At 40.0% G+C, this 144,179-nt stretch overlaps 4 protein-coding genes and 1 long non-coding RNA gene across 5 annotated transcripts; 2 read left to right on the top strand and 3 right to left on the bottom strand.

Moving 5' to 3' along the window:
* Positions 1-1,103: 1,103 nt before the first annotated feature.
* Positions 1,104-44,072, bottom strand: ror2 (receptor tyrosine kinase-like orphan receptor 2). Its single transcript, XM_080303424.1, has 9 exons — positions 43,464-44,072; positions 20,929-21,000; positions 16,085-16,372; positions 15,827-15,857; positions 12,324-12,445; positions 11,901-12,215; positions 10,733-10,987; positions 3,717-3,922; positions 1,104-3,583 (listed from the first exon to the last, which is right to left on the bottom strand). Exons 1-9 carry the CDS (start codon positions 43,525-43,527, stop codon positions 2,123-2,125), a joined length of 2,814 nt encoding a protein of 937 aa, XP_080159550.1. The 5' UTR covers positions 43,528-44,072; the 3' UTR covers positions 1,104-2,122.
* A 5,468-nt stretch (positions 44,073-49,540) lies between these two features.
* sptlc1 (serine palmitoyltransferase, long chain base subunit 1) lies at positions 49,541-67,565 on the bottom strand. Its single transcript, XM_026172748.2, has 15 exons — positions 67,434-67,565; positions 64,159-64,266; positions 63,990-64,084; positions 62,272-62,365; positions 61,834-61,906; positions 57,055-57,187; positions 54,639-54,768; positions 54,406-54,495; positions 54,037-54,144; positions 52,712-52,807; positions 51,731-51,827; positions 51,589-51,643; positions 51,235-51,352; positions 50,351-50,424; positions 49,541-50,037 (listed from the first exon to the last, which is right to left on the bottom strand). Exons 1-15 carry the CDS (start codon positions 67,485-67,487, stop codon positions 49,941-49,943), a joined length of 1,422 nt encoding a protein of 473 aa, XP_026028533.2. The 5' UTR covers positions 67,488-67,565; the 3' UTR covers positions 49,541-49,940.
* A 3,100-nt stretch (positions 67,566-70,665) lies between these two features.
* LOC113025225 (chondroitin sulfate synthase 3-like) lies at positions 70,666-74,882 on the bottom strand. Its single transcript, XM_026172747.2, has 3 exons — positions 74,318-74,882; positions 73,625-73,908; positions 70,666-72,545 (listed from the first exon to the last, which is right to left on the bottom strand). Exons 1-3 carry the CDS (start codon positions 74,880-74,882, stop codon positions 70,971-70,973), a joined length of 2,424 nt encoding a protein of 807 aa, XP_026028532.1. The 3' UTR covers positions 70,666-70,970.
* On the top strand, positions 74,429-75,238 carry LOC145429666 (uncharacterized). The gene is made up of 2 exons (XR_013909934.1): positions 74,429-74,567; positions 74,688-75,238. It is a non-coding gene; the product is annotated as an uncharacterized LOC145429666 (long non-coding RNA).
* Positions 75,239-79,946: 4,708 nt separating this feature from the next.
* On the top strand, positions 79,947-139,469 carry megf10 (multiple EGF-like-domains 10). Its single transcript, XM_026172746.2, has 25 exons — positions 79,947-80,399; positions 85,690-85,825; positions 86,839-86,940; positions 88,993-89,093; positions 90,348-90,440; positions 103,958-104,204; positions 106,259-106,379; positions 106,591-106,727; positions 109,388-109,600; positions 110,491-110,665; positions 113,698-113,818; positions 114,593-114,756; positions 115,151-115,253; positions 116,099-116,245; positions 117,572-117,706; positions 117,868-117,996; positions 118,171-118,299; positions 122,485-122,613; positions 127,133-127,261; positions 128,349-128,576; positions 131,674-131,780; positions 131,890-132,013; positions 133,161-133,205; positions 133,288-133,497; positions 135,045-139,469. Exons 2-25 carry the CDS (start codon positions 85,707-85,709, stop codon positions 135,209-135,211), a joined length of 3,375 nt encoding a protein of 1,124 aa, XP_026028531.2. The 5' UTR covers positions 79,947-80,399; positions 85,690-85,706; the 3' UTR covers positions 135,212-139,469.
* The last annotated feature ends 4,710 nt before the right edge of the window (positions 139,470-144,179 follow it).

The following is a 144,179-nucleotide window of genomic DNA, read 5'->3' as shown; positions in this document are numbered from 1 at the left end:
TTGTTTACAACTACAAAATGCTATAAAATTCATATATATTAAGAAAAATTTCCACTTTTTTTTACTTGATTTTTTAGATTAGCATCAGTGCTGTTCATGAAAATCAAAATTTCATTCAAATTCAGAATTCTAACCCTTTAAATACCAGTTAGATCACATAATCCTAGGAACTCATAAATGGAAAAAATCACAAAACCCCAATTTTTTTCCAAATAAAACATGCAAACTGAATTATTTTCTAACCATGATGGAGGTTAGATGCATAGCAATAATTAAAAGTATCAATGAGTTTTATGTATCTTTGTTTTTTTTTGTGCAGTAACAGAAAAACAAAAAACTCCCTCTCAGCTTGTTCGTGGCCAAAAATGGCCACCCCTGTTTACGTTTACAAAATACTATAAAATTAATATATATTAAAACATTTTTCTACTTTCATTGACTTGACATTTCACACCTGAGCCTCAACTCTCGTGGCCCGGTACCAAAGGACTCACGGACCGGGGGTTGGGGACCGCTGATCCAGATGAAGACGTGAGCCAAAGATCCTTTAAGTTTCATCTGATGAACTTACCTTTTCCTACATATGAAAAATGATGTGGTGTGAAGTAAATCGGGTTTGTATATATGTAGCCTCAGATGAGCATGAAATTTCATTTTTGACCTGCTTAATAGCAGTCTCAAATATTAAAGTCTTGGTGTTACAAAATCAATTGACATGTGCAGCAACTGAAATAAGACACCAAAGGCCACTCTTAATACAGACAGAAGTCGGGTAGTCAAAAATCTCTTATTCTGCTTTTTGTATTCTGAACTTCTTGAGTGGACAGCCAACAATCCTACAAATAGACTAGAGGATGTGCCTGAAATGTTTGTTAAAACAAATAACTGGACCTTACTTGTTAAGCTCATTGTTCTCACTGCCACATGGAGACTTTCAGGTTGTTACACTTGTTATACGTTTACTAGCACAAATGAATGTTTTTGACTAATAAATATACATTAATTTTAGGTCTAAAGTGTCTAAAATCTGTAGTGTTTGAACTTTGAATGTGGGATGACAAAATAAAAAACAAACAAGTGATCCATGTGATGAAAGACTGGCATAATTTGATCCATAAGACTTTATTTGATATTCACATACTGGAAGCAGAAAACAGCTTTAACAAAGCAAACTTGGTGGAAAGGACTAACACCAAGCTTATCCATCTTTTCCTGTAAAAAAAAAAAAAAAAAAGAAAACTAAAAAAAAAAGAATCAAACCAAAGAAATAAATTACAGATCTATTCAGCTGGGTATAAAAGTTAATGTTAACAGTACCAAATTCATGGAACACGTGTCATGAGGAATAAAAACTGTCTCTGGCCTGAAAATGATCAAAATAAGGGTGTAAACCTTTATTGTTTTGATGGATGGAAATGTGTGTTATACGAAACCATTTTAATGAAAGAAAAATCAATTCTGAATCAGTTCTATACACCATAAACTGTTGTTCTGCATTCACAGACAATACAATAATAACATAAAAAAAGCAAGCATAAAAATTGGGGGTACAAGAGTTGCGAAACACTTGTTCAGCACAGTAGAACCTTTTCACTTCTGAGTTATCAAATATCCATTTTTTCATTTCAATGAACAAAGTCATTTAGGAATCATCTCAGCCTTCGTTTAACAATCAGTTTCCATGAGTAAGTCGAAGGTATGGCATCCAAGAATTAATGGTGGCACTGATGGCAAGATCATCATCCATATTACACTCCACACAAACTGTCTCACTGGCACGTGAAAATTAAAAATCTGGTAACACCGTGAGCATTAGAGAAGGTAAACAATCTACCATTGTAAGAAAAACTCAAAAATACTTTTCTAAAGTTAAGAACAAGTTTTATGTTGCACAGCAACTGAAAGAATATCATTTCTTCCAAATGGCAACATTTAAAAAAGAGGAATAGCACAATTCATTTTACTTCATCACAGGGGTTTGAGAGATACAAACATGGGACATTATATACAAAGACATTTATTCACGGTTGTGGAAAAATGGCTCCCTTCATTCAATGTGTTCATAGAATTTTGGGCAAAAATAGCACAGCTGGCATATTATTTCAGATCTACTGTCCTTCAGTTATGTGTCAGACAAGTGGATCGCCAATTCTTCAGTCTGAGGAGCCTCACTTTCACCTAGTAATTCTGTTTCTGGCACTGCCAAGTCCTGGTTTTGGTTCAATTCTTCCTCTGATGCCCCATCAGCCAATTCTTCATCGTTGGTCTTAGAGTCCTCATTTACCATTGCTGTTCTCTCTGTGGCAGAAGTGTTGGAAGGGACAGTGGTCACATATCCTGTAGATGTGGATCCACTGCCACTATGCTGAGAACCTGATTTGGTAACCATTTGTTGTGGGTGGTGGATCTGCTGGTGTGGCATTGCCATCGGTATTTGCATGGGGTAAAAGTTCTGCAGGTATGGGTAAGCTGGAATTGGGTGATATCCATTGACAGGGATGTAGAGCTGTGGGGGCACCATTGGCCGATGTAGTTGACCCTTTATTGGCATGAATTGGGGCTGATGGAATGGTGAGCTCTTTTTAGGGCTGGTGTATCTTGATGCACTTGTTGTATTTATGCTAAGGTTGCTAACAGGGCTGGTGCTAAGAGAGCTGGTCTGGGTAGTATTATTGCTAGTGCCAGACACCTGAGCAGAGCCATTATAGTTGGACAGGCTCTCCCAGGAGCGCAGACGTGCATGGATGTCTTTGAAGCGAGTTCTCCGGGCTGGGACTTCACTCCAACACTCCAGCATAAGGTTGTAAATCCAGGCCGGGCAGTCATCTGGACAGGGCAGTAACTGGTGGCTGCGCACCATGTCAATTACATCCTGGTTAGAGTAGCCACAATATGGCTGAAGACCATAACTGAATATCTCCCACAGCAACACTCCATAAGACCAGATGTCAGAGTCGGTGGAGAATTTGCCATGCTTAATAGCTTCTGGGGACATCCAACGAATAGGGAAAGGACTTGTTCCCATGAGACTGTAGTAATCAGCAGAGTAAACATCTCTGAATAGCCCAAGATCCAGGATTTTGATACCGAGTTTTTCAAACACAAGAATGTTTCGAGCAGCAAGGTCTTTATGGACTATCTGCTGGCTGGAAAGGTACTCCATTCCAGAAGCAATCTGGGTGATAACATGAATAAAATCAGCTTGCTCTAGAGTGGATTTGATTGTCTTGTCATCATCTGAGCTGCCAACATCGGAGTTAGGGGAGCGCATTACCAGATACTCATGCAAGTCACCAAGGCTGGAATAGGTGAAAATCATGCTCATTGGCTGCTCTTTGGTGACCACGCCAAGCAAACAAACAATGTTTGGGTGCTGCAGATGGAAACGGACCATAGCTTCATGGTGAAATTCCTCACAAAGAGCAGAATCTACCTTGTCCTTTAAAGTTTTTATGGCCACCACTTGGGTCTGCTCACCAGGTACTGTGCCATATAGGTGGCCCTTGTACACCTTGCCAAACCGGTCCTCACCGAGCCCCTCCATAAATCGCACTGCTGACATGTTAATCTCACGCAGCTTCGCCTGCAGCCATGAAACAATAAATACATGTCACCAAAGACTCTGGCCACCAGAATTCAACAATACTTAAACAAATGTATGTAAATCACATTTACTGTGACCATATTTAATGTTACCTTGTTATTATTATTGCTACCTGTTGTTTTTGATGATTCAGGGGCGACAGCTCCGTGTCCTGGGAGGGTGAGCTGCTGAGCTGGGAACGAGGTGGTGTGTCATTTGAAGCCTTATGTTTATTGCGACACAAGCAAACCAGAAAGAAGAGGCAAGCGATAACCAATGGGATGGCAACTGCAGGTATTAAAATAAACAGGATCTCCTTCCTGGGGTTTTCTTGTGGCTCTGAAATAATAACAGAAACAAGGTCAAATTATATACAAAATGAAAATTATTTTATATTCACTGCCACTCGCGCAGTTAAATTTCTGGTGCGCGGAACTCTGAACACACGTGGAAGTGTCTGCTTTACGCATGCTGCTGCAGGTAGCTGCAACTGACTTTTAAATGTCTGGAGGTGGAGCCCAAAGGAAGGAGGAGTGTCCTAATATGATTGGTTATGATGGACACTTCACCATGGCAGCAACATCAGCGCTGTTTTACACCGCATTTGTTTACAATTTGGAAAATAAAGTGTGCCGAATTAGATATCAAAAGTTATTGTTTGCTGTGCAGCACGGGAAATACTGACAACTATCACTAAGAAGTCTTTAAGACTGTACTGTACTCATGTATTGAAAGGGTAAGTAACAAATGTGTGTTTCCCCAAAACTGGGGTTAGTTTTTGTGGGTATTGGCATTTTGCCAGAGTAATGTGAAAAGCTACGTGATGGTGGTAAATCTCATGTCCAAATCTCTCCAGGCACATGATAGCTAATAGGGCAGTTATATATAATGATCTTTTGTCACCATGTGTGCAGCGTAGTTTAGTGTTACCAGTTGATTGTGTGTGAATGTCAAATTGTGTTAAAAATGACCTGTGTGAACAAAAGGTGCTGCAGTAGAATAGGAACAGTTTATTGCATCTCTGTCCCTCAGTGAATGTGTGAAACAGACACTCTTTTGTTTGATTAGATCAAAAATCTTTCTTTTAGAGTGGAAGCAAGTAAAGTTAGAAGCTGTTCTTAGCAATAGAACAGCTTTTTTCAGAACAGACTATTTAGTCTGTTCTGAAAATAATTTCTAATGTATTTTTCCAACATTTCAAGGGTCAGCAGAAAATTAAATTCTAGTTTAAAAAAAGGAAAACTACCCAGGTACTTAGAAATGATAATAATAGAGACATTTAAACCTGCCAAAAAAACGTTTTTGCTCAGCCTGCAGCGGACACATGTAACTGCAAATAACATCAAAGTGAAGTCAGTGATAAATCAGTACAATAGAAACAACAGCTATATGCAGACTGGCAAACTTTACTTTAATCGAGAAAACAAGTTACTGATGTGAATCACAGAGCAAATCTTTCTTATAAATTTTTTATTTATTCATGAAAAGATATACTATACAAAAGGCAAATATTTCACTGTGAACTCCATTTATCAGAATTAGATTAGCATAAAATACAAATGAGCTAATAAATGATGGTGTAATTTGGCTACAGTGAATTAGTTCTCAGTTGTGCAGATTCTTATATAGAATTTAAAGTATATTGTAATGCAAAACCTTTGTACTTTTATTTACAAAATGTACAACATATACTGTAGCATTATTGCTTTTAATTAAGCATGGGATTTAGTGACGTACTTGTTCCACAATTGCAAAAAGTTACTTATCAGCATTTGTTCACTAATTTTCAAAACAATGAACAATAATTTTACCAATAACCATAGATGGAAGTACCTACCCAAATCAGTTCTTTAATGTTTTTTTTTTGCTAGTCTCTTTATGAACAGTATTTCTGGATTTCTAAATGAATAAAAATATAAACTTATCAACCTTAGATGTGTGGCGTTGTATGGCTACATTTCACTGTGTATGGCTACATTTCACTGTGTGTGGCTACATTTCACTGTGTGTTATACTTGTATAACTATGCATGTGACAAATAAAGAACCTTGAACCTTGAAGTGGGCCAGATGGGTGAAACTCCACTTTCTGTCAACATAAAGATGCTTAACTACACATTTAATCCCTGAGATTTCTTAATATAGGCTAAAGAAGTACAACTGAGTTTCTTGATATGATAAATGTGTAAAATTACAGAACGAGTTCTGGTAGTTCACTGCCCAGACTGTCCCATATTTATAAAACCAAAATTTCTATAGTAGACAGTGAAAAACAGGAGCTTTTCTGTCATTTACCGTATTTCCCGGACTACAAAGCGCACCTAAATATTAGCCGCACAAGCTAAAATCAGGGGAAAATCCTGTTTTGTACATACATTAGCCGCACCTGACCAAAAGCCGCAGGTGTTTCAATGTTGACTTATCATATGTAAGAGAATATGCACAAAGGGAATTGTCAGGAAAGAGATGGCTGTTTGGAGACATCACTTTTATTAATATTTTGAAAAACAAGTTATGGGTACATATTTGCACATGTAGTACATAACAGTAGCCTACAGCACACCAGAAAAATAGATTCGGCCTACCTTTTAGGCTCAGGTGCAGTGACACAGCTTTAACAAGAAGAAAAGTCAGTCATTCACCACCATCTTTCTCTTCTTCCGCACTAAAACCACCAAAGTCCTCTTCTCCAGTGTCGGATACAAACAGGCTCAGGATGGCTTCGTCATCCACTCTTCTTCTCTCCTTCGTTGTCACTTTCAAAACCAAAGAAATCCTCATTGTCAGTGTCAGAGTCGAACACCCTCAGAAGGGCCGTGGCGGTGTCCTCCTCTCCATCATGCAGCAGTCCAGCCCTTCAAAATCCGTTGGTGATCGTGGATGTTTTCACACTTTTCCACGCGGTCAGAATCCACCGGTGGAGTTGGGCATAACTTGCTTTTTGGGCATAACTTGCAAGTTTATCGCCGCTCATCATCCACGCCTCCCGCTGAATGCGTAGCGCTACTTTGAAGTTTGTTTTTCGCGCTACTTCGTACGGCACCAGGTTGCCTGGCGGACGGACATGTGACTAACATACCACTCTTGAACCCCGATCCTTCCGCCAGGCAACGTAGTGCCGTACAACAGCGGAACACACAAAACATATCGTCTTACGATATGACAAAAATCACGGACAATCCATAGAAAAGCCGCACCTGACTAAAAGCCGCAGGGTTCAAAGCTTGTGCAAAAAGTAGCGGCTTATAGCCCGACATTTACGGTAATTGTTTATCTATTACTTCACTACTTTGGTGTATAGTGGCTGGCTGTGGGTGAGGTCTTTGTCAGGAGGAAAAGCTGTCCAAAAATATAAATTGTTCAGAGGGCCAGATTAGAGTCTATGCCGGCCCCCGGTCCTTATAGTTGACATCCCTGATCTAGATGAACTATTGTAGCGGAGCCTGAATCCACAGTGAATGGAGCTCTGCAGCCAGAAGTTGTGCTTATTTGTTTCACCTAGTGACCAACTGGCAGCATCAAAAGCACATGTTATATATATATTTTTTTTTGAAAATTAAGTTTACTCAATTGACTATGAAAACTGCTTTTCCCTTTTCTTAAGAATGATGTGTGCTGCTCAATAGGATGATTTTTTTTTTTTTAAAGAAAATTATAATAAAAGGTATGCAATATTGTATAACAGATTAATAGGAAAGCATTGTGGATGGTTAAGAACATGCCTTTGAAATCTTCGGCTTTAAAACTGGGTTTTCTTGATGGGGTCTACATTGCAGAAAAAATGCTGCAGATTTCTAGTCGTGACGATCAATGTTTTGTATTATTTTTCTTAATCATACGTTCTTTTGTTATAGCTTTAAACATAATCTGAGAAAATATCTGTTTTGTAGAATAATTGTAATATTTCAAATATTGTGTGAATAAACATTAAAAAAGTATTTAAGTATTTCTGAAATACCTGAAAAGTGTACCTGTCAAAATGAGATTCATGGAAAAAAATCTCAAATGATACAATATCAAAACCCATGTTTTTTGTTTTGTTTACAAAAAAAAAAAACTAATGATACCACAGCACCTTCCATTTCACAACATTGCCCATGTCAGTGGGCTAATTCCTGTAAATATTTTTGGGGGATTTTGCTTTTGCCTGCCCTTGCTGGATTTGTTTGCTTAGCTGCTTGCCTTCCTGTGAATGACAACTGCCTGCTTCTAGATTAAAAGATTTAGAACGTGATAATCCCCGAACGAGATGGTGGACACAGAAGATGAAAAGAGCCATTAAGGAGAAGACGTCATCCTATCAGGCTTGGCTAGCCTGTGGGACTCCTGTGGGACTAGCAGAAACAAACATTTTGTTGGCCTCTAAATAATTCTGGTAAACCGTCTTAGTAGGGGTGACTTAGGAGGGGATGGGAATATGGAATATGGATTTTCCACAGACAAACTGAGGATATAGCCAAGGAATACTCATCTCTTTAATCCTACATTCAAAACTTCTCTAGAGGAAAGTTTGAGGACAAGGGGATGCCTTGCTCATCACTGGAGGGAAGGTCAATAAGGGAGGTTAAAAAACAAACAAAAAAAAAACTCCCTGGTGGCATGGGCCCAAAGGGGTGTATGAGATTTTCTTAAGTAAGTTCGTTAAAGCCCTGGGCGGGACATCTGGATTGTTGGTTACCATCTTTAAAAAGGAGGACCAGCGGCTGTGCTCAAGTCATAGAGAGATTGTGCTATTCGGCCACCCTGATAAGGTATACACAAAGGTATAATAGGGGGAAATCATCTTTCAATTTCAGGAGGAACAGTTCAGTTTTCCCCTCGGCCGAGGAGCCCTAGACTAGTTCTTTAGCCACTCTATAATAGGGTGCATGGGACTTTGCTCAACCAGTGTACATGTGCTTTGTGGACTTGCGGAAGGCATTTGACTGTGTCCTTCTTGGGACCTGTGAGGGATTATGTGACTCAGTGACCCATTTGATGCCTGCTCAACTACACAGAACTTGAGCCCCATTACTTTTAATGAGCCAAGGATCACATCTACCTAATGGACTCCCAATTTATTAATGTAAATGGGGAGTCCTCTTCACACACAAAGTTTAATTATGAGTACCACAGGGTTCTGTGCTAAGACCAGTTCTGTTTACATTATACATCATTTTTTTTAGGCATATCATTCAAAGGTCTAGTATACATTTTGACTGCTTTGTACAAGATTGCTTCATTGACAGCTCCAAATGTCAATGAAACAAGATGACATACAACAATTAGTTAAACTGTACAAATATCTTAAAAGCATAAAGATGTTGATGACAATGATGATGTTGATAATTTACTGCTTATATATTCAGATAAAAGTAACGTTGCTGTACTCAGCCCTAAACATCTTAGAAACATGGTGTCGAACCAGATATTTACTCTGGTTCGACACCATACTGTGAAGAATCTTCACAGTCATAGGTTCTTCAATCCATATTAAACAAATATGTAGGACTGCTTTCGTGCATTTGTGTAATATCTCTAAATTAGAAACATCCTTTCTCAGAATGATCCTGAAAAACTAGTTCATACATTTATTGCCTCTCAGCCGGAGTATTGTAAATTAATATCATCGGGCTGTCCTAAAAACCTACCTTTTTATAAAGCATGTAGTTAGGGCTGGTTCAGGTGACTTTGAATCCCCCATTAGTTATGATCCACTGAGTTTTTCTTACTCACTCAACTTCTTCATTCACTGTTTGTTTACACACCACTCTGTACTTAATCATTAGCTATTATTAATCTCTAGCTCCCTGCCCTCTTTAATCTCTATTGGGGTTTTCTCTCTCTTATTGTAGTGTCTTTACCTTACAATATAAATCACCTTTGGGTGACTGTTTTTGTGATTTGGCACTACATAAATAAAATGTAATTGAACTGATTCTTGCGTCTGCCTTTTGTGCATAATGTGATTCTGTTGGCTCTGTCAGGTAGTGGCTTCAATCTCACACTGGGGCAGTTTGCAGTCAAGTGCAAAGTGGCAGGAATAAGAATTAGCACCTCTAAGGCTGAGGCACCTAAGGCACCTCTATGAGCTCTGGGTTGACTGAAAGATTAAGAAGTTTTATTTGAAAAGGTTGATTAGGCAGCCAAGGTTTCAGGTGAACACATTGTGAGACCTAGCACCATCTTATCTTGTGATTTTGTGAGATCACGTGGCCCTGGATGTGAGTGGGCATTAAGGCTGGGAAGGGATCTCATAACTGGAGTATAGATGGCAGACAGTCGTGCTGTAAACCCCGCCCTCTGATCAAAGATGGCCGTTCACAATGGACATACATGGCTCCACTCCTCTTTCAAACCATCTGTCTTCTCTGTCCAAAATGTGGACATTGGCATCCTCAAAGAGCGACGTTTGTCCTTTAGATGCAGATGTACAGCTGAGTCTTGCCCTGTTGAGGTGGCTCTTGTCTATGTTGTGCCATGCATTTATGAAGTGGCTGTTTGGTCTCGCCAATGTAGCACTGAACAGCATGTACTATGTAGTTTAATTTGTGTTTAGGAGTTTTGTCCTTGGGATGAACCAGTTTTTGTCTGAGTGTCCCAGTGTACTTCAGACCCAGCCATACACTCAGACAAAAACTGGTTCAAAAAAACAGCCTCTCACAATAGATGCCAGGTTCTCAGATCCATCATCCTTTTGACAGGAGGTTAATTTATTCCCACTGTTGAAAAGTGCTTGTTCATAGGAGAACATCTGCTTGTTGGGTTTTACTCTTTAACATTGCAGGACCCTTACCTTGCAATATAAAATCACCTTGAGGCACTCTAAAAAAAATAAATTAAATTTAAATGGATAATATACAGACAGGTCAGGAAAACCTTGAGCCCTCCCATGAGGAAATCCGGTCCACTTTGTCATTTAGAGGGAAGGGTCTAAGTGATTTACAATGGTAAATCAACACAGAGTTGTTCTAAGTGATCACCTGATGGTTGTAGCTTCTTGATGGATGATAATGGCCTCATTCACAGAGCAAGAAAGCTCACTGAATTGTCTTATGAAAATGAAAATGATGTGATTCACATGCCATAGTCTTCATAGTCAACTTTAAACACCAAGGTATCAAGAGAGCACTTTCCACAACTTAGGAGGAAATTCCCTTATGCTACTTACTGCAGGGCTGGATTTCACACAGGTCCACCCTGACCAGAGGGTCCAGGGTGAAGCACCAGGGTGCCTGCATTAGGCCTCCTGGATTACGACAGAAGTTGTGACTTCCCCAGAGCTCAGGATACTCCTGAGACAGTTGGTGACTGTGCGGGTACTGAGCGCTCCATGGCTGGCAGTAGTGACCAGATTTAGTGATGCTGATTGTGCCCTTGTAGTCAACTCCACTTCCATTATAGCAGCTGTGATCTGAGGGGGAATCTGTAGAACGGACAATGACAGACAGACAATGAATTTCAGGTGTCTGAAATTTTGAGAATTTAATGAGTGCTAAATGATGTATTAATTATAATTGAAAGTAAAATATATGATCCTCTGCTCCTAGTTCTATGTTTACCCTTGCAGGTTATTTTTTGACTCAATTATTTAAAACGCAAAAATTGTATTAATTTGTGAAATTAAATTAAAATAGGTGCAACATAATTTCTAAGGTAAATGTGAACCGCTATATTTATGAAATGCATCAGTCTCCCATCAGTGGTTTAGACAAAAAAATGCACTTTTATTTAGGGAAATTTGGTGGTTTAAAATTAAACTGTGTATGCCACTGTAGACCTCTTGTGCATTAAAGAGATAACCACAATAACCAATCAGAATATAAAAATATATAAACAATTAAAATGGTACCCAGAATTACAAACGCAGGGCTGGAAGTTATGTCTACGATACAGCTTTGGTCAGTTTTACAGTGAACCTCCCTGCTTAATACAGTTAGGTAAGTAAGTTTTTTGGACAACACATAATGTTTTGTCATTTTTCCTCTCTACACTACCAGATTGGATTTCAAATCAAACAACCAATATGGGATTGGCTGGTTGGCTGGTTAACAGCTATGAAATGCATCCATATGAAATCATCTCTAGATCTTTTATGTGCTTATTTTATCATGTAATAGTCCTTGAAACTTATCAGGTAAATGCCCAATTCGTTTGAAAATATGAGACTATGAAGCAAAATGGTGGTGTACAGAAGAATATTTAGAAAAATAATGTCAGTATCTAAATATTTATGACCCTAACTGAATATAGTATGCAGTAATGGGGTGTATGCTTGCACATTTGTTTCATAACTGGGGTATTTTTATACATTTTTGTGTGTGCATTCATCCACCTACATGAACCCAATTTTTCTGGTGGTATTCCTATCCTCATACAGGAAGCTGCAGCAGGTGTTCCTGGCTGTGGCAGCAAGTGACAGCTTGGGAGCTCAAGCTGCATGAGTAACATAGGATTCGATCTGGCAATGGTGTACTCAGCAAGACAAAGGTCATTCTCCAGAGCCTCGCACTCATCTCTACAGAGTTGACGGCGCCGAGGGCCCCGAGATTGCTCATCACACAGAGGGAAGACATAGTAGCAGAAGGATGGGATGGCGAACTCAGAGCACTGATCAGACAGGTGGGTGGATGTTCCAATCATAGTGAGGGCAGCTTAAAAAAAGTGGAAAAAGTTGTAACTGTTTGCTTGGAAATTTCAGATATTGTTAAAGTTTAGAATTAAGGAATATATCAACCATGAAGGATGCCTAATTTCCTCACCTGTAATGCGGTTTTCATTCTCCCCTTGCTTCTGCAGAGACTCGACATAGATACTGCGGTTACCGATGAATCGAGCACAGGCAATGCCACGATATGGCTGGCAAAAATGTTTTTCACGTGACCTAAAGAGAAAAAACAAAACAAAAAAAAAAAACAGGTTTAAATTCTTTAAATGACTTCAGGAGAAAATGTGATGTAATATGATGTCTGGCCTTTATACACTCTGCACATCTTTGCTGTTTGTAGATGTAACCTGTTGCTTCAGAAATATACGTAGTCTGTTGCAATGTAAGCTGCACATTACACATGCATACTGGTCTTCTGTAATAAGCATATTTAAATAATCCATATCAAGCATGAATGTCAGCTGATATATTATACAATTTTTGTAAACTCTTAAACGTTACCCAGAAATTCAGTATAATTTAGATTCCTGTAATTAACCAGGAAAATATTTGGACAAACCTTCTCGTTTAATGTTTTTTCTTTATTTTCACTACTTTCTACATTGTAGATACTTACTGAAGACATCAAATATATGAAGCATGATCAATGGAATTATGTAGCAAAGAAAAAAATTGATAAATAATTCTAAATGTGTATTATATTTTAGATTCCTCAAAGTAGTCCCCCTTTGTTTTTTTGATGATGTATTCGATGAAATGTTCTCACTTCACAGATGTGAGATTAGAAATTAGACCAGTGGAAATCTTTGAAATCTGTGTTTTGGTCTGATGAGTCCAAATTTGAGATCTTTGGTTCCACCCGCTGTATCTTTGTGCGACTGAAAAGGTGAACGGATGGCCTCTCGTGCATGGTTCGCACCATGAAGCATGGAGGAGGAGGTGCTTTGCTAGTGACACTGTTGAGGATTTATTCAAAATTGATGGCACACTGAGCCAGCATGGCTACCACAGCATCCTGCAGCAACACGCCATCTCATCTGGTTTGTGCTTAGTTGAACAATCATTTATTTTTCAACAGGACAATGACCCCAGACACACTTCCAGCCTGTGTAAGGGCTATTTGACCAAGAAAGAGAGTGTTGGAGTGCTGTGCCAGATGGGCTGGCCTCCACAGACACCTGGCCTAAACCCAATCAGGATGGTTTGGGATGAAATTGACCGCAGAGTGAAGGCGAAAGGGCCAACAAGTGCTCAGCATCTCTGGGAACTTCTTCAAGACTGTTGGAAAACCATTTCAGTGCTAGTTAATGAGCACAGAGCCGACTAGATGATGTCGGTCCCTTAGGCTAGCCCGATGAAGTCTGTATGTTATTGTTTAGCCAGAGACTTTCACACCAGTGCCTAGTGGATGTCAATTTGAAGGGTTCTGGCAGTGCTCATCCTGTTTGTTCTGCCATCATGAAGAAGATGGGCTACCTGTAAAACATCTTTAGGGTCCAAAGATGCTGATGATAGCAGCAGTGACACTAGCCCTAGCCAAATGCAGAAACTAGTGAAAAACAGAAAGGAGCAGCAAAAGAGGTCAGTGGCTTCCACCACTATTAATTTACCGTTCATACTTTGGGCTATTCAACCTCCTTATATAAGACTTTCCGAAACAGTAATTTCAGGTCACCTAACATTACAAAGATTTATGACACAAAAGTTTAATGCAACACAGTTGACAAAGTAGACAGAGAAAGCTGTATTTAAGGTAAATGCACTTGGGGCAAAAGATTTATATACACTACACTCATCTCATGCTAATTTTGGGCTTTGAATTCTTTGAAATGTTCTTTTAGGGTGTGATGCTTGTACGGCATCCATTTTTAATCAACTTTTCTCTAATATTGTAAGTATGCATATATACTCAAATATATGCATACATTTTATATATTTTATTAAGTGGTGCTAGAGGTTGTACAGGTTCTTTTAACTTATCAAGACCAAGGTGTACTAACATCTTGTTAACATCTTGTTAATGATAATTATTAACTACTAGTTTCTTTTTGCCAGCAGTTTGAAAGCACTCATTGGATTGACCACTACTCACAAAGTCCAAGGAACTCAGTGATGATCTAAGAAGGAGAATTGTAGATTTATACAAGTTGGAAGTTTCACACAAGTTTAAACCACTGCAGATTCTGAGACCAGCAGTTCAAACAATTGTGCCCAAGTTATTCAGATGTGTCACCACATTGCCATGGTCTGAAACAAGATCCAAACGGTCACACTCAGGATAGAGGAAATTGGTAGGGATGTTTACAAGCAAGGCTCACACTTAACATGAACTGAAAATTGCTGGAATACTACTGTCACTCTCCACAGTGAAGTGAGTTTTACATCACCATGGAGTGAGAGTGTACTGACCATGAAAGAAGTCCCTGCTCCAAAATGGACACCTTTAACCTTAACTGAAATTTGAATCTACCCAGAAGAAGCCAAAGGCCTTCTGGAGAAAGGTTTCATGATCAGATGAGACCAACATTGAGCTATTTGGCTGCAATGACAAAAGCCATCTCTGGAGGAGCAAAGGTGAGGTTTTTAAACTAGTGCAAGCACAAATGCCAGCAACAACGGCGTCCACTTACAGCTGCAGAAGTCTAAATCAGACATTACTGGGGATCTATGCTTCAAAAGGGAAATCTGCAATGTAGCTATGTCATAACTGCAAGCCCACAAACCCGCAAACCCATCAAAACAATGTAACTACATGTCCAGTCAATGCCGCATGTGGCTACTGTCATTGGCTTGGTCAGTACTGTCAATTTTTCTTGTGCATTTTTTCACTGCAGTTTAGGAATTTATCAGTAAGAGACAACAATCTTGGTCTTAATACAAGCACTAACAATCTTAGCATTGCTTGAGGGAGACTGCTGAAACTAATTTCAATTTCCATTAAATTTTACAAAAGTATGCAGGGAGTTCCTGAAGGACAAATAAACTGATACCATCTGGCCACAGTTGCTAATGTCCATCAGCAACTGTACAAACACATAAAGGCACTAACATCTTATAGCCACAATCTGTGTGCTATAGGTTGACACTTAAAATTCGCTAATTTCTATGGGGCGATCGTGGCTCAAGAGTTGGGAGTTCGCCTCGTAATCGGAAGGTTGCCGGTTCGAGCCCCGGCTTGGACAGTCTCGGTCGTTGTGTCCTTGGGCAAGACACTTCACCCGTTGCCTACTGGTGGTGGTCAGAGGGCCCAGTGGCGCCAGTATCCGGCAGCCTCGCCTCTGTCAGTGCGCCCCAGGGTGGCTGTGGCTACAATGTAGCTTGCCATCACCAGTGTGTGAATGTGTGTGTGAATGGGTGGATGACTAGATATGTAAAGCGCTTTGGGGTCCTTAGGGACTAGTAAAGCGCTATATAAATACAGGCCATTTACCATTTAAAAAAAAAAAAAACAACAACAACCCCAAAACAAGACAAAAAATAAAACAAGCAAAAACTGTTAAAAAAAATAAAAATCCTTGATTAAAAATACTTACAAACATATAAACACAAACAGACAAACACACATAACACACTATTAACAAGAAGATGGCTACTTACGGTTCAGTTGGGCCTTGTGTGGGCATCTGTCCTGTAAATCAGAAAGAAAACAAGTACATGAAAATAAGGAGTGACTGGCTCTACAGTCAGAAACATTGCAGTTTTTATGATTAGTAAAAGCTTCCTGCACAAGCCACTGACCTCACTGAGACGTGTGTAAACAGAAGTTGTATAAATAAACACTTAATATTAATTATTTAACCCATACAGTTAAGCCTTAAAATTAAAAGTTATAGTACAAATAAACTTCAGTCTTACCTAGTTTGACATAAAGAACACCTGTGGCAGAAATGACTTTGACTGAGTTCGATGCAACACACTGATAATAGCCCGTATCTGTTGTGTCCAGGTCCTGGATGCGGAGCTTTGAGCCTGCCTCTGTCTTGCGGATGGTTAGGCGTCCCTGTTCCTGTACTACAGGGGCATCATTCTTCAGCCAGCGGATAGACGGCCGAGGATTTCCTGCCACTTTGCAATGAAGGGTGGCTGTCTGCCCCTGAAAGAGCGTGATGTTGTTGACTGGCTTCTGGAACTCCAAAAAATATCCTTGAAGAAGTAAAACATTGGTTTTAAGCCTGATAGTAGCATTCTGTCTAATAAAACATCTGGAGCATCAAGTTTGTTGCATTTGATTGTTAATTGGTACAGTGTGTCTCTGCTTTTATTCTTTGCAGTGAAACCTATTTTAATAATTGTGAGCACACAAGCAGACGGCTCCCCTGAACCAGCAGCAAACTGGGATGCAGCCTGATCAACCCTTGAACCATCACATAATCATAGTATTACTGCTCCAGCTAGAGGGTGTGAGACAAGAGTATAGGAAGATGTTGGAACATCCTTTGTCCTTTCTAGTGTGGTTCTATGGAGAATTTTGTATTGGACAAGTTGTAAGTTGGGGCTTTAGTCGTTTTGAAGGTGTTTAAGCATATTTGTGTCTAGAAGTTTTGATCTGGATTGATGGACTTATCTGTGATGGTTTATTATTCCATAAAAATTTTGTTCGTTTCAAAGCTCTGCAAAGCTTTGGACCATACTTGGGGTAATTGTCTTCATGGTATATAAACCCATGACCAATCAATTTCAGTGTAGAAGGGATGATGAAGCACTAAGATATTGTGGTAGACCATCTTGTTCGTGATACCATCAATTTTCATTCATTTGCCCATGGAGTTTACAGAACTGGAACTCCATTTCCAGGTCTTAAAGTCTCTTTGAAATGAAATTTGAATGTTAGTGAGATTTTTACCTGGATAAATAAAGGACTAATAATATTTATTTTTTTTTGTGTGTGTGTGTGTCCTGTTTGGATCTTTAGCCATCAGAATTGTTGTCTTAAGGCCAAGAAAGATGCCAAGCGGATTTATTTTACCAAGTGGATCATCATGGCCTTGCCATATTGGTCCATTTGATTGACCTTTATTATAATTATGAATTTATTTTATTTTCAGTTGCTACAAACGGGACAGACATGACTGGGGGATAGGACAGGGAGAAAGAATGAAAGAAAGAGAGGGAGAGAAAGAAAACCAGAGGGGAGAAGAGACGGTGAGAAGGGGGGGAAGAAAGAAAAAAGACAAAAACAAAAAAAAAAAAAAACACCTGGGTCACCTGTATGGAGAAAAAAAAACAGAAGAGAAAACAAACAACAAAGAGCAACATAATAAAAAAAACACGGCACCATCACAATAAACTAGCTAGCAGTAGATATCAGTAGATACTAAATAATAAACGATATTGTGCAGCACGTAAGGTAGACAGCGCACAATGTGCTTTGAGGCAGCAGCCAAGAAAGCTGTAGTCCGCGTCTGTGAATACCCGTGTGTACACCTGTGTGCATACCTAATAATAATTTTTTAAAAATAATTCCACATTTGAATCTCCACTGTGTTTCACTGTGGGTGCAGGACATCTATAATCAAAACAGTCTCTAGGTTTACTGCGGACATAAACATGACAATGCTGACCAAAGAGTTTAAATTTGGACTCATCTGTTCACAGCACCTTCCTCCAATCTACAGTCCAGTATTAATGAACCATGTACACAATTTTTCAAAAAAGAAAAAAAGTAAATAACTAAAGTATGGTTCTTAGTTTATTGTTTATACTTTGTCTCTACTCACTTGGTATCATGGTAGCCTTAGTTCTTGTTGTCTGTTTTGCTCATAGTAACCCACTACGAGACTAGCAAAGTAAACCCTAACTTCTGAGTTTTCCTTGATATCCCATTATATCAAGTTTGTAGGTTAAATCTCCGTCTGTGTTAGGTTTTAACTTCTTAATTACTTGTTGTTTTACTTTGAAAGTCTTTTGTCTTGTGTACTGAGAGTCATTTCCCTTTTGTTTTTGTATCCCTGATTTGTTCTCAGTGTGTTTCTCCCTAGGCTCATTATCTTTTGTAATTATTGTCCGATTCTCCGCTTGCCCCTTGTCGCATCGCCCCTTGTCGCATCGCCCCTTGTGGTTGTGTGTCCGTTAGTTCATGGGTTCCCTGATGATTCCTTGTATTATGATCCCTTGCTCCAGCCCTGCTAGGTCTTTTGTTTGTTTGTTTGTTTGTTTTGTTTTTTAATTCTTTGATTTTAGCTTTAAAGCTTCTTTTCTGAGTCTTGCACTTGGATCCACATCTCGTCTGCCACACACCCACTCATGATAGAATTAAGCTTAATTTTGGAAGATGTTAAACTGTATTTTATGAGTGTTTTTGTTATTTAGCCCAATTTCACTGGAATAATGGGTGGGACAAAACAGAAACCCAATCCATGTGAACAGCCTCACAAACAGCAACTTTCAAAATTACCATAATTGCACGGTATATCAAGCTCCTTTCAGTACACTAAAAATAGTTTGATTCCCTGGATAAATCTGGACTGAGGATATTTACTAAACGTGATAGTTTTGCATGACAGTCTTCACTCTAGGAACTGTGAATTGTTGTACAATACCTCAGTTATTTGCTTATAAAAACACATAACAACAACAACTGATCTTACTGTCCCCCACCTGCTGCGCCCCACTTTTTTAAAAACACCCGACTGTACTGATTTTTCTGTTTAGATGTGGAGGCAAAGTCATCAGCCAAAAATATACACAACAATAGTTCTTTTTTTTTATTTTTTATTTTCACTGTGTCCTACATAATCAATTCAATCTTAGAAAATTCATTAAAGTTAGAATTTAGATTCCAATAACATTTGTTTATTTGTTTTTTTGTCATAACATTTTGACCTACTTTTTACAGTCTGTATCACATTTCAGAGCCTGAACTTTTTCAGTTCTACTTGAATAAATAAGTTGATTCAGGACTTTTACCAAAATATTTTTTAACACACGTAAAGAAAGGGAATAAAAAGGAATAGGTGCAGAGATAATGATAAATACACACTAAGATTATGGCTATTGGTACTTCTGCTTTATGAGCAGCAGACAGATTCTGGAGTTCATGCAGTGGAAAAACAGATCTGTGGCCTATTTCCCATCCTGACACAGCACTTCTACTCACAGGCTACAGAAGAGTAATGTTATCATAAAGCTCTTTAATCACAAATTGTTAATTTTTCTGTTATGAAAATAAGTGTGTAAGGGCAGCGCAGTTAGGAAAGGGGAAAAAAGGCATTAGTGATTAAAGGAGTCAAAACAAACAATGAACTGCACAGTTGCCTCCCACGCCCCCCAAAAAACAAAACCCCACACTCCCTTGTATGGGTCAGTCACAACCTCACAGTTCTTTATCATTTCCATGCAGTCCTGGCTGCTACTCCAGTGACTGCCTGGCTTGAAGTTGTGGTGTGACCAGAGGTCCCTGCACTATGACAGTCTTGGTCCAACACTCAGAAGCTAACCGCTGCATAGTGTAAGGGCATCGCCGGCTTTTTAGGCTAATTTATTCTTTATTTTGACAAATGATAATCTGTCAAAAATACACAACTCTGCTGCAATTCACAACACGAAAAATGAAAAAGTTAAGGCCACAACTAAGATTCCGGTTCAAGAGTGTTGCCGCATAACTTTATTGTGAAGCAACATTTTTAATTCTCTTATCAGTCACTTACAGAATGTAATGTAGTCCAGCACAGGTTGGGGCAGAATGCCTGCCGGCCAACACTCAGTGATCCACAGGGCCATCATCATTCTTGGCTGAAGTCCAAACTACTTTGGGACTAGTAAGGTATCAAATATCAAAGCTCAAGTACTTGATTGATTAGGCTTATCCCTGCGAGACAGAAGTAATGAAAAGCAGCTTTCTAACAAAACAGACTTTCCTGCAAGTTTCAAAAGCCTGGCCCACTAAGAGCAATAGCTTGTTTGTCCCAGAAACAACTACTCAAGGAATGCAGCTGATAACTGCACAGAGGAGCTATTCCTAAATCAAAGATACTGAGACAGCAACAGAAATTGTGAATTATAATGTTTTGATCTGCTGATGGGAGTCTGACATATTACTATGAAATAATTATTTAAATCTGCCATGTGCTTTACTCAGAGTTTGGGTGAGCTCGGGGCCTATGGGTCACAAGACAATGCTGTATATATTCTAATTAGGAATGGAAACACTCTACTCAGTCTTTCTGCATCAGTGTTGAATCTTTCCCTTAAAGTACTGACACTACTTGCAATATTCCCAACTAGTTTTTAGCATACAGACCAATGGGTCCTTCCTTGATTAACAGTTTATCTGTCTAGTCACTACTTCTGAGTAGCTCTCCAGATATAATCTACATTGTCAGATGTAGCTCGTGACCACAGCATTTGATTTTAGTCAATAGACAAGCTCAAAAAGTCCAAATGTGACATTTTGATGTGATGACAGAGGTCAGTAGGATGAAACCAAGTCATTGGGTGAAATTATAAAGTGAGATTATGGCTTGGTGAGCTATGTCAAGCTTAAAGTCAGAGTTTTCTCTGTCTCTTGAATGTGGCTCTCTTTTAAATTGGCTAAATCACTGTGAAAATCACAACAGAAAGAAGTGCATAGCAACAGCAAACAGCAAAATACAAGTCATTTTTGATATGGATTATACAAATAGTCCAATAGTAATTGAGCTTTAGGTGTGTACATAACTGACACAAACAGCATCAGAAAACAAAAGGAATTTCAATCTCACCTTCGACTGTTGGCGCAGCTCCACTCTGAGCTTCAGCCACACCACCTATGCCTACTGAGAGGCCCGGATTATCTGGAGGACAGAATTTGAGGGAATGAGTTCAAGTGAAACCTAAAATAAAAACAAGACCATGCAAACTGGTGGAGGTTCCAAGATGTTGCAAAGACTTAAAAATACAGACTGAAATTTTGCATTCTATCCTTGAAATTTCCCCCTCGTGGGACTAATAAAGGTATATCTTATCTTATCTTAAGGTGGTGCTTAAAATTCTGCTTTGTCCCAAGTAGTGAGAATGTAAAAGTGCCTCCCAGAATTTTAAATGCGGAATTTTCATTTGATGTAAATGAAGGAGGCCCTCTGCAAACTAAACTAAAGTGGATGCCTGCAAAACTGTCTTTTTGGCAAAGAAAAACCCCTCCACAACATGTAGCCCATGCAAAAATATGCTTGAGGAGGTAGGCATATCATTGTTAAAGGTAAGACGTGCCTTGATAAATGTGGATATATTTTTCATGGTATACCAAGATAGAGTGACAAACCAACAAATATGTGCTATGTCTGTTCAACCATTTATAAAAATAAAATAAATAATAATAATCAGCTATAAGAGGTTCGTTGACCCACTATTAATCATGTGCTTCATCACATAAGTCAAGGTGTGAAAACAGGTGTGAGCCATTACCACTACAGGCTGGATGAGAGTTGAAACATCTTGATAATTAAAAAAATAAATAAAAATCCAGTCACTTTATTTCCAGGTTCCTTAGACTACCATGATCTGGATGACTGATAACCTTCACAGCAAAGCTAGTACAATGTTGCAATTTTTATTTTTTATTCCTGCACATTTGTGTCAAATGAGAAATGCCATTTCTGTTAAATCACATTCAGTCCTCAATTTACATTTTACATCATCCACTACAAGAATGAAAGACAAAGCCTAAGAAGACAAAACCATCATCATGCAAACCTCTAGGATCCACTTAATGGGGATACAGTCAGGTTTAATAAGTGCTGTCAAAGGTCTTTATAATTGTGTTCAGAGTAGTATTAAGGACTCTAATAAACTAATGTTTATGCTGCACTATAGTAAAAACCAAGAAAACCAAAAACTGAGTTAAACTTCCTAAGGCCTGGTCAAACCAGGCAGCAGCTGTGATTGATTACATGTATCAAATGCCTTGGAAAATGAGGGACTTGGGGCAATGGGATGCTTTTCCATCCGCAGCTGAATAGGGCTGCTGGCTGCTGCATTCCAAGAGCTTGCTGCCTCTGTCATGAAAAGGCCCTTTGAGCGCTAAGAGGCCAGGCTACGGCTCTATGTGCTGGGGTTTTGACTGAGGGCTGTCTGGCACACCACAACACTTTCCTTCCCTCTCCTGGCTATCTTGCTGAAAATGTGTGTGCTGATCTCCTCCTGTAGCATAGTGTATTGACCCTTGTCTTTGTTATTATTCATCCTACACTCATCTACACTTTTATGCCTTTTTTATGCCCTACACTCTTATTCTCTGAGATTTCTGATATTTTCAGAGAGCAGGCTGGAGTTCTACAAAAATGTACTGAAAGCAGAGCTACTTCAGAGAGATGTTGCTAGTTGAATAAAATCTCAAATTTAGTAAGGAGAGGTAAAGAACCACAGAATCAAAGGAGGAAATCATGATTTGAAATCTAATCACTGTCTTCATTCTCACAAAGAATGCTTGTGGTTGAAGGAGTTCTGCAAAGCCACAAGGAGCATACTGAAAATGCAACAATACATATTTTTGTTTAATTAATACACATTCCAGAGAGCTACTGAGATCTGTTGATCAGCTAGTATGGTGTCATCTTGTCACCACCTGATGAAGTTGTCTAGAAGTGATAATGTCACCTAAATAAAAATAAATAAATAAACACACACCCAAGGACAGAGAGGAAACAACAGCAGTCAGTATGGTGATTCACATGGTAAGAATGTCTCCATTCCCATCACGGCCACCCAAATCACCAAAGACAGAACACTAAAACCTATGGTTGTGACAGACAGCCACAAAAACCTAGAGACCTCAGGCCTTGCGACCCACATTGACGATCAAGATCAAACCCAAAACACCCTCACCAAGATCTAACAGAGGCCAGACAGCTCATCGAAGACTCACCCCGGAAGCACAAACAGCCAGGAAGAACAGTCCAAAGCACTGCAAAGAGCCAAGAGACAGCTAATAAGAGCCCAGGAAGGACATCATTTGGCACAACCATGGCCGCGAGGCACAACCCCATTCGTTCCCGGTGACCCTGCCATTAGGGGAGGGCAAAAGCAGCATGAGCAACACCCCGGCTCTAGCCCAGCCCATTCCATTCACCCAGCATCCATCTACGTTAACTCACTAACGGAGATTTGCAGCGTTAATGCGGTAATAGCTTTAACGTTATTTTAACAAGATTAGTGCTGACAGCACTATTCAATTTACATAACACCAAACCACAACAATAATTACCTCAAGGCACTTTCTAGTATAAGGTAAAGACCCTACAATACCCTACAGGGAAAAAAAGGAATAAAAAAAAACAAAAAAACGGAGAAAACATTGACAATCAGAAGAAACACTATGCTCTGTCTATAATCATTGTCAAGAAGGAAAGTTTTAGCCTTAACTTTAAAAGTAGAAAGGGTGTCTGTTTACCAAATTCAAAGTGAGAGCTGGTTCCACAGAAGAGGGGCCTGAAAACTCCATTCCACTTTTAAATTTCCCAGGAACTACAAGTAAACCAGCAGTCTGAGAGTGAAGTGCTCTATTGGTGTCATACAGAAATATGACGTCTTTAAGATAAGCTGGGGCCTGATTTTTCAAAACCTTGAATGTGAAGAGCAGGATTTTAAATTCGATCATGGATTTAACAGGGAGTCAATATAGAGAAGCCAAGACAGGAGAAATATGCTCTTTTTAGTCCCATGCAGTACACTGGCTGCAGCATTTTGGATCAACTGTAGGCTTTTCAAGCAGTTTTTAGGACAACCTGATAATAATCAATAACAATAATCCAGCCTAGAAGTAATGAATAGATTAACCAGTTTTTCAGCATCACTCAGAGACAGAATGTTTCTAATTTTAAGGATATTGCACAAAATGAAGCAAAGCAGTCCTGCATATTTGAGAAAATGACTCAAAGGTTCTGCAATGTGACTGGAGGCCAATCTAAAGTACATATCTGGTTAGACACCACGTTTCTAAGGGCCAAGTGCAATAACCCCAGTTTTATTCGACTTTAAAAGCAATAAATTAGAGGACATCCAGGTATCACTATTATTAATGGAGGCCGAGGAGTGGGTAAACATCTTACACACTGAGCAGAAAGGTAGATGAGGGACAGGTGAATAGTCCATCAGCTATGAGCTGTGAATATAATTAGCAGGTGATTATCCAATGCAAACTCTTTTTAAAGTATGTGAAGGTTGTAATATAAAATACAAGCTTTTACATAAAAAATTTATTTAAAAAAAAAAAAAGACTACACAAAACACCGCTGTGCATTGTAACAGAAACATGAAGCAGTACTTTACCGCAAAGAGAACTGGAACCAAGTCTGGTTACATGATTTTATATACATGATGTACAGTGACTAAGGAGAAGGTGCATGACATCCACTAATCAAAGGGTCCATAGGCACTAATAAACGCCAAACTGTCCATGATATATTTACTAAGGTTTAGCATTTCAAAAGGTAAAAAAATACAAAATAAACAAAAAAAAAAAACTGTTTGAATATCAGTCCATTTACTATTTTGACCAAAGTAATTATACAGAAGCCTCAAAGATACTACTTTGTATAGTTTCTTTCTTCTTTTTCAACATGTGCTACAAACTAACCTCTGTAAATGCACTCTTTTTACTACCTCACTCACGCTACCCAATCTTAAAAGTTTTCCATCTACTAGAGTTTGAAATGCTTATAAAATACACCATTAATACTAATATACTATCCATCCATCCATTCATCTTCTTCTACTTATCAGTGGCCGGGTCACAGGGGGCAGCGGCCTAAGCAGAGAAGACCAGACCTCTCTGTCCCCTGCCACCTCTTCCAGCTTGTCCGGGGGAACACCAAGGCGTTCCCAGGCCAGCCAAGAGATATAATCTCTCCAGCATGACTTGGATCTGCCCGCTTTTACATACTCCGCAGGTCTGGTAATACGATTACAAAATCTATCATTGACCTGCGGCCTAGCATGTCCTGGTGCCACGTGCGCTTATGGACACTTATGTTCAAACATGGTGTTCGTTATACCAAATTACGGTTTGCGCAGAAGTCCAACAACAAAACACTGTTTGGGTTCAGATCCAGGAGGCCATTCCTCTCAGTCACGCCACTCCAGGTCTCATTGCCATTGCATACATGAGCATTGAAGTCTCCCAGTAGGATAACAGAGTCCCCAGGCGGAGCACCCACCAGCACCCCACCAAGGGACCCCAAGAAGGCTGGGCTCCAAGAAGAGTGGCGCCCTGTCGTCATCACTTATGCGCCGAGTGGCACAAAAGCGCAGACGACAGTCAGGACCAAGTCCCCGACCCGAAGGCACAGGGAACAAACCCTCTTGTCCACTGGGAGAAACCCCCATGTACAGGCAGCAAGCCGAGGGGATACTAGGATACCCACTACAGCCCACCGCCAGGGGCAACTCCACACTGAGACAGAGTCCAGCCCCTCTCCAGGAGACTGGTTCCAGAGCCCAAGCTGTGGTGAGCCCAACTATATCTAGCCAGTACTTCTCAACTTCACGCATCAGTTCAGGCTCCTTCCCCACCAGAGAGGTGACATTCCATGTTCCAATTGCTAGTCTTGGTAGCCGGGGATTGGTTCACCAAGGCTTCCCCTCCTGGCCGTGTGCAGCACACAATGCACGCAAACCCTACGGCACCTCCTGTGGGTAGTGGGCCTGCAGGAGGTGGGGCCATGTCCCTTTTTTGGGATGTGCCCGGCCAGGCCCCATGGACTAAGGCCCAGCCACCAGATGCTGGCCCCCTCCCCGGGCCTGGCTCCAGGGCGGGGGCCCCGGTAACGCAATCCTGGGCAGGGTGAACTACCCTTGGTGTTCTGTGTGCCATGGGAGACCCTACCATGGGTCAGAAGCCCCTGGACAACATAGCCCCTGGGATCCCTGGGACACCCAAATCCCCCCACGATATGGTAGCAAATCACGGAGGGCTAGAATAATGACTTACTAATACAAAGAAAAAAAGAAAAAGAAAACAAATAAAATTTGTGTTTAGGACATTAACAAGAGGCAAAATTATGTTTTGTTGCTTTCAGCCTATTTTACATGTCCAAGGCTAAAGACTTATATGCATTTACACATATGACACAACAGTGGTAACTTCATGTGTGTTCATTTAAGCATTTTGATTTACTGAAATGAACACCATTTATTATTTACCTATAATTACATACATAACCACACATACTCTATAATTAAAGCAAATGCAAAAAGAAAGAAATCTTCATTCTGTCAGTATTGTGGGATAACGCTTTGAGGACCCAAGCCGGCAACGTTATGTATACATGGTATGTATCACATAAAAAAACAAACAAACAAACAAACAAAAATGGTTACATTGTAATGTTGGTTCTCTGAATGAGAGGCTCCCTCTTCAGTCAGTTACATATTCCATAGGTATGAAGCAACTCTTTAAGACACCCAGAGATGAGGGAGTACTGGTCAGCTGGAAGAGTAAAAGGAGTGAAGGTATAGAAGATAGTCAGTGACCCCTGGCCACTTTGATTTACTGAAAATTGGTGCGTTCCAAAACTCTTGACCATTAGTCTAAGTTAGCTGTTTAAAACTACTCTTTCAAGAACTTTTCAAATAAAAGGAAGGTTGGAGATTCACCAGTTAGCTAGAACATCTATGGCTTTTTAAGTAATGGTCTAATTACTGCCACCTTAAAGGCCTGTGGTACATAGCCCATTAATAGAGATGGGTTGATCATTGGTAGGTCATCTTTAAGCTTCTTTGGCAGAATGGGGTCTAATAAACATGTTGATGCTTTGAAAGAAGTAATTACTGAAGTTAACTAACTAACGATCAACTGAAGAGAAAGAGTCTAGATAAGTATCAGAGGCAATGAAAGCAGTTGTATATAATGTAAGTGGATAATTGATGGAACCCGTCTCCTAGATATTACACACACTGAACTGAACCAACAGTGTTGGGGAGTAACGGAATACATGTACCGCCGTTACGTATTTAGAATACAAAATATGAGTAACTGTATTCCGTTACAGTTACCGTTTAAAAAGGTGGTATTCAGAATACAGTTACTTTGTTGAAATAAATGGATTACACTGCGGTACTTTCCTGTTTCATATTGTCGCGGGTCAGGACTGTTTGGGTTTGGTTTGACAGCTACGTTCTTTCGAATCCAGGCGGCAGCGTTACGGTTGCCATGGTTACAGGGCGACGCTCTCTCTCTCTCTCTTTCTGCGACTGTGTGTTTCCTGGGTGAGAGAGCGCCTTTTCGTTGTTGTTGTTGTTGTTGTGCTAAGCTAACAGGCAGAGTGCTACAAGCATAGCTCTAAAGAATGTAGCATCATGGCCAGTGTAGTAGTAGTCCGTGCTGCAGGGAGAATGGACTGCCATACACGTTATGTGTCTGTGAGCGCGAGGAGGGAGAAAAAGGTGAGTGGAAAGGTACGAGTTGTCATCGAGGAAAAACGGGAGCTGGAAGCATGTAAATATAATAATAACCACTGCAGCCAAGAAGAGAGCCTGACGAGCCCAGTTGTAAGTAAGCTATTAAGACTCGACTGTACACCGTGTTCGTGTTTTCCTCCGAAAACAATAAGTTCCGTTGGAGCAGCCTTTCAACGCCTCTCTCTGTCTCTCGCAAGAAAAATTAACCCACACAACAAAGTAAAGCTATTTTTCGGCTATGAGCCGACAGGGACCCCGCCGTATTAGTCAGAGGTCCTTTACTACAGTTCGGAGTCGCGGACCTTCAGTAACAGTAATAAATCACACAGCAATAGTACATTCACGTTGTTGTAAAAAGCACGATAATATATTAAGTAATCCAAAGTATTCAGAATACGTTACTGTCATTGAGTAACGTAACGGAGTACGTTACAGAATACATTTTGGGGCATGTATTCTGTATTCTGTAACGGAATACATTTTAAAAGTAACCTTCCCAACACTGTGAACCAATAACTTTCCATTTCTGGTAACAATACAAATCCAGTTATATCTATTCAAAGCACCCGTATACCACAGTTATTAGGTCATCCATGGCTGAGTAAATATAACCATCATATTGACTGGACTTTTCGAAAAACATTTAGCACTCTCGCTCCCACCACGCTATAGACCTGTTTCCTAGTGCTTCAATTCCTACAAGCTGTCTTCATAGATAACTCCAAAGACAAAATTCTCCCTCAGTTCAGCATTACTTTACCTTAAGATGGAAGCACAAATCTCTGAGGAGTTCATGGATGGCATGGTCTGCTATCCCTGACAAAACCAGAGGCATCCCGATAACTGAACTGAATCATTTCTTCAACAGATTTGATTCAGCCATGAGGCAGTCTGCAACATCGGCTGCAGACTCACCCACCCCCACTGCTGCTGTTCCACCTCAGACACTTCACACCTCCTCTATTCACCCTGCTCACTCCTCCCCACCCCCAACAACAGCATCCAATACACACTCAACACAAGGCTCCAGCCTGTCTCTCTCAACCACCCAGGTTAGGAGGGAACTGAGGAGGATTAATGGCAAGAAGGCAGCGGGCCCAGATGGCATCAGCTCGAGGGTCGTCAGGTCCTGCGCGGACCAACTGTGTGGGGTGATGGAGCACCTCTTCAACCTGAGCCTGAGGTTGGGAAGAGTCCCACAGCTCTGGAAAACCTCCTGTGTTGTACCAGTGCCAAAGACTTCACGCCCCAAGGACCTCAACAGCTACAGGCCGGTGGCTCTGACATCCCACCTGATGAAGACCCTGGAGCGGTTGGTCCTGGCTCAGCTTCGGCGCCTAACAAGCTCATCACTGGACCCACTTCAGTTTGCCTACCAGCCTGGCATTGGAGCGGATGATGCCGTCATTCACCTCCTACATCGTTCCCTCGCTCACCTGGAGACCGCTGGAAGCACTGTGAGAATCATGTTCTTTGATTTCTCCAGTGCCTTCAACACCATTCTTCCCTCGGTTCTAAAGGACAAGCTGGTGAACTCTGGAGTGGACCATCACCTCACTACCTGGATCCTGGACTACCTCACCGACCGACCACAGTATGTGAGGACTCAGGGCTGTGTGTCGGACAGGGTCGTCTGCAGTACGGGGGCCCCACAGGGAACGGTTCTGGCTCCGTTCCTCTTCACCATCTACACTGCAGACTTCTCCCACAATTCCACCCAGTGCTTCCTGCAGAAGTTCTCTGATGACTCTGCAATAGTCGGCCTCATCACTGATGGGGACGACAAGGAGTACAGAGGACTGACTCAAGACTTTGTGGACTGGTGCCAGCTGAACTACCTCCAGATCAACGCCAGTAAAACCAAGGAGCTGGTGGTAGACTTCCGCAGGCACAAGCATTCTCCACTGCAACCACTGAACATCCAAGGTATGGACATTGAGGCTGTGGACAGCTACAGGTACCTTGGTGTTCATCTGAACAACAGACTGGACTGGACTCATAACTCAGACGCCCTCTACAGGAAAGGGCAGAGCAGGTTGTACCTGCTGCGGAGACTCAGGTCGTTTGGGGTGGAGGGCCCACTCCTGAAGACCTTCTATGACTCTGTGGTGGCTTCTGCTATCTTTTATGGTGTGGTCTGCTGGGGCGGCAGCATCTCTGCTGGGGACAGGAAGAGACTGAACAGGGTGATCCGAAGGGCCAGCTCTGTTCTAGGATGCCCTCTGGACCCAGTGGAGGTGGTGAGTGACAGGAGAACGGCGGCTAAGCTGTCATCCCTGATGGACAACATCTCCCACCCCATGCAGCAGACTGTGACAGCAGTGCTGTCACAGTCTGCTGCATGGGGTGGGAGATGTCATCCCTGATGGACAACATCTCCCACCCCATGCAGCAGACTGTGACAGCACTGAGCAGCTCCTTCAGTGGGAGACTGCGGCACCCACGGTGTGGGACGGAGAGATTTCGCAGGTCTTTCCTCCCCACTGCTGTCAGACTCCACAACAAAGACTTTAACTGAACAAACACACACATCCACACATGTGCAATAATACTAAGTGCAATAATCCTTTCTGTCATCGTTGTATTTTTACTCAGTTGTATATAGCATTCGTATTCTATTTTTATCTTATTGTATATTTTTATTCTATTTTATTCTACTGTATATAGTATATTATTTTATTCTATTCTGTACAGTTGTGTACTGTATTTATTCTTATTGTATTCTAATTTTTGCCTCATAACTTTTGCACTGTCCACTTCCTGCTGTGACAAAACAAATTTCCCACGTGTGGGACTAATAAAGGTTATCTTATCTTATCTTAATCTTATAAGAGGCATTCCCCGGGCGCCTGCTTAGTGGGCTGCCCACTGCTTCACTGAGTGAATGGGTCAAATGCAGAGAAAAACAAGTAATTTCCCCATGGGGATCAATAAAGTATCCATTATTATTATTATTATTATTATTATTATTATTATTATTATTATTATTATTATTATTATTATTATTATTATTATTATTATTATAAGCCAGGGATGCTGGGAATCTCCTATAATGAGGAAGATACTGTCATGGTTCCCCAGTCTAGAGCCTTGCATTGGGACTGGGATCAGACCCAACGCACATTTTGCAGGAGCAGTTATAGGGTCACCACAGGTGGTAGCAGGCAGCTAAAAATAGATAGCAGGTCCCAAGATTGTTAGGAGGATGGAGAGTGCAACAGAAATTTAAGAGACCATAACTGCAACAACATTTTTGAAGTATAAAACTGGACAGGTTGGAGAGTATAGAACTAAAGAAAAGAGGAAAATTGGATATTTGGAAAGGTTTTTAAATCGCTATAAATCAAGAAGGCAAAGAGCTAGACATTGTGTATTTTGAGAAATGTGACAAAGTTCAGCCATGTGACGAGCTTGCTATCTTGGTGGGCAAAACTACTTCACCATGACCGCAAATAGAGGACAGTCGGTAGTACTGCAGGACTACAGTGTATTTTTTTTTTCACCTGTCTCGAGGCAAGAGTACTTGGATCATCTATCCGTGGAGGAAAAACAAAGATACGAAGGGAAAACATAAATTTTGTGGTCTTGTGATCCATATTCTGCCCCGATAGCTTTAATTAAATCCCTGAAAGTGGCAACATCCCTCCCAGAGCTCCTTGTTCAGTGACATCTACATGTATGTTGTAGAGAATCTGTCACCTTAAACTGCTGCCAGGATGAAAGCTAAAGTACCGACAGCTACTTGCATTTTCGATCTGAATGGGTAAATAATGCCACTATGTAGGAGGGAAAGAACAAGAAATCGTTCATCCGTATATAAAAAAAGATAAGCGCTACTTAACTAGCTTAAGCAAACTACCAAACGTAAATCTTACATTATGTTTGCCTGGACATTTACAGTTTAGGGCCAGGAAAGTTCTGGTAGTATTAATTTTTTTACATCAATGTTGTGCCATAACTGTAAGTTGACTAAGTATTTTTCTCATGTCTGTAGATCATTTCTACAGTTTAAATGAGCCACCACTGACAGTTGGGGTCTCTGCAGTGGTCTTCTGGCTTTGATTGGTGTGGAGAGATACTGTGTGGACTGGATAAACATGTTTGAACATGTACCTAAGTGTATCACATACATCTAGATGGAAGATTAGGTAACCACAGGATCAAGAATTTTCCAATGATTATCATGAGATGAAAGATCTGTTTCATCTTTTGTTCATTTTCCCTAATTTTTTTTTGGTAGAAACTGGAGCAAAAGTGCTGTGTAATTAGGGTAAGCACACAAAATGGGTTCAACTTTGATACTGGTTAAAAGCAGGAAGCAAGAAATGGTCATTTACCCTTCCAAATTAAAAGGCTATTTTTATTCAGAAGTCATTTACACACATGCAACATCCAAACTGCTGAGCTGAGCTGCCAGGGGACGAGGGTAAAATCAAAAGCCAAATTAGACAGGGAAAAAATGAGAGCGGAAATCCAAAATTGTTACTCCCCTAAGCCAACTGTAGACTGGAAACTCCGAATCTAACGTGCCGGAATGTGTGGTAGTACAACAAATCATTTCACTTGTCAAACATTTATCAACTCACCACTGAGAATAAGGACATATGATGATTATGATAATTCATAAAAGTTAAAGGTTAGTGTGGCTGACAAACACACCACAATACCCTGAAGCATCATACCAAGTAGCCACTCAGTCGGGTTGCTATGTGGCTCCAAAAGAAGACACATCTATTAAAAAAAAACAAAAAACAAAAAAAAACACTACTGTGTGCATTCATGGTTCTGTTGCTATTTACCATGACAGATTACTACTATGTCATAGCAGCCTGTTTATTATTTTCTGTTTGTTAATGTCCACTTGTTTAGTAGATATTTAATTCATCTACTTCTACACACACTGGTAGATGAAGCTAATTTAAGGTCAATCTCTGATCACTGATTTGGGCAGTTCTTTTAAAGCATTTTTTCCAAATCACTTTAATTTCCGTTGTCATTAAAGTTGACAGTTGTGATTCTTTGTGTATTGTTCGCTCTCTTTATAAGAGAAAACTGCAAAAAAAACCCACCCAAAACATATTTAAGCGAATTAAATATTTTACTTTTTAAATCTGAAATATATTTATAATGGTATTTTGCTGTTGATATTAGTTAATTATTGCAGGTGAATAATTTGCTAGTTTTTAATCCATTTTAAAATGTATACTATACAATAAAGATGTGTGCAAAATGTGAAAAGGGGATGGAAACTTTTAGACAACTGTATATTGTAAGCACTTTTTGAGATTGTAGGACTAAATTCTAACTGGAACTCAAAGGTGGTGAAGTTCTTCTTTTGCACAAACTATATCCAGATGTGACTAACAGGGTCATTCACGCTTATCATCTACACATAAACATGTATGAAAAACTATGTTGCAGTCTCTCTCACATAATGTATCATGGACTGTCAGATGGTATCACTTGCCTGCACTGGAATTTCCCCTTTCTCTGATGCTATCTTTCCACCCTACAAGCCCTCATCATTGAAGCTTACACAAGAGTAACTCCATCCCCATGACTGAGTTAAAACAACAAAAGACAACTCGTTTGAAAAAAACAACAACAACAACAAAAAAACACCAAAGAGTTTTTTTTAAATTTATTTTACCATTTGGGTAATCAAATACAAGACAATACATGGCACTGGGAAGGTTGTGATGAGGACTGAGCAGAGTTATTTCCATTTCATTGGATCTTAGATAAGTAGGTGCATACCATTTTGGCTCTGTTTAAAAGCCAGAGTTAGCTGTGGAAAAGAGGCCGTTTTGATGCCCATGAAGCACTAGTATGTGCCAATTGTTTATCTTTCTCCAAACCAGTTATTAGTCATTCTTTCCTTTCCATCCAAATAGTTTGAGGGAAGAACAGTAAAGCAGAACTGAAAAGCAGCAGCAGAATTTCATTTAGTTGTGAACAAAAACTCTTCTCCTATTTTCTTTAAAACCCTTTGGCCCAGTCTCTGACCTATGATTTACTAAGCATCTGCTGGATGTTTTGGAAGAGCAGCAAGAAGAAGAAGCATCCTTTCTACAGACTCCTGACAGATAGTAAAGGTGACAACCACAGGATTTTTCGGCTAGAAAGGAGAATTCATGATTGATAATGATGTCCTTTTTATGCAATTTTGTGTTAGTTTTCCACCATCCAAAAAGTTCTTTTTTCCACCCCCTCTCTCCACAGAATATTTTCCCACAAGTCTGTGGGATCATCAAGATATTTATTTTAAGAAATGTGAGATAATCCTTTGGATTCTTTTTGATTAACAGTGGTTTTTGACTCAGGACTGTCCGATGGATCCCTTTTTACCCAGCCTCTTTCTTTCTTACTGTTGGGTCATGAACACTGACCTTAACACGGCCTAAATTTTAGTCATCAACTCATAATTATGCACCTCCATGTGTACATCCACATGCCTGCCCTTTTTTCTGTGATCGCACACATGTTTCCATGCAGAATTTACATTATAAAAGGACTAACGCACCTCAAACAGAAAAATTCAAGCGGACATCGAAGTAGAATAATAGGAATAACTTAAACATGGACAGCTATTGGGTTTCCAGTTGTCCATGTCAACAATAGAGTTTAATAGCTGAAGTAAGTTAACATTCTATATTTAATCAGGCTGACAACAAGACTTAGGTATAATAAAAGCTTACTAACAACAGTTACACCAAACCAACATCCTCCTAGCATCTTACATAAGGCCTCTGAACATCAAGAGAGTGAAGGTAAATGAGCAAAGAAAAAACATCATCATTAGACCTTTTCTCTTGTGTAAGCTTACTTTGACCATTTTGCAGTTAAGTGAAAGACTGTAAATATATAAAAATAACCTGTTTGTGTAGCAGTCGGAAAAGCCTCGCAACTGTTATTAGCATCCTCCATTAGCTCTGCCACAATATGCTGTGGTATCGTGAAGTAAAAGTAAAAGTAAAAGGTCAGCAACCGGAACAATATTTGATCCAGTGTCCTATTCCTGCTTTTTTAATGGTGTGACATTGTGTCTTCTGTACTGTATAATATAACATATATATTTTAGTATTTTTCTTCTGCACTAAAGAAATGATAATGACTTTTGTATAAGCAGAGTTGTTAATATTAATATATAATAATCTTGTTAATAATTTCGGCTCCTCACTGCGTATGATTCTGGATACCGTAGCTCCTGTGAAAAAGAGAGCCTCAAATCACAAGTACTTGGCTCCCTGGTATAATTCTCAAACACGTACCTTAAAGCAGATAACTTGTAAGCTGGAGAGGAAATGGCATATGACCAATTTGGAAGATTATTTAGCCCGGAGAAATAATTTGCTGCTTTAAAAGAAAGCCCTCTGTAAAGCTAGAATATCTTAGTATTCATCATTGATTGAAGAAAATAAGAATGACCCTACGTTTCTCTTCAGCACTGTAGCCAGGCGGACAAGATGTCAGTGCACTGTTGAACCAACCATCCCTTTAACGTTAACTAGAAATGACTTCATGAACTTCTTCACAAATAAAATTTTAACCATTAGAGAATAAATTACTCATATTCATCTTACAGATGTAACAACCTAACATTCTACAGCTGCTTTCAGTACCATTGATATTCATTTAGTCTTTTTCTCCAGTTGATCTTTGAGAGTTAACTTCAGTAACCACTTCCTGCAAACCATCAACGTGTCTTTTCGACCCCATTCCTACAAAACTGCTCAAAGAAGTCCTAACATTAATGCTTCAATCTTTAATAGTCAGCTATGTAGCACAGACCTTAGCGCTGGCAGTAGTTAAACCGTTACTTAAAAAGCCATCTCTAGACCCAGCTGCCTTAGATAATTATAGGCCAATCCCCAACCTTCTACTCACCTCAAAAATTCTTGAAAGAGTAGTTGTCAAACAGCTAACAGATCATCTGCAGAGGAATGGCTTATTTGAAGAGTTTCAGTCAGTTTCAGAGCTCATCACAGCACAGAAACAATTTTAGTGAAGGTTACAAATGATCTTCTTGTGGTCTGACAGTGGACTCATCTCTGTGCTTGTCCTGATAGACCTCAGTGCAGTGTTTGATACTGTTGACCATAATATCTTATTGGAATGATTAGATCACGCTGTAAGTATTACAGCTAGTGCGTTGCAGTGATTTGTATCAAATCTATCTAATAGACTCCAATTTGTTCATGTAAATGAAGAGTCCTCTTCAAACACTAAGGTTAATTAAGGACTTCCCTTAGGCAGTATCATCAGAAGGCATAGCATAAATGTTCAAACCCAACTTTATCCATCCATGAAGCCAGATAACACACTCAAATTAGTTAAACTGCTGGATGACCTCTGATTTTCTGCTTGTAAATTCAGATAAAATAGAGGTTATTGTACTCGGCCCTGAAAATCTTACAAATATGGTATCTAACCAGATTCTTACTCTGGATGGCATTACCTTGGCCTCCAGTAACGCTGTGAGGAATCTTGGAGTCATTTTTGACCAGGATATGTCCTTCAGTCCACATTTTAAGCAAATATGTAGGATTGCCGTCTTCCATTTATACAACATCTCTAAAATTAGAAATATCCTATCTCAGAGTGATGCTGAAAAAAAACTAGCTCATGCATTTATTACTTCTAGGCTGGACTACTGTAATTCATTATTATCTGGATGTCCTAAAAACTCCCTGAAAAGCCTTCAGTAAATCCAAAATGCTGCAGCAAGAGTGCTGACATGGACTAGAAAGAGAGAGCATATTTCTCCTACATTTGCTTCCCTTCTTTGGCTCCATGTGAAATCCATAACTGAATTCAAAATCCTGCTCCTCACATACAAGGTCTTGAATAATTGGGCCCCATCTTATCTTAATGACCTTGTAGTACCATATCACCCTATTAGAGGACTTCACTCTCGCACTGGAGGCTTACTTGCTTCCTAGAGTATTTACAAGTAGAATGGGAGGGAGAGCCTTCAGTTTTCAGGCCCCTCTTCTGTGGAACCAGCTTCCAGTTTGGATTCGGGAGACAGACACTATCTCTACTTTAAAGATTAGAAAAAAGGACATTTTTAAGCCTAAAGCATATAGTTAGGGCTGGATCAGGTGACCCTGAGTGTTCCCTTAGTTATGCTGCAATAGGTGTAAGCTGCTGGGGGATTCCCATGATGCATTGAGTATTTCTTCTTCGGTCTTTCTCACTCACTATGTGTTAATAGACCTCTCTGCATTGAATCATACTTGTTATTAATTTCTGGCTCTCTTCCACAGCATGTCTTTTGTCCTGTCTTCCTTCTCTCACTCCAACTGGTCGTGTCAGATGGCCGCCCCTCCCTGAGCCTGGTTCTGCTGGAGGTTTGTTTCTTCTTGTTAAGGAAGTTTTTCCTTCCCACTGTCACTAAAGTGCTTGCTCATTAGATGATGATTATTGTTTTGCTTTTTCCCCCCGCTGTATGTATTATTGTAGCATCTACTTTACAATATAAAGCACCTTGAGGCGACTGTTGTGATTTGGCGCTATTTAAATAAAATTGAATTCAATTTACCGAAAGTCAATTGTAATCAAAATACTACAGTTCTGATAACCTTTGACTTCAACTGACAAGTTCATCAACTTAAAAACTTAAAGCAATGAGTTCCTTAATGTTTTTAGGTTCTGCTAACTTTACCTATCAGATTTTCAGTGGGACTCAAGCAAACAGAAACGGTTTGTTTGTTTGTTTTTAAACCAGGAGTAACATATTTCGGGTCATTGTCATGTTGGATGACAAAGCAACAACTCAAACCGAATTCTACTGTTTACTACTTGAGGTTTTATGTTTGTTTGATTGTTTTGCGGTATTTTGTTTTATGCTGCATTTCAGTTTGGGGAATGTGTTGTTTCAGTTGTGTCCTTGCCCTTCTTTCTCCAAACATAAGCAGCGTCTCTATGGCCAAAGAACTCTAGATTTATCTCAGGTGACCAAAAGACGCTTTTATACATAATGTTTCTCCAGGTTGTCCTTAGCATACTTCAGTCTGGTTTAAAAGAGTCTCTTCTGCAGAAGTTGAGCTTTTCTTGGTTTCACTTTTTCAGGGGACTAATAATATTGACCCTGGTAATTTTTTGTATTTTTCTAAATAATTCTTTTATTGTGCAAAGAAAAATAATGTATGCTTTCTAAAGAAAACTAATATGTTCAGAAATGCTATGTTGAAAATCCCTTGCTCTGTTAAAAACTCACAAAAGAAAAAGAGTTACAAAGGTAGAGAAATATGCACCATAAAAAATAAGAACACATCCTGGGACACTTTAACAGGATAATTACGAACAGGCTCAACTACAGTGCCTGTGGCTCCAAATATCTTATAATGTAAACAGACATTGGCCAGGCAGATGCTGGACTTCAGCAAGACTGAAAACATCCGTAATCTCTTCCTGGAGACACAGACCTGACAATCCACATTTCACCCTCTCTTAATTAACAGACAGATTATGTAGCACATTTTAACAGCCGATCCAGCCAGGTAACCAAAGAATTGAGAAAACCTCCCAAATGCAATAAGGGAGTATAATCTATGATGTGTTGCTCTGCTGCAGACTAAGTGTGTATGTCTAAGGAAATCAAGCCAGACTAAGAAATACATGCTCTACCTTCAAGTCTCAGCACTCTATAGATATATTTATTTTCATAAAGAACTTTCTTGGGAGGAGGGGTGCTGGTGGAAAATCCACTGTACACTAGAAAAATCTAAATGATCTATTAGTTAAAGGTTCCTCCAAAGCCCAAAGTAAGAAATCCATTTGCTTACAGCCTCTTCACCACCACCAGCCCCACTTCTTGCCAAAGGCCATCATATTGAACGTGACTGAAGACCCTCACCAACTTTAGTGGGGTGGTCCAAAAAAACATTTATCCATTTGCAAAAAATATGTCTTTGGTGCACAGCTGTCGTGCATATTTAGCAGCACAGGTAAATGAAACTTTATATCATTGTAAGTTGGAGCCTTGAATCTTTGTGTAAAAGAAGATTTGTGTTGTCTGGATATTGAACTGGTAGCAGTTGGAATATGCCCATATTACAGAAATCATTATCATTATTACCCTTGACTTTATAAATGTGCTACTGGACAGAACATAACCTTTTAGCAGTATCCCAGCTGTCCCACTAAAGAAAACAGAGCACTAGACATGTATCCATGTATGCCACCAATGCAAACAGTGCCATTTCAATCCCTCCTTTGCATTTCTGACCAGTCTAGTCCAGCTGACCCCAAAGTATCTTCCTCTAGTTAATTGAAAAAACTGTATCCTCAAGAGTTGCTAGGAGGTGAACAAATGAAACTATTGGGGCACTGTAGGAATGCTTTGAGTACCTACTCAACTCGACTTGACTCTTAGGGTTTTCCTTTAAGTAGTACAACCTGTTACCAGGTACTTTTTTTTAGTACCAAGGTTTTTAGGCCAAGGTTCCAAGTGATCCGAAAATATGACATCAATAGACTGCCTGCCACCTATTGGCTAGCCACTGATGTCACTCAAGTCATGAGAGCAATGCCTTCACAAAAATCAAAACCACCATTTAAAAAAAAAAAAAAATACAACAAAAACACAAAACAACGAAGTGGTTCCTGAGTCTGACAAAAAGCAATACACCTAGCAGCAGGTATAGCATCGCCTTGATGTGCTCCATTGTTTTGTTGTATTTGTGTCCCGTGCAAATGACTTTATGGACTTTTGCCCGCATTGCTAATAACGACATTAGGTGGTACTCAACTGTAAAATAAAACAACCAAATCAGAGTAGCGTTGAGTCGAGTCGAGTAGGGAATACTGGAAAAGGGCTATCTGGGAAACACATGAAGACGACATTACCAGTTTTACTGGATCTCTAACAAAAAATATGAAATTCCGTGAACACAAACTCATACCAGCTCTGACTGAGAACAACAATCCCTGGATCAAATTCATAGACTCCTACAGGAGGAAGCGGGGGGCTAAATTTGAGCCAATTAGCACAAGGGATTGGTGGAATTTTATTTTATTTTAATTTTTTATTAGTCCTGTATTTATCCAGGTAAAAAAACTGATTGAGATTAAAAATCTAGTTTCCAAGAGAGACTTGGCATCATGGCAGCAAAAGTCAAAGTGTGAAATAGCCTGAAATAAATGACTGGGTTTAAGGTGAGAGACAACCAGTGAGCAGCCTAGAGAGCAAATAAGCTAAACAATTTATTTAAAAAAAAATAAAAATAAAATCTAACAGGATTAGTTCTGCCTCCTTCCAACCGCACACCTCAACTGCATTCAGTGATTTTGACCTTTTCCCCTCAAAGTGCACAGATTGTACTGGAAGGCCAACACCAAAACTGGGGTTGTATACAAGAAGGGAAAGATCCTTCAACATGTGCACTATTGCAGATTTTTTTCACCAGTCTGTTGTAGTAAGTTCTGTAGTCTGCAAGAAGAGCAGCACAGAGGCTGACGTCACCAACAAACTGAAGAAAATTTATCAGAAAAGCTGTGCCTTGTGGTTTCTAACAAACGGGATACATTTGATGATGTGGTTGACGTCGGCGAATAAACTGTTTTTCCATCAAGTATAACGCCTAAATTATGCTTCAGCAGGAAATCTATGTCATAACCAGAAACCCCTTTAAACACCACCTTCCACGTACCCTGATGTGCACCTCCTGAGAAATGTAAGGACATGTCAGGTCAACGCAGCCTGCAATAACCGAATAGCACGGAAGGTTGCGGTGAGGGGTTTCCAATTACCTCGCAAGTTACGACGTAGATTTCCGCATAAGTCTAAACTGGGTTTAACTCTCTGAACAACTTACTGGACAGTCAGCAGGGCACTTCCCATAACAGGCTGATATAGCAATGGGGCTACAAGGACAGCTACAGGAAACTTTTCATACCTACTGCAATAACTCTGTACACTGAAGCACATCTGTTTGGCAGATAATCATCTGTTCTTTCAACCAAGCCTCAAGTGTGATTTCTCGTTTGTATACAAAAAGCTCCCTACTTTGGGAAACTTTCTTTTGCAGCCTTTTCATTGTTCCTGTTAAACTAGTCAGTATATTCCCTCTGATACAAAATGTCTTCCTTGTTTATACTCCACACATCAGCACTCAGACATATACAGATTGCTGAAGCAACACATTTTAGCATTAGGCCTCAACAGTCTGACCATTTCATACTGCTTTCACTACTACAAACATGTGTTTTCCTGATCCTCTGGTTCCACCTAGTCACTAGAGTAATGGGGAGATGTGAATATTATTCTTGCATGGTTCTGTATGTCTGAAATAATAAAAAAAAAAACAAAAAAAAAAAACAAAAAAAAAAAAACCCCACACACACAACTAACATATGGACCGGTACATCTTTTTTTTTTTTTAATAATCAACCATCTTTATCCAGCTCTTAAAAGTCCTGTTGTATTATTCTGTCCAGAACAATGAATGATGTGTCCATCTATATTTAAGGATCTGACAATTCACTCACAAATAAAGATCTTTAAGCCTCTGAATCTGCTGTATTTCAGTAGAACAAAATGTTTTGTGGCTAGAATACATTTTTTAAACTGTCATTTGACATGATTTGTTACCAGGACAACAAAAGAAAGAGAGCTGTCCACTCCATTTCATCTAAAACTTGCATGTTTTCTAATCTTAATCAAGACGGTTTGGTACCTTGATAGCACCGAACAACTAGTAAAACACACTTTTGTGGAGATAGTATAGGGCTGTTTTTTCTCCAACTGCCATGAAAATAGGGTAAATATTTACTGAGGATATTTAACAGATTGGTTATGATTGTTTGTAGTTTATTTGCTCACATCTCAGTTTCTTTTACGTGAGGTTGCTATCAATTAAATAATTTCTTATGAACATTCACTCCGAAAGTGGTATCCGTGATCATTGGCTGCAGGCTAAAAACATGTCCTTGAGGCCATAGTAGGTTTGAAATGAATTGGGTTTTGTAAGCGCTTACACAACCTAACTAAAATGATGGTTATGGGTGGTTCTATGCTTTCTGAAAGACTACAGAAGATGGCTAAATTAAAAATGTACAGAATGATTTTTAAATCATTCTGTAAGTTTTACAAAACAAATTCAGACAGTTCTCAGATGCTGTTAGCCGATCCAACAAACACTGTTTCAAAGCACATTAAAGTCTTTACACCTTTTACTTTCACAAGCCTGTTATCAATGCATCTGTGGACTCCTCTTAGTCTCAGTAATTCCAAGCATGTCCCTTTTCAGCCTCCTGTGTTTAACTTTAGATAAACAGCCTGTTCATTTCATACAATCCCTGCTCTCTCCAAATATGAACTTGAGAGACATGAACTGTTAACATAGGATACATGTCTGACCACTTGTTATCCCATACTTGCAGTACAGATGCAAAAGGGAGGATATTTCAAGGGAGGATTGAATATTGGCTCGTCACCCTAAAATGCATCCAACTTAACTAGTTTTTTAACCTGACATCAATTAAATATGCTCGTGGATGTATCTAGAAATGTAAAATTGAACTCTGCTCTGTGTATTGTCAGAGAGACTGAGATTCCCATAATGAAATAAAATATAGCAATTTTTCTTTTTCTTTTAAATTCTTCTTTGAAATCTGTTCAGTATCACATGCATTGTTCTTAGCACACATGAAATCCCTTAAGAACGTCAGAAAATATATCTTAGTATGGTTAAAGCAGGGATCCAACACATTGCAATGCCTCCATTTTAAAACTTTAAAAAGTCAAGTTAAAACAAGAACAGAGTAAGTCGAGGCTTATGTATGTACAAATGTATGAGTTTTAAAACTACTAAAAGGAAAAATGGAAAAAAGAACTCATTTTCCTTATCCCCACCCCACGAAAAAAGAGTAAATCCTTAATGTTCTCATCTATTTATTTATTTTTAAATCGGAGACCTCTGCACAGCTTCTTCATCCTAGTAGCCAGAGTTAAAAAGAAATGCTGCGACAACACCAAACAACAGAGAGCAGGAGGAGAATGTGCTAATCATTTAGCTCTCTGCACCCCACCCCCACCTTTTTCCCTTAATACCAAATGGTAAGTCCTCAGAACGAAAGCTGAAAACAGGAAATCTGCAGAGCTCTCACCTCCCACAGGGGGAGTAAATTAATTAGCATGACTGACAAAGACGTGAGATCACCTCGAGCTATGCGTTCAATTAACATGACAACTACATAGTGGTCCTTTGAGTCCAACACAAGCACCCCTTTTTACGAAGACTAGGAGCTGCAAGAACACACGTCAACAAGCTGAAAGAGGACAAAGAGTGCTTAAGTGGTCACAGATACTTACGGGAGACCCCCCCCCCCCTCTACCAATCCAACACACACACACACACACACACACACACACACACACACACACACACACTTTCCATTTAAAATCGTGAAACGTGTATACTTAAAAAATACAAATACACAACTACAAAATTCAACCAGCATAAAGGGCAAAGTTCAAAAGGATTAAAGGAGAGAATGTATAAAGAGATTTAGAGAAGAATCTTCGTTATATTTACTGTGTGTGTCCAAGTTTGGGTAAAGTAGGAAATTTAAGCGGTAGTAAGCCATCCGTGCTCTCTGCGAAAATATTGATATTCTCTTTAAACAACGGAAACTCCATTTCTAAACAGATCTCTTAACTCGGACTGCAAAAGCGGTCAACAAAATCTATTGTGTGTGGAGGAGTGGAAACAACGTGGAAACATCACAAACTGTTTTTCAAGCCAGAGCCTAAATGTGTAGGACAAAATCTTTACCGACTGGCCGGTCTTTATGTTGTGTAGCCCATCACTTCTCACCTTAATCCAAATTCTTTTGGAGTCTGAAAGAAACTCACCTTCACATTTCAGACTGGGCGACAACACAAGTATCCAGAGCAAACTCCTTAGGAAGGTGACCATGGCGTACGTTTTCACTAAGGAAACTTTACAACAAGACTGATAACTTTATTTTTCCCACTGTTTGAGCCGATGCTCTTCTTTTGACTTCTCGTTTTCTGTCCACAGTCGTAGGTGGAGAGAAAGCTTACTTTCCAAATCGTCAGACACGAAGGTGGAGGACAGATGCTGGTTCGGAGAGGGAATCAGGCGGTCGTTCATCCCATTTACAGTCCACAAGAGAGACGGGCTGAGCGGCTGCCTCTGAGCTGCTAGTCCTGCGTTGGCCTCTGTCCTCGCGTTGAAATGCGAGCAGTGACGCGCGCATGAAGTGCAATATGGCAAACCACGTTTTAGGAAGAGTGCACCATCTAGAGACAGAACCCAAGAATCCTAACAACCAGACTGCCAGATCTACAAACCTTATCCTGTTAATAGCCTATTTACAAATAAAAACATTAACACGAGGAATCTAGAGTCTGCAGAGCTCATTTTGGGAAAGCAAATATATTAGACAGCGTAGCGTTCAGACCACACCTTTGCTTGTTACAACTGCTGGACACAACAGGTTAAAAAAAATCTGGTAAGTATTTCATGGTTCTATCATTTTGCATTATTTTAACTCTATTTTATAGTTTGGCATCTGAGTTATTAGTAGTCGTTTCTTGGTCAAGTCACAGTTATTGTCACTGTAGTTCCTGACTTCTCCTTTAGGTCATTAGGTCTCACTTCTGTTCTTTGTTCTTGTCATTTCTAATATTCATATTTGTGGATTTTCTTTGTTTCAGTTGTCAGGTTCTGTTTATTTCCTTGTGTCATCCTGCCTCCCCTTTGCCTTGTGAAGTCTCAATCACATTTTTTGTTATTTTTGTCTCATGTGTTTCATGTTTAGCTTTGGTTCCTCGGTTTTGTCTTTCTTAACTGTTACCAGCTGTTTTTCCACTGGCTTCCTGACCACTTGTTATCCCATACTTGTATGTATGGTCTCACGTTCCCTTTGTTTTTTGTTATGTCCTCCCTCATGTTGTGAACTCCATGCATCTGTATTGATTCCACACATCTCAGTAGTGATGGCAGAGATGAAACATTTTAAACACATCACTTATTACATATGGTGACCAAATAAATGTGATTAAAAAACATTGCACTCAATAAACTGTAATGTTTTTGTGTGTCTTGTGTCTTTTTGTCTCTAACCTTTGTGTTGGTTTGTAGTATTATTTCTATGGATGGATATTTTATTTGAACCAGTCAGTATTTGTATGGGGCTCTTCTATACATTTGAGTATTTTTATTAAGAAAGACAACTGTTCAACAGTACTCAAGCTGAGAAGGTTTCATGTCTTGCTCTCTCCTGTTTTGGAGAATATTCTTTCACAGGGGACTGATGTGGCTGGAGTAGAAAGCTATGTCTTGACCAGGTGGAATAGATGAGAGAATATGGTGGCATGCTGGGTTCAGTAATCTAGAGGGTTATCTCCTCTTGGTAGATATGAGGCTGAGGGATAGCGCTGAACCTCAACAGAAGCATCAGCAGTAAGACTCTGTTTTTGGTTGGTTTCATCTACCCTGCGGTCAAAAACGCCCCACAGCCTCTCTTGATGATGTTCACTTGCCTCTTGTACTGTAGTGGCTGATTTTGATGGTACACAAGCACTTGTTTGCGCTTGAGAAGTTGACTGTTTCTAGGTCAGCACTGTTGAAAGGAGTCAAAGTTTGTTTTCAGGGAGGACAAGGCTGCTGCAGCTCGTTCACAGGCGCTGAAACCTATTTAATGTGCTGTTCCATCTAGTCTCAACTTCCTGTAGGAGTTTCATCACAGGTTTTCCCATTTGCTCCTGAATGTCTAATAGCTTCTGCTTAGCAGTGGTACTAGATGCAATATATCAGTTCAAGGGTTTCTTAAATGGATTTTTTCACAAACAAATTCAGTGTGCGAGCAAAATAAGGCATGTGTCACACTTGTAAAAGTTGTGCACAGGCTATCATGTTGAGCACATCATCAGTAAATTAACATGTAACCTCGTTCTGTATCCCCCCCCCCCCCGAATGCAGAAGAACAACTTTGGCTTCCATCAAATGCTCAGTGGTGTGCATCACTGAATATGTTAATTGAGGTCCACATATACTTTACCAGCCAAACAATTTAGAACACCCCAATTTTTCAAGCAGGGGTGACGTGGTAGTGCAAGTGGCCCCTGGGCCTCAAGTTTGAGACCCCTGATGTAGAGGAAGTGGCTGATGATTGTGCCAGTAGTCAGTATCTGTAGCCAGTCTTGTCAGGGATGTCACTTACGCTCAGGCCTATGCAGAACAGCAGTGGGGACTGAGCATCTCCTGTGTAAATCTAACACTTGTGCTATTGTGCTAACTAGTGTTTTTCACCACATCCCCACTGATTTCCTGATGAAGGCTCTTAAGGGCTTGTTGATCTTATACAGTTCTAGGCACTCCAGAGTTCATGTGTGAGTCACAGACTTTCTTGTAAGCAATCCAAGAAATGTTTTGCCCCTCTGTTTTTTCTGTTAATTCCTTTTTGTGCCCCGCTCATGTGTTGAGTCATATGCCTATTCATCTTAGCCGCTATGATGTCTGAAAGAGCTCCTACTGAGTCAGGTTATTGGCTGGTATGTAACTAACTGCACTCCATGGTTAGCTTCTTTAGATAGGTGTGAATCATATCAGGGCCTAGTGCTGACCAACTCTTCATGCTTCAGACCCTTTCTTGGATGTCTGGCATTGTTCAGAGAGGTTGCTGTTATGATCTGCTCTAAGATCTGCAAGCCACTGAACATTAATGTTATGGATTGCATCCTTCTGTCATATGCTTTTCCAGTATTGCTCTGTCACAAGCCTTGGTCAGGCTGCTGTTCTCATATTGTTCAGCGTCACCACGTTGGATGTAGGTCAACTTAAAGCGCTTTACACAACTTGCCTCACTCACCCATTCACACCCATTCACACAAGCAGTTTTTTCTATGCTTTGTCTAAGTGCTTTCTATCTAACATTCACATGCATTCATACTCTGATGGATGCATCAGAGAGACTTGGGATTAGTATCTGGCCCAAGGATTTTTGGCATGCAGACTGGAGCACACGGGGATGAAATCACCAACCTTTTGGTTAGTTGGTGAACTACAGCCACCTCAGGATTATGGCAGGAATATGCAGGCAGTCCCTGGAGTATGAAGGAATTGATATCATGCATGATATCAGATAGTTAATCCAACAGCTAATATAATAGCTAATCCATGAGCTAACTGGAAAAGGAAAAGAGAGTAGAATTTTAAATGTCAGAAATAAATCTTTGATTTTTGAAAAAATTTACTATATTTCTCTTTTTTAAATTGTGTTTGGAAAAACAATTTTGAACACCTGTTTTTTTTTTATTTGGAATTCAAAAATGGTTTTTGAAATGAGGTTTTTATTGAGAGTTATTTACTGGTATTGGGCTCTGAATAGCCACTTGAAGTGTTCACTTCACAGGAGTACTTTACTCCCTGGTATAACTCACAAACTCACGCCTTAAAGCAGCAGAGGTGGCAAAACATTGACAGACATTCCGTATTTAAGTAGAGGTACAGATACTTTTGTCAAAAAAATCCTCTGGTAAAAGTTGATTCAATTACTTTAGTTAAGTAAAAATTCAAACACCAGGCTCTGAAATTTACTCTAAGTAAGAAAGTAAAGTAAGAAAGTAAAAAATAGTTCTTTTAAGGATGTTTCTACCAGCAATTTTTGCGAAAAGCTAACTCAACCTTGTGCTATATAAATACAATGAAAGTGTGGCGGGCTGTGCTTTGTGGCTCAGCTGCAGGGAAGGGGTGGAGCAGCGGGTTAAGGGTGTGGTGTCAGGGGGAGGCCGAACCACATAGCTGTCCTCCATCACCATCATATTTCAGTGACTGAATCTACGCATCATCAGCTTAAATTCAAATGAATCTCTGCTATCCATTATATAACCCAGAAACACCGCATCCATAGTACACTAGTATAACACACTGTTCTTTACTTTAAATTGCAGTTACATCACAAAACTGAAAGCTAACCTGTTTATACTGCATTAAACTGCAGAGTATTTTCATGCAACCCTTCAATAACAAACAGTTTGTTATATATTAGTGTGTGTGCTGTCTCTAGTAGATACACTGTGCAACAAACTTCACACAAAGAGTTTGTCTGTTTGCTGATATTTGTTGAGCAGACAGAAACATTGCATTTGATATTACCTGCCATGTCACTTCCTTTATGTTCCTCTTTTTTGGAACAAACTAAATGCTGGAGTCATTTTGCTATCTGGGTATACATTAAATATATGATTTTTTTTCTCTTCTCTTTAGGCTCAATTCAGTCTGATGTTCTAAGGTCTGCAGTCATGTTAAATAATAATAATGCCTTTTAAATGTCTCAAATCAAAAGTAACAAGCCTGTTTTGAAAATTTAAGGAAAAGAAAATACAGATATTTTTGTTAAATTGTAGGGAGTAAAAGTAAAAAGTTGTTAGAACAATAAATGTTGAGGTAAAGTACAGATAGCTAGGGATGGGAACAGAGTACTGGTTCTTGTAGAGAATCAGTTCCCAGTGGTTCACTTCCTTGGAATTGTTTGTTCCTGTCAAGCGCCCTTATTGGTTTTACTTGCACTTGCAGCTGATTTCTGTCATGGTCTGGTGAGTCACAGTATTTTTCCACACTGTCTGCTCTCCTTTTCGGGGCGGAGCAGTCATCGCTCGCCCAAGTATAACCACCTGGAACTGAATTTGAGCTGTATTTAAGACCAGTGTTCTCCACCAGCCTTTGCTAGACTGTCTGCTAACCTAAGTTAGTTCATGGCTTCATGTGTCTCGTGTTTATTCATAGTTTTCATACCTACCTTTGCTCTCGTCCTCTCAGGTGTTCCCTGGAAAATCATTCATCCTCGCAATTTAATTATTCAAACTTGCTTTAATAAATAATAATAAAAAGAGGAAGTGTTTTACTGGTGATTCCTCAAGGTGGATAAACAAACACATGAACCAAATATCTCTAGAAACATCCCGTCTCAGAATTAAAAATAAATATGCTGATGCTAATAAAAACGATTTTATTACTTCTAGGGTGAATTATTGTAATTCGTTATTATCAGGTTGTTCTAAAAGTTCTTTGAAGAGCCTCTAGCCAGAAAAGTTACAGGACATTTCTATTGAATTCCTTTTATTGGCTCCCTGTTAAATCAAGAATTTAAAAATCCTCCTTACTTACAAGGTCTTGAACAATCAGGCCCAATCTTATCTTTAAAATCATAGCACCATATCACCCTAACGAAGCAGCTTGCTCTCAGACTGCAGGTTTACTTGTGGTTCCTAGAGTATTTAAAAGTAGAATGAGAGCAGAGCATACAGCTTTCAGCCCCCTCTTCTATGGAACCAGCTCCCAGCTTGGATTTGGGAGGCAGACACTATCTCTATTTTTAATATTAGGCTTAAAATGTTCCTTTTCAATAAAGCATATTAATTAGGGCTGGATCAGATAAACTCTGAACGAGGGATAATAAATCACATTTAGGCAGATGTTGTTGTGATTTGGCACTTTATAAATAAAACCAAATGGAACTAAAATGGTTGCACAATTGAGAAAGGTGAAATATTGTATAAAGAAACCATAAACATGTGAGAAGACATCTAAAAATAAATGTTCACAGGTAGAAACAACAGCCAGTCAGTTGTTTTATCTGAAATATTTCAATTCAGCACATCAAAATCTTTTAGTAGTTGGACACTGTGTCTTCAGTGTTGCTATTTTCTGAAAAACTGTTGAATACTGTTATTAGCAATAAGAACTCAGTTTCTACTCCAGTCTTCTATGGATGTCCTCTCTGTGACCTCAGTTTGGGCCTTGAGAAAACTCCAAGCTAGTATTTTCACATGTCACATCGAGTTATATGCTGGACTCCAGGCAACATCGAGATTTCTCTTTGAAAACAAAGAGCTTTCCAAAATCTGTTATGCGTAATCATAAACTACACAATGCAATCATCTCAATTCTCTTGAAAATGATCCAAGGTGTAAAAATCTGTATTTATTTGTTACAAAAGTGGAACAACTGTGCACAGTTCAAGTAGGAGTAGACTGCAGACACAAATCAATCAAAAAGTACAACAGGCTTTTTTGGTCATTAAATAGAAAGGCAACAAGTCATTTGTTTTGTGGAAATCAACTTTAGTTCTAACTGAAAATGTTCTCCAATAGTGTTTGGGGGGCATTTTTACTCAGAGCAGAAAGGCCCACACTAACTTTCAACATGTAGAACATATAACACAATATTAATAAGGAAGAAAATTTATCATTAACATTCATTCATTAGTAGAGATCTCACGAGTCGGTCCGCATCTTGCGGATCAAGCTGTTGTTTTACCCAACCAGTGGTGTAGACTTCTGTTAAAGCTCCAGTGATGTCTGCTAACTTATGAGGAGCGCTGAAGCTGCCTCTCTGATACAAGCCACAGCCTTCTGGATGTCTTCCTCTGTTTGTTCAATAGTGACCACCACTCTGATACTGGAGACACACAGGTGGAGCAGTGAGACACACTGAGACTGTGTAAAGGTAATGTTATTTAAACAAATTATTTCAATCAAATGTTTGAATGCTTCAAACAAAATCACCCTCAAATGAGACTTTAACCCATCAAATAATAAAGCACGTACAACCCCAACGGGTCATGGCAGATGGCTACCCCACGCTAAACCTGGTCCACCGCCAAAAAAGCTATGGACCATTGAGATACAAATGCATTAAAGTACTAAACAATGTTAAACCCCATGACAGAACTAATAATGTGCCAGGTGCATAGAAATGTAGGGTCTTTTACCTGGGAGGTGGAAGAAAGCGCTCCTCTTTTTCCAGACACCGAGCTAGGGTCAGAGCCACGTGTCTTTCCATACACTAAGACAGAAATCATAGAAACTCGATGAGAAACTAAACATATTTTATACAGTATTCCATCACGTGATCGATGGGAACTCGAAAGTGAATTATAAGAATGTTTTGGGCATAAGACAATACAGATACTAAAAACACTGTGTACTACTGATCAAATGATGAAAGCACTATGCAGTCGCATCCTATTACAATGTAGTCCCAGTCTTAACCATATACCATACTATTCACACAAGTAAATGGTAAATGGACTGATTCTTATATAGCGCTTTTCTACTCTCCCGGAGTACTCAAAGCGCTCTATACAACGTGCCTCATTCACCCATTCACACCCACTCATACAAGCACTTCTAAACACTGTTGGCCTTTAAAAAACCAAAAAAACCAAAACTATATTTGTGAAGTTATGGTACTATCTTGCTGTCATCTAAAATAATGTGCCAATGACATGTCCATACTTTTGCGTTTTGATGGGGACGCCCCTTAAACTTAACCCCATTGGGGATTAAGTGTAAGAAGGTAGTTACAGTGAATTGTTTCATTGTTTCTTGTGTATTTGTGCCTTAGTGGCAGGTTTTACAGTGAAAATTGTTTTATTGTTTTCGTCAACAACCTGACTTGTTGTCTGCAAAATGCACACAAGTACAGGGTACTTGCGCCTTATTCGCAGGTCGTGTTATAAAGTGTTACCGGATTTCATCTTGACTTTGACACTCTGTCTGAAGTTATATATGAAATCCCACAGAGGTCTCCAAAAACTTTAAATAACAGTTTCAGTGTGCGTCTGATTGAATCATCTGGTACTGTTAGACTTACATAATCGACAACTGAACGGAGCTGCTTCATGTCAGATTCCCTGGAACCAGAACTTCTCTCTAGCTCCAAGTGAAGAGCTGGGGCCACTGGAACTCCAGCTAACTTTAGACCTGGTGTTCTGTTTCACATAGAAAATAAAGCAAACATATACCAAAACACAATTTATTATGGACACTGTAAAGGAAGACAAAGCCAGAGCATAATTTGAATGTAAGCCTATGTGTTTCCTCTATGTGTGAAAGGCTGTAGTGTCTGGGGATGCAAATAATGATGCTGAATCAGAAACCTGATGTGGAGGGACACCTCCCCCACCTACAGAAGGAAAAAAAGAAATCATCATAAACACAAACATACCCTTGTAAAGCGTTGTAGACATGTTTGCACTTTTCTCTGAGGACTCGAAAAACATCTGCAAAACAGAAGAAATTCTTTTTACAAAAATTCTAATGATAATGTATTTTTCCGGAGCTGGAGTGGATGAGAACAGATTGTGTACCTGGGTCCTCCTCCATGATGTTGAGAGCCTCGATAGCAGCAGCAGCCAGCATGGGAGGCAGAGAGGCAGAGAAACAGTAGCCTTGACCTGAGAGACGCTACAAAATACATTAAAAAAAAAAAAAAAAAAAAAAAGTTTTACTAAATCATATCTTCATGATTAACGTGCTAAAATTGATCACCTTAAAAATACCTATCGATTAATGGAATAACAAACCAGCAGTTCTGGCCCATATCAGTATAATTTCAGCTTACGTTTCCCCAGATTCACTTCACTCAGCTAGGTGTAATGACTGAGGTCTGAGTTTACAGTTAGGCCTAGAAACTGTTGGCACCTTATTAAATGTGTCTTTAAACATTTCCCAAAAGATTTGAGAACACATCCACAATGAAAGTAGTTTACTTTTGTTTCATATTAAAATATTATAAATGTTCATATTTTCTATCATAAAATTCGACCAATTGAGATGGAATGAGAGGAGAGACACCATCCTGTTCTCGGTGCTCGCTTCAAAAGCCTCCATCTCTACTTCACCTATTAAGACAGCAAAGCTTCATAATAGAAGAGTTCTGGTGCTTAACCGGCCTTCTTGCAGTCCAGACTTTTCACCAATTAAAAACACTTCGCAAAGTCACAGCAACTGGTCTCCTCAGTTCACAGACATTTGTGGCGCTGCTACACAGTAGGGGTGATGTGGGCCGCGAGTTTGAGACCCCTACTCTATAAAATATGATTAAAATATGGGTCAATGAGATTTGCAAATCATTGCATTCTGTTTTTATTTAAATTGTACTTCAGTATAAAATGTAACTAGGCGTGTAAATAAGTGAAACGTTACAAAAAAGCAACAGATATATACTAGATATAATGATTTGTCAAGCATTTGATTAATCACTAATCTTGACAACGACATGTAAAAATGCTGGCTGATTATCTGATGATGCATTACAAGACAGACTCCCAACACGGCTGTTACAGTACCTGGTGGTCGATGACAAAGGAGCGGCCGCAGCAGAAACCTCCGATGGAAGCCAGAGCATTTTCCATGTTAGCACTTATCAGGTCAATGTCATCTATCTGCAAGAAACACAGTTTTTTCATTTTGCTAAGATAGATTTAAAATGACGCAATCAAAGTGCAATTTAATGACAAACTGTCATATTTGTTTTAAAAAGTTAAATAAAAACAGATTTTCTTCATTTTTGTCACTACAAATTTCACTTTAAGTATTCTACACATTTTATTTTTGCATCATTGTGAAATAAAACTATACACCACTCAAAACTGTCACTAGCTGTCTTTTGCAATGTGAAGTTTATTATTAGTCCCTCTGCAAAATACAACAAAATAAAAGTTTTTGTTATATTTTAACAAGTCAATTCTGAGCAACTGATGCATCTATTGATCTGTCGTGATTCACTCCCTTTTCTTACCACTAAAATGAAAGTTTGAGACTTTTATCTTTAATAGCTTTTGAGACATTCGTGTTCAAACATTGCCTCAGATTTCAATGTGGGAGGAAACTGCCTGAAAGTAGGCTGACAGAACATTTTTCAAAACTGCTCTGTCAACCGCACACACACACGCACGCACACGCACACCAGATACTTGGACCACAACATTTTTATGGCAATCAGAAAATGGTTGAGCAGAAGGCCCACATTAGATTCACTAATCTAAATGAAGCAGGCTATCATTAGACCTAGACAAACATCTACAGGCCTACTAAAGAAAGTTCAGAAGCTTTAAGTGTGGCTGTAACCGACTGGTACACCACGGTACGCCAAAGTGCTAGAAGACAGCTAAAATGGATGGCTGCATAACGTTTCCCTTTGCAAGCAAAACCCCTTCATAACATACAGCCAAGTCAAGAATACTGGCGAAGAAGAGGTCCACATAAATGAGGAGACACACATTTCTTTCCTTTCTTTTTTTCGTTAGTGCAAATCACTAGTCTGCTAACCAAAGATTCAGATATTGCCATTAACAAAAATTAGTCCGAAAGGATTGTGCATTTGTGCAAGCTCAATGTAATGGTAAATCTTACAAAGCTTTACAACAAATAAAATTCAGCATTTGATCGTGTCCATAGATTCCAGACGTTACATAGCCATTGTCTGCAAAGAAACCTTCTATTTTATTTATATTTCAATCACTTTTATTTATTTGATTGCATCAGCTGACCTAGACTAGTTTGACTATGGTAAAGCTACCAAGAGAGAAAGATAATAACACATTTTGAATCAGCTGTTAAACTGTTTACTGCCAGTATTAAGTATTTTTGCATTTCAAGCTAAACTACTCACATTGACCCCAAAGTGTTCTGTGACTCCTCGGCCATGGTCTCCCAAAACACCAAATGACATGCTCTCCTCAAGAAAGAGCCGCACCTTGTATTTGTACTTGAGTTTTACCTGGAAGTTAGAAAAACATAAAAAACAAAACATAAAGTCAATAAATGGCAAAAGTATCTATGTGTACACTATCTGGTATAATCAAGAAATCAAGCGAGTGGTGAATGATTTAGTCTACTGTAGTAGACGGACATCAGCTCAACTACAGAAGGTGAACGATGTTAAGCCATAATATTTGCCTGTGCTTTGGTGGGGTTTTTTTTAACTTTTTTCTGCAAAACAAGCAAAATTAAATTGGAAACAAAATTGTTTTCCATTTACCAGTTCAGGCAGAGGACAGATATCTGCAGTGTTGATGTAGAGCCCCTCCACTACAATGAACTTCCGGGTCACTCGAGCTTTGCGAGGATTCTGCAAGAGAAACATTCTTATTTGGAGATTTTTTAAAAAACCCAATGAAAATAGCGAGAATGTAGAAGCATTTAACATCCTGTACCACCTGTAACACCATTACAGCACATTTGTGACACTTGAGTTTCTCAAACGGTCCTAACCTTCAGGTCCTCTAGCTCCTGCTCCTTAAGCAACCTCTCCAAGTCCTCCATGTCATTGTGTTTGAAGTACTTGATTAAGCTGCGGGATGCCTGAAGACCTTTTTGTATAGCGAAACAGGCTGCTTCATCTCTGAAAGGAAACAAAAGAGAAAACATTAAACTATGGAACCAAAATATCCCACACTTGGAGTCAGTCAGACTTACACATGGTAGGTAAATCAGTCTGTGCAAACAAAATCTGACTATCACTTCATCCAGTCCATCAACATGTCTATGAAACCCCACCCCTACAAGACTCCTCAAACAATTCTTAACAGTAATTACTGCCTTTCAGTATTATCAGTTTATTTTTAATAACAGGTTACATATTACAGGCTTTTAATGTGGTTAAACCATTACTTAAAAAGCTCTTACATAATCCAGCTTTATTCAAATATAGATCATTTTCACAGACCAAAACCTAGTGAAGCTTAATAATCGTCTTATGGCCTCTGGCAGTGGCCTGAAAACGGCTTGTCCTGTTACACCTCAGTGCCGCATTCAACCGTTGATCACAACAGTTTACAGAGACTAGAATACACTGTTAGCTATAAAGGCAAAACACTGTGCTGTTGTCTGACAGATTAAAATTTGTACATTTAAAGAAGAAGTCTCCTTCACATACAGAAGTTAGTCTTGGAGTTCTACAGAAAACTTTATGTTAGACATGCTTTTCTTAGGCAATTTATTTAAAAAACAATTTACACATTTCTGTTGCTGTACAGATGATACTCAGTTATTATCATCTAAAATGTTATCCAAAAGTTTTGAGCAGCCCATGATTTGAATGATTTGACTTTTTTTTTAAAAATTATTTTGTTTGATCATATTAGTTCCTCAAAAAGCCCACCCTCGGCCTGGTGGTAATTATTCATTTTTTCATCTAAAAACACTCCTCTTTTATTGATTGACCTGTTACATGTAGCTCTGGCTCATGTTTACGTGTAACTACCGTAATTGTCGGGCTATAAGCCGCTACTTTTTGCACAAGCTTTGAACCCTGCGGCTTTTAGTCAGGTGCGGCTTTTCTATGGATTGTCCATGATTTTGTCATATCGTAAGACGATTTGTTTTGTTTGTTCCGCTGTTGTACGGCACTACGTTGCCTGGCGGAAGGGCATGTGATCAGACACACAGTATCTGGGTTCAAGAGTGGTATGTTGGTCACGTGTCCATCCGCCAGGCAACATAGTGCCGTACAAGTAGCGCGAAAAACAAACTTCAAATTAACGCTACGCGTTCAGCGGGAGGCGTGGATGACGAGCGGCTTTTCGCATAACTTGCGAAATGCAAGTTATGCTCAACTCCACCGGTGGAATCTGACAGCGTGGAAAAGTGTGAAAACATCCATGATCACCAACGGATTTCGAAGGGCTGGACTGCTGCATGATGGAGAGGAGGACACCGCCACGGCCCTTCTGAGGGTGTTTGACTCTGACACTGACAACGAGGATTTCTTTGGTTTTGTAAGTGACAACGAAGGAGAGAAGCTGAGAGTGGATGACGAAGCCATCCTGAGCCTGTTCGTATCCGACACTGGAGAAGAGGACTTTGGTGGTTTTAGTGCGCAGGAAGATGGTGGTGAATGACTGACTTTTCTTCTTGTTAAAGCCGTGTCACTGCACCTGAGCCTAAAAGGTAGTCCGAATCTATTTTTCTGGTGTGCTGTAGGTTATTGTTATGTACTACATTTGTTACTCATTTATGAAGCACAGTACATGTTTCGTACTTGTAATTACCGCTACTTGTACATATACCTAAAAAGTTGTGCAAATATGTACCCATAACTTGTTTTTTCAAAATATTAATAAAAGGGGTGTGTCTCCAAACAGCCATCTCTTTCCTGACAATTCCCTTTGTGCATATTCTCTTACATATGATAAGTCAACATTGAAACACCTGCGGCTTTTGGTCAGGTGCGGCTAATGTATGTACAAAACAGGATTTTCCCCTGATTTTAGCTTGTACGGCTAATATTCAGGTGCGCTTTGTAGTCCGGGAAATACGGTAGTTTCTGTGGATGGTATTACACTGACCTCCAGTAACACTTTGAGGAGTCTTAGGGGTGTTTTCTTGTCTAGGATGTGTTCTTCCATATTCACATTAAACTAGTATGTAGGAGACTGCTCTAACACCTCTATTTAAAGCTTTCATTTGAATCACAATGTCACAGTAAGGGTACTAATACGGACTAGAAAGACACCTTAGACATGTTTCCTATTTTAGTTTCTTTTTGAGTCCCTGTTAAATCCAGAACTTAAAATCTCTGTCCTCACAAAGGCCACATAAAATAAACAAAACTAAAGCTAACTGAAGATTGGTTTAATTGAGTGAGGGGTGTTATATTGGTATACATATTATGAGAAACAACACTCACACAAAGATGATGTCACCCCTCTTGGAGTAGGCAGGTATTGCACTAGCAATAGTCGCAAAGCCATATGAATAAAGAATGGCCTCTTCAGTTTTCATGAATTTGGAGAGACGGCTTTCCAGCTCCAGGTGAACATCTGGGGGCAAGGAAACATAACATTAGTTACTAATTGGTTACATTTTTTAGATGTCACTTACCATTACCTTTAGTATTTCTGAGTTTTTAGTGGATGTGGTTTAATCAGAGGTAAAAAACTACTGCACTTTGAAAGAAAGACTGTCAAGACACCAAACAACAGTATGATTTTAAATATTTGTGCTTGACTGAGAAAAGTCTCAGTTCATCACTTAGCATTAGATACATTCACTTGCTTATCCCTTGACAGCTTAACAAGGCTCATTAAAAAATACGATAAGGCTGTCTATCCCATTTATCATGGCAGAAAGACTTAAGGATAATGACAAAATTATAATACCAAGAGAAAATCTGAGAAACTGGAAAACTCCAGTGAACTTAATAAGATATAGTTGGATATATAGTTGCGCGAGTGACTCAAACTATGGTTTGAGTGAATGTTTCTTGGTGTGTGAAAGAAGTTGCTGCGGTGATGGAAAGTAAATGTCCATACTAAGGTAGAATGAGTATGACTATTGGTATTTGCTTTACTACTGTGGTTTCACTAATTCATTTGAATTAACTTGTTGCATGATCTGATGATTGAGTCATTAGGTCTTTTTCCAAAATTATCCTCCTTGTATTATCCCTAGACGGCTGGAATTTCGATTGCAAATCAACAGCTAACATATAAATGCTTAAGCTAACATAACGTAACTAATGTCATGCCCCGTAGTAATTAGGCTACTCAGAAGCCATCCTAATATTTCGGTCTTTGTCGTTTCAAAAAAATATAATGTTAAAATCTCAAATAAATAGTCTGACACCCCCCTCCTTGAATCGCTACCTTATCGTGGTGGAGGGGTTTGTGTGTCCCAGGGATCCCAGGGGCTATGTTGTCTGGGGGCTTTTGCCCCCTGGTAGGGTCTCCCATGGCAAACTGGCCCTGGGTGAGGGACCAGACAAAGAGCGATTCATAAGACCCTTATGAAAAGGACACCGAGGGAACAGTTTACCCTGCCCGGGATAGGGTTTACCCTGTTTACCCTGCCCCGCCCTGGAGCCAGGCCCGGGGAGGGTGCCCGAGGGCGAGCGTCTGGTGGCCGGGCCTTAGTCCATGGGGCCCGGCCGGGCACAGCCCGAAGAGGAGACATGGGCCCATCCTCCCGCAGGCCCACCACCCGCAGGAGGCGCCATAGGGGTCGGGTGCATTGTGTGCCAGGTGGCGGCCAGGAGCGGAGGCCCTGGCGGACTGACCCCCGGCTGCCAAGACTGGCAATAGGGACATGGAATGTCACCTCTCTGGTGGGGAAGGAGCCTGAGTTAGTGCGTGAGGTTGAGAGGTACCGGCTAGATATAGTCGGGCTCACCTCTACGCATGGCTTGGGCTCTGGAACCAGTCTCCTGGAGAGGGGCTGGACTCTGTCTCAGTCTGGAGTTGCCCCTGGTGAGAGGCGGCGGGCTGGGGTGGGTATTCTAATATCCCCTCGGCTTGCTGCCGGTACGTTGGGGTTTTTCCCGGTGGACGAGAGGGTTTGTTCCCTGCGCCTTAGGGTCTGGGAACGGGTCCTGACTGTCATCTGCGCTTATGCGCCGAGTGGCAGTTCAGAGTACCCAGCCTTCTTAGAGTCCCTGAGGGGGGGGGGGGGGGGGGGGGGGGGTGCTGGAGGGTGCTCCACCTGGAGACTCTGTTGTCCTGCTGGGAGACTTCAATGCTCACGTGGGTAACAACAGCGAGACCTGGAGGGGCGTGATTGGGAGGAACGGCCTCCCTGATCTGAACCCGAGCGGTGCTTTGTTATTGGACTTCTGTGCTAATCACAGTTTGGCCATAACGAACACCCTGTTCGAACATAAGAGTGTCCATAAGTGCACGTGGCACCATGACGCTCTAGGCCGTAGGTCGATGATCGATTTTGTAATCGTATCAGCAGACCTGCGACCATATGTTCTGGACACTCGGGTAAAGAGAGGGGCTGAGCTGTCAACTGATCACCACCTGGTGGTGAGTTGGATCAGGTGGCGGGGGAGGACGCTGGACAGACCTGGTGCACCTAAACGCGTAGTGAGGGTGTGCTGGGAACGTCTAGCAGAGGCCCCAGTCCGCGAGATCTTCAACGCACACCTCCGGCAGAGCTTCAACAGCATTCCGAGGGAGACTGGGGACATTGAGTCCGAATGGACCATGTTCAGCGTCTCCATTGCCGAAGCTGCTGCACTGAGCTGCGGCTGCAAGGTGGTTGGTGCCTGCCGTGGTGGTAATCCCCGAACCAAATGGTGGACACCAGAGGTGAAGGGAGCCACCAGGCTGAAGAAGGAGTCCTATCGGGCTTGGTTAGCCTGTGGGACTCCGGAGGCAGCCGACAGGTATCGACAGGCCAAGCGGAATGCGGCTCGGGCAGTGGCTGAAGCAAAAACTCGGGTGTGGGAGGAGTTCGGAGAGGCCATGGAAAAAGACTTTCGGACTGCCTCGAAGAGATTCTGGCAAACCGTCAGACGTCTCAGGAGGGCAAAGCGGTGCTATACCTGCACTGTGTATAGTGCTGGCGGAGCGCTGCTGACGTCGACTGAGAAAATTGTCAGGCGGTGGAAGGAATACTTCGAGGACCTCCTTAATCCCACTGACACGTCTTCCGAGGAGGAAGCAGAGTCTGGGGATGAGGGGAATGACCCGCCAATTTCTGGGGGCGAGGTCACTGAGGCAGTTAAACAACTCCTTGGTGGCAGAGCCCCTGGTGTTGATGAGGTCCGCCCCGAGTTCCTGAAGGCTCTGGACGTTGTAGGGCTGTCCTGGTTGACACGCCTCTGTAATGTTGCGTGGAGATCAGGGGCAGTACCTGTGGACTGGCAGACCGGGGTGGTGGTCCCCATCTTTAAGAAGGGGGACCGGAGGGTGTGTTCCAACTACAGGGGGATCACACTCCTCAGCCTCCCTGGGAAAGTCTATGCCAGGGTGCTGGAAAGGAGAGTTCGTCCGTTAGTCGAACCTCGGATACAGGAGGAACAATGCGGTTTTCGTCCTGGTCGCGGAACACTGGACCAGCTCTTTATCCTCTCCAGGATACTTGAGGGTGCATGGGAGTTTGCCCAACCAGTCTACATGTGTTTTGTGGACTTGGAGAAGGCATTCGACCGTGTCCCTCGGGGTGTCCTGTGGGAGGTGTTGCGGGAATATGAGGTGTCTGGCCCATTCGATCCCTATACAACCGTTGCAAGAGCTTGGTTCGCATTGCCGGCAATAAGTCGGACTCATTCCCGGTGGGTGATGGGCTCCGCCAGGGCTGCCCTTTGTCTCCGGTTCTGTTCATAATTTTTATGGACAGAATTTCTAGGCGCAGCCAAGTGGCGGAGGGCTTTCGCTTTGGTGGCCTCAGAATCTCATCTCTGATTTTTGCAGATGATGTGGTTCTGTTGGCTTCATTGGGTGAGGGCCTCCAGCTCGCACTGGAACGGTTCGCAGCCGAGTGTGAAGCAGCGGGAATGAGGATCAGCACCTCCAAATCTGAGGCCATGGTTCTCAGCCGGAAAAGGGTGGAGTGCCCACTCCGGGTCGGGGATGAGTTCCTGCCCCAAGTGGAGGAGTTCAAGTATCTCGGGGTCTTGTTCGCGAGTGATGGGAGAAGGGAGCCGGAGATCAACAGACGGATTGGGGCTGCAGCTGCAGTAATGCGGACGCTGCACCGGTCCGTCGTGGTGAAGAGGGAGCTGAGTGTAAAAGCGAAGCTCTCAATTTACCGGTCGATCTACGTCCCTACCCTCACCTATGGCCACGAGCTGTGGGTAGTGACCGAAAGAACGAGATCGCGGATACAAGCGGCAGAAATGAGCTTCCTCCGAAGGGTGGCTGGCCTCTCCCCTAGAGATAGGGTGAGAAGTTTGGCCATCCGGGAGGGGCTCAGAGTAGAGCAGCTGCTGCTCCACATCGAAAGGAGCCAGCTGAGGTGGTTCGGGCATCTGACAAGGATGCCCCCTGGGCGCCTCCTGGGTGAGGTGTTCCAGGCATGTCCCACCGGGAGGAGGCCCCGGGGCAGACCCAGGACACGCTGGAGAGATTATATCTCTCGGCTGGCCTGGGAACGCCTTGGTATTCCCCCGGATAAGCTGGAGGAGGTGGCTGGGGAGAGGGAGGTCTGGGCCTCTTTTCTTAGGCTGCTGCCCCCGCGACCCGGCCCCGGATAAAGCGGATGAAGATGGATGGATAGTCTGACACCAATATGTCACAGATTTAAAAACGATCTTCAGTTTTCGTGTTTGCAACATCTTCTGAAAACCTGACCTCTGACTTTAAGGTCAATCCAATCTAAGACTTCTAAGAAATGGTGTCAATTTAAAAATCCTTACAAAAGCGGGTGGCCATGCCGCTCAGTTGTTTAAGGCTGAGCTATAACTGCAGAAAATAAGTTGTCCTATAGTTAACCCTTGAGGTAAGCCACATTTCTGTATAAATGGGTTTGATTTCTCTGACAACACATCGTTTTATGTCAGCAAGATATTCATTTAAACCAAGAAAAGAATAAATTAAGGGTATATTTAGGAAATAATTAGATTATCAAAGAGTTTAATTACTTTTCTTACAAGTGTAGCTTAACATCAAATGGTGGAATGTTAATAGAAGATAAAAGTACCCCATCAGCCTTTTACAGCTGAGGGGTGAAAAGCTAAACTCACCAAAGGTCCCATAGAAGCCTCTTGGACCACAAGTGCCCACACCATATTTCTTCAGTGATGCCAAAGCCTTTTGCTGTAATGAAAAATTAGCTTATAATTCTAAAATTAGAACAAATTCAAGTTTTAATAAAACTCATTGACTGAGGCATACTGTCAATGTCACACTGTGTTTGTGCATAATTCAAAGAATTATTTTTGCTAGCAATAATACAACTTAATAGTTGCTTCTGATAAAAACTGCACTGCCCACTGGGCAAGTCATTCACTGGGCGACCTAGCCGTGTGTGTGGCTGTTTTAAATTAGGGGTTTTCCCTTCAGAACATAAATGTTGCCTAGATAAAGATTTAGCTATAACAGTAAATGGATAATTTAGCACATTAGAGGAAGAACATATCGTACTGAAATTACAAGGTTGCCTTTCAATAATAAATACCGACCTTAACCCGCTCATTATCAAGGAGACCCAGGAAGTTGAACGATGCAAAGTTTATGCAGTCTTTTCCATTGATTGTGATTTTGTGGCTGGGAGGTCTGTAACAGAAATTTTGCATTTGAATCTTTATTTTATCATCTTACATACTCAAGGCACAAATCAGATATTTACAAAAATCGGATATTTTCATTTTCATCCAAGCTGTCAAGATGTAATTTAAACTCGGATTGATTTTTTTTTCCCTTTTACTTTTTCTCGAGTATATGAAAAACATTATCATTTAGTTTGAGATCAAGTAAGTGACTCAGTCATTTACAAGTATTCAATTTTTGCCTGAATAAGCCCTTGGCCTGCTTTTGTGAAGGTCATTTAGCTGAATCTCAAATTCGTATTATCCTGCTACTATCAGCAGTCACACAGCAGTTTTAGATATTATATAGCAAAGACTAACCCGGGCTTCCTGTTCTCGAGCGTAAGCAGTGGTTTACACTTTGTTTTAAATCTTCATTCATTATAGTGACTTTTGATTATAGACATTGGCAAAGATATGATCTCTACATCGAGTATACTATTTGAATAGATAGTGTCATGTTTTTTCTTAACCAAGTAAAGACTTCTCCAATGATGCTCTTCATCTTCTGTGGTCTTTTAGACATTTCCGTCTGTCTGAGCTTGACCAGTTAACTCCTTGTTTGTATGAATGTGCTAAATAACTGATTTGGCCACTTTAAATTTTTGGATATCTACCTGATAGATTTATTTGGGGTTTTCAGCTTAGGCATCTCTTGATACAACTGCCTATTACTTACAGTTGTTCCTTACTTCCCTGCCTGTTTTTATTGTCTTTTTGATATAGCCCTGTTAAAATCTTGTACCATTTCTGATGGGTATGTTTAGCAACTTAATTTTAGCCTCTTACACTTGCATAAGCTTTGGACTGCATATTCAAAGCACCTATGATCACCATGTGTGGAAAGGCAAAAAGATAAAAACTATCTTTGTCCAACTGCTTGTGGACTTGCATAGCAGATTACCCATAATTATATTACAGAACTTTATTTTTCTTAAGAGTATCAATGAAAAATCTTTAAAAGTAATTAGGGAGAGATGTTTCTCAAGATCCCAGAGCAACTGCCAAGACACTACTGAATCACTTAGCCAAGTCAAAAATTGTAGTCTTAAAAAAGGCAATCACTTGAACCCTGAACATAAATGGACTGTAGATCAAGAAAACCCCTGCTTCTGCAGAAGAAACATCTTCAAGCTAGACTGACACATGCTCAAGATAACCTGGAGAAAGGTTAATCACACTGGAAGTACATCCTCTGGTCAGATGACTAAGGTCTTTTCCAGAAGACCATAAAAGAGTTTGAGAGATCTGCCAAAAACAATGGGATGGGATTGCTTAGTAGATAAGTGCAGGACTGCTTGAAAACAAATGAAACTGTCACTAGGCTGTCATCCAGCTAAAAAGAAAAAAAATTAACTACCGGTATTAGCATTTTGGGTGGGATAATTCTGTTGGCAAATTAATGTAAGCATGCAAACTAAAACTAGTATATTTGGAAAAGTCATGCTAATCCTGGTTCAGAGGAAAAAAACGAATAATATTATTTTCACAGGGGGGCTAATATTTCTTTCGTCATCTGACTCTTATAGACATTTTGATTTAGTGAATACTTAAAACCTGTAAATAAAGCAGTGAGGTAACAGAGTGTTTACCCTGTGACAACATCATAGTTGAGGGTGGGATAGTCTTTGGAAACGGGAGGAACTAGCGCCTCTGGCTGCCATTCCTCAATCAGTTCCTCCTTTTCCTGTAATGTAGAATCATGTGAGAAGAGTTTGGTAACAAAAAATAATACTGTTTGATTTTCACCGCACGGTTTACCTTCTCTGTCAGTTTATACGTCTCATGAAGTTTGTAGGTCTTAGAGAATAGAAGCCTAATTATCCACAATATGAGGATTCCCTCCAAAATAAGGTGGTAAGCAGGAGCCTGAGGGGGGGAAAAAAAATAGTTGTTTTTGAAACATGCTCCAAAAAATGCATTTTTACACAGGAAAGAATTAAAATAAGTGGAAACATTTCAGAAACATTGCAAATGCCTGAATGAAATTTAAATGCAACATAAACAACTAAGCTGTAGAGAACTTAATACATCCATCAGATAGCTGTATAAAATCCCACCTCTAAATCTTTGAATTCCTGTTTTCAGTCACATTGCCACAAGTGTACAAAAAGCAAGTGCCTAGCCAAGAAATGGGCCTTTTCAAACATTTACAAAAGAATGGGTTGCTCTAACGAGATTACTGAATTTGAGCATGGTACTGTAATATGATGTAGCAATTAAGTTTGTGAAATTTCTTGCCTCTGAGATATTCCATAACTAATTGTAATCGGTATTAGTGCAGAGTAGTAATGTTTATAATTCAAAGAAATTTAGCTGCGACGCTGCAGACCATGTGAAGTTCTAGAGCGGTAGTGCTAAGTGCTAAGGCACACCACTTGTAAAAGTTGAGCATTCCAAACCTCCTCTTAGCACATGAACTGTGCATCAGGAACTTCATGGCATTTATTTCCACAGCCAAGCATCTCTTATAAATGTAGTTGGCCCAATACTTTTTGATGTAGTAAAAGAGGACTTGTAAGGGGTAAGTGTAACAGAGTAGGATGCTGACCAGGAGGATGAGGAAGAAGAGGAAGAACTGAAATGGCAGTAAAAACAAGTTCAGCACTGTTGAACACTCATGTCTTCAACCCAATCATGCTGGCTGCACCACCATGTGCAAGGTTACAAAAATTAAGAGGAACACAATCAGCTAAAACAACAGTGAGGTCCAAAGCATACTGCTGCATTTTTACTAGGGTTTCAACAAATAAAATAACTCAATTATAAAAAATCCTCAACACAAATGTTTTGCTCCGATGCTTCGTTTAATACATGGCACTGTAGTGTGCAGTTGTTACCATGTAAACGCGAGCTTTTCACCCATGTTTGTGACTAAAAATAGACTTGCAATAGGAACATATCTAAGAACAAGCATATGAATACGTAGTATGAAGACATTAAGCCTACGCAGCCCCCAATTTTTCAACACAAAGACTTATAACACAACAGCAGCAGTGATAAAGTCAGGAAGAGTGAAATAAAACGTTTTTCTAGTGTTCAAAACAGCAGTGCTGCTCTTGTAATTGCCATTGAAACCTTTACTGGGAAAGGGTAGTGGTCCTTAATGAAAGCACCTGATCAACAAACTCTGACATGAAGAAAAGTGAAATTTCTAGCTTCTCCATCCACCACTGTTTGCTTTATACAGCGAGAAGCTACAGTAAAGCTGCAGAAATTATATTAAAATATGCAGATGAACTGTTAACTTAGTCTGACACATGTTTAAATTAGGCAGCCTGTTGAAGGCTGATGGCAGCCGTCCCACTTTCTATCGCAGTGACAACTGCAGCAAGCAGGGGGAGTCAGTTGACAGTTAACAGCTGAAATGTCCTATGTCCAAAATTAATGTCTTATGTTGGACACTGAATTATTATTAACATTCTTTATTAACCTCATACACCATCATAACAGAAAATTAAAGATATGAAGATGTGACAAACTAAGGATGAGGATACTTGCATGTCCAAGACAAGTCAACATTTTTCTAACTGCCTAGATTGGGAATAATAATAATAATAATGATGATGATGGATTGGATTTATATAGCGCTTTTCAAGGCACCCAAAGCGCTTTACAATGCCACTATTCAGTCACTCTCACATTCATACACTGGTGAAGGCAAGCTACAGTTGTAGCTACAGCTGCCCTGGGGCAGACTGACAGAAGCGAGGCTGCCATATCACGCCATCGGCCCCTCTGGCCAACACCAGTAGGCGGTAGGGTAAAGTGTCTTGCCCAAGGACACAACGACCAGGACAGAGAGCCCAGGGATCGAACCGGCGACCTTCCAGTTACAGATACACTTCCCAACCCCCTGAGCCATGGACGCCTTAAATCTAGAGCCAAACTGAAAGAGGCAACAATTCACAAATACAGCCAATTTAAAATCAACAATTAATGTCGCTTGCATGAATGGACTGATTCTTATATAGTGCTTTTCTACTCTCTCTGAGAACTCAAAGTGCTTTATACAACATCCCACACTCACCCATTCACACAAGCACTTTCTTTTATGCTTTAAGTTCTTTCTATCTATAAGCATTCACACACTCAAAGTAACTTGGGGTTAATATTTGCCCAAGGATACTTGGCATGCAAACTGGGGCAACCTTCTGATTAGTAAGTGACCTGCTCTACCTCCTGAACTACAGCCACCCCACAGGACCATGCAAACTTCCACAGAAAGGCCACAGCTGGCTCTTATTCAAATCCAGAGCCTTCCTCTGAAGTGATAGAACTAACCACTGTTCTACTTGTCATTGCTTAAAAAATGTAACATGGACACTTGTGAATAGTTGAAGAGATCTCAAAGATAAAGTCTGCTCCTACTTCATTCCATCATGACAGTGCCCTACCAAATGACGGAAGAGACGCCCTGTACACACACACAAGTAGCCGATCACTCTGATAAGTTTCCCCGATCACTAACCAAAAACGTGAAGGAAGACAGAAATCTACAGTCAGACCACAAGAGTAATTCTAACAATAATAATAACAACAATAATAATATTAATAATAATAAAACAGCCAATCATAGCACTGATAAACAAAAGCTACAACACCTCCAAAAGTTGATTCTGTTCATCTGGACATAGCGTTTTGTGAACAGAATCAACTTTTGGAGATTTACTTACCTGGATGATTGAGCATGCATCAAGACGTTAAAAAGCTACAACAGTTAGCCTGACATCGTCAGCATAGTTTGAAGCTCTTATCGTAGCAGCTCTATCGTACTATGTGCATTTAGAAACTTAACTCCAGCGCTGTAGCTCACCTAATGTGTAAGCAGTAGCTAGCTACTACATACTTCCTTGATGAGTTACTTCTTCGCTGAACAGCTACGGGCTAAGCCTTTCATCGGGTAGTAACCGAGAACTTTACAGTTAACAACCTGGGACAAATTTTACAGCACCAACGTATAGCCAAGCATAAGAAAAATCGAGTAAACGTCAGGGAATAATTCGGCCCAACAACTGAGGAAAAGAAACAGTTACCTCATAAAACGCCTGGACCATTTCCACCAACACCCATTGCTGTCCGGTCGCCATGTTTGACTTCCTAAAACGTCACTCGCAATCACGCCACACCCCTATTACGTCACCCACCACTGCTACTGTCCTTATCTCACGATAATGACTTTATTTTTATATTTCTTAAAAAAAAATAAAATCAAATAATTAAACCACCCAAGTATAATTGCACAGCTTTTTATTATAATAAAAAAAAAAAAAAAACTCTTACTCTATGCAATACTGTACTAAATGCCACTTTAAATCTTGTACTGCTCTAAAAATTTGCACTGCTGCTCACTCTTGCCACTTTATCTCATGTGCAATCACGTTGTCCGACCCCACCTCAATACATGAATACTGAGGTAAGGTGGTCCATCAATACATTTCTATTTTCTTTTATTTCTTGGAACTGTAATTTTAGTGTTATATTGCATTATAATTTTAACTTGCAGTGCTATATTGTACTATGCTGCTGAGAGACTTGTCTTCTGCTCCTCTAACACATTTCATTGCAATGTTGACCCTGTGCTAACTTGCTTATGACAAATATAGCTGAAAACTGGTGATTGAATGATTAAATTTAATTAAAATGAATAACTACATAAAGCATTAGTGTGATGAATGAATTTAATACTCGAAACTGACTGACTGTACTGAAACAAATTATCAAAGAACAAAAGTAAAATTTAGTAAATGCTGGTTTCTACAAGCAGTGCTTTGGCACAGGATTTGAAAAACAAAAACATTCCAAACAAACTAAATTTGGGTCAAAAACATGGGTCAGATTTGTTTTAGTCCAGACGCAGCAATGACACACAATATTATCTCTGTGATTGATTGTAGATACAAATTCATGCAAAATGGCTCATGGCTAACAAAGTGTCCTTTATTTAGCCCAACAATTTTCTGTGGCAAAATACAAAGAAAACATACAAAGAGAAACTGCAGCATTATCAGAATGCACCATCAGAAGAACATCCCATGCGTGAAAGACGCCAGCGAAAAATAGCTTTATTACAGGTGCTAGAGGTCTGCCTGAACTGACAGGAACAGGGGTGGCTCAAAATATTTATACCAGAAAGTGCTGCATAATCAGTCAACCAATCAAAAGGCTTGGCCAAGAACTCACCAACTTCAAGCTTCAAAAACCAACTGTGTGTGGAGCTGTGACATCTGGTGGAGAGCTTTGTTTTGCCACCAGTGCAGGCAGAGCCTTTTGGGGCACTGTTTTGAGACGGTGCAAAAACTAGCAAGTTAAACTAACTGTTGTAGTGGGCAAAGGAAGGAAATAGAATGACACTCAAATTTCAGTTGGTTCCAGATCACTGTCTTGAAAACTGAAAAGTTGATTTGTTTTTCATTTGTGTGTAATTTCAGCTTTTCTAGAGTCTGTCCTAATGACTTCTGTAGTCACATTTAACAACAACAAAAATAAAAATAGAACCAATAAAGGATAATCACACATCTTCTATTAAGAATTAAAATCAATCATTTACACTAAGGATAATTACAATAAAAATGGTCAATAAAACAATAAAAAAAATTTCAGAGCCAGTAAATTAACAGCATTCAAACTTTGCAGTTCCACATGAACATCATTAAATCAACGTGAAATAATTAAAAATTGAATTTTCAACCAACCCTGTACTAGATTTACCTCAAATGTCTAAATGATTTTAAAGGTCACCCAATCATTGCTTAATCAGTCAGGGGAGAAAGCCTATATTTAATTCAGAAACAGGACTTCAGTCTAAAACAAGATTTAGACATTTGCTTATATTTTACAATCAAATCTCATTTTTATAATAAATACTACTGCTTATATCAGCTCTAGAGTTACAGAGAGCTGTAAACTTTATGCTGCAATTGATCTTAAACTGTACAAAAGTTAAAATGTCTGTTTTAAAATGCAAAAACTGGTTAGTATAGTACTTTAATTCTTCAAATTAATAAAACAATACCTCACCATCTGGCTGCATGGCAAACTTAAAGTGCATTATAACACATAATTATCTAAGCTTATAAATGCTGTGTCTGAAATTGTAAGATGTTTTTGATTTGTTTTGCAGAAAAAAAAATCTTTTGTGCATGAATAAGAAAGTATTGTGAAAGTGGTTATCCTGCCTTTAACTGAGTATTTTATTTATTGGTAGGTAGTGCATTCCACTTTCAAGCCTTTAGATGCAGCGTGTCACTTTACCTTTGGTTTAATCACAGAAATGATTATTTATTTATTTATAATGTAAAAATATAAGTGTGATGGAGGTTCAGGGGGTAGTGCCAAGGGAGGCTGGAGTTGCAGGTGGCAACAACTGGGAAGCTGCTGGGGCAGCAAAGTGAAAGGCACAGTTGTACATAAATGCACACAACGTGCAACGCTGAGTGTCTCGGGTCCTTTTGGTGTTTACAATAATTTTTTTTAATTTATAAAGCTATAATATCATTTTTCATTGGTATTTGATTTAAGCTGTGCCTACATTTATTGTATGCATCCTGGGTAACTGAGAATGAGGTTCTGTCTTAGTGCATCTTCCTAGGTTTTGATTGAGTAAAATGATGGCAGTGAAGCTGCTGAATTATGATACTCTAAAATTAATGAAAGCAACATTATATTTAGACTTGAGACTGGAAATAAGACAGCTGAGCAGGACTTATTTCTAGAACAGAAGCATACAAGAAATGTGGACAGACAGTAACTACACGGGCTCAGCTTCAGCTTCTGCATGAGCCTATTTCTAAACTGCAGTGGGAGATTAAGGTAGATTAGTTTACCGTAGATCAATACAGCAGTACCAAATCGCTCACCTAAACATACATACAGATTGTTTAGCGCAGCACACCATGCTGCTCAATGAGAACTTATGGAGAGAAACAACAAATTATCTAATTCACTGACTCACTGAGTTGTAGGCAGCATAATTGTTGTAGGCGACAATTATGCTACAGACTCAAACTTGTAGCAAAGTAAAATATCACTCTATGAATAACTTCCAGCATTTACAAATCTCACTTACAATATCAATAATTTCTGTTGATTTCATTTTCTGATAGTACTTTTTAATTGCCAAGTATTTTGAATAATGCAACTTGTTCTTTGGGTCATTTAATTAATTCCTCAACTTACCCAGATTAGCAAGTAGTTAATTTATATCCGGGTATAAAAAGGAGACTAGTAGAGAGTGATGCATAACTGTACAAATAACAATCAGCTACATTTAGCTATTACATATAACAAATATTTATTTTTCTCATTTTTTCCAATTTTCCAGCTGGTTTGGAATAAAGTAAAGAAGCAGATAGTTGGCCTTGCTTCTGCACTAAATTGGGTGCACATCTGTTCTATCTCCTTTTGGTGTCTTCAACATTGGTCTATCTCCTGCTGGTTAAGCTGTGTCTAGTACCATTTCATTGGTTAGAGTACACTCAGTTTTAGAGACATGACTGCCTTGGGCCCCACAGTGCATAGCTATCTGCGTTTAAGCAGAACAGAAAGTAGAGGAGTCCTGGAAAGTTGAAGTATCAGGATGAAGTTCTGTTATAGCCTACCTCTATGTGTTTCTCAAGCCACATCTCTGCTAACTGCACAGCTGATGCAAATGCACTTGCTCTTGACCCAAGACACATTTTATATTGCTTCTGTTCAAGGCTTGAATTGCAATTGATAGGATGATAAACGTGGACAATTCCTGGTTCTTGACTGCGTAAAACCTTTAAACCAGAATTAATAACCTTGGTGTAGAAGTCTACATCTTCCAACCCCCAGCCTAGGATGGATGTATCAAAACCTCCAGCTTTTAGTAAATCGCTCTTAAAAACACAGGTGGTTCCAAAGCCATAATCACGCCAAAAGCCACTTTTCTTGGTGAGCACAAAGTTGTTTTCACTTGGGGCTTTTTCACCGTACACAATCTTAGGGCTGTATTGGCTAAAGATAACAGGAAAATAGACCTGTCTCCCTTGAATAGCATTATCTCTGCAGCGCTGCAGAGCATCACCACTAAAGATTAGATCAACATCACAGAGGAACAGTAAAGTGTCATTATCAAGCTGTGACGAACCCAGCTCTAGAGCCAGCCCTCGTGAAAAATTTCCTGTCATGGGGATTACAGACATATCAGCTTTAGGATACTTTCTCTTATAGTCCATTATTAAATGAATATGCTTTTTTATATTCTTATTGTTTACATTGTCCACCAAAATGATGCAGAGCTGAACATTTTGTTTAGGTATCAAACACACTTTCTCAAAGTTCTCCATAAACCGAATAAAAGTGCCATAGCGACCAGACAGTGGGACGAGAATGCTGATCTTTTTCTGGCTTTGCTCCCACATTTCTCTTGTTGACTCATAGAACTGGAAAGGTGACAAGAACTTCAGAGAGTTGGATAGGAATGACAGGGATTGGGATTCAGAGTTGATGGCAGCCATAAGTTCTGAAACATTTAGATCTTCAGCTTCACTAAAGAAAGGTCGGCTGAAGGACTGTTGAAGGTAAGCATGCCGCCTCACAGGCAGAGTTATTTTACGTCCCTTGTGTTTTTTGTACAGAAGCAACAAGTCTAAGACGTATTCTGCACCATGTATTGGATCCACCCTGTAGTAGCCATACTGAATCTCTTTAAAGTCAATTACATGGCCACGTGTCTTTGAATTTTCATTAATCATTTCCATGACCTCTAGTATAATATTGTCTTCAAGGGCAGTCCGAAGCAATTTTCCAAGGCTTTGCCTAGCCATCTTGTTTTCAATGGCAGAATAAATATGTTGGCCTGTCAGGAAATCCCACTCAGTGACATCATTTCTCTCACTGGGCACATAGCGCATGTAGGAAGGTGGAGACCCCAGCTGTTGGTCCTCCCACAGTATTTCTGTATCACTAAGATAACTCATATGTAGGCCTTCACGATGGAGTAGGATCGTGCGGTAACGGAGCCTTGAGATCTCACAGCTGAGCATGTAGTTGTGGAGCCGGTACTGGTAGGCAGGACTTTTGTTGGGATGGAGCGTAATGGCATTGTGGATCTTGCGACTGTGAAGTTCTTCAATGAAGCCTTTTTTGTTGTGTTCATAGTTTTCATAGAACAGTTGCTGCATCTACGGAAAGAATTTAAAAGTAATAAGAGTATGGATGTCCAAGCATCAATACACACAACATTGTTGATTAGAGCTGGATGATATATATCATTAGCAATTCAAATTTGTTAAACAACAAGACAATTATTTTTCTTTCACGAAACAAAATACATTCCATGTCCTAATTGCTTGCTGGCCTTGGTAGCTGGGGATTGGTCTGCCAGGGTCTCCGTCCTGGCTGCCATCCAGCACTCATTGCACCTGACGCCTATGGTGCCTCATGCGGGAAGCGGCCTCGGAAGGGGGGCCTATGTCCCTTTTTCAGGCTGGGCCCAGCTGGGCTCCATGGACTAAAGCCGGGCCCTCGGGCACCCTCTTCGGTCCCAATCTCTAGTGTGGGGATCCAGCAACCCTATCCCGGGCAGGATGAACAGTTCCCTCAATCCTCTGCACATAGGGGTTTTTGAATTGCTCTTTGTCTGTTCCCTCAACCAGAACTAATTTGCCATAGGAGACCCTACCAGGGCAACACAGCCCCTGGTATCCCTGGGACACACAAACCACTCCACTACGATAAGGTACCATTTCACAGAGGGACAGTACAGTTGGGTGACCTCCAAGAAAATATCAATTAATATCTGTGATATCTGTGAATATATAGGAAAATACTGACTGGAAGGATCACTCACAGATTTTAGAAGTCTGACAAAAAAGAAATAATCCAATATGCTAAGAACAGGGGTGGATCTACATGGGGGTGTGAGGGGCACACTGCCCCTCTGCTGTAGAGGCCCACCACAACTTTTATGTCTTTAAAATACTTGTAAAAACGAATAGTCTAAACCTACCTACTCAAAAAATGTCTTTGTTTTCTTAGAAGAATGATATAGCAAATAGTTTTAAAGTGTTTTTGTGGATATTTTCTTGACTCCATGTACATATAGGGGATTTTCACATACCCCACTGAAGAAGTGTGTGCCACCCTGCCTACACCTCTGCCCGTCCTTTGCCTCCCCATGTGAAGTTTTCTCGATCTGCCACATGCTAATGACCTGAAACACAATCTCTCACACATACACACACGCAGATTCAAGTCTTACCTCATAAGACCATACACACTGTGTGCCTCCAAAGCGTCGTACACAACGCCCTACTTCCACATCCTCATGGGTGGTGTACATCTCCCTTAGACAGGTACTGATGTGAGGGACCATCCTGCGTAACACCTCTCTACTAAAGATCATCCCAGGACCTCCCATGCAAAAGTTTTCTCCGGGTTCTAGAGCCAGTCGTCCTAATTCTTCAGCTGTGCCCAGCCCTGTCTGGCCAAGGTAATGGGGCTGACTGCTGTTGAGTGACCGCAAGAACAATTCCAGCTTCCCACCTAGCAGAAAGTGAGTTGTAAGAAATAACTGTTATCAAAAATGGCAAAATGTATGTATTCTAGACGTGTATGTGTGCATGCCTTTATCTTACTTATCTCTCAAGATAAAGACTCAAAGTATGTAAGCATGTAACCCACTGTTTTTTTTTTTGTTTTTTTTAAAACACTCTTTTTACACTTTGTAGCTGGATGAAAATTATTAACAACTTAGCAAAGTGTACAATCGTAGCTTTGGTTGCCTAAAATGAGACTACATTAATTTATCTCAGTAATTTCAAAGAGATGTTGTTTTCACTAAAGCGACACAATATTGCAAATAAAAATTTGAATTTAATGCATAGCATGTTCCATTTTTCTGTGACAAATAAACAAACTGCACTGGCATCAAATTCACTCCCAAAATAAGCACCTCTTATATAAACATCATCATCTGCCCGCATGAACCACTCGAATTTATCCAGGTAATGGTCATGGATGTACTTTAGCATCATGAATGATTTCTTCTGTGGTGGATAGGAATCATCAACACCTGCCAGCGAAACCACAGGGAGGGGAGCAGGCGCGTGGACGGTCCCAGACCCAGCGCTCGAGAAGAACTCCACCTTCCCGGGTATAGAAGCCGCCCATGTCTCATACGCAGCCCGTGCTCGAGACGTCAGGTATTTTTTGGCTGTCATCACGCCAACATAAATGAAACGCTTTGGTTTGCTTTGGGTTCTGCCTAAATGTGCACTGCTGTTCTTCGTACTGAATAACCTGTTCTCCTCCGGACTGTCCAGATCTTTGACTGACACGGACTTCCCGTGGATGTCAGCACCTATAGCAACGGCGGAGTCACTGTAGTACAAACACATGGCAGATCTTTTCCTTTTACTTTCCAGAACCTGAGGTAAAATGAGCCAAGAGGACGCTGTGAATCCGAGAAAGACGCCGAAGATCACGGTCGTCCACGATCTTCTGGACTTAACAGCCATTTTCGTATCCTACGAAGAGTACAGTTCTGCGGTTAACGGGGACCAAATGTATGATTGCTGACGCTGTAAGGGTGGTGCTAATCTGTGAAGCATGCTATCCCTATGGAGCAGGAAGTTTCCGTTTTAGTAGCATAAGTCACGTAGCGGGGCATTTCCTTCACAACATTAAGAAACATGTTAGCCTGTCCCCAGCCGTCCCATGACGTCTGTACTGAATATTTGTATTTTAGTTTCTTTGGGGGTTAAATGATTTTGTCCTCATCTGGGACCGCTATCTTGTCGTCCGTCAACAAAAACAAATCGACTTCCAGTCGTATTTCCTTTTCAGAATAAAAGCAAATGTCCATAAACTTGCAGCAATAGTTTTCTCGTTTGTTTGTTTTAATAAAAACCAACTGATTAACCACGACATGCAAATTACAACGGTGTATAAAACCTTCGAAAATTAACATTGGTCTAAGGAGTAACAAATATAACAAAATGTCAATACTTTTGTTTTGAAAGTATCCTTTTCTCTAACAACTTTTAAAATGATTGCCAATACAAAATAAAAGCTTTATCACCGTAGACTGACGAATCATACAAATATATATATTTTCTCTGGTATTTGACGTGCATGAGCATTATAAGACCTTACCACGCCACAATTTTATAACCATCTCTTCACAATAAACCCGCAATATTCCAGTTGGTTAGGCTGAAAAATAAACGCATTATCAGCTGTGCTATCGCGCAGTCCGTTTCATTCGTGCGGAACTGGTCGGTTAAATTGAATGGAATGGTCGAGGTGCAGGGATCTGGTCTCATTTCAGCGGATCTGGGCTAAAGCAGATCGGTTAAATGGAAGAGTCGCGTCATCTCCGTTTACTCCAATGGACCTTTTTTCCTTTCTTTCTTTCTTTTTTTAAACTGCAATTGCGGATTATGGAGCCTCGTAATAGTCCCGGTGTTCCAGGTGGTTCCAACTGGTTTTTATATTAACTGGTTAGATTCGTTTACATATTCCACTCTCAGTGTTTCAGATGTTGGATCCGCAGATTCGTCATTTTTACTGAATGGGCTTCTGTCTGTCAGTGTGTCATGCGGTTTGTCAAGATTCATTCCTTTTAAATTCCGTTTGACATTTTTAAATTAGATCAGTCAGTCTGAGGGCAAACACAAGCTGCTGTAGCTCTGCCCTGAGGAACAAGCTACATTTGCTGATTTTGTGCAGAAGTTTGCCATAACATCACGTTATATAGAGTAGCAGCTGCCCACGTAAAATTTTTACATCACGTTTGCGTGTTTCCTGAGTCAGTCAACTCGAGGTACGAGTCGAAAAAAAAATGTTGGCTCGTTTTTTATGTTATAGAAAGACAGAGGTAGGAGACAGAGCAGAAGACTTTTTGATTTAAAAATAATAATAATAATAATTTCATTGTTGCCTGAAGATAATATTTGCATGAGCTGGAGACCTCTTGTCAAATCGCATGACACACTAACAGAGAGAGAGACAGAGAGAGAAGACCAGGATCAAACATCTGGAACTCAGAGCATGGAATATGTAAACAAATCCAACCAGTTAACCTGGAACACCGGATAGGTTTTCTGTATTTAATCTATCACAACACCTGTGGCTCTCACAGATTTAAATATATTAATCTTTCCACATCAAAAGGAGCCAGTTGAGATGGTTCGGGCATCTGACAAGGATGCCCCCTGGGCACCTCCTGGGCGAGGTTTTCCAGACCCAGGACGCTGGAGAGATTATATCTCTCAGCTGGCCTGGGAACGCCAGGGAGGGAGGTCTGGGCTTCTCTGCTTGGGCTGGTGCCCCCGCGACCCGGCCCCGGATAAGCGGAAGAAAATGGATGGATGGATAATCTTCCTTACTGTATTGGATTGATGTACAAAAATATAATTATTAAAATATAGTCACTTTATTTTCCACTCAGATTATGCGATGTTGATTAAAGTTTTTGTGTTTTGTTAAGAAAAGCCCAGCACTATGCCTTCCCATAGCTTTTTCTGTCAAGCTATTGACAATCTACAGAACCAATGCAGATGGAGAAAATGATTATACATGTTCAGTTGTAGAATCAAATCTGTGAAACATACCAAAACAAACAAAAAGAAGTGTTTAATTTTTGTTTCTTCTTATAGATCTTCTTATATTTATTTTATTTCCACAGGTACAAGTGAATTATGAAAAAAAACACTGAAAGTCTGTTGAATGTAGAGTCCATTGTTTTTGAGGTTATTTAAAAGACAAAAGAATGCTGTACTCATAAATATACATAGATTAAATGGTAAGTAGACTGTTTCTCATATAGGGCTTTGCTACTCTCCCAGAGCACTCAGAGCGCTTTATACAGGATGTCACATTCACAGAAGCACATTCTTCTTTGCTTTTAAGTGTTTTCGAGCTAACATTCACACCCCGAAAGATACATCAGAGTGCAACTTTGGCTTAGTATCTTGCATGTCCCAAGGATATTTGGCATGCAGCCATGGATCAAACCACCAACCTTCCTATCAGTAGATGTCCTGTTCTACCACCTGAGCTACAACCACCACAGATCAGCATGCAATTACATCTTCCAAGAAAATGATGCGCCTTGATAAACTTTGAATTAATCCATTAAAAATACATAGCAATGTGGAAGCCGCCACATTGCCCTGCAGTTCTGAATAGAGTGGAGGAGATGAAATCACTCTGCATATGTAGCACACAGAACTTTTGTTGCAGTTACTTGTTGTTAGGAGATTAGACCCTACAATCTCTGGACAGTTGAAAATGAGTCAGAAAAACACATGGATATATATTTTTTGTCATTATATTTTCTGGTCATTTAGATATTTCACAGTAGTTTTTCGAGGTCCTAGCACACAGGGAGATGTTGATGTTTGTTTGAAAGACAGCATGGAATTTAAATCGTACTGTAAGTTTGAAGAAAAAGAGTCACAGGATAGTTTTTTTTTCTGGAAAAGAGAAACACTATTCATCTTACTGAAGTTAAACGAGTGTAATGCCTTAATATTTACTCTCTTTACTCTTTACTGTTGCTCTTTAAAAAAAAAATTTCTAATGCTTGTTTGACTAACTTTGCAATCCTTCCCTAATACAAGAAAGTGTGGTATGTAAATATGTTTAAACCAAAAATTGTGCCATTAAACTATGGGCATTCCTGATTATGATTATTGATTAAAATGGAAAAACTGGATCACTCCATAATAGCTGTACTGCCACTACCTGACTACAGTTCATTACTCCGTATTTTTATATACATATATATATATATATATATATATATATATATATATATATATATATATATATATATATATATATATATATATATTATAGAAAGTATAGTTGACCAGTTATAATAAAAAAGCATTGTGACAATATGTGAAATGACTATTAGTTAGAGAGCCTATCTCAGCTGACATACATAAAGGCAGGGTACCTCCTGGATAGGTTGCAACTCTATAGCAAGGTTAACACATAGAGACAGACAACCTTTGATAAAATTATTTAGCTACAAAATTAGATTTTTGCTTCTAGGATGGGTTAATAACATACAGCTAAGTTAAATTTTAAAGTATTACCTAACAACAAGCTTAGAGACTTGCCTTGCACAGCATAAAAATTAACCCTGTAACTTTTCTGAATTGTTAAATGGTTAAAGTAATATTATTAAATTAAGATTTTTCATGTCTAGAAAAGAAAACTATCAAATACTGTTGCAGGGACTCTGATTGTGACGTCATAATACGACCCATGCCCCCAAAAGTACAAGGTACTTACAATGTAATTATGTCATTGTTTCCTGTAAAAACCTGACTTGCCACTTGATATTAGGCACAATTACAGGATACTTACGCCTTAGTTGCATGTCTAACAGTGTCATTATTTCAGTGTTTCCTGTAAAAACCTGACTTGTGACGGAAAATTACATGTGGTTATAGGGTACTTACACCCGAGTTGCAGGTTGTATTAACACATGGTAAACATCCAGGGAAAACAGGAGCTGTGCAAATACACAGAAAAGAAGAAGCCAGGGTTTCACTGTGTAGCTCAACAAGTCAGCAAAGATTGACTGCCAGCTGAATTGCCAGAGGGGGAACCCTGGATTAGTCATGCCCATAAATGCAGACAACAACATCAACAGACAGAGAGGGAGTGAGAAAGAGAGCGATAACCAAAATGGAGAGACAGAGGGAAAACAAACTGGGGAAAAACCAGCCAGGGAGAAGTGAGGGGCTATCTGCTTTAGAGCATTAGGCTGTTATACCTCATGTTGAGAATAGCGTCCTTCTTTCTCCACAAAATAACTGATGAAAACAGCTTCTGTGTTTACTGGGAAATCTTTTAATTTCCTTAGAACTATAGCAGTAATTTAACCTGAAACATAAAAAGGGAAGAACAAACTTTGATTTCCAAAATTGAATGTCTCATTACTCCAAATGAAATCTACTGAAAAAGAAGACGTAGCTATTTTAAATGACCAACTTCACAACCTTTATCTTTATAAAGGCAAAAGCTCATATGTGAGCTCTAGAAGGCAACGGTTAGCAGAGGGAGACCAAAGCACAGCTTATTTATTTTGTCTAGAACAACAAGAAGCACAATTTCATTCCTTCTAATCTGCAGCTTACTGTTTACTAGCAGATTACTGTTTTGCCTTTTACAGCAAACAATGCAATTCTATCTACTCACAATGAGGTTTCCTTTATTTTATGATTAACGTTAATATTTATTTGTTGAACACATAAATAAATGTGATGCTCCACTTACTCTGATCAATGTCAAAATGCATATTTAAAATCTAAAAAACCAACAACTCTCTAGGCTTAGGCTGTTTAAGTGTTGAATTTTAAACATCATTCTCTGATTTGCTGACAACAGAGACTATACATACAATTTATTGAGCAAGAAATTTTACCTGGGGCCTTATTACATTAATAAAGCTTCTACCACTGGGATATTACTTTTATCCCTGTTATCTTTTAGAATAATTATATCAATAGAATTAAATGTAAAAGAAAAAAAAATCATTTTCTTTTTTTATTTCAGTATACCGTGTAAATTTTAATTATGCTATTATGAGTCCTTGGTTTGTATTGTATATTCTGTTTGTGTTCCTGTTCTGTGTAGATGAGACGTACTCATCGTGTGTTTTGCGGCAGGTGGCAGCAGAGTCAAAGTGTTGCTACACAACCCTCAGAAAGATGCTGTTGATGCCGCATCAATGACGTCACATACTTGGTCACCAGTATTTTGACAATGGGAAAAGTTTATCGTTCTGGCGACGAAACGTTGTAGAAATCTGAGAAAACGATTCGACTAATGCGCTTTCCACTAGTTATTTTTAATTTTAATTTCAGTTTATGATTTATTTCTTACGCGGTTTCAGGGGGATAACACTTTTTCCTTTTCTTGTCTTTTTTTTTTTAACTACTGGACATATCAACCTCATACACCGAAGGACGGTTCGACAGCCGTGGCATGATCGTGTTTTGCTCATAGAGAAGGTATTGTATTGTACTGATTTGTGTGATATTTTTATGTAATAACTGTAAATGACGGCACAAGAATCTGCTATAGAAAAAAAATATACATAAAATGTTTTTGTTTGTTTTTTCAGTGTAGCTCTTCTGGTAGATTTGAACTTTATTCCTGTTGTGCTTTAAATTTGGACGTCTTTCATAGACCTAAATGCTGTTGGGGTTTTACAATCTTAAACTCTAGATTTGAACTATCTTGCAAAAGGAGGACAAAAAATAGTGACCGAGAGATGTCAATGGGTTTAATAATTTGCACCTCTCAAAATCACCCATCTCCATATTTTGGTGGTTTAAACCACCAACTGCAAAGGTTACTAGCTGTAAACACTGAGTAATGGTCAGATAGGAACCGTTTGAGAGTTTCAGACCTATGCTTATCTTTGACATCTTCAATACTTTCACAGTAGGTGAAATCAAAGTACAAAGCTCCTAGCTTCGAAACTCTCTCTTGGTTGTTTTTTTTTTTTTTTTTTTTTTGGTTTGTTTTCTTTTGTTATCCTTTGTTTTTAAAGAGTAAAAAGGCAAAAGTACTGCACTAGCAGTACTGAAAATATGTTCTGACGACAAACAACTCTACGACAGACTTGGATGCTATAACTTTAAAAACTTTCTAAATTAATTAGCTTAAAGAAAACTGAGTATATGACTGCTCATATTTATACATCTCATTTAGTTCCATTTACACCAATTCTAAAAACAGAGAATTGACGTCAAAATTTCATGTGTTTGCAAATAAATACTGCGCTAAAGCCTGACTGTTTTTTTCAGGGATTTCAAGCAGCAGATCTGCTTTTCTGGAATTCCTTTGTGCATAGAGAGAGCCATCAATGCTGTGCTGCCTGACTGCTAGTATATCAAAGTTATGCAGCCTAGCTTAATCCATTTCATTAGCATTGTGCCTGGAGCTCTTTCACGCATACAGCATAGCCCTTATGTGCGTAGCAGTGCAGTTGTCTTGGGGTGGGGAGGATTTCAGCATTGGTCAGTGCAGCTGTGCCCACTTTCAGCAGAATGAAATCAGAGATGACTGGCTCCAGTATCCAATACACTGCCTGAACAGACACAATGTTACTACCCATACAGCTACTAGAGACATCTTGTAGGCTTACTCCATTAGCCAGTATTTTTGAAAGAAGGCTGGCTAGAAGTGTTGACCTCAAAAGATTTTGCTTGGCCACCACCGCCATGAAGTGTGATGCGCTAGTCATTTAATGTCTGTGTACTATTAAAAAAGGTCATCCGTACTTAATTTGGACTCTTATACAAATTCTAGAAACTCTTAAGGAGATTTTAACCATTGATAATTTGAATGAGTGTTTAGCACAATTTTGATTCACTGATCTTACACCATTTCTTTATAGTATAGGTTTGAGTTGAGGTTGATGTTCAGTATTTAATTCTAAATTTATTAGTTTAGCTAAACTGATGATACTTTGTTTTATGTGTTTTAAATATAGTTAGTGGTGGGGAGAGTTGAAGGGAAGTTTAAGCCTAATTTCAGTTTGACTACAAATAAGTTAAAAAATAATGGTGAGTTTGCAGGCTACAACGCTTTCTCAGGTCCTTCCCATTTGAGTATACTGTAACCCAGTTCTTTCTTTTTTGGTACAATTTACATATGTCCCCTAAATGTGTCACATGGTGTTGAATCATAAAGTTTGTGTTTTGCAAGGTGGGTAGCTATAAAGATCATTAAATATTTGTGATCACTGTGTGTGAATTGTGCCTGTGCAGAAGTGGCACATTTTGAGTTCTAACTTTCTCGAGAACCCAGATAACAGAAGTTAGAGCTAAAATAATTTGTCATTAATTTGTTTACAGACAGCATTCACAAAAGGAAACATAACAATATGTCCACTCATTTTTTCTGAGAATCTGATTAACTTTTTGTGACATGAATGAGGACACACACACACACACAGCTTGCACGTTGCTAGATGTTTTATTGTTTGGGATTTTTTGTTGCAGCTTTTCAGCTGCTACATACACACAACGCACCATTTCAGGTCCCAGCACATCTTTTACATGGGAGACATGATCAGCTGATGGAGCTGAGGTGTGCGTCAGCCTCCCCTGACACCACACCCTGACACCACTGCTCCACTCCTCCCCTGCAGCTGAGCCACAAACCACACCCTGCCACACTTTTAAACTATCAGACTGATAAAAATGAGTAAACGTGAGAACTTTTTGCTAGCCAAACTCATCAAAAGTCTTTTTTAAATGTTCACAATAAACCCCACTGAAGATGCTGATATGTATGAAAAACAACATGACTACAGCTGTTTTCTATTTTAGTTTATTTCTTTTCATATCTATATTTGTTTGTTAGATTAAAAAAAAGTTACTTGCAAAAGTAACTCACAATTTCCTTCTATCTGTAAAAACACGTAATGTTAAAATCTTCTTCTGGGGGTGGTATGTGCTTGATCCTTGAGCTCGGGTCCTCAACCAGAGACATGGGTGTTAGAGGGTTCTGCGCACTGTCTTAGTTGTTCCTAGGACTGCACTATTCTGGATAGAGACCTCCAGTGTTGTGCCTGGCTCTTGATACTCTTATTACCGCAAGAACCAATTTGGACTATACCTTCTAGCAGCAGTTCTTTCAGCCCCTAGCACTTCTCTATTTTCTTGTGCTGCTTTTGGTAAATGTCTGGATCTTGTGTTTAGGCTCTGTTCTGGTGCTGCTATTATCATTGCCTCTGTGCTGGCCTCTAAGCAAGCCTTTTCTATCCACTGGTAGGATTTCTTTATGTCAGGGATTTCCTCTATGTGTCTGTGGTACATTTTTTGCAGCGGCTTAGTCATCCATGATCTTGGTCTTGTGGTGCAAAAAAACCAATGGTACAGAAATAGAATATATGGTATTTACAATATATATAATATATACATCTCAAAATAAATATTAATATAAATAAATACATCAGGAATATATACTAACTACCTACCTTAAGAAATGTGTGTGTGTGTGTGTGTGTGTGTGTGTGTGTGTGTGTGTGTGTGTGTGTGTGTGTGTGTGTGTGTGTGTTGGGGTGTGCAAAGTGCATGTATTGAGTCCAGTGGGAAAGTTATTGTAGCCTGAGTAAATAAGTGTGTTGTTGTAACATGTTAAGTGAGGGGGTGTTGTTACGTAGTCCGACGTCTTCTTGTGCCATGAGGTGTTGGTTCTGATGGACCACAACCTCCTGTAAAAGGGAAATATCACAATTTATGCCCGGGTGAAGAGTCAGTAGCAATCCTGATTGCCTGTCTCACTTGCATGAAGGAGTACATGTCTTGTAGGCAAGGCAGATTGCAGTCATTCACCTTTTCAGTGGAGTGGATTACATGCTGTAGTCTGCCTTTGTCCTTTGCAGTGGCAGCAGTATGCCAAAGTGTTAAAGGAGGTGAGAATAAATTCAGTGATGGAGCAGCTAAACTGCAATCTGTGATGGTGAGCAATCCATGCCACATGCTCCATGTGTCGCCCTGGTGGAAGCGATGCTCCCGATACCGGCGTTTGGCATCCCTCACCATGCGCCGAACTTGTTTGGTTTTTTTTGTCAAAAACAAAATAAATTTTTAGACTTGAGAAATTTGTTGCTGCTCACAATGTAATAGATTTATATATAGAACAACTTGTCAGAACAACTGACAAGACGCTAGAACTTTGATTGTAGGGTGTTTACCTTACAATATAAAGCACCTTCAGGTGACTGTTGTGATTTAGGACAGTATAAATAAAATTGAAGTGAATTGAACAGAACCCTGACAGGAATGGATTGTGAAATTGCAGACCAAGAAGAAAAACTTTTTTTTATACCGGTTGAGACTTCATTGTCATTAAGACTCAACATCTCGTTTACAAGAGAGACCTGTTTCAGACAGCATAATAAAATTAAAATTAAAAAACCACATTAAAATAACTAAGAGTCATATTAAAAACAAGAACAAGTTTCCAGTAATGATGTCAGAAAATCATTTAACCCTTTCATGCATGAAACCTCAATCAGGATTTTTTTTCTTAAGTATTTTTATTCACTTTAAGCCTTCATTTTTTTAAACATGTACTTTTCAAAGAGTTTTTTACATGTCCACTTAGGTGGACAACATCACCTTTGGAGTGGCTGGCAGGGTATGGATTGACGCACCAGTGGCCAATGTAGTGGTTTATGTGCAAGTATACTATCAACACTGACACAAATACAAGAAAACAGCCTTTGAATAGCTGTGCACTGTAGTGACCACTGTGTGTGAAAGGGTTAAATGTATTTTAAAGTCTGCATGTGAAATCAATTGAGAGAGCTGCAAGTCCTTCCTTACTACGCTAAGAACAACCTGGAGAAAGATGATGCATACTGCAAGTGCCTTCTTTGGTCCATGTAAAAACAAGAGCTCTTTGGCAGAGACACTGCTTATATTTATGCTTAAATAGGGGAGAGGTGTTCAACCCAAAGAACAGCATCCCCACAGTGAAACACAGTAGTGGGAGGATTATGCTGTGGGAATGCTTTGGTGGGAACAGGTTCACATCAAAGTGTAAAGAACCACGAGGAAAGAAAATTGTAAAGATTTTGAAAGAAAACCTCAAACAGTGATTTAGCAAAAACTGGGTCTGGGTTGTTTCCCTGCACAAAAGAAATTTTCATAGGTGGGCAAACAATCTTGTACACATCTGTATCAGCTGAAAAGTTCAGATTCTGTATCTCAAGCATTTGGTTGGAATAGCTGATTAAAACAGGATCTATGTTAAAGTCAAATTATGTCAGTTACAATATAATTAATCGTGTCAAATACATGTTCATACTTCTGGTAAATGGACTGTTTCTTATATAACACATTTCTACTTTATTTGAGCACTCAAAGCCTCATTCACATCCATTCACACAAGCACTTTTTACATCTAAGTGCTTTCTATCTACCATTTACACCCTGAGAGTGTAAATGGTAAATGAGAAAAGTACATGAGAAAAGTACAGAAAAGTACAGATCTCAGCAGAATCTAAACATTGTAGTTGGTTTTGACTTTTAACAATTATGTCGAGAACAAAATTAAACAGGATCATATAGACTACAAACATAGTAAAGCACAGATGTATTAGGAATTGACAATGATATTGGATTTGGAAATTTCAGAATGACATAAGTACAGAAATAAGTAATTGCATAAATAAATACCCCGAGGGACTGTTGGTAGCTTACAATCACCAGAGTTTACCGAATGTTTTTCAGACAACAGAAACTTAAATGGTGTTTTCTCCTTCTTCCTTGTCTTAAGGTGCAGCCCTCACAGCGATGACTACATCACTGTTGCTCCACAGGACAGTCTTGCTGACTGTAGTCTTCTGTAACTTGCCTTGCATCGCTTCCTCCCTCAACCTGGAGGATCCCAATGTCTGCAGCCACTGGGAGAGGTTAGTCAAGATAATAGCCCATAAAGGGCAATAAAGGCATTCAGCATTACGTGTCCTTTACCCACCTCCAGACTATACTAAGCATCGCCGTAACATTACGCCCCTGATACTAACACTACATGCTAATGCACTAACAGTGGAAATGTGTTATCAACCTGATAACTTTCTTAAGCTGTGTTTAAAGTGTCAATACTTAGCAGTCTGTTTTTCCATTTGCAAGGATGAAAAAAACTTCTATGTTCAGGACTATCCCAGTAAAGCTGAGCATCGCTCATTTCCCTAATTATAGTACCATCATTCCACTGAATGCTAAAGACACAGTTACTAGAGCTTGTGCACACACAGACTTACCTGTCGAGGTTACTGATGAGACTTACATGACTTACAGAGAATCTGTTCTGTTCAGCCTCATAACGCAGAAACATATCTTCAAAACAAGGCTGAACACAAAAAGTTTCTCTGTCAAGGTTTGTCAAAACTTGCAGAGTACTTTGTTTGCAGAGTACTTTGTTTGCAGAGTACTTTCAGTTTTTGCTCTCTGCTGAAACCGAAAGCTGAAACCTGAGCTTTTGACTGGCTCACTTTAATATATAAATCCAGCACTGTAACAGTTTGCACAAGATATTAGAAACCATATGCATTTCCATTGTTAAACAAATGACACCTATATATATAATTATATTTCTATATGAAGGCCAATAACTTCAATTGGTTGCCCTGCAGGCATAGCATAAAGATGTTAAGACCTATAATTTTTAATCTTATAAACTATTTATTGTATCATTATCTCTTCTAAGAAAACAAAGCTTTTGGACAAACAGGCAATTAGTTTTCTCAGGTATTTTAAGGACATAAAAGTTGGTTGAGTGTCAATCTATTGTGTGTCAATCTCTTTTGAAGTAAATCAACTAATTGAACAGAGACGATTAATGAGGCAGTCATGAACTATCATCAGCCACACACTGGTTTCATGTCTGATATCCATTTTCTTTTTTCACTTTCTGTGGTTTCAGTTACTCTGTGACAGTGCAGGAGTCATATGCCCATTCTTTTAATCAGATTTATTACACCAGCTGCACTGACATCCTCAACTGGTTTAAGTGCACCAAACACAGGTAAGAACCAATTAAAATGATACTTGATACGTATGGAAATGTGTGGTGATAATGGGTTTGATTAAATGGCAGTACCACAGTTTTTCCCTGTTGTTTTTCTTTTTTTGTTTATTTAAATCAGACATTGTCGCTGTATATTTACCTCATTGTGGTCTCATTTGCCAGTGTCAAAAACAAGGTCTGAAAGTGGCTTACCCCCTTTACCAAATAAAAGTTGTAATAATAAAGACAAAATTTACAGAAGAATGTAGACATGCTAAATGGACTGGAGCTTAAATAGAGCCTTTTATTCACCCAGTTACACTGACATTCATACAGCACTTTTATCTAACAATTAAGACAGTCACATGCCAATGCATGCAAATTGGGGTTCAGTATTTTGCCCGGGGACATGTCAACATGCAGACAAGAGGATCTGGGAATTAGAGCCTTGAACAAGACTATTCTTTTGAATTCTGCTCCCACCAAATTTCTGACCATTACTGTCTGCTCCCACTGTCTGTCTCTGTCACCTGCCTTTGCGATATTTGTGTCCAATCCTGCCTGCATCCACAGAAAGTATTGTAAGATGGTGAAAGATGTACCCTTAGGCCCCCTCCTCGATTCAGAGATGGTCTTTCTATTTTCATGTAAACGGCCTTGTTGACTCCCTGCTCAAACCAGCATTCCTCCCTGTCCAGGATGTGGGATACATCCTCATCACTGAAAGAGTGTCCACTGGCCTGTAGTAGTAAATAGACCGCAGAGTCCTGGCCTGACGAGTTAGCTCTTCTGTGCTGCGCCATCCGCTTAGCCAGAGGTTGCATGTTATCCCTGATGTATAAATCACAACAATCCTCCAGGCACTTAACACTGTTCACTATATTACTGTTTGTGTGCTTAAGGGTACATCTTTCAATATCTTACAGTGCTGTAATTGCAGCCATTCCCCAACTCTCGATGAATGGCACTCGTCATCACGACAGTATTAATGATAAAGAAACTGACCCCTATTGTTAGTCAGTGGTGTTAGTTTCAGCTTGTTTCATTAAAATGTACTGTTCAGAGGGTTGGGGAAACCTGCAGTCAGCTGAGACTGAAGAAATCACTTGGATGAGTGATTAAATATTTCTTCCACTGAAAAAGTTACGTCCAGAGAACAGAATAAGCTTTTTGGGATTTACTTACCTGGATGATTGAACATGCATCAAGTACTGTGGCCCTAGCAACTACCTGGCATTTTGGCTAATGGATGCACTAATCACCATTTATTTACACCTTTCAGAAGGGTAGGGTAGAGTATGGCACCAACACGTTAGCACACCTCTCATAATCCTGCCTTACAGGACAAATTGCACCAATCCCTGCTTCTCCACAGCAACCCAGGTTGTCAGTGGCGGCTCATTTAAACTGTAGGAATGATTTACCCAACATCGGAAAAATACTAGGTCAACTTTAGTGTTATCACACAACATCAATGTAACTAATTAATGCTACCTTAACTTCTCTGGCCCTGCACTTTAAATTGTCCAAGTCAACAAAATGTAAGATTTACCTGTGGTAGTTTATTTAAGCAAGTTATGTGGTGCTAACCTTTGCTTTAACAATGAATAATTTCTTGTCCTTCACCTCCTACACGGTGGCATTACTTACCCATCCAAATCCAAAATACATGTTGCTGTCCATACTTTGAAACCTTTCATTATGGCTACAATGTTAGGGATCCTCTACAAGACACATGTAGATGTGACCAAACTGGAGCTCTGGGAGAGAGGTCACTCTATATACAATACTTTGAAAAAGTATTGTATATAGAGTTTTTCTAGTCTTACTCACTGCTTTTAATACACAAGCCCAACTCAGAGTGGAAGATGAGCTATTAGTAACACTACATAGAGTAGATTTTGCAGTAGTTTTGCTCTCTTTGGAGAAGAGTTAGAGTTAAATGATGCTTTTGGTTATTAATGTCAATGATCCACTTTACACATTTTAATAATATAATAAAAGCTGAAAAACAAAATAATTGGTTACTCAGTGTCTAATTTTGTATGTGACTTGAATTCTTTTCTGCAGGATGATCTATAGAACAGCATATCGTAGTGGGAACAAGACCATGTACCGGAGGAAGTCTCAGTGCTGCCCAGGCTTCTATGAGAAAGAAGAGATCTGTGCTCGTGAGTAACACACACACACACACACACACACACACACACACACACACACACACACACACACACACACACACACACACACACACACACACACACAGCCAGCCATGTTTCTATCACTTTAGAGGATTTCAAGCTATTTCCTTAAACACTAAGAGAGTCAGGAAGACATCTTATGCAAGTTTCAGTGCTCTGTGAGACAAATAGTGATTTTGCTTAAGGTCAACTTTTAGTAACACTTTCCTTACAGCCATTTATCACACTTATTAAATCCTGTAATGAATATTTCTTTTCAAATATCTTGTCACACTTACCTTCCCAGCAAGGCTATTACACAACCCACATCCCTCCCTTTTAATAGGCAGTGACAGGTGTTGCTTTGGCAAAACTAACAATTGTAACAGCAGTAAAAAAAAAAAAAAGAAGAAGCTTTCTGTCAAGACAGCCTGTTCTCATGGTGGAAAGAGTTAGTGATGAAAAAGTTATGTGTGCTGTGGTGGAAGGGAGAAAACAGTTAATGTCCCCCAGGAGTTCATAGGGGAATTTGTTCTAGTGTGAAAATACTCTGCTTTATAAGTAGCCTAAGCATCACATGCTGCTCTGAGAATCACATTTAATTTGCCAGACACTTTAGGCAACATGCCGTTTCCTGTTGGAAGTTGTATTGGAGAAGGAATCAGTTATATTAAGGATTTATTACTTTTTATTTGTGTAAAGTCAGAGAAGAATCTGTTTGTTTGAAGTGGGTTAATCAATGCAAATCCAGCTTTAAAAAGAGTAATAATCTTTCAAATCAGTGGCATTTACTTGGTATTAGTGGACAGTGAAAATATATCATAGTCTTGATGGGAGTTGTCTGTTACAAGGACTGTATTTAGAGTTTCTTGTAAAGAAAAATATTTGTTTGCATGAGGAAAAATCTGCTTGAAAAACTCTTTAAATCAGTCAGCTGTAGAAAACACAAAGTAACTAAAAGAAACATTGACATTTTATTGAAAAAGCAAACAATTTCTAAAAGTCCAATTCTGTTTTTGGCCACAAAAACTCTTTAAAGTGTTAAGTCAAGTCAAGTCACAGAGCATTCAAAAAAGAATAGCAAGTCCCAGTTTCCATTTCACAAATCAGATTTATGTCTTTGACATGAACATTTATGTGATTACTACTACATGACTAATTCTAATGTAGATGTGTTTTGATGGGTTATTTTTTGGGGGGACCGTGCTGATCCCTGGCCTCTCTCCCTGTCTCCTCGATGTCTAGCTCATTGTACAGAGAGCTGTATTCATGGCCGTTGTATGGCACCCAACACCTGCCAGTGTGAGCCAGGCTGGGGGGGCTCCAATTGCTCGAGTGGTAAGTCCTCCAGCTGTTGCTGTCTGTTCACAATAATGACTTTGTGAGTGGGATTGGTTTTCTGTAAAAACACTCTGAACTCACAAGAGGAGAATCAGACTGTTCTCGTCTTACTGTACCACACCAATGGCTAGACATACTGCAGGGCCAAAATACTGATGTCAGTCACAACACATGCAAGTCAAAAGTTGGAACGTGAGCATGTAGGAACTCAGGAAATTAATGGATTTAGTTTTGGTAATCAGATCTTCTTACATAGGAACTTGTTATAGGATTTTAACTACCTGTCCTCCTTAGACATATATATATATATTTTAATTTCACAGGGAATTGGGGGGTTTTAGTGGGTGGCAGATTTTTTATGTAAACAGACCAGTTTAGCAACTAGACTTTTTGTGCAACCTGGCTGCAGCAATTGATTAATTCTCTAAATGTTGACTTAAAGCAAGTTCCTAAAATGCTAAAGGTGACATGAAGTACGGATAATAGTTTTGAGTCAGTTTTGTTTGATTTGGATTTTGCACTCTCCTCACATGGAGCATTTCTTATCAGCAAGACATCAGGACTATATCACTTGACTCTACTTCACCAACACTTTTTTTTGTCTGCACAACACGGGAGGCATTAAGGAAGATTTACATAGCTTACCGTGTGATATTTATAAACCACGTGCTTATCAACTTCATTCACAAGAAAATCACAAAACAAAAAACACACAGCATCTGAAATACAAAACGGGTAGTATACAAACAAAAATACAATTTTGCTGCGGTGTATGTCTGTGTGTGTGTAAGAGAGAGAGAAAGAACAATTGGAAAAATTGTGAAATTCTGTGTATGAGCATTTCTCATGCAACATATTTGATAATGAGGGTCAGAGAATGCAATACAAACCCCTGGGAGCCAGAGGCAGACAGTCAAAGACTCAGGAGAGCTACACTGTACACCGACCCCAGAAGTGCTGAAGACCTGAGGTCACACACCTAGACGAAAACCATGGGTCCAACCCAGCAGGGGGAAGAGGGAGGACCTGGTGGAGGACTCGGTGGAGGGCCCACAGCCAAAGGGCAGGAGTGCCAGACAACCAGAGGCAGCAGGCAGCCAACCGCGGCAGAGGCCAGCCTTCCCAGCATCAGCTGAGGATGGGAACCCAGGCGCGAGAACCTCCTGACGGAGCCGACTTGATGAGAGGTCCAAGCCTCCCCATACCACAACCTCAAGGGAGCAGGCCAGCCAACGCCAAAATTTCCACCCAGGGTGCCATTGGAGTGCTAGCTCCAGCCAGCAGTGAACCTGGGACGCAGGCAGACTGGCCCCAGATCAGCAGCCAACCTCACCGCCAAAAAACAGGGTGCAGGAAACAGGGGTGTAGGCCACTTTTAACAGCTGTTAGTGTCAAAGGTAGGCCTTTTGGGTCCATGTGTTGGTGCACGTCACAGTACGAGTAAATAGTGAGTAGGACTGTGTGAAATCTAGACTAAACCACTACTGATGAAGGAACACATGCGACATGAGAATGTGGCAGCTGGTTAACAGTGCTCATCCAACCAACTTTGACCCATGTGGCACATGTTCCATCCCTCCCCACGACCCTATGTGTAAAAGTGACTGATAATCAGAGGAGGTTGAGGAGGAGAAGGCATGGGATCTCTAAGACCAGTTGACTACCCTTGAAGGAGAAAGCCACTTCTGCTGGCTCAGTAAGCACTTCTGTTTCCTCTATGACACTGCAGGGCAACAAAAAATTGAACCAGCACCCGTGCAAATGGCACACCCTACCACCGCTGCACCAAAGGCTGTCACACTGCTGACGCCACTATAAAGAGTATTCTAACATGTGCAGACATGCCCCAAATCTGGGGGCCCATCTGCACATGGAGCCAGTAACCCGCTCAATCTACAAGGACAAGAAGAGTCAAACTGAGTCTGAACCTAGTCACTGCGCCTACCCACCCAAACTGTGTCAACCACTCCAGAATGCCAGAACATTCGGCCACTTGCTCTGGAACCAACAAGTACCAGCATACCGGGGAGGGGCATCAACATCAAGCAGGGAAAAATAGGGAGGGGTAACCTCACCCTCCATGACCTTGTCCCACAGCGGCCAAGGCTCAGCAAGCCCCAGACCCAGACATGGACACACACACAGACACCCGGGGAACCCTCTTTTGATGATAAATCATAAAAATAATCCCAGGGTGTTGTTTGACACCATTAATAGCATTATATCCTCCCCTCCTCCACATGCATTGATAGCCTCTGACGATGACTTTAATGTATTTCTCCATGATTTTGTAAATAGGGTGATGGACTTAAGCTCGAAATTCTCCTTAGGTTCCTTGCCTAATGGGGATTGCCCTCAATGCTTTGATTCATTTACCTCATTCTGTTCAATTACACTAAGTGACTAAGTTAGAATAATGGTTAAGCTGAAACCTTCATCACCATCTTTAGGGATCTTGCATCCCTCTGTTCTTTTTGGGTCCTTCGTTGCTTTCTATCATTAACAGCTCACTGAAGCGAGGTTGTGTTCCATCTTACTTTAAGCATGCTGAGGTCATTCCATTACTTAAAAAACCTAGTCTTGATGCCACGTCTCCTAGTAATTACCGGCTTATTTCAAAATGACCATTTATTAGCAAATTATTAGATAAAGTTGTCAAATCAATTTATTTATTTATTATGCAAACTACACATTTCTGACCCTTTTCAGTCCGGTTTTCAAAAGCAGCACTCCACTGAAACTGTTCTTTTAAAGGTCTGTAATGATTCTTTTGCTTTGTGCTTGTGTTGCTTGACCACAGTGCTGCCTTTGATACTGACCATAATATTTAATTACTAGGCTGAAGGTTTTGGTTGGTAACTCTCGCTCACCACTAGATCTGTTTTCCTCCTATTTATGTGAGAGGACGTTCTGTTGGGGCAAGCAGATTCTCCTTCCACACTGCTGGTTTAACCTGTGGCATTCCTCAAGGTTCCATCCTGGGTCCATTGCTATTCTCCTTTCACATGCTTCCTTTAGCTGGTATTATTCGATCTTTCTCAGGCATTTCTTATTAATTTGATGCTGATGACATTCAACTGTACTATGTCTTTTAAGCCTCACCAGCTGGATAGGTTGTCTACCCTAGTTGACTGTTTATCTCATTAGTGACTGGCTTTCCAACAATTACTTTGTTTTAAATTCTGACAAGACTGCCATGATTATAGCTCCTCCTGAAATACAATCAAGAATCAGTCAAATGATTGCTTCTTTTTACTTGGTAATTTTGGTGTAATATTTGATTCCTCCTTGAACTTTGACTCAAATATAAAATTTTGCTTAAGATCCTGTTTCTTTTATTTAAGGAGTATTTCTAAATTGCAACCTATAGTTTCCTCCTATGAAATGGGAAAATTTTTTCATGCATTTGTATTATGCGCTTAGATTACTGTAATGCCTTTCATTTTGGCTTAATCAGAATCAGAATCAGAATCAGAATCAGAATACTTTATTGATCCCTGGGGGAAATTATTTTTTGTTACAGTGCTCCATTTTAAACCAACATTAAGACAAGACAGACAATACGCTAACTAAGAATAGTACAATATATACATATATATACATACATACATACATAAGTCACTTATAAATAAATAGCTGGAAAAGAAACATGTGTAGTTGTAGCAGCAAACAGTGTGTTAAGTGGATGCGTTGTACAGGGAGATGGCCACAGGCAGGAATGATTTCCTGTGTCGTTCAGTGGTGCTTTTCGGTAATCTCAGTCTCTCACTGAATGAGCTCCTGTGACTGACCAGCATGTCATGGAGTGGGTGGGAGGTGTTATCCAACATTGTCTTTATCTTGGACAGCATCCGCCTCTCCGACACCACCTTGAGGGAGTCCAGCTCCATCCCCACAACATTGCTGGCCTTACGGATCAGTTTATTAAGTCTGTTGGCATCTGCGACCCTCAGCCTGCTCCCCCAGCATGCAACAGCATAGAGGATCGCACTGGCCACCACAGACTCATAGAAAATCCTCAGCATTTTCTGGCAGATGTTGAAGGACCTCAGTCGCCTCAAAAAATAGAGACGACTCTGGCCCTTCCTGTAAAGTGCTGTGGTGTTTTTAGCCCAGTCCAGTTTATTGTCAATGTGTACTCCAAGGTATTTATAGTCCTCCACAATGTCAACACTGACCCCCTGGATTGAAACAGGGGTCAAGTGTTTCCTGGTCTTCCTGAAGTCCACGATCAGTTCCTTGGTCTTTGCCACGTTGAGCTGCAGATGATTCTGCTCACACCACGTGACAAAGGAGTCGACCACAGCCCGGTACTCTGTCTCATCATCCCTGCTGATGCATCCAACCACCGCAGAGTCATCAGAAAACTTCTGAAGATGGCAGGTCTCTGTGCAGTGGCTGAAGTCTGTGGTGTAGAGGGTGAAGAGGAAGGGGGAGAGGACAGTCCCCTGTGGTGCCCCTGTGTTGCTGATCACCTTGTCAGACACACACTGTGGGAGACGTACATATTGTGGTCTTCCTGTCAGGTAATCAACAATCCAGGACACCAGAGAAGCATCCACCTGCATCGCTGCTAACTTATCACCCAGGAGGGTCGGCCTGATGGTGTTGAAAGCACTGGAAAAGTCAAAAAACATGACCCTCACAGTGCTCGCCGGCTGGTCCAGATGGGTGTAGACACGATTGAGCAGGTAGATGATGGCGTCCTCTGTTCCGAGACGAGGCTGATAAGCGAACTGAAGGGGATCCAGATGTGGTCTTACTATGGGTCGCAGCTGGTCCAGGATGAGCCTTTCCAGGGTCTTCATGATGTGGGAGGTCAGTGCCACGGGCCTGTAATCCTGGGGGCCACTGGGACGAGGCGTCTTTGGTACAGGGACGAGGCATGATGTCTTCCACATCACCGGGACCCTCTGCAGACTCAGACTCAGCATAAACAGTTTATGAAAGACTCCACACAGCTGGGGGGCACAGGCCTTGAGGACGAGGGGACTCACTCCGTCTGGTCCAGCAGACTTGCCTGAGTGAAGTCTCCTCATTTGCATCTCAACCTGGTATTGAGTGAAGGTGATGGGTGGGGGAGGGGTGTCAGGAATCTCACAGGAGGCAACATGTGAAGAGAGAGGCTGGCACAGTGGTGTGGCTCTGGATTCCAGGCTGACTGCAGGTGAGGTTGTGGGGGTGGGAGCAGACACTGTGGTGTCGAATCTATTGAAAAAACAGATTCAACTCGTCGGCTCTATTCTCACCTCCCTCAGCTCCCCTGCTGTTGGTTGGCCTGAATCCAGTGATGGTCTTCATGCCCCTCCACACCTCTCTCATGCTGTTCTGCTGGAGTTTCCACTCCAGCTTCCTCCTGTAATTGTCCTTAGCCTCTCTGATCTTGTCCTTTAGTAACACCTGGACCTTCCTCACCTCCTCTTTGTTGCCCCCTCTGAAAGCCCTCTTCTTGTTGTTGAGGAGGGCTTTGATGTCCTTAGTCACCCACGGCTTGTTATTTGGGTAACAATGAACAGTCTGAGCTGGAACAATGGAGTCGGTGCAGAAAGTTATGTAGTCTGTGATACACTCAGTAAGCCCATTGATGTCCTCGGCGTGAGGCTCACAGAGTGTTTCCCAGTCGGTCACCTCGAAACAGCCCTGTAGTTCTGCTATTGCCTCCTCTGACCACCTCCTAACAGTCCTGGTGGTCACAGGTTCCCTCCTCACAATTGGCACATAGCGGGGGGTGAGGTGAATCAGGTTATGATCTGACCTACCAAGTGGGGGGAGGGAGGAGGAGCTGTATGCATCCTTGACGTTAGCATACAGTAAGTCTAAAGTTTTCTCTCCCCTGGTGGGACAGTCCACATATTGTTTGAATGTTGGTAGTGTATTGTCCAGTGATACATGGTTGAAGTCACCCGAGATCACAATAAAGGCACTCGGGTGCTGAGTCTGTAGCCGAGCTATGGCAGAGTGGATAGTGTCACATGCAGCTGTGGGGTTAGCAGAGGGGGGAACATAAACAGCCACCAAGATGACGTGAGAGAATTCCCTGGGTAAATAATACGGCCTGAGTCCAACAGCACACAGTTCAGTGTCCGGGCAACAAATCCTTTCTTTGATTGTTATGTTGGCAGGGTTATGTTAAATCATCTCTGTCACACCTCAAGCAATAAAAAATGCTGCAGACAGATTCCTGACACACTCTCGTTTTATTTTCTCAATATTGGCTCTTGGTTGATATTAAAATTCATTTTAGGAGTCTCACAATTGCAATACAGAGCAATAAATTTCCCCACCAAATTTCCCAGAGGAACCCACCCGAGGGATTAATAAAGTTTTATCTTATCTTATCTTATCTTATCTTATCTTATCTTATCTTATCTTATCTTATCTTATCTTATCTTATCTTATCTTATCTTATCTTAAATAGACAAGCTCCACACTATTTGTCCCAAACATCTTTTTAAACACACTGCTGCTTGTTACCTCCATTCACAAGCTCAAAATCTATTAGTTGTACCTCATACAAGAGTGAAGACTAGAGTGGACAAAGCTTCCAGGCTATGGAACAGTTTATCACTCCAGCTCTGTTTAGCTGAGTCTTTTAAGGAATAGTTTTCTTCCATTTAATCAGGTTTTTTGCTGATTTTCTTTTGTTGTGTGTCTGCTGTGGCAGACATGTGGAGTGGAGAGAGTGTGGACCCAAATGCAGACTTCGGAAATGGACTTTTTTTGAACACAAACAAAAGCACAGTAAGAAAACGACTAAACCTAAACAGGGAGGAAACTAGAAGCAAGTATAAAGAAACTAAAAACCTGAGTCATGGGAAATTCAGTGGGTGATATGCAGACAATCGAGCAACAAACAGAGGAAGACAAAAACTACGTGTACACTAATCCGAATAAATTTGAAAATGCCGTTTTAGTCTAAAAATGCTTCGCGTCCACACTACTGTGTACAATTGTTTTCATCCACACTGAAAGCGCTTAGATTCCTGTACTACGCATGCGTGAAACCTGCGTCATTTCTGCCGTGTATTTAGTTTCCAGCTCTTTGTTGGGGCAAAATGTCGAGGAAAAGAGGAAAAACTGATATTATTCTTTAATAGGGCTGCCAAAATTGAGAGCAAACAAAGCAACTGCTGTACAGTACCAAACGCCATTTTAGTTGAATTGGTCACATTGGGAAGCAAAACTGAAAACACTAACATATTACACGAGACTGTCCTGGTAAAACAGGAAACATGAGACAGGCACTTGAAACAATGCGAAACACAGACGTGAAAAAATAACTTGACTAGACGCAACACAAGGACCACAGGGGAAGCACAGAGACAGACACCAAGAAATCCAAGACATTTGTTTTTAAACATGGTTCACTGTTGACACTGTATCTTAATTGTCGTTCAGCGCTTTGTGACTGTTATGTCTGTGAAAGGGGCTAGATAAATCAACTTTACTTACTTACTCAACGAAAACAACAAAGAGCGATCATCTTTGTATCTCACCGACACCGAGGTCTAATGTATGATTTAAAACACATCAAGCATCATGATCATTATTTCAACAGTAGAATATAGGAATTCCTATATTCTACTGTTGAAATAATGATCATGATCTTTCAAAAGTAAGTAAAAGTAATAAAGAACTATAACATCTAAATACTTCTACAGTTACATGATAAATTCAATGATCAACAGAAATGGAAATGTCATAACTGAAAAGACTTAATTAGAAAGCAATGGTTTTGTCATAATTTTCGAAAATCGTGTGCCAAACTCTGAAATGTTTGGCCTGTCTACTTTGTCTCTTGTTGATTTTATCTTCTAACTGTGGAAATTCAGTTTTTCGACTGTGCGTAAATTGGGGAAGTATTTGACTCTTCTCCTTTTTGTGTCTTCATCAGTTGACACACCAAAAAAGTCCCAAACGTCATAACAGCAAATCTTAGTGCATCTGGTAAACTAGCTTGAGCTCATCACTATTTTGAGACTGTTGTTTGTGTTTGTTGCCTTTAACAGTCATTTCCCTAAATTATTTTGTTGATGCAAACTTACCAAGAGGTGATTTTTGCTCTTATGAATCTGTAAATGCGTGTTCATGCAGACTGAGATACTGAATACTGAAATGGAAGAGGGCCTCACACGGTGTGTCCCATCGTCTTCAGTTTCACCCTGTGATAAAAGAGCTTGTTGTGTCTGTCCCTTAGGGCAGGCCTGTCTGCTTACTGCTCACACACACACACACACACACACACACACACATGCACACAAGCCCGTTCAGCTATCTTAGTGAGGACCTTCATTGACATAATGGTTTCCCTAGCCCCTTACCCTAACCCTAACCACTAAAAATGAATGCCTAACCCTAACCCTAAACCTAACCTAATTGTAACCCTGACACTAAAACCACATTTTGAGCCTCAAAAAGGCCTTCACATTTGTGAGGACCAGTGTGTGTGTCCTCACAAGTGACTGTTGGTTCTCACAAGTATAGTAGAATGCTATATTTGATCCTCACAAAGATAGCTAGACAGGAACACACACACACACATTTTTCTTTGTGGATAGAAAGTGTGATAGATAGAAGTGTGAACAAATTACTTCAGTTGTTAATTATTGTTTCTTTTTCTATTTTTTGCTTATTCATTTTTTTAAATCTTAAAATGTATCTTGCACAGAAAGGCAAACACAGGTGTTATATTTGTTATATTTTATTTGAAAATAAAAGCTGTAGGAATGACTTGATAAAAAATGTTGCAAACCCAGGAGACAAGTGAGGGAAAAATATGTGGTTAAAGTTACTGTATTGAAGGAACAGTCAAGTTCAAACACAGTATCTTGCTTTGTTTTTATCACTTGCACATGAATTCGGTAGTTTTTGTGCAAAGCCATTTCTTTCTTCCACAATTAACCCTGCAGTAGTTGCCCTGCAGTAGTCCTTCACGGTCCATATCCATATTAAGATCTCTTTCTGAAAACCATTGAGCTCTTTGGGACTAACCCTTAAATCTATGTTCGACTTTCTTTTACAGCTACACAGTTAAAATTTTAAGGCTAGAATTTCTTTGTGAAGGCCTTTTTGAGGCTCAAAATGTGGTTTTAGTGTCAGGGTTACAATTAGGTTATGGGTAGGTTTAGGGTAAGGGTCAGGGCTAGGCATTCATTTTTAATGGTTAGGTCAATAATGTCCTCTGATACTCAGATGAGAGTTAACAAGGATATTTATGAACTCAAGTTTCAAGTTTTTTCCAGTTAATTCTCAACCCCATCTTGGATTAAATAGATTCAAATTACACCACCAGTCACCTCAAGGCGCTCAAGATTGAGGGAAATATTTTTCATCAGTAATGACAGCTATTGTTAGAAAATGATTTTATGTTTTTAATATCTGATGGACAATCTGTATTGCAGTTGGAAGACATCAATAATCGTACCAATAATCAGTAAACACTGACATGTTTGACTTGAAATGGGTGCTGAAGTAGGGACTAGGTTTTTCTGTAAAATGTAGCAAAAATAGCTCAGTATATGGAACTAGTCACTCCGTTCATATTCATGTGGCTTTCTGTAATATGTATTAAATGACCTAAAGATCGAAGAAAGACTAATCTGCTGACTGTCTCATACAGGTCAGTGAACCACAACAATATGTCTGAGGCTCAATTTGACATACGAAGAACAGGAAATGGCAAAGACAATATGTGCTGTGTGTGCATGTGCATGTGTGCGTGTGTGTGTGTGTGTGTGTGTGTTTATGGGTGGGGAGGAGTGGGTTATGGTTAGAAGTAATAGCAGGAGGAGAAATTTTTGCGGGAGGAAATGACCTGAGGCAGTGGAGCTTGTGATTTAGTACACATGATAATAACACAAGATCCTCAGGAGGGGCTCAAATTCAGCTGTGAAATCAAAGTAACATCAATATTATGGACTATGTTTCACTGTCTATGTAAAAAATATTCTCTTTTGTGTTTATATCGGTAGATCACTTTGAACTCTTAGTTGTCAACAAAGACTCTCAGTAGTCTGCTAATGACAGAAATGATTAAACGTAATTCCACCTCAAACAGCAAAAATATTTTGTATAATGCCCACACATTTCGTGATCTGAGCCCTAAAAGCCAACAAAATGCTTTATAACTAATTATAGTATTGCTGTTATTTAAATTATTCAAATATTTAATTAATATTTAAATCGTTAAAAAACGTTGCTGTTACTGTTTGAGAAATGGCCTCACTTTGGCTCAAGAAAACTTTGGTATACAGTATAGTTCATGGTTGGCTTTATGTCTGCAAAGTGCCCAGGTGTTGTCGCCCTAAAACAAGCCCAAATCATCCTCTTTTAGACGTTTTATCTGATTTAGTGCTCAGCTCAGATAAAATAATTAATTGTAGGTGATTTTTAACATTCATGTAGATACTAAAACTGACAGCCTGTAAAGAACCCACCACTTTAATCACTCTCTAGATCTTGTTTTAACATGTGGCATAGAAACCGAACATTGAACAGTGTTTCCTAAAAACCCTCTCTCATTTCCTTAAATTGTGAACATGTCTAATAACTGGTTTGATTTACCTGTCTACAGACATGTTTAACAAAATAACGTGACAATTAAAAACTCTGGAGGATGACACACACACACCTCCTGAGAGAGGAAAGCTGGAGGAATGCTACAGCTGTTTCTTCTCACTGGGAATCCTTCGTATTAGTGTGACAGTGCTTTCTGTTCCCATGAGTGCACCATTTTTGGCAGGCTGGGTAATCACTAAATAGATGGAAAAACATCCAGGCTCCCCAGTGTGGAGAGTAAGATCTGAACCCACTCTGAACAACTGGCAGTCACTGGCTCCCAGTCTTTTCTCTACGCACCCAACTCTTTTATACTCTTTCTTCGTTTGTGATTAGAAGAAGCTTTTAAAATTTATCTGATGCAGATTCAAGTGAATATACATAAAACAGTCGAATTTACTGTGGCAGAAAGTGAGAGCTCAGGATAACAATGTGAGGTCTGACAAATTTTTCTCATGTTGAACATTTTAGAAAATAAAATCCTTAGGATCCTTTTTGAGACTGTGATGCAACCAGCGTTGTGACAAAACCGTGCCACAGTATTTTTTCTGCATGTGTGTGTGTGTGTGTGTGTGTGGCTGTTTTGAATAGGCTGATGACAGAGAACAATCTGTTCTCCGGGAAGTAGATGAAGAGCCCTAAGCTCCTGGACTTGAGCTTTTATTCAATCTAGGTCAGGTTTCAAAAAGGTATCGTGATAGTGGACTTGAATGGAAGAGCTTTTTATATGTACATGTTAGTATCTCTATTCTCCTCCTCCCCCTTCAGCCCCGCTGCTGTTTGTCACACAAGGCCAAACCGCCGGAGGTAAGAGAGTATGTACATTTTATCAGGCCAGAGTGAAGCGCACTAATGCAGAAGGAAGAAAAGGAGCCTTTTAATCACTTGAACAACTTCAGAATAGTGGAGTAGCTGGAAATGGCAGCATTACTCTGCATGCTAGGCATATAAATGCCAAGCTGTTTGTGGTAGTCGAAAGAAGGAGCTCGACCTTAAATAACATTTATTGCTAATAAAAAAAACAAACAAATTATTTATTTTGACTTAAAATGTAACTGAGAGCTATTACTACCTTTTTATTGACAAATCTGAACATTTTGTTCAGATTTGTGTTCAACTATTAAAAATTTTGGACTAGTTTTGACTCTCAGTCAGACTCTCAGTCAAACTATCTGTTATTTTTTCTGAAAATCAAGCAAGATGACACCAAAGATTTTCAATTTTATACTATAGGTGCATCTACTAGGAGGCTACGATAGCACTGGAAACCACAAGTATTTTTGAGTCCCTGAGTTTTTTTGCGGTGCTTCATTGCACTACATATTAATACATGCAGAAATAAAGTTGCTTGTAAAAGGATACAACTGCAATCAGTGTGTTTTACTGTGGATTTTTCACAGCCAGCAGCTTTTCATTAGTTAGCAGATACACCAGGCTTTGAGAATAAAAGTTGAAGCCCAAAAAACTACAGCTAAAATGTATTAGCCAGTTGCTTATGTTTAAGACAAAACAAGATTGCACTGAGGACATGGTGTGGAAGGTCATGCACTGGACTGATGAGATTTGTAGTCAGTTCTTGTAGGCAATTATCAGTCTTTAAACATAAATTAATGAGAGCTTGACGGGATGGTGCTTCATCCCTAGTGGATATGTTGTCTTTTTGTTCATTTTTAGTTGAGACTTTCCCTCTGCAACATTATATGCTGCCAATCCTCAGCCTTTTAGCAGTAGGCTGAGGATTGTGCAACATTTTAACAGTCCTTAACTTTGCAGATGTAATTTACATGTATACATCCTGGTGCCAGTACTCTTAAGCCACTTGATTCTATACATCACAGTTCTTAGACTTCTAATAACTGTGATGTATAGGACAGATAGAACAAGATTTACTAAATCAGTCATAGGAATTGACAGTGATAGGAATTAGAGCAGGCACTGCAATAAGGCACGAGGGATGTTGGAGGCCAGGAGAAAGAGGTAGGGAACAAATAACTTGAGAACAGAAGAAGAAATGTGAATACACAGAAAGACTTTGACACCAACACCAGCTATATGTCAATTTAGCAGGACAACCACAGGAAAATGGATGATAATACACAAATCATGGATATATTACAATGAATAAGATGAATAAGTTACCGCTAATAAATACTCCATGTGTTGACAAATGCAGAAAAGCCTTGCGTAGCTTAAATGGCACCTATTTCTTTCTTTCTTTCTTTCTTTAAATTTAGATGTGTGTATAGTATACAACAAAAAATGAATATCTTCCTGACAGCAGAATATACAGAAAACTCCAGTGTTCCACCCACAAACCATTTGGCCTGATAGAAACCCCCAAAACCTGTAGATGGTGCTATATTCATGAAGAACCAAAGGCAAAAGACTATACTATGACGTGCCAGAAAAGAATATTCTGTTCCAGGTATAGAGGAGCAAAGATTACACTTACAACTCAGATGGGGGTTATAACGAAGGATGCAGAAATAAAGCTGCGCTGCATTTATTTGTTTAGGAAAGCAATTAGGAAAGCCCAGAAACTCCACACAATGCTGAGCACATTGATTTTTCATTCGAGAAAGGCACACCTAAGAGAGCCTGAGGCATTTTGTAGTGAAGAATGATGAGTAGTTATTATTATTATTATTATTATAAAAAATAAGAATTATAGCTATATTTAAATCGACTTCAGCACTCTGGGGGACTGAAAAAAAGATCTGGACAGTGATACTGATGAGTGTTTTGAGTGAGTTTTTATGTGCAAGCCGAATAAGGTGCTAACTCCCTATAATAGATTTTACTTGCAGACTCAAGGCATCTCTAACTTAATGATCTATTATAGCTTCATATGCAGTTATAAATGACAACCTATGTCCAGTTCTGTGACACATGTCAAGTAAGATAAACATGAAAGATAAAAAAGATGTATTTAGATTTTTTTCTTTCTTTCTTTTCAGCTTGTGACAATGATCACTGGGGTTCCCACTGCAGTAACAGATGCCAGTGCCAGAATGGAGCTCTGTGTAACCCTATCACTGGAGCTTGTATCTGCACTCCTGGATACAGAGGTTGGCGCTGTGAGGTGTCATGTGCAGTAGGCACCTATGGGAATGGATGCCAGCAGAAATGCCAATGCCAGAATGGTGCTGCCTGTCATCATGCGACCGGAGAATGCAAGTGCCCACCGGGATACACTGGTGCTTTGTAAGTCTGGAGAGATCATTTGTTAAATTGGTTTCCTGCTTCTAATACCAACAGTGACATAAAAGAAAAGGTAGGCATCTATAAGAATGGATACCAGCAGAAATCGTAGATTGGTGCTGCCTGTTATTATGCAACTGGAGAATACCAGAGTGCCCACCTCCATCTAATGCCAACAGTGACATAACATTAAAAGCCTAGTATCTATGGTCATGGCAATTTCATTTATACAGCACATATCATTATTCTTAAACATTGTGTGCACACACTGGACGGTTCTCTGGACTGTTGCACCAGATGAGAAGTCCGACATGGTTACGGTGCACGTCAGAGACCAAAGCACTGAGAGCTTTACAAATTAATAGAAAGATTTTAAAGATAATTCTGAAGTGACTTCAGTAATGATGCTAAAAAACTAGTTCATGCATTTATTATTTCTAGGCTGGAGTATTGTAATTTATTATTATTATCAGGTTGTCCTAAAAACGTCTGCACTGACAGTACTGACAGGGACTAGAAAGAGGGAGCATATTTCTCCCATAGTGGCTTCTATTCATTGGGTCCCATTTAATCCAAAATCAGATTTAAAATCCTTTTCATCACATAAGGGCTTGAATAATCAGGCCCCATTTTATGTTAAAGACCTCATAGTACCGTATCACCCCAATAGAGCACTTTGCTCTGAGACTACTAGTTTACTTGTGGTTCCTAGGATACTTAAAATTAGAACGGGAGGCAGAGCCTTCAGGTTTTAGGACTTTCTTCTGTGGAACCACATCCTAGTTTGGATTCACTAAAGACACACTCTGCATTTAATCACTAGTAAATATTAATCTCTGGCTCTCTTCCACAGCACGTCTTTTGTCTTGTCTTCCTCCCCTCACCCCAACCAGTCATGGTCACCCCTCTCTGAGCCTGATTCTGCTGGAGGTTTCTTCCTGTAAAAAGGCAGTTTTAACTTCCCACTGTCACCAAATAGGGCATCATAGGGGTTCATATGATTGTTGAGTTTCTCTCCGATCTACCTTAGATTGTAAAGCACCTTGAGGTGACTGTTGTTGAGATTTGGTGCTGTATAAATAAAACGGAATTGAACTGAAATTTAATTGAATGTAGAAATTATGAAAAAGATTAGAAAAAAATGTGTGGCAGTGCTGAATAAATAACTACAAGAAATATTCTTCCTTTTACTAGAAACTTTGTTGTAGTAATAGAACATTTATTAAATTCAGACACTAGTGTTTTGGAGGAACTGATTAGTTTATTAATGGATGACAATAAAAAGGAGTTATACTGATCTTTTTTAAATTTTATATCATTGTTGAAGCACAGAATTTTCCATTATATAGATAGATATATAGTATCTACTGTCAGGGGAATAATTATTTGATTGCCCACTGAATCAGTTAGACTGCTCACTTATGAATAAATGAACAGTCTCTAATTTTTATTTGATCACCAAGAAAAACCTGACTTACTAACTGATGGAGAAACCCTAGTTGGGAAGCACAGTAGTAAGACATTACTTCTAGTTTCCCTAAAGGTTTGCACAAAGGACAGATTTTGTCCCACTTCTCTTTACAGAAACTAGAACACACTGTGACTTAAGTGTGTGTTTTTCTTTAACCACTCCTTTGTTGCCTTGGTGGGATTGTTTCCATTATTGTCACGCTGGAAGACCCATCCCACATGTTCTGGGAAAGGGAAAGAGGTTCTCGTCCAAGATTTTACAGTACAGAGCCCAGGTCTATTGAAGTTGTCCTACATCATTAGCAAAGACTAATAGTACTCAAAGTACAGTCTTTCCATCTCTGTGCTTGACTATAGGGATAGTGTTCTTTTAGGTAATATTCGGCATTTTTCTTCCATCAAACACGGCAGGTCGAGTTGATGCCAGAAAGTGCAACTTTAAAACAAAGTTTTAGTGAAACAAGGGTCAGCACAATTTTACTTTATAATTTTATATCTATAAAATTACTAGTTGTCTATAATCTCAAAGAAAACTCAGTAGTGCAAAGATGTAGTGTTGTTTTCTTTTTCTTTTCTTTTTTTTGAAGGTGTGAAGAACTCTGTCCACCAGGTAAACATGGGCAGCAATGTGAGGAGAGATGTCCATGTCAGAATGGAGGAGTGTGTCACCATGTAACCGGAGAGTGCTCCTGTCCAGCAGGATGGATGGTACAAACACTAACTGTTCCTTAACTCTTTAAGAAAATTCAGCTCACTAGACATGCTAGTATTTTATGGTAATATGCAAGCATGAACTAAACCAGAGAGAAACTTTTGATACTTTTGATAGGAAGAGAATTTATTTTTGAAGTTATAATTATTGAAGTTATTATTGCAGATTCTGTATACGATAAACACATGTTTGTGCTGTTGTCTGCAGGGAACAGTTTGTGGTCAGCCATGTCCAGAAGGGAGATTTGGAAAAAACTGTTCCCAGGAATGTCAGTGTCACAACAATGGCGTTTGTGTGTCATCTACTGGACAGTGCATCTGTAGCCCTGGATACACAGGAGAACGGTAAGAGAGACCTTTACAACAAAGCCCCACAGTACAGTACAGGGTTTTTTATACCCAAAAATCAGGATATCCTCAATACCAAGCATCTCCATAACTAATAGTTAAAGCTCAGAGTGCATAGAAGGGACCTGTAGAACCTTAAGTATTTGAAGACTGTGTGGAGGAATGGGCCAAAAGCATACCTGAGCAAAGTTTCTCCATACATGAGGCATCTTGTCATCACCAACAAAAGCCTTTTTTTAAGTATTAAATAAATTTCAGTAAGCATGTTCAATGCTTTTCCTTGTGCCATTTCTCATTATTAAACAATTTAATTTATGCACATTTATTGTTTGATTTCTTTGGATGTGTGGATTGGATGGATTGCTGTTACAGACATCTGGTGAGAATTTCATGTCACCTTTAGAAATATATTTACTTGTGTTCAATACTTATTTTACCCGTTGTACAAACTTGACACAGACAAATGATAAACAGAGACATGACTGACTGGGGAGAGAAGACTAATTTGACACAACTGAACAGGGAGAGCAGACAAATACAGACAGAGAACACAGAACTAGACAGACATGGGAAACAGAGAGGGATCAAAAATGGGAATGACCAAACACAGAGGAACAATGATCAACTACTATCAGAAAACTAAAAAAGCTAAACATAAGTTCTTTATCAAAATCAAAACAGATCATGAGCTCACAAAAAACTCAAAACCCTCGGTGCAAAACCCAAGGACACCACGAGGCAAAGCAGGATTCAAATGCAGGACTTAGTGTAAAAATTTCAGTGAATTTATTTAGATAGTAAAGAATAGGAATACTCGAGAACCTCCTTAATCCCACTGGCATGTCATCCGTGGAGGAAGCGGAGTATCCGGTCTTTAAGTGATGGCGTGATGAATCCTGCTTCCGGGCCCAAAGTAGTCTGCATTTAATAAGGCTGTTGTGTTTTTAACATGTTTTAATGCTTTGTATCTTGTTCTATTTAATCTCAACAAGCCCCTAAAAACTGTCAGTGATCACTGTTGGCTTCTCTCGGTTTTCATTACCACTAATCATTTTAAAGCTCAGTTTTTAAAACCTTACGATGTAACTACAGCCCAGCCCTTGCAGCAGCATATTAATGACTAACCTCGTATTGTGGATGGATTATCTCAGTTGTTCTCCTGACTGAGGTTTGGTCTGTTTACGGCATCCTGCCATGCGATGGTATTTGCCCCTAACCATTGGAAGCCCTCACATTAACTTTTATCGAGTGGGAAAAATTCCTGCGTTCATTAGCATTTGTCCTCCAGATTTACTGTTTAAGTAATGCTTACATAGCTTTGTCGCACTAGCGATCACGTAGCACATCATTATATATCAGCTAACTTCAGTAACCTTACAAATGTCGCTGCTGTTTAGTTTTCTGTCTTCATTTATGTTGGAAGTGATAGCAGAGCTGTACGTTTGAATTTGTTTCATAAATCCTTCAGTCAGAACATGGTTAGTTATATTTAGATGGAAGCTAGCAAGCTAACTCCCTGCTAACTTCTAAAGCCGTTAAATGTCATAAATTCTGTTTTCATGGATGCCTGGATGTTAAACTTAATTGTTACACCTGGTAGAGCAGAGCGCTGATCATTTTATTAGAGAAGAAAGAATTTAGACAGTTTTTCTCTCTCTCAGTAATGCTGCAGTGATCATTTGACTTAGGGACCTGCAGCAGAGTTTGTGCCCAGAAATGTCTAATGACGTCAGACTTAAAGACCGGATAGGGACAAGAGGGACAACTCATCTATCTCTGGGGGTCCCTGAGGTAGTTAAATAACTCCTTGGTGTCAGGGCCCCTGGGGTGGATGAGGTTCACCCTGAGTTCCCGAAAGCTCTTGATGTTGTAGGGCTGTCTTGGTTGGCACGCCCCTACAATGTTGTGTGGAGGGGTCAGGGTCGGTACCTCTGGATTGGCAGATTGGCGTGGTTGTTTCCATCTTTAAGAAGGGAGACCAGAGGGTGAGTTCCAATTATAGGTAGAAAACTCTATGCCAAGGTGCTGGAAAGGAGAGTCTCTCTGTTATTTGAACCTTGGACACCAGAAACACAATGTTGTTTTCGACCTGGTTGCTCGCTATCTAGTGTTGGTTTAAAAAAATTGATTTCCCGATTCAAACTGATTTTAGTTTGAATAATGAAATATCGATTCATTACATCCTGAATCGATTTTTTTTTAATATAAATGATTTTTGCCAGAAAAACGCCAAAATCTCAGGTTAAAGGTCACTAAACTATTTCAACAACTGCCAAACAGCTAAAACAACAAATGAGAGCAGGTAAATGGATTCTGCAAAAATGCACCTGACGGGCATGGACATGCACGTGCTGAAAGCCGACATCTCACAGAATCTGAAGCTGCAGGTTTCATCACTCTTTGTATTTATACATAGATATAAAATATGGATATGTACTGATAAATGATCTGAATTATAATATTTCTGACTGTCAAGAGACAGACAACCACACATTCCAGATTTGCAGCCAGTAAAAAACAAATTAACCTTAGGCCTCTTTCCATAGTCACGGAGCTAAATACGCAACAATTCATATTTCATTTGAGAGAATGGTCATTGATCACCACCTCTTTTTCCTAATCACTGTCTCTGGATATTTCTGTGTCTCTATAAACAGGTGCCAGGATGAGTGTCCCCTTGGTACTTATGGTGCTGCCTGTGCAAAGACATGTAATTGTGAAAACAACAGCAAGTGCTACCACAGCAATGGAATGTGTCTTTGTGAGCCAGGATACACAGGAAAGACATGTGATGTCCGACTGTGTCCTGAAGGAATCTATGGCCTACGTTGCGATAGGAAATGTCCGTGCTATGTCCAAAGCACTCGTGGGTATGTAGTAAATCATGTTGTCATCTTTGACAAACTTTGATCTGCAGATCAGGTCAGTTTGAAGCCATTTGATTAATGCTGCCTCACGGTTCCCCGAATTCCAAAATATAACTCTGTGTTTCCTTTGTATCTTTTGGGTTTTAGCAGTTTGACATGTTGCGTGTATAGATTTGTGTATATGACCGCTGTGTCTGTAGACAACTGAGTGTAGTGATCAGTTAGCCTAGCACAGCTGGTGGGCTGCATGTGTCATTGCAGATAACAGCTGTTCTGCTTCTTTCTCAATGGGACTGCTGTGTCAGCTACACCATCTGTCAGTCAAACTCTGTTACTATCAAATATAACCACATTTCACCTGTATTACTACAGTTAACCCACACACTGAAAAATGAAAAAAGTCTTCCTCAGGTATATTGTAATTAATTTTTAGATTTAGATTTTTGATAGTTTGATAGTTTGATTAGGTTTTTTGTTTTGTTTTTGTTTTTGTTTTTTCAGATTTAGACCAAGACAGCTAGAAGAAACACTTATGGCCTGATTTGCCTGTTGCCACTGCTGTTAGGCTTTCAGTATGTTTCCAGTGAGCACTGTTTGGATGTAGAGAAATTGTACAAGCTAAAAGAAAAGCTAAAGCTCAGTCCCACAGGGAAGCATGACAGTGCACTTCATATTTGTAGCTAACTGCAGAAATGCTACTAGTGTGTTAGCTAACCTTTGAGATTAAATACTAGAGATAGTCACTGATCTTAAAAAAAACAGGTCATAGAAAAATTTGTTTCAAGCACACTAAATACTTTAAGTAGGAAATAGTACTGACTAGTAGGAATCTTGACTGTAGGAAACACCTCAACAAAGTTTATAACTATTATCGTTTTCTCTCTTGTCACCAGCTGCCACCCGATATCAGGGGAGTGCACATGTCTGCCTGGTTGGTCAGGTCTCTACTGCAATGAGACGTGCACTCCAGGATTTTATGGCGAGTCCTGTCAGCAGGTGTGCCAGTGCCAGAATGGTGCTGATTGCCACAGTGTCACTGGAGAGTGTATCTGTGCTCCAGGCTTCACGGTAAACCCATATATTAGTATGTGTTAATGCCAGTGAGTGTTTTATGTCACAAATCATAAATATGTGATGCATGATATCAGACCTAAGTATACTGCACACGGTACATGCAATATTGTAAGACACTGCTGTAATCATATTGCATGTTTTTTGAAAAGCAGCAATGTGATGCATTGCTGTCTAAATTCAGTAATCACTGCAGTTAGTAAGCAGCATAAACAGAGCTGCAAAATGCAAAACCATCTGTTTCCAAATAATAACACATTAATAACCTATGAAGCTAGGCTGTGCTAGGATGCCACCTGTCATGAAATTATTCACTTCTAAGTATCCCACATAACTATTAGAACAAAGTGTGAGTGATTAGGAACAATAGCGTAAAAGTGGTGGGCCACATAAAATACTGAGGCATACGGATCACCACTTTTAATAATAATAATGGATTGCATTTATATAGCGCTTTTCGGGGCCCTCAAAGCACTTTACAATTCCACTATTCATTCACTCTCACATTCACACACTGGTGGAGGCAGCTACAGTTGTAGCTACAGCTGCCCTGGGGCAGACTGATAGAAGCGAGGCTGCCATATCGCACCATCGGCCCCTCTGGCCATCACCAGCAGGCGGCAGGTGAAGTGTCTTGTCCAAGGACACAATGACCGAGACTTGGCTCGAACCGGCAACCTTCCGGTTACAAGACAAACTGCCAACTCTTTGAGCCACGATCGCCCCGCAGAGTCAGTAGCTACAGAACTCCAAATTTCCTCTGGCCTTCAGATTAGCTCAAGAACATGAGATAGAGAGCTTCATGGAATTCCTTTTTCATGGCCCAGCAGCTGCATCCAAGCACAATGCAAAATGTTGGATGCACACTGCCACCGGACTCCAGAGCAGTGGAGACATGTTGACTGGTGTGATGAATCGTGTCTCTTCATCTGGCAATCTGGGGAACAAGTCTAGGTTTGATATTTGCCAGGAAAAATGTATTTGGTCTAACTGCATTGTACCAAGTCTAAAGTTTGGCGGAGGGGGATTATGGCTACCTTCACACTGCAGGTCTTAATGCTCAATTCCGATTTTTTGATCAAATTCAATTTTTTTGTCTGCTTGTTCACGCTACAAATAAAATGTGACAGCAAACACGTTCTAGTGTGAACGCTCAAAGCGGCAAAAGAAGACGTCACACACAACGCACTCTGTTTAGACCCAGACCAAACAGTATTGTTTGACTGATGGCCGTTAATATAAAGACTTTTTTCCTACTTTACGTTTCCCAATTTTGCTTTATGTTATAAAGTTATTTTGTTATTTGCAAGTGGCTGTTTTAGAGAGGAGCGGTGCTTCAAAGGATAGTTGCAGATTTCTGTCACAATCTGCAGATTATACAGTACAAATAAAATGTTCACATTTCTCCAATACTGTCTTCCCAACAGTTTCACTGACATCTACACTGGATGGCCAGGAAGCGTTCACGATGTCTTCTCCGCCGCTGATAATTGGCGTCTGTCTTGTGTCAGTGATGTAAAAGACGGATTTAATGCGACATGACCGTTCAAACAGCAGTCGCTTTCTAAAACATCAGATATGTATCGGAAAATGACCCAGGTCAGATTTGAAAATATCGGATTTGTGCTGTTCACACTGTCATACCGTGATCGGATATGGGTCGCATAGGGTCAAAAAAGTCGGATTTGATGCGCTTTCGCCTGCAGTGTGAACGTAGCCTAAGTTGTGGGGTTGTTTTGCAGGAGTTGGGCATTCCCATAAACACCTTCCCAGAGGCGTTTAAGCTGTTATAGGTGTAAATAGCAGCTGTTATAGCTACTGTAAACCCTATGCATTAAGAATGGGATGTGAAGGCAGAGGGGTGCATAATTCTGGCAATTTAAATGGGAGTTATTTGGCAATGAAGGAAATGTTGCAGAGTAATGCAAGCAGTATTTTCTGCTGGGAATTGTTAATGCATGTTGTTCATGGGAAATCTATTTGCCTTTCTTAAGTAAGATACATAATACAAGCACAAGTTATACTTCCAAACACTGTGTGGGCCCATTAACCCGCCTGACTGCCTTATTCACAACCATCATTCCAATATAGATTAATGTTTCAAAAATTACCAACAAACAAATGGATAATGTGAGGCTCTGCCCATACTGTTATTGCATATGTGGCTTTGTAGAAAGATCTAGTGGCAACAGGTTGAAACGTCGACAAAATGTGCAATTCTGTTTTCAGAAAAAAGCTCTTAATTATTTTCCTTTTTCACACACTTACACATGATAGTTTTGTCTGTCTGGACACAACTATTTTGGGACTGTTGAAAATTTTAGAAAATCTAAATATTTGCTTCCTTTCCTAGAGTTGGGTTCCCTACTTACTTGTCTCCTACTCTGTAAGTGAAAGCAAAATGGGTTAGCTTAGCAACGAGTGTAGTCAAAGCTCAGAATTATTCCTCACAACATCAATTCCTTTGAATAATGTAGCTTGTGAGGCTACATTATGTGCTTAAAGAATTGTGTCAAGGCAACCAGTTCTCCAGCCACAGTAGTCGTATCCAAATAGATTCAGTGAGCAATTGTTTGCATTTTGGGTTCTATATAGATGTGGCAATATGATCCTCATCTATACAGAATCCAAAATCTTAAATCTCCTGCTTATAATATTCTAAGAAGCTGATAGGAAATAGTTTGTTTCATTTTTGCATGTATTACACTGCCATGAAAAATAACATCTAAGAAATGTTTGGTTGCCTCTCTTTAAGTGGCTATGCAGCTACACTCAAACATTTTAAACAGCCATAATGAAGCTATCCAAAGCTATAAGGCACGCAGAAAAGAAACAAGAGTAAAAGAAGAGTGGCTCAGAAGTCTTTAATGTGCTATGTGACTATGTCAAATACAGTTTGATGAACTGTCCCTTCAGGTCTGTTGATGATCAAACTTTACACAAAAGACAAAAGCAAGCAAAGTTACCAAAAAATGAAACTGTGTTGTTTTCATCGTCACTGTTAGCATTTTGTCTGTTAATCTTCTCAGGGTCCCATATGTTCAGTGCCATGCCCAGCAGGAACATTTGGTGTGAACTGCTCCTCCAGCTGCAACTGTAAGAACAAAGCTAAGTGTTCCCCCATAGATGGATCCTGTTCCTGTAAGCCAGGTTAGTTACTGTTAATATAACCCCTGCATTTGCTACAAGTTACAGCCATTTCTCTATATAGTTCCCCTGGATTGGTTATTAATATCCTTCTGATAAACACTTGATGAGTCAAACGTTTGACTCATCACATCTAAAATATTCCCAGGTCCATAGTGCACTGTTGCTGAGATAAAGCAGTATTTGCTCTGAATGATAACTGAATATAGGAATCCAAGAATTTAAACTAAAGTCAAAGGATTGCAAAAGTTAAATAAGTATTGTCTAAATTCATGAGCACTGCCTGTAGAAGCCTAGAATGAAAATGCGAGGTCAGAGACTTTGCCTTCCTAGTCCAGCAACACCTTTATCTCCTCTGCACACACATTAGAGCCTGCAACACATTTTGTGATGCTCACCTTGCTTCTCTTCACTAACATTTGTTTAACTGATCTTTTTCAATAGTCTCTTTTGTCCCCACAATATAAAAAATAACCTTCATCAATGTCCATAGTTGTGTTTTTATTTCTATGGTACAGTATCATTCTGTGTAGGCTTTCGAGTTTTCTCTCTCCCTCTCTCTTTCAAAACTCGGTCAAATGAAGTAAATATTCTACACTATATTTGAGCACTAGTTGAACTAGTTCAGTTTATCAAATTAATACAAATCTCAGTTCGTGTGTTATATTAATACAGAAATATTTTGATCTTTGTGCTGCACTGAATAAAAATGCTTTCATAAGTTAATCAAAAGTAAGGTTTACATGTGTTCAAATATAAATTACCTTGTCTAATCAGGGTGGCATGGGTTAGACTGCTCCATCAACTGTCCCAGTGGCACCTGGGGTTTGGGATGTGGTTCCGCATGCATTTGTGGGAACGGAGGAGCGTGCAACCCACTGGATGGTCACTGTACCTGTGCTCCGGGCTGGAGAGGAGAGAGATGTGAACTCCACTGTCAGGTGAGTTATAGGATTATATGGAAGCTCCCAAAGTTTTTTGGAAAAGAAAATCATTGTTCTATGTTTTATCACTACTTTCAAAAAAGTGGTATCTTATTAAATTTGTAAATAGAAGTCAAACAACAAAAATACAAATCATTTGAATTTTATATTTGAATAAATATAGTACAAAGACAAAATCTGATATTGAGAAGTTTGAACGTTTTTGAACTGTTTTTGGACCTCAGCTTTTAATAACACTAAACATCTGTATTTTGAAACGGAGCCAAACCACACCTCAGACCATACACCATATTTTTGATTATCTTGATAACCAAATCCCACATGTCATATGAATGAACATGTTTTTACATTTCTTCATGGATTGCCTTGTTTGTTTGTTTTTTCCCCTTAGGATGGTACCTATGGTCTGGATTGTAAAGAACGCTGTGACTGCAATCATGCTGATGGATGTCACCACGCTACTGGTCACTGCCGCTGTTTGGCTGGATGGACGGGTAATACCTAATTACAATGTGCCATGTGTCATAAACTGGCTGTGAAGCAGGCAGCGTAGGACCCAAATGCAGATTCACAGACAGAACTTTAACAAAAACAAACAAACACAGCTTTTATTATAGGATATAAAATACTGTCACGGCGAGTGAGATGAGCCGTGTGGAGATGATAAAGGAGGATCCAATCGCAAGCACTTGTAAAGGTGTGAAGGTGGTTTATTGAACACAAAGTACAAAATAGAAAAACGGCAAACGGGACTGCAGACTGTCTAAACTGAGAACAACTAAACTACAAGACACGAACCAGAGCACGAACATGAAGGAGGATGGGCAGAGGTAAGTGACGATGGACAGCAGGGAGAACACACAGATGAAACATGGTGGATACACAGACGGACCAGCGGCTACTACAACAGAAGACACGACTTAAATTAAGTCTGCATGCTAAGATTGTATTCAAAATGCGGAGGTCTGCATTTAACATAATTATTGGGCTTTAAAACTGACACTCTGTCGGGTCTTTGCCTTCTTTAGGAAGATCCAGTATTATGGCCTCTGTCCAGGATGGGACCATTGTTTTTTACTGTAAGGCGTAATTAAAAGCTTATGATGCCTTACTCTCCCTTTTTTTCTTCTTTTTGTGATCTTCACCAGGGGGGGTTGGCAGGGGGCTTTGCTGCTGATCCTCAATTAGACCTCTAAAAAATAGCAATGGACTCACTTCTCCTTCAGCATCAATAGATGTTTTGGTTTTTTTCATTCACATTCAGGATTGCAGTCTTTGATAGTCAAATTAATGTAAGAATGTACTGCAATGATGGAAACACATCTGTGCGTGTGAACAGGTATCCACTGTGACAGCGTGTGTGCAGAGGGCCACTGGGGTCCAAACTGCTCCCTCCCCTGTAACTGTAAGAATGGAGCATCCTGCTCTCCAGATGAAGGAACCTGTGAGTGTGCTCCAGGATACAGAGGCCCAACCTGTCAGAGAAGTAAGTCCTACATCAACACCACACAATACTGTAAAATCATCACATAGGTTGTGGTGAGCTAAAATGATATATAGGTTTACTTAACCTCACTCTGATTTAATAGTTATTATAGACATCAATAGTCATGATTAATATCAGTGTTGTTAAAAAAAAAAGAAGTCTGGAACAGAAATAAACCTTGTTTTCACATTTGAAAGAAAAAATGAACATCAAAAGCAAAATGTGATATGATTAACCTGCATCTGATGATTTAAACTAGGGGCTTTAAAATATTTTGACATGGTTCAATTAAAATATTTGTACTTATTATCTTAACTCGTTTAATGTTAAAATATATAACAGGAAGGTCCATAAGTATTTGGACAATGACACAAATGATGACACAAGTATTTTAAGTCAAACACGTAACTACAGATTTTCTGTTTTAATGTAAGGAGTTTAACGAAAGTATTACACTAACTGTTCAGGGATTGCAGCTTTTCATATACATAGTCAGATATTTTTACAGGCTCAAAAGTGATCTGAGCATTTAATGACAAGAAGTCCCATGGCCAAGTGAGGCCTGTTGGCTTATTATTCCATGAGAAGTTGAAAGATGTGGAGCTGAGAGGTGTCAATGCAAATAAAGTCAACATAAGGTGGAAAACCAAATTTTATCAGAAACACCAAAAACTTTAGGAGCGATCAAATGAATTAACTTTAGTTAATAAAAGCTAAAGCGTGAATGTCTGCCAGGCTTCACAACACCCACTCGAGGAGGTAGGGTATCATTGTCAAAGTCTATAATCAAGAAATATCCTCACACAGTTAAATACAGAAGGCAAACAACTGATATACAATCACTTACTTTACTTTACTTTATTGATTTATATAGCACTCTTCACTGGCTATAATCAAGAGTGGGAAGGCTTGGGTACTGTCCCAGAAAGTAGAGTCAACAAAGTCAGAGAACAGCAACTCTTGAGTAAGGTGTGTTTTCTTATGCTTGAATGATTAATGTCAAATGATTAAATGGCCTAATAGCATCACTCAGCAAATGGTCAGGTGCAAGGCCTGAACTAAAAATGGGTGGAAAAGAATCAATCTTCAAAAAAGACATTTAAAAGACCTTCAAAAAGCGTGGAGAAGATAACTTCTCTGGCTCCTTTTAACTAAAATATAAATACATTTAAGGCGGCTCAAGAGTTTTGCACAGTACTGTAAAATCCACTAGGATGGTGGACAGAGGAATAAAATTACCACAAAAAATATCCCCTCACTGTCCACAAATATATGATCCAACAATTTTATAAATTGCATGTTGTGTTTGCTCTGTTTTGCTCGCAGTCTGCTCGCCAGGTTATTTTGGTCACCACTGCAGTCAGACCTGTCCACAATGTGTCCATAGTAATGGACCATGTCACCACATAACAGGACAGTGTGAATGTCTGCCAGGCTTCAAGGGAGCACTGTGTAATGAGGGTGAGTGACAGGCCACATACTGTTGCTTCCAAGAAACAAATGCTGGTCACGTAATTCAACTAGTGTAGGTAAAGGGTTAGTGGTCAAGCTTCCTGTTAATGTTAATCTTTGATGTAATATTCTGAGTAAAGTATGACACATGTTAACACATGTCTATACAGTGTGTCCCAGCGGTCGTTTTGGGAAGAAGTGTGCCCAGAGCTGCAGCTGCACAAACAATGGAACCTGTCATCCTATCGATGGCTCCTGTCAGTGTTATCCAGGATGGATTGGCAGTGACTGCTCTCAATGTGGGTTTACTCTGGAAATAATTATATATTGCAATTTATATATGCTTGATAATGTTACCGCCCTGTATTATTCTTCGTTATGAAAAAATTATTGTGCTGTGAAAGGTTCTTTAGAAAAGATTATTTAGCCATCAACTGGTTCTAGCACTAACATTTGATTATCACATTTTGTAGCTTGTCCAACTGGTCACTGGGGACCCAACTGCATCCACACATGTAACTGCCACAATGGAGCATACTGCAGCGCTTATGATGGAGAATGCAAGTGCAGCCCAGGATGGACTGGCCTCTACTGCACACAGCGTCAGTCAAATTGCAAACACACATACACATAAACACACACCCAAGTTATGTCATTTAGTCCAAATTGTAAATGGTTAAGAGAAAGACAAATTTTTGTTCTGCCATTGTCGAGCATTGCCATGCTCAAACTGAAAAAACAAACGATAAGAAACAATCCAAGGGCCCAAACCTTTCTTGGCAGTTTTTACTTTTTATAGTATTTCTATATATTAATTTCACTTTCTTTCTTTTGTTTTTTTACTTTAAGAAAATAGTTTAAGTTTGTAGTGCAGTAAAAATCTGATAAGGGTGGCATGACAGATGTTTAGACAAACATTATGTAGGAGTAAGTAAAAAGTATTGATTTGTAAATAACTGGACATGGAAAAGTTGTTATACATGTATATAAATATAACTTGTTATATAATATTATAGTACAATTTTTCTAACTAACTTGCACCTCATTCTCTTTCTCTTAGCAATACTTTCTTTAAAGATTTAACACATTTTGTTGTCAACTTGAAAGAAAGGTTATGTATAGGATGTGTACTGTAAAAATGAGATCGGAGGTCAAATGGGACAGGATATTTGATGCAAACTCTAATGTGATATGTCGAATCCCCATATACCAGTATCATTTCCTAAATGTTTCCAATACAAAAAAAGGTAGTTCAATAAGGAGAGATAATTTGGAAGAAATGAACATAATTCGTTGCAATAGAAAAATTAATGCATTTGGCAATTAGATACGATGACTCATCATGGCAGAACAGAATCCCAGTGACAACAGGATTTAGGACAGGACCCCTTGGACTTAAGGAGCTTTGATGGTGCTCTGAGTGACTCGGGTGGGGTGGAAATTTGAGGATGCTGGCTGCATGAATGAGAGCATGAGAGGGAGAATGACAGGGCACTGAGATTTAAACCATACAAAGTGGAAGCTAATACGCATAAGCTTCATTAAAATTTTAAGCATAGTTTAAAAGATAAAAGACATTTTAGAATTTTTATGAAACTTGCGTTTATTTGACTTTAAAGAGGAGTGACCTTAATAAGAAGTGGGCTACCGGAACAAGAAGGCAAGGGATGAGAATAAGGAGCTGTTGGAATGCTTCTATGCAAAGAATTCCAGCAAAAGGTGGTTACATGAATAGGATGTGGGACCTATGGCTTCTTTGTCACCCAACTTCTAGATTAAGAGCGAATCAACTAATAGCTCAGTGTTCCAACATCCAGAAGAAGCAACTGCTACAACTAGAGATGAGAAATGAGGTACAACACAAATGCTTTGGCAAGGGTTGGCCAGGACCTCAGGCCATGGGGGAGATATCATCATCTCTCTGAGATTGGGTACCAAACCCGATGAACAACTGGTCCATTGAAGGCTTTGAGTTTGAAAGAAGCTGAGCTGAAAGAGAAGACCATGGCTAAGCTTGAAACCTGGACCCTCCGTGGCCGATTACCAAGCCTTGACTACCCACTTGGAACGGTATACCAGAGAGATAGTAGCCAGGAGAAAAAGCCAGCTGTTCTCCACTAAATAATTCAATCTGTACTGTCAGTGGCAAAGGAATGATATGAGAAATGCACCACCAAGACTGGAGACGGAGCAATACTGGAATAGCATATGGAAGAAAGATGCTCAGTGGCTGGTGTAGCTAAGAGCAGAACTGAGGGGATTGCACTACATGAACAGTTAAACATTACAGTGGCAGGCATACAAGAAAGATTGTAAAGTATGAAGAGTTTGACAGCCCTGACATGATTCGCACCTACTGGCCAAAACTAACTGGAATCCATGAGTTTCTGACAGCACAATGGAAAAAGCTGCTAAGTGATGAGATGCACCCAGACTGGCTAACTTAAGGCCAGACAGTCCTAATCCCCAGAGGGGACCAGTCACATCTAAATACGATGGGACTGTTAGAAGCCACTGTCATCAAGACAAGTAGGGTCCTTACTGCGAGGGACCAAGCAGCCAAGGCATAGAGGACACAGAAAAAAATGTCTTCAAAAAGGGTTTTCTTTATTTTAACTCTCAAAAAGACAAAATTCCAAAACATAATTAGCAGGCCCATAAAAGAGGTCAACGAAATATAACTCTACACAAAGTAATTTCCAGAAACTTAAACAAACAAAGTGGACACAACTTAACCCACAAACTGACCTAATTACAAAGACACATGAGGGTAGCTTTTAAAGTGGTTTGGCCAAACCATTTACACACAGTAGGGGGGAAACAAAAATACACACTAATATTAACTAAGCACAGAATAACATAAGTAAACCTAAAACACCCCTGTTCCTGATAAGCACATGGTTGGTCCTGCTGAGCAGGCATTTTGTTCTCAGAATCCTGAGTCAAGACAGGAAACAGCCACAGCCTGAAACCAGGTAATTCAAAGAAAGAGAAACATAATTAAACAGAAAACATTTTTAGAAAAACCCCACAATGCTATTATGCGCGCGCCTCATAATATCAGTGTTAGGTTTAAATAAAATGATTAATGAATTATATTAATGAAGAAAACTGCAAACCAAACTAATAAAGTGAACAAATGGACTGATTTACCCATGTGTGGCTGATGCCATTACACTTACCATGAATAGGGGCTTTCATCCCAAATCCAGCACCCTGAGTGACCTTAGTGTTAAAGGTCCAAGTCTGATCCTATGAGTATTACCCAGTACACGTGCCCATGAGTACCCTGCTTATCTCTGGGGAAGTATTGTCTCTGAGTAACCTTGCAGGTCAAGGGAAATTTCTCAACCTCACCTGTTAACAGCAGAGTCTATATTCCTCATATATAGGCATATAGTCCGTGCTATTGGTAACTGACTGGGTTAAGATGGAAGCACTTTTTCCATTAGTACCTACTCCAATCGACTCGACGCAGCTCGAGGCAATACAGCTCGGCTTGACTTTATTTCTATTACAATCGAGTGCCATCTTATGTGTGTGGTGTCCTTATAGCAACACGTCCTGTGAGGTCATTTGTATGCAACACAAATGCTACAAAATAGGTGGATGTCGAGGCGATGTTTGTACCAGCTGCTGGGTCGATGGCTTTTTGTCAGACTCCGGAAACATGGTGTTGTTTTTGTGAGAACATTTTCCACGTTGGCGGGTTTCAAAAATTGCGGTTTTGGTTTTTGTGAAGAAGACGCTTTCATGACTCATTGAGTGACACAACTTTCAATTCAGTTTCATTTATGCAGCTCCAAATCACAACAACTGTTGTCTCAAGGCACTTTATATTGTAAGGTAGACCCTATAATAATATATACAGAGAAAAACCCAACAATCATATGGTCAAAGGAGCTTGCAAAGAAAAGCGTCTGGACTTCTTTAAGTTACTTGAAGACGTTTCACCTCTCATCCGAGAAGCTTCTTCAGTTCTAAGGTCAAATGGTGGAGAGTCCCAGATATAAACCTAGTGGGAGTATCCCCCCACAGAGGGACAAAAGGACCCCCTGATGATCCTCTAATCGCCTGAGCCAAGGTGTGGCCTGTCGCCTGAGCCACACCTTGGCTCAGGCGACTGATTGTGACCCACACCCACTTTCACACTTTAGCTCTTGTGATTAGGAAGAGGATCAACAGAGGGTCCATGACCCTCTTGGGGACACTCGCATAGGGCTTAAAATCTGGGACTCTCCACCATTTGACCTTAGAACTGAAGAAGCTTCTCGGATGAGAGGTGAAACGTCTTCAAGTAACTTAAAGAAGTCCAGACACTTTTCTTTGCAAGCTCCTTTGACTACGATGACCTGGATGACTGAGAACCTTCACAGACCCAACAATCATATGATTCCCCTATGACCATAAGACTGACTAGCCAATTGATGACATGCATTCTGTTGATGTCATACTTTTGGATCGCTTTGGATAGCTAGCTTGTCGTTCTTGTATTGACATTTGTGTCCCAGTGGCAGGCGGGTCACATGTTGGCCATAACACAAATGACTAGGTAGCATTAGCAATTTATAGCCAACAGAATTTGATTGGAGTGAAAATATAAGATTAGGTGGGCCCCATGTGATTTCTTTTGGATTTTAAGGGGGGTGCAGCACTCTTCTCTTTGGGAATGGCTGATCCAGATGATACTGGTATAATCTTGGATAAATTTGTCAAAGGTACTTTTTTAATTTAAAAAACTGCATATTTTAAAAGTACAGAATATAATGACGATAACTTCTTTGCAGGCTGTCCGTTGGGTTTCTTTGGGAAGGACTGCTCTCAGACTTGTCAATGTAGGAATGGAGCCGACTGTGACCACATTTCTGGACAGTGCACATGTCGAACTGGTTTCATGGGGAAATACTGTGATCAAAGTAGGTTACAAGATATTGCTGCCTGTTTTGTTTGCTTTTTTGTGTTATGGTTGTTTTTTTTAATCATATTAAGTTTCAGTTTTTCTTTTTGTTTTTGTTTTTGTTTTACTTTAATCTTGTCTTATTTTTCAAGTTTTTAAAGAAAAGTTGGACGCTGCACTATCCTGTCCTTTGGTGCCACACTTGTGGCACCTTTAGTCAGTCACCTTTGTATAAATACCTCCTGCCTTATATCCCCCATTTTCCAGATTCTCTTTGTTCAACTCACTTGGCAGGTTTTAATTTTTTCTTTGAGCATTCCTGATTATCGATATATCGATATATTGCAAAAAGTATTTGCTCGTTTGCCTTCACGTGCATATGAACTTGAGTGACATCTCATTCTCTCATCCATAGGGTTTAATATGCTGTTGAACCACCTTTTACAGCTCTAATAGCTTCAACTTTTCTGGGAAGGCTTTCTACAAGGTTTAAGGTTTATGGGAATTCTTCCACAAGCGCATTGATGAGACCAGACACTCATACTGGACAAGAAGGTCTAGCTTTGCTTTAATTCATCCCTTTCTGTTCTTTTGGGTTGAGGTCAGGACTCCGTTGTAGAAGATCTTGACTAACCTGCACAGAGCTTGGCCTGGCTCGCAGTCTCTGCTCTAAATGATCCCTTTCTATCAGTTCTAACGAGCTAAGGTCAGGACTTGCTCACCCATGTCTTTATGGGCCTTACATGTGCACTGGTATGCAGTCATCTTGTAACAGGAAGGGGCAATCCCCAAACTGCTCCCACAGAGTTGGGAGAATGAGATTGTCCAAAATGTCTTAGAGTTTCTTTCGCTGGAGCCAGTCCCAATTCCTAAAAAGCAACCCCACACAATAAATTGCCCATAGGTGTGAATGGTTGTCTGTCTATGTGTTAGCCTCGCGACAGACTGGTGACCTGTCCAGGGTCTCAGAATCAGAATCAGAATCAGAATGGGTTTATTGCCAGATGTTGAGGTTTACAACATTAGGAATTTGCTGCGGTGCTTCAGTGCAAACAATAAGAATTAAAGTGCTATGTAGAAAGAAAGATATGTGCATGAGATATACATGAGATATATACATGAGAATAAGAATTAAGAGTGCTACGTACGTAGAAAGATATATACATGAGTGCAGGTGGTGATCAGTGCCAGACATGAAATGATGCAGTGACACAGCGTAGGGTCATGTGTTAGTGGCGGGGACAGTCAAGTGGTTATTGTTCATGTGTCCGACAGCAGAGGGGAAGAAACTGTTCTTGTGGCGAGAGGTTCTGGTGCGAATGGACCGGAGCCTCCTGCCTGAGGGGAGCAGGTCAAACAGACTGTGTCCAGGGTGAGAAGGGTCAGCTGAGATCCGGGCTGCACGCCGCAGTGTCCTGGAGGTGTACAGGTCCTGCAGAGATGGGAGTCTGCAGCCAATCACCTTCTCAGCAGAGCGCACAACACGCTGCAGTCTCTGTTTGTCCCTGATAGTGGCTCCAGCGTACCACACGGTGATGGAGGAGGTGAGGATGGACTCGATGATTGCAGTGTAGAATTGCATCATCGTCCGTGTTGGCAGGTTGAATTTCTTCAGCTGCCTCAGGAAGTACATCCTCTGCTGGGCTTTCTTGATGACGGAGGTGATGGTGGGCTCCCACTTCAGGTCCTGGGTGATGGTGGTACCCAGGAAGCGGAATGAGTCCACAGAGGTGATGGGGGTGTCAGTCAGGATGATGGGGGGGAGTGGGGCTGTGTGCTTCCTGAAGTCCACAATAATCTCCACTGTCTTCTGGGCATTCAGCACCAGGTTGTTGTGGCTGCACCAGGACATCAGACGTTCAACCTCCCTCCTGTAGGCAGACTCATCCCCGTCAGAGATGAGCCCAATGACGGTGGTGTCATCTGCGAACTTGATTAGCTTGACAGACTGGTGGGTGGAGGTGCAGCAGTTGGTGTACAGGGAGAAGAGCAGAGGAGAAAGAACACAGCCCTGAGGGGAGCCGGTGCTGATGGTCCGAGAGTCCGAGACATTCTTTCCCAGCCTCACGTGCTGCTTCCTGTCCGTCAGGAAGTCAGTGATCCACCGGCAGATGGGATCAGGCACATTCATCTGGGAAAGCTTGCCTCGGAGATGGTCTGGAAGGATGGTGTTGAAGGCAGAGCTGAAGTCCACAAACAGGATCCTGGCGTAGGTTCCTAGGGAGTCCAGATGCTGCAGGATGAAGTGTAGGGCCATGTTGATGGCGTCATCTACAGACCTGTTGGCTCTATATGCAAACTGCAGGGGGTCCAGGAGGGGGGCCGTGAGGGTCTTGAGATGGGAGAGAACTAGGCGCTCAAATGACTTCATGACCACAGATGTCAGAGCCACGGGTCTGTAGTCATTTAGTCCAGTGATCCTAGGTTTCTTGGGGACAGGGATTATGGTGGAGGACTTGAAGCAGGCAGGCACGTGACATGCCTGCAGTGAGGAGTTGAAAATGCCAGAAAACACTGGGGCCAGCTCGTTTGCACAGTGTCTGAGGGTGGCAGGAGACACACCGTCTGGGCCGGGAGCTTTCCGAGCATTCAGACTCCTAAACTGCTTCCTCACATCTGCTTCATGAATATGAAGAGTTGTGGTGGGAGGAGGTGGTGTGAAATCCTCTTTTGTGTGGGGTGAGGAGGGGGGTGTTGTAGGTGAACAGTTTGAAGGTGGTGATGGCTCTATGGAGGGGGGAGAGGTGGGGGAATGAGTGTCCAAAGTGTCTCTATTGTTGGGGCCGTTGGAGGTGTGAAGGCTGCCTGATGGCTCGTCAAAACGGCAGTAAAAGTCGTTGAGGGTGTTGGCCAAGAGCAAGTCGTCAGTGGAGTGGGGGGTTTTAGGCTTGTAGTTTGTAATATTCCTAAAACCTTTCCACACAGAGGCCGAGTCATTCTCTGAGATCTGCTGCTGCATCTTCTCAGAGTGCTGATGTTTGGCAATGTCCACTTCTTTAGTGAACCTGTACTTGGCCTCTCTGTAGCAGTCCCTGTCTCCACTTCTGAACGCCTTACTCTTTTCCAGCCACAGCTTTTTGAGTTTAGGAGTAAACCAGGGTTTGTCATTGTTATAACTCACCCTGGTGCGTGATGGCACAATGCTGTCCTCACAGAAGTGGATATAGGAGGTGACAGTGTCCGTAAACTCGTCCAAGCTGTTAGAAGCAGCCTTCATTGTGTCCCAGTCTGTAGACTCCAAACACGTGCGAAGCTCCTCCACAGCCTCGTTGCTCCAGTTTTTTAGTCCTCACGACAGGTTTGGAGAGCTTCAGCCTCTGTCTGTACGCGGGGATTAGGTGGATCATGACGTGATCAGAAAGTCCGAGTGAAGCGCGGGGCACCGCGCGATAGGCCCCACTGATCGTGCTGTAGCAGTGGTCTAATGTCCTCTCCTCTCTGGTCGGGCATTTAATATACTGCTTGTATTTCGGAAGCTCATGGCTCAGATTGGCTTTGTTAAAGTCCCCAAGAGCAATGATGAGAGAGTCCGGGTATGTCCGCTCCGTGTGGAGAATCTGCTCTGCGAGTGCGCACTGAGCTGCTCGCGCATCCGCGTCTGGCGGGATGTAAACAGCGGCCAGGATGAATGAAGCAAACTCCCGCGGAGAATAAAACGGTTTGCAGTGAATAAAAAGATATTCCAGAGAGGGAGAGCAGTGCTGAGCAATCACTGTTACATCTGTGCACCAGCCACTATTGATGTAGAAGCAGACACCTCCACCTTTGGTTTTACCGGAGAGAGCGGCCTGCCGGTCCGCGCGCAGCAGATGAAAGCCCTCCAGCTTGAGCGCGCAGTCCGGGATGTCCTCACTGAGCCACGACTCCGTAAAGCATAAGACACAGGAGGAGGCAAAGTCTCTGTTCATGCTTCTCATCAGGGCCAGCTCGTCTATCTTATTCCAGAGTGAGCGTACATTAGAAAGGAAGATCCCAGGAAGGGCCGTTCTCAGTCCGCGTTTCCTCAAACGCACGAGTACGCCGGCTCGCTTCCCTCTCTTTCGACGTCTCACTTTCCTGATCAGAGTCAGCAGTAAATCTGCCGCAGATGCGACAAATATTGGAAATAAATCCACAGGCGTTGTAGTCCTGCAGTTAAGGAGCTCTACCCTGTCTACCCTGCCTCTCGCCCTAAGACAGCTGGGATAGGCTCCGGCGACCCCGCGACATTGAAAAAGGATAAACGAATGGATGGATAAATTCAGTTATTTTGATGGGTGGGCAAATGTTTTGGCAGTATAGTGTACATTGGACACTAGGTTTTTTTTGGATCTTGCCCTTTTGCCTCCCTGCCTTGGTAGATTTTAAGGTCCATGTCTGTTGTTAGTTTTGACAAGCCACAAATGCAGTTCTGCAGCTTCTTTCCTACCATCATTGATGGTCCATTATTTGCAATACTTATACTGATTTAGAACGTGGCTAAAGTCAAACCAATCCTAAATAGCACTACATCCAGATGAACAGAATTAACCTTTTTCTTTTCTTTTTCTGTTTTCCAGAGTGTCCTCCTGGTTTATATGGTTATGGTTGCCATCAGGTCTGTGACTGTCTAAATAATTCCACTTGTGATCACATGACTGGTTCGTGTTACTGCAATTCAGGTTGGAAGGGAGCTCGATGTGACCAAGGTGAGAATGTACTTCAGTAAGAATGGAATCAAACGTTGTTTAATGACACAAACTACAGACCTAATTCACAAAAACAAAAAAGTTGTGATGCTGTGTAAAATGTAAATATAAACAGAATGCAACCATGTGCAAATCAGTAATGAGCTTACCACTCAAAGACTTAGATGGAGTTTTACTTTTTCTGAAGTCCTTAACATTAGCCTTGTCTGTCCTAATAGGAATAGGCCATATTGATGTGCTATCCTAGACCTAAAAACAAAATGAAGACTTTGGAGTGGCCTAGTCAAGGTCCTGACCTGAATCCAACTGAGATGCTATAACATGACCTTAAAAAGATGGTTCAAGGTCAAACACCCTCCAATGTGGCTTAATTACAACAATTCTGCAAAGATGAGTGAGTCAAAATTCCTCCACAGCACTATAACGATAAGGCTCATTTTCATTTATCGCAAATGCCTGATTGCAGTTTTTGCTGCTAAGGGTGCCGCAAGCAGCTATTAGGTTTAGGAGGCAATCACTTTTTCACACAGGGCCATGTAGCTCTGGATTTTTTCCCCCTTAATAATAAAAATCTTCATTTAGAAACTGCATTTTGCATTTACTTGTGTTATCTTTGTTTAATATTTACATTTTATCCCAAACATTTAAGTGTTCAAACATACAAAAAAAATAGGAAATCAGGAAGAGGGCAAACACTTTTTCACTCATCAATAATTCAGTAGTTTTTTTTTTCAGCTAGATTTCAATTTGTTTGTGTAAATAGTGAGTCTTCGTCACTCAAGTTAGTCAAATAGTTCCACAGGGTTCTGTGCTGGAACCAATTCTGTTTATATTATACATGTTTTGCTTAGGCAATATTATTAAAAAAATACTGCACATATTTTCATTGCAAATTATTGCTTTTTGTTTTACTTTACATTTTACACAGCATCCCACCTTCTCTGGGATTGAGGTTATAGAGGTTTAATTTAATCAAATTTACTGATTTCTCTAATCACTCTCCATTAGAAAAACTAACTCATTTAAACTTAACAGACTCAAAAACATCTAACTCTTATTCTACATTCCCTCCCCCTCCTGTGTGCAGCTGGTGTGATTGTGGTGGGCAGCCTCAACACTTTGACTAGTGCAGCGATGCATGTAGACTCTTACCAGATTGGAGCCATTGCAGGAATCATTATCCTTGTGCTGCTTGTGCTCTTCCTTCTGCTCCTCTTCATTATCTTCAGGAAAAAGCAGAAGGGCAAAGAGCCCACCATGCCATCTGTGACTTACACTCCTGCTGTGAGTGTTGCTGCTGATTACAATATAACAGGTACATTTACATATTTACTTGTTTTAAACTGCAACTAGGTCTCATTGTGCTGTACCAGCATTATTTCTTCTAATATTTATACTGTTTTCCTTGTTTGTTTTATTGATTTTAAATGGTTAACCTCACTACAAATTTACAGTTCTAAACCTTATATTGCTAAGCTTATATTGTTAAATACCAGAGGTGTAAAATTCCTTTCATAGCAAGGGAAGGAACACTGGTTATGCGAAGCTCAAATAGCAGGAGTTGACTTTCCTCGTGGTCTTAATCATTTTGGGAAGGTTTTTCTTGCTACGTGGTAAAGGAATTACATTTTCACAATGCACTCTAACTCTTCATCATCACACATGTTGGACATGGTGACAAGCAATAACATTTTAGCTGTTAAAAATATAAATGAGGTTTGTTTGTTTTGTTTTGTTTGTTTTTTTATCACTGAAGAGTTGAAGCACCTCGTACATCTCAGGGTTATGAGATAACCCCGACATCAGAACTATATTCCAATGAGAGCCTTCCAGAGGCAATTGCTTCTCCTTTCCTAAACCCTGTACTTTAATGCAGGATTTTGGCTTATCGGGGTGTAACTTCAAGGTTAACCTTGGGGTTTCTGTACTATGAAGATGGGTCACTTCTTCAAGGGGTAATTTAGGTTGTAATTTATACTGTGAAGCTAAACTGCTGCAGTGCAGGTTAGATTTGCGACACATATTAGGTTAGGTATAAAATCACTTCCTACTGACCAGTTAATTCCCCACAAAACAGCACCACCATTCCTGAAAGATCCCTAGACCTCTGCAGGTAGAGAAAGAGACCTAAAAAATGTTAGTATCATCTTAATGTTTCAGTTTAAAATAGGATGTGTGCCAAGTTTTCATTTACAACATATTTTGAACACAGTGAAGACAGGACAGGAAAGCAGGAGCAGAGAGAGACAAGGGGGAAGACATGCGACAAAGGGCCAGACTTGAACCCGGGCCGGCCGTTCTCAGCTGTATAGCATGTGGTCGCCCGCTCAGCGCACTGAGCTAAACCAACACCCTCTTTCACAGCATAATTTAAGCACATTGGAGATTCTCTGCTGGGGGAATGCCTTTTATATGTGCAGATTATTAAGAAGATACAAATAAATAATAATGAAGCCAAAAACCAAATAGAGAATATTTATCAATAAACAAGAAATCAAAGTCCAAGAGTTAAGAACCCTGGGGTAAAACCAAGGACTGCGACATGATTTACTTTGCTCCTCAATTAGACAGCTAACAGGTCGAAGTTAAGTAAGCTGTCTAAGTGAGCTACATGTTCACTGAGTACTTCAAAAGGGTCTTTCCACTCCTTCCTTTCCGGAGTCCAAGTCATTCCGCTGAGTTTAAGCCACTGACCCACTGGCCCAACAGTGTCCTGAAAACTTGTTTTTACTGGCATGATCATCTCCAGTGACACTCTCCCTCCTCCCACACACACAGGCAAAACTGTTTCAATTACCTCTGTTTTTGAATCTGCTGTAACTGTTACAGTTGATTAGAGTCAGTGTTCTTCTTTTCTTCAAACTTTCTGTCTACAATGTGGGCTATAAGCACAAGCAACCTGTAATTATCATTACTGGTGATTTATTGTTGAGATCTCTTGTGCTATCAGCCTTGGTTATACTTTATCCACAAGTATGAGGTGGATATCCATGGCCCTGTATTTTTCCCGGATAGTAGACTTTAAAATATGATCACAATCAAAATGTTTAATTAATCCCAGAAGAAATTATGTAATAAGTAAGAGACAAAGAAAAGTATGGAGAAAGAAAAACAGGAGCAACTGAAACCGGCTTGCATGCCAGCTTACGCATGCGCATTCACTTGTGTACAACAGGAATCTCTCCAGCTGTCTGTATCTGTGTCCACAGAGTATTATCAAGGCTTAACTATCTCCATGGTGGCAAAGTGGGAGATATGATTGAAGTTCTGCCATTATTCTACTCAGACACTAATTTTTCCAGTTGGTACCAATGACGTCATGGATGAACAGTCCCTTCACTCCATGACTAACCAGAGTTTTTGGCAGTAGCAGTCCTGGAGCCTGAAGAAGAACATGTGTTTTTCTGTCTCTACCCCTATACTTTTAAAAGCTCTGAACATTTCCTTATGGTCTGCATGAATTGCTAAAAAAAAAAAATTGGTAGAATGTGTAGTATTGTTATAGTATTTCATTCCTCCTTGAACTTTAACTGGAAAAATTATTTTTGATATTCATCAAAAGTCAAAACTATTTACACACCAGATTTAAAAGAAGCCATTCACAGGTCTTGGTCCTGAAGTTCTCTTTCTACCCACAGCACTACAATCCACATTCATCCATTTACTCTATACACTTTAAATACTTTATTACTTATATAAATGTTTTCTAAACTATATCCATTTATTTTAATATCATGCACATACGCAGCTCAAGAATATTTCAAGTGAAGTTGATGCACCTGAACATAATCCAGTTTTTCATCGCTAAAGGTCTTCAGTACTTTTTAAATTAACCTCCTAGGACCGGGCGTCCACATATGTGGACATCACATTTTGGGTCGTATAGACCAAAATAATAAAGTCTGCTCTACAAGGGCCTGATGTCCACTTACGAGGACATTATACTGCCACTATTCTATTGAAATTTAAAACAAATGTTCTCATATGTGAATCACAGTTTTCTCAGAAGCAAAAAATTTTTTTTTGAAAAAATCAGGTAATTCTTTGTTCTTACATTCATCAGGTCCCAATCAGCCCAAATAGCAAAGAGAAATTAAAAATGCATACTATGAAAGAGTTCGGGTCTTAGGAGGTTAAATTTACTGCGATTATGAAAAAAATAAATTTGTCTTCTTGATTCTTGTGGAAATGAAGCTTTCACATTTTGTAATGTGAGATGTATTCTATGAATAAGTGTGAATGCATGGTAAATGCAAATAAACAACTGACGATGGGACAGATGTCTCCTATATTTGAGTGAAGCTTAACCAAAGACATGACTGTTTTATAGACTGCCCCAGAAAGCAATGACATGAAGAAATTATATACATACATGACATACTTTGTTTCTAACAGTTCCTGTAAATTTTCAGGTGGTTATCCAGCAACATGTGAGCCCCATCTAAGCAATTATTTCTCCAACCCTAGTTACCATACTCTGACCCAGTGCATCAGCCCCCAGCGTGGTCCAAATGGAAAGGTAGAGATTTAAATCCTCTAAGACAGAGGGACAAGGAGATTGCAGAGTACAATTTCTGTTGACTGTCTGTAAACGAACATACTAAGAGCTATTTTTGTGCCATTTTTAGGCAAAGAACAACCAGGTTTTTGTAAACGTTAAAAATATGGATCAGAGAAAATGTGCTCTTCTTGTTGATCATACTGGCACACTACATGCAGAGTGGAAACACGAGGACTGCTTAAATCAACTGGGTGAGTTGTGGACTGCAAATATTATAATCAGCTGTTGTGTGTGTGTGTGTGTGTGTGTGTGTGTGTGTGTGTGTGTGTGTGTGTGTGTGTGTGTGTGTGTGTGTGTGTGTGTGTGTGTGTGTGTGCGCTCATTATCAAGAAAACAAAAAATTAACATTGCATGATTTCCTACTCCACATAACTGTATTGTGACAGACACGAACAACCTAGGGTAGGCTAAATTATTACATTCACTTTGAATGAGGCTGCTGTACATAGAGGATCCAGGTTGTGTGATGTGCATTTTTGACCTACAGTGAGTAGATTCTTGCTTGTATAGTTCTGGGTGATCACTTACATATTATCTGTGTACTAAGCAGGTATAAGGTAAGAAAACATGTTAATTTCTTTCATGTTGCTCGCTTTAGACATAAGATGATAGAATTATATTATAATTTGTAATAAGTTTTACCAGTTTAGGATGACTGTGGAAAAATATTGTGGTCTTCCACGTGTGTAATATGATGTTTCTTTAAGTTAAGGTGTTAATTGGTGCACCATCAGTGACTAACATACAATATCTGGTTAATGCCACCAGGTGAGGCTATATTAACAGAGAAGTCTGAGCTAATATGTCAATTTTATGAGTTTGTTTTGTGTAGATGCTTATTTGAGTTGGACAGTTGGTCAGTGTTATATGATCAATATTTTTCTTGATCTAATATTCAACATTTGTGAAAATAATTTAGATCTTGCGTGGTGCTTTCACTCATTGTCTTTCTAAAGTCCAAAGACACAACTATTGTGAGAATTCTAAGTTAACAGCGGGTGTGAATGTGCATAACATTGGTAGGATAAGCCCCAGCTGCTCTGTAACCATGAATCAGATAGGAACTGAATCGATGTAACACAAACACTGTCACCTTACAGTCACTAGTCCACATACCTAGTGCTTGTGGGTGGAGTTATGTAATAAGACTTTATTAGCATAGTGTTTGTATTGACATTAAAACTGGTAAAAAAAAAATAGAATACTTTAGCTCTACTTCAGCCCCAGCTCTTAATATTATAAACGATTTTTGCCTAATCTATTTAATAAAATCTCTCACATTATTTTTACTTTTACTGTTCAGTTATTGATCTACTGATTTAGACTTTTTGGTTTCAGGAGCCTGTGGAGGTGATAGAAGTTACATGGAGAAATCTTTAAGAGGCAAGTCCTATACATAACTATGAACTGTCATTTTTAATGTTGATATTCAGTTGTCACTGGATCCTTTGTCTGTGCTGTGCAGATCTGATGAAGGGCACACCCTATCATGCCAGCTCCTGTTCACTCAGCAGCTCTGAAAACCCATATGCCACAATAAAGGATCCTCCCATGCTGATAACCAAAAACACAGAATGTGGCTATGTGGAAATGAAATCACCAGCTAGGCGGGATTCACCATATGCTGAGATTAGCAGCAGAAGCCCAACCAATAACCAGAATGTCTATGAAATTGGTGAGGACTGAACTCTGTTTGTTATCGCTGTCTACTTTCTTTCTGCGACATTAACTGCATAACTGCTATGCAGAACTAGGGATGGAGAATATGACGTAATCTTCAGAGTATAGTATTTATATTACTCTATTTTTCTACTGCACTATGTTAACATTTTAACATTTTAACTCTTGAAGTGAATTGTAGATGTAGATTGCAGATTCATCAGCTATCAGTTCATACAATGTGCAATAAAAAAAACATGATAAATTGATTTATATCATGCTAATGAACATTTTAAAAACCCATTCAGAGTGAAAATAGCAGAACTATGCCCTTGCAGGTAGAACAAAATTGCTGGTTGTACAGTAATTGCACTGGATTGTTTCACATTTGGTGACTGACTGCAGCAACTGGTCACCTGTAGTTTGACAACACAATACCCTCAACCCTCGACTCCACAGTCTTGACATTACATTTTTCAGCAATGCAGTAATATAATGCATTACTATACTTAATTCAGTAATCACTTTACAGCATAATTGGAACTGTAAAGCTTCTTCAGTTATCTGTGCACCAGGCAGGTAAAATAAATAATAAATTTTCATTTATTTATTTTTTCTGTTTGTTTGTTTTGGGGGGGGGGGGGGGGGGGTTGTTTTTTTTGTTTTTTGCTACGATCGGCTTATTTTTGCTAATAACAATAAAGTAATACAAATTGCTAATACAAAGCTAGCCAAGAACCCAGAGTGATGATAAAGCCGGGGAAACCCAGCCCAGTTGCCAGACCCTAAATTTTGACAGGCAGTTATGAGCAGTCAGATTTGTAGCCTCCATTTCTAGCTGTTCATGTTTCTACAGTAGAATAAGCATAGCAAACCTGGCACATGGAAAACGTGGCAAACAGCAGAGTCACTTATATGATGGCAACCAGCTGTGAGTGGCCACAAACCTGGTCACACTCTTTGAAGCAAGTTGGTCACAGCACTGTCTTGTCCCAGTTTCCAACCACTATTTTACTTAGTGTAGCTGTGCCATTAAGCACATTCTAACTATCATGTATGAACTTATCAAGGGTAAGGAAACTTTAGCATGCAAACATAAAAAACATCTTTTATGTGCTGTGAGTGTCTCGTGGCGATTTTGACGTCACATCATGTGTCACATGGGCTGGTCATGAACCTCTTGATTTTTGTAGCATGGCTCTAGTCTCACCATACTACGCATACATACACTATAAAAACAAATGCTTTGATTTGTATTAAGTTTTTCAAAATACTTTCAAGGCTGACATTTTCATTTACACTGTGTCAAGAGCCTGTGGAGGTAAGAAATACGTGAATATTGTCCCAAAAAATAGAAGAACTGAATAGACAAATTGCCACAGTTCCTCTCTGATTTAGACTTTCTCACTGTTTCTGACATTTTATTTCTATTTGTATAAATGTTCAATCAAATAAAAATAGAGGTACATGATTAAAAGTAAGCATCTTAAAATAGTGTTCTGGTTCTTTATATCAACAGTTTTGTACCTTATACTATGCCAACTGATATCTCTTTGATTACAGATTCAACGGTAAGCACCATCCAGTCCACAAGAAATGGCAGTGGCCTTGTGAAGTTCGGGCAGGATCCATATGATTTACCAAGAAACAGCCACATCCCCTGCCACTACGATATCCTGCCATCCAGAGAGAGTCCTTCCTCAGAGCTCAAGAAGCTGGACAGTGAATAATCACACAGAAACTCTGAACCAAGATTAGGCCTTACAACAAGGCTGTAGCTTCAGCACTGTGTCTTCTACAAACTGGCACACTATGTACCCATAAAATGCTAGTCCTTATGTGTTATTTTACAATATTATTATAACTATGGATTATGACTACAAGTCGGATATATACAATTGTGGTCAAAAGTTTCACTCGTCATTGTAATTATGGTCTTTTTATTATTTCTTTGAGCTGTCCTCTTTCAAGGGTAAAATTATCATACAGCATAAATCTTTAATGACTTTAAAAACAAGACGTTGGTTCAAAAGTTTGTATTTATTTGGGTTTTTCTCAGATTCACACAAGGTCAAAATTATGCATACAGGATCAAATATATAAACCTCCTTACCAAGTAACACCGTGACCATTTAAATTGGTTGGTTTCCTGGTACAGAACTGACCTTTATGTGTAGTCCACTGTTTGCAATAGGGTTGAGTTTTAGGCTTTGAAAAGATCATTCCAGAAGCTTTGATGGAGTTTTGAAGAGATTTTCTTTGGAATCATTGTCTTGCTGAAACAGGCTTTCCGTCTGCATTTTTGGGAAACCACCAGTTGGAGAAAGTGGTATAGTGTGGGTGGGTTGTTGTTGACTTCAACAGGTTACGTGACATAGTTGGGTGGTAAGATACCTTCCTTAGTGGCCAAACTGCCAGGAATCAATGAATCAGTGAGTTCCTAAAGGCCCTGGGTATCGTAGGGTTGTCCTGGTTGACTTGCCTCTTCAATGTTGCATCGAGATCTGGGGTGGACTGACAGACCCTGGTGGCGGCCCCCATGTTTAGAAGGGAGACCGGAGAGTGTGCTCAAACTACAGGGGTTCAGGCCCACTAGGAAGATCTATGCCAGGGTACTGGAGAGGAGTGTCTATTAACTAAATCTTGGATGCAGGAGGAAAAGTGAGGTTTTTGTCCTTGTCATGGAATGCTGAACCAGGAGTTTGCCTAACTATTTTACATGTGTTTTGGACTTGGAGAAAGCATTTCACAGTATCCCTCAGAATGTTCTGTGGCAGGTGCTTTGGGAGTATGGGGTATACAAGGGGAGGGGAGAAGCTGGTCTGGGAACGCCTCAGTGTTCTCCTGGGTTGGCTGAAGGAGTCGGCTGAGAAGACGGGGGCATCCTTGCTTGGGCTGCTACCTCCACAACCCTAGATAGCACTAGATAAGCGGTGATGAAAATACACTTCACTGTGGATAGTGACACTAATATTCCAGCTGTTTCCAGTTCATGGCAGGTTTGTGTTTGGTGGCTCTTGAGTTCTTCATGAACATTCTAACCAATTTCATTTCCTCTGAGGGTGACAGCTTGGGTCTTTGGTGGTTACACATCAAAATGATTTGAATTTACCTATTTTTGTTTGAAGCAATAATCTTGAAAGTTATTTAGAAATGACGCCAAAGATCTTTCCAACTTGTGTAAATCTACATTTCTCCTCCTTAGATTTTCACCACATTTATTGGTTTTCCATTTGTCTCAGTATTTTATTGCCCAATGAGTACAAATCCTTTTTGTGCTATCAAAGAGAAACTATCTGTTGTAGGCAATTATGACGACCAACAAGAATTTAATTGGCCTTTGACTTGCCAATTAAAAAAAGCATTGTAGAACCTTCAGCACCACTTTTGTAGTTTGTATGGTACCTGCATGCGTGTATGCATGCCAGACAATGGGGAGGCATGCTCCTAATGAGACAGCAGATGGTGTCCTCCTCCTGCAACTTGGTAGCACTGAAAGGACTGACACATATTGTCCAAAAGGTTTTATAATGGACGTACGTCAAGCAAGCATGGGGGCTAGTCACTGGTATCAATTCCTCCATCCTCCACGCCTGCATACTCCACCAAAATGCAACAGTGCAGGGTTGGACAATTGATCCCATGATTTCACCTTAATACCCAATGGCAGTCATGGTACTGTTGCCTAGCCTGCAGAGGTCTGCGCATCCCTCCACGGAAATGACTCCTTAAGACAGTCAGTGACACCCCCCCCCAAATTGGTGATGTTAAACAGTGCTACAAGTTGCAGCATAATGTTCACATCTACTCAGGGTGAACCTGCTCTCATCTGTTGGAGTTGGTCTACCTGTACAAACTCTGTAGGGTTCAAATATCACCTCGTGCGACCAGTAATGACACTAACCCCAGCCAAATGCAAAACTAGTGAAAAAACAGTCAAAAGTTGAAAAGGGGAAAAAAGATCTGACCTCCACCTGTAAAACCATTCCTGTTTTGAGGTTTCAATGTTGTCTTTCTAGTGCACCTGAAACTGATTAACAACTCCCTCTGCTACTTGAGTAACTGGATCAATATGCCATAAGTGTAAATGATGTGATGCTATATTCTCAAGTGTTCCTTTATTTTTTTTTTTAGCATTGCATTTCACCCTATATTGGAGGTTGGTTTTCAGGCTTTTTTGCAGCTGTCGCTGTAACATAGGCCTTCCCATAACTTTCAAAATCTGATGTTCACAATCCCAAACAATTCCAGGGTACGCTGCTGAAAAATGTGAGCACTTTGTTTCAAGCTTACTGAAGTAGCTGAGCTGTAGCTCAGGAGGTAGAGCAGGTCACCTGCTGATCGGACGGTTAGTGGTTCGATCCTGGCTCCTCCAGTCCGTCGGAGTATGAATGTGTCTGAATGTGGTTAGGAAGCAGTATAAGTATAGAAGAAGGTGATTGTAGCATGTTGTATAGAGTGCTTTGAGTTCTCTGGGAGAGTAGAAAAGCACTCTATAAGAATCAGTCCATTTACCATTGCATATGACATGGGATACCCATCAATTCTTTTGTTTTATTGCAATAGAATTGTATATGGGTTATTTGATTGAGTTTAAGCAACTTTCTGAAAGGTTACATGATTGTTTTTAGAAGATGAAATGTTGAAGATTATAGCAGCTGAAAATGTATTTGATGTTTTTATATAGAAAACTGGTTCTTGTAGAGAACCTGCTCCAGTAGTCCAATTCATTAGAATTGTTAGTCTGCCTGCCCATCGATCTCACTTACCGGTTCCAGTTGCACTTGCACTACACTCAGCTGATTTCAGTTTGTGTGTCAGACAAGGAAAATAGCAGCACAATCTACAGCATGGATGTGGACATTTATTTTTATTGCACAAAAGGACGAGAGTGTGATGGTAAACTTTAAACTATATCAAGACAAAAACAACCACAGTATGCTGCTAACACAACTTCAGCCTGCACAAAAAGACCTGCACGGACAGCATGCTAATGCTAAGCTAGCCAAGAACCAAGAGTAAAAACTGAGTGAATGCCGGCCCAGCACCAAGACCCTTAACATCAACAGTAACATACAAATGAGCAGTCAGGTTGCAGTCTCCATTTCTACCTGTTCATGTTTGAATCACTCTGGTCATTACTTTAAAGTCTCTTCCTGCCGGTTTTCACCTTTGCTTTGTATTCATACCTAAATACTAAGAGAAAGATCATATGTTTGTCCTCATTAGAACATGTATTTGTGTTGCTGTGTTGAGTTGTAGTAGCAGGTTTATCTTGTTAAATGGTAATTATGAGAGAGTGTGTTTCAGCTATTTTACAGAGAAAGTAATGTAATGAGTGGTACAATGAATTACTCTCTCCTGGGAGTAATTAAGTAACATACAGCATTTTTTTTTAAAGTGTGAAAAATGTTCTGTGTAATATGTGTAATAATTACTTTTTGTAAAACTGAGCTGGGAAAGGCTCCAGCGAGAATAAGCGGAAGAGAGTGGATGGATCCCAAAACTGATCACAAAAAGAGCAGAAATATCTCCAACATGCACAAACATTTGCAACATGCACACACTGTGTGGTCAATAGAGCACATGTAAGATGTGATATATTTTTATATGCTAGCGATGGTGGTGACTCTCAAAGCAGAGCCGATGAAAACATATTGATAAGTTTTGAACTTATTGAACTGATAAGGAATTGAATCGATAAGTGTTATCGATAATGAAACAGGGATCACTAAATTCTCAGCATTCCTATCCCTAGTAATCCTAGCAAATGCAGTCAGTGTTGTATCAGTACACAAGTAAACCAAAGTGCCATTTAAAAAACATTTTGTTTTTCTGTTTGCTTTTTTGTTTGTTATTTTTTGTACATAACACATGACGTTTTGAGATTCTCATTCTAACAGTGTTTTGAATACTATGATTTTCAGTAATTTACCACTAATTATAGGATATTTTCTTTATGGTGATTAAATACAGCATGTAGGAAAAGGTGATTGCATTGCATTTAATTTCAAATTGTAATGATTCATTTGTGATTATTCTACTTCATAAATACCATCAGTTATACATATGCATGCATAGCAGTCGCTTTCATTACTCTGTGGCCCCTGTTGTTATTTACAACTTTTCTGAGCTAGATACATGGCTATTCTAGCTGTTATACACAGTTTTATTTTAAAAAGTAACTTGTTACCCACCCTGCTGCTTCAGGGTCCATGTTCAATGGGATGTTTTCGCTTGCTTTTAGCATGTGCAAGGCTGGACTGGGACAAAAAATCGGCCCGGGCATTTTGACTACCAGGATAAAGATTGAAAATGTGACGTCATTCAGGGGTAAAACCGCAAAGGATTCTGGGAACTTGTGGCAAGAGGTACTAGCGCACGCAGGCTTTCAATTGAACTCAGTTACACAGCGATAAAAAGAAACACAAAAAATGGCAAGAAGCTGTTGTATTATTAACTGCAATAGCCGGTCGCATGACAGCCACGATAAGCCGGTAAAGAGATCGTTTTTTTTTTTTTTATCGGATTACGTTGTTGAAGAGAAATTTTTTAAGCCATGTTTCCGAAGTAAGAGCCGACGGATGGTCTGGATATACCAAATATAACGTCTCAGAACACTCCAGCTCACAGGTTAGTCTGCTCCAAGCATTCCCACAAAGGTCAGAGTTTTGTAGTAGTTAATACGTCATTTTTCATAACATAATTGATGATATAGGTTACAAGCAAGTCTGGCGCTGAACAGAAATTGTCGTGCTATGCTCCTTTATTTATTGTGCATAAATAGTAAATTGTCCTGACACAATATTGCGTTTCGCTTCTGTTATTACCATGGTACATTGACAAAAACATATACTTTTATTCAAAGGATAAAACAGTTGTTTTGTATCACTAATTGTCCAGTGCGATTACAGCATACAGTGTTATTGTCACTGCTACATTTCTGTAATGCTACCAGAAATTATTTCCACTACTAATTAATTACCGTTGAGCTCAAAGGTTATATTAATAAACTGTTAAAGAATGTGTATTTATGACGACGATTTGTGGGACTGGTAAACTTACCTTTGTTCGTACGATGGTCTTTCGTTCTACACGGTGCGTTTCAAGGTCCTGTACCCATCCGTCAACTGTACCTGGGCTTGTTGCAGTGACCTGAAGTTACTAAACTTCATGAGTGTATGCACTCACTCCAAGAACCATATAATTATAAATATGAGCGTGGTGAAAGTTGGGCAGCACGCTAACGTCTTTTGTCTACTCTGTGTGCTCGTAAGGGTCTGACCCTTTCACTCCTTTGATTTTTTCCTCGTATCTTTTCTTTGTCTTTTCGTCGAGTCTGTCTTTGTACGGACCGGCATTGTTTTTCCTTTTGTTTTGTACATTCCTTTTTTGTGCGGCAAAGAAAAAACAAGAAGGTATTGGAACCGGAGAATGAACGTTTTGCGGTGCTGCAAATGCTTGCATTTGATGCGGTACTTGGATTGTTTTGCCACTAATTCCCGGCATGCAATGCGCGAAAATCACGTGATTGCTAAACAAGGGAGCGGGTGCATTCGGCCTCCTCGGCTGTAATTGGTCCAGCCCAGAGTCGATCATGACCAATTGGCCAATCCAACACCTTTCATTATATATACCCTTCCTAAAAAAAAATTAAAAAAAATAAAAAATCCATCGGCCCATAAAAACAAAAAATCGCCAGCGGCCCACCGGGCAAATGCCCGGTATGCCCGATGGCCAGTCCAGCTATGAGCATGTGATGTTTAGATATCTCAGCGATAAAATATGATTGATTTTGAATGTGTAACAGCTTTCTTAAACCCAACACTTTTTTGCATCACTTTATTGCATTTGTACAGATTATCATTGTAAGAAAATGTAAATAGAGGAAATTATTATTCCAACACTACAGGTTTGATTGAAAACCCTGACTTTGATTTGAAAGTCTGGGTCAGCTCAGCTGGTTCCTCAATAACCTTGATGGAAAAAGGATGTATATGCCAAAACAAGTGTGATTTCTTACTGGCCTCTCTGCTATTTCATGCTGTGGGGAAATAAATGGAACCCATTAAAGGGAGTCATACCATTGGCCCATCACATGACACATGACCAAAATTATTATCCTGTAAAATAAACCCATATAAGTACACTATTCAATTCAATTCATTCCTATAAAAACAGGTGTAATTTCCTGGGTAGTAATCAACATTTGGAGAGGTTTGTGGTTTTACAGGTGGGTAAAGATAGTGCAGCAGTTTGCAGGTTTCATTCGGGGGCAGCGAACAACTTGAACATCTTCGGCATGCGTGCCAGGATGGCTGAACTATTTTCTGATGCGAGTTGAAATTGTGATGTGGCTAGGGTTGGTCTAGCGGTTGTGCATGAGACATTTTCTTGGTAGGCGGTCCAAAATATCCAATCTAACCATTCATTTTTTTCAGTGTAGCCTGTTTCATTTCTAATACCTTTTCAGTATTTGTTATATTTAGGGTTGTTACTCCTGTGGTGTGTCTGTTAATTTTTTCAGTCATCCAGGTCATCATAGTCGATGGAGCTCAGAAAGAAAAAAAGCATCTGGACTTCTTTAATTTTCTTGAAGATGTTTCACCTCTCATCTGAGAAGCTTTAGTTCTAAGAGCAATTGGTGGAGAGTCCCAGATTTTAAGCCCTATGGGAGTGTCCCCAAGAGGGTCATGGACCCTCTGTTGATCCTCTTCCTAATCACAAGAGCTAAAGTGTGAAAGCGGGTGTGGGTCACAATCAGCCAAGGTCTCAGATGAACCCATTGTGAGACCTAGCCCCACCCCTATCATGTGATTTACTGTGGTCAAATGGCCCAGGATGTGAGTGGGCGTTAAGGCGTCTGGGAAGGGATCTCAAAACTGGATTATAGATGGCAGACAGTTGGGGTCTTAGAGCTGAAGAAGCTTTTCCTGTTAGCTCATGGATTTGCTATCATATTAGCAAATATATTAGCTCTGCAATCAACTATGGGATTACCTATAGAGTTACCTATAGAGTATTACCTATAGAGTACCTAATCCTATACTATGGGACTACCCTAACCCTATACCTATAGCTATAGCTTTACCTATATAGCTAACCTGATAATTAACACATTAATTCATTACACCACTGGTTATTTTTGCTTGCGCTTTCTTCCCTTCACGTTACAGAAAGCCTTAAAGAATGACCAAAAAATACAAAACAGACAAAATTATTTGATTGTGCTTCATATTCGTTCATGTCTTTTTATTGTTGTAATTTCAGTTAAAAAGAAAAAACTTTCGGGAAACCAATATAAGGCCTGACACCAACAAACACAATCAAAAGCACACAACTCACACCGAGAGGATCCGTACTGAATTTTATACACTAAACGTAAACATATGCACATCAAAACAGCATAACAGGAAAAATGGGCCTTGTTGGGATTCCATTGCTTGGCATATTAATGAGAAATGTACGCAAGCATTAAATAACCATTTTTATTTATCTGTGCAGCTTTCCTTTTTCATGTCCTCAGTGTGTAAACTCCTCCACCTTTAATGATTGTCACTAAGTTAAAGCAGCTGTTTAAAGGTACATTGGTGCACTGGTATAGAAAAAATCAGAGTCATCACAACATGAAAGAAAGCTGCAAAAGTCCAGCTCCAACGTCTCGTGCGCAGATGTTCAGAGTGTCACAATTCAGTCTCCTCATTTGTCAGTTAGTTAATTACATGCAACATGACATGCGTGTACAAAATGCTTTCATCCAGTTGCAGTCAGTCAAATGAGGAGTTCAGAGCAGTTCTCTTAAACAGCATGACTATAGCACATAGAGTCTGCAGCATATTGGTTCAGTTTCAACATTAGTCCAGTCAAAGCAGATACAGTACATGTAAATGGAAGAATATGACATGAAAGCAAGAATAATGAGGAAAGTTAAACAAGCTGAAAAACACCCAAAAAGTGATGGGGATGGAGGAATTAAAGGGCAAAAAGACAAGTAGGTGGGGAGAGATTAATTGGAAAGCTTATCTGTATATAAAAATATGTGATTCATTAATATTGTGTCACTGGTATTTGCCCGTCCCTCTGTGTTTGTCCCACAGCTTCTAAACTTCATAAAAGGTTCACCACAGTGACGGGTTAGGATCTATGTGTGCATTTTACTAGAGTCATCTAAACACTTTTCTTGATAGACTTTTAAGGCAGGGATGTCAAACACATTTTACATCATGGGCCACATATAGCTCACTTTCATCTTAACTGAAACTCCCTTTTCTATCGGTTTAAAGAAGTTAACTGCACATTTATTCCCTCCTATATCTTAACAGATTACTAAGAAGTGCAATTTAAATTGTGCATCTCTTTCTACATGATAAAGAAATGCTGCTGTAAATAAATACAAGAAATCTGACAATGACTTTTGGGGCTTCGATAGTAAGAAATAAAAAATAAAATTACATAAAAAGCTTTGGTAGCTCATTGCCCAGACATTAAAAAAGATGTTTTTTGTTAATTTCCAGGAAAAGTTCTGTTTTCACTGGAAATCAGCCAGCCAGGTCTTTATCAGTAGAAAATAATCTGTAAAACCACTATTTGGGTCCAAATATATTCATTTTAGGATATTTGGTGATTTTACCCTGGATGTGAGTGTGAATGTGAACATTGGTGGATGTCTGCCTCTACATGACTCTCCAGGATGTACCT

The sequence above is a fragment of the Astatotilapia calliptera genome, chromosome 7 (assembly GCF_964374335.1).
Source record: "Astatotilapia calliptera chromosome 7, fAstCal68.1, whole genome shotgun sequence".
NCBI lineage: Eukaryota > Metazoa > Chordata > Actinopteri > Cichliformes > Cichlidae > Astatotilapia > Astatotilapia calliptera.
Note: the sequence above shows the minus strand (reverse complement) of the source record. Positions and strands in the feature narration are given on the sequence as shown.

Excerpts from the sequence above, each read along its gene's own strand:
- ror2 (XM_080303424.1), bottom strand. The coding sequence starts at position 43,527 with ATGGTCACCTTCCTAAGGAGTTTGCTCTGGATACTTGTGTTGTCGCCC. Across the intron at positions 15,858-16,084 it reads TGTTCTTTATGTCAAACTAG|GACAGATGCCCACACAAGGC; the intron begins GTAAGACTGAAG and ends TCTGATTTACAG. Across the intron at positions 12,216-12,323 it reads GAATGAAAACCGCATTACAG|CTGCCCTCACTATGATTGGA; the intron begins GTGAGGAAATTA and ends ACTTTTTTTAAG.
- sptlc1 (XM_026172748.2), bottom strand. The coding sequence starts at position 67,487 with ATGGCGACCGGACAGCAATGGGTGTTGGTGGAAATGGTCCAGGCGTTT. Across the intron at positions 52,808-54,036 it reads CAGAACACTTTGGGGTCAAT|ATAGATGACATTGACCTGAT; the intron begins GTGAGTAGTTTA and ends TGTTTCTTGCAG. Across the intron at positions 51,644-51,730 it reads CATCATGGAGGAGGACCCAG|ATGTTTTTCGAGTCCTCAGA; the intron begins GTACACAATCTG and ends TCTGTTTTGCAG.
- LOC113025225 (XM_026172747.2), bottom strand. The coding sequence starts at position 74,882 with ATGGCTGTTAAGTCCAGAAGATCGTGGACGACCGTGATCTTCGGCGTC. Across the intron at positions 73,909-74,317 it reads TGATGATGTTTATATAAGAG|GTGGGAAGCTGGAATTGTTC; the intron begins GTGCTTATTTTG and ends ACTTTCTGCTAG. Across the intron at positions 72,546-73,624 it reads AGTGTGTATGGTCTTATGAG|ATGCAGCAACTGTTCTATGA; the intron begins GTAAGACTTGAA and ends TTCTTTCCGTAG.
- megf10 (XM_026172746.2), top strand. The coding sequence starts at position 85,707 with ATGACTACATCACTGTTGCTCCACAGGACAGTCTTGCTGACTGTAGTC. Across the intron at positions 116,246-117,571 it reads AGGCCCAACCTGTCAGAGAA|TCTGCTCGCCAGGTTATTTT; the intron begins GTAAGTCCTACA and ends TTTTGCTCGCAG. Across the intron at positions 132,014-133,160 it reads GGACTGCTTAAATCAACTGG|GAGCCTGTGGAGGTGATAGA; the intron begins GTGAGTTGTGGA and ends TTTTGGTTTCAG.